The sequence below is a fragment of the Heterocephalus glaber genome, unplaced genomic scaffold (genome assembly GCF_053883595.1).
Source record: "Heterocephalus glaber isolate CG9 unplaced genomic scaffold, H.glaber_assembly_v1.0 deba00000122, whole genome shotgun sequence".
Lineage (NCBI taxonomy): Eukaryota > Metazoa > Chordata > Mammalia > Rodentia > Bathyergidae > Heterocephalus > Heterocephalus glaber.
This window is the reverse complement of record NW_028258138.1, coordinates 50,858,410-51,002,588: the sequence shown is the minus strand read 5'-3', so window position 1 is coordinate 51,002,588 and position 144,179 is coordinate 50,858,410. Positions and strand designations below refer to the sequence as shown.

Here is a 144,179-nt window from a genome sequence, read left to right as displayed (position 1 = left end):
ATCTTTCACCATGAACTAAACTAAAATTGAAGAGGACTAAAGTGCTCACTTCAGCAGCACATATACTGAAGTGGACTGAAGATCTAAATATTAAAACAGAAACACTAAACTTGCTGGAAGATAAGTTAGGTAGAATTCTCAAAGACATTGGCATAGGAAAAAACTTTATGAACAAATCCTCAGTAGTATGGGAACTAGCACAAAGAATCAACAACTAAGATCTCATCTTATTAAAAAGCTTCTGCACTGCAAGAGAAACCACTGACAGAGCTAAGAGACAACCTACAATGTGGGAAAAAAATTTTACCAGCTGTTTGTCAGACAAAGGTCTACTATCTAGAATATATAAAGAAATCAAAAAAATCAGACCCCCAAAATGTAAAGACCCAATTCAAAAATGAGCATCTGAAATGAACAAACATTTCTCAGACAAAGAAGTAACAGCACCAAATAAACATATGACAAAATGTTCAACATCATTGGTCATTTGAGAGATGCAGATGAAGACAATGCTAAGATTCCATCTCACCCCAGAAATCATGGCTGCTCTCAAGAAATCAACAAATAACAAATGATTGTGGGGGTGTAGGGAGAAGAGAACCCTTCTTCATTGTTAGTGGGAGTGCAGACTTGTGCAACCACTGTATAAATCAATATGGAGATATCTCAAACAACTAGGATTGGGAAGCCCATTTGACCCAGCTATTCCTCTACTGGATATCTTTCCAAAAGAATTAAAAGAATCATGCCACAGTGATATATGCACACCCATGTTTATAGCAGCACAGTTTGTAATAGCTAAAACTTGAAAACAGCCCTATTGCCCATCAACTGGAGACTGGATAAAGAAGATGTGGGGTTTTTTTATAAAATGGAATACTACTCAGCCATAAAGAATGAGAAACTAGAAACATTTATAGTTAAAAATTTATAGCTAAATGGATGCACATTGAGGCCATAATCTTAAGTGAAATAAATAGACCACACACATGTAAATACCAAATAGGCTCTCTGGCATGAAAAACTAAAAGTATAAATAAGCATCAAAATGTATAATTGATAATGTGAAATAGAAAAGGTCTAAAGGAGTAGGGGAAGTGGGAGGGATGGGGAAAGGAAAAAGAAAAAATAAGAGAAAATGAAAAAAAATGGAAGCAAATTCTTTGTAAATAGGGAAGGGTGGAGGGGGTGAAGGGAGGGCAGGGGAATGGGAAAAAAATTAGAACCAAGATATATCATGTAAAGGTACAAGATCCCAATGATGAATGTAACTGTATTGTATACCTAAAATGTACCAATAAACTTAATGGAAAAAATTAAAAATAAAATGTTTGCATTGGTTATCATCAAAGGGTTGAGTTTTAAATAAGTTCTAAATATGTTATTGTGATGTGTTTATATTGGTCATCTTCAAAATGTAAAATTTTCTGTGGGAAAATCAAGGTGTTATGCAAAAGATGCTTTTGGTATGAAGCTACATTACAGGACATAGGGTTTCATATAATTATAATAATTACTATTGCTACTTTTCTGGTATACAAAATATATACATGTTTTCTGAATGTACAGGTCTTCCAACATATTGTTTATGGCAATAACCTCCTTTATTTTTTCCAATAAGTTTATTGTTACATTTTAGGGATAAAATACAGTTACATTCATCATTAGGATCTTGTACCATTACATGATGTATCTTGGTTCTTATTTTTTCCCCTTCCCCTGCCCTCCCTTCACCCTCTCCACTGTTCCCTATTTACAGACTTTGTTTCCATTTTTTCTCTTCTCATATTTTTTCTTTTCCCTTCCTTCCTTTCCCCTACCCCCACCACTTCCCCCGCTCCTTTACACCTTTACTTCCTATTACACAACACCAATTATACATTTTTTAAATTATAATATCAAGATCTAGGAGACATTACTACAGATTTTACAGAATTTAAAAGGGTATAGGAAGCATATTACAAAATCTTTTTGAAATAAATTTTACAACTTCTAAGAAGTACCTTGGAAGACAAATTAATGAAACTAACTCCGGAGGAAATATAAAATTTGAATAGCACCTATTAAAAAAAGTATATTCCTAGCTTGAAAACCTACCTATATGACAACAGCAGGCTCATATACATTTTAACTGATAAATTACATCAAACATTTAAAGCAGAAAAAAGAAAGAACACTTCTCCCCTCATTTTAGGAACTCAACATTGTGCTAATCCTAAAACTGGATAAAGATGATATAAGAAAAAAGTATGAACATAGATAAAAATTTGTTTAACAAAAACTATTAGAAGTCAGATCTGGCAGGAGGTAGAAAGTGGTTTTATTATAGGTACGGCAATGTTGGTTCAGCATTAGAAGATCCACCTCCAAAAGTCATCATTTTAACGGAGGAAAGGAAAAAGCCATATGATCCTGTCACTAGTTGGAGAAAAAGTATCAACTAAATTCTCCAGCTGTTCACGGTAAAAGCTATCAGGAGACTAGAAGTAGAACAGAACCTTCTCAACAGATCAAAGACATGTACTCCATATTTCCAACAAAAATGCCTTATATGAGTGGAGAAGATACAATGCTTTCTCCCTAAGGTGGGGAACAAGGGCAGACATGCCTACTATTCATCTGCCCATTAAACTTTGAAACACAGGCCTAAACCAAAATAGTCTGGCAATAAAATGACACAATTAGGATAGGACTGGCAAGGTAGAAGAAAAATTTTTATATGTAGATGAAATGATCATCTATAGAGGAAATACTAAGAAATCTCTAGGAGCCCCTGGAACTTGTAGTTGAATTTAGCAGGATTAGAAAACACAAGGTATATATAAAAATTCAGGTCTGTGTATACTTGCTATAAATGAAGACTTGGATACTGAAATTAAAAAGTTATATAGGAGTACAAAGAAACTAAAAAAGTACAAAAATAAAAGATTTTTAAAAACAGTGTTGGAAGACATTTAGTACCTAATTTTAAGACTTCCTCTAAAGCTACAGTAATCAAGGCAGTGTTGGTGTAAAGAAAGACATATAGATCAGTGGAATAAAACAGAGAATTCAGAAATAAAACCACACATGTATGGTCCACTGAGTTTTGAAAGATTATTTAACATTAATGTTTTATAGAATATAAACTCAATTCAAGAGCAGAGGAAAAGATAGCGTTTTTAGCAAATGGCACTAGAACACCTGGTATCCATATATAAAAAATTAACCTCAACCCTTTATTTCCATATCTAAAAATAACTTGAAAGGATCTATGAACCTATATATGAAAGACTAAAACTATAAAACTTTAAGAAGAAATTATAAGGGAAAATGTTTATGAATTTAGGGTTGGCAAGAATTTCCTAGGATATGAAAAACATGATCTATAAAAGAAAAAAATTGATAAATGATATTCCATCAAAATTTAGAACTTTAAATGACATCATTAAGAAAATGAAAAGTAGTCTTTAAACAGACCATATTTATAATGCATATAACCTATGACCAGAATATATAAAGAATTCTTAGAGCTCATTAATAGACAACCCAATTAAAAAGTAGACACAAGAAGATGATAAATAGCCAGTACAGCACCAGGAAAGGTGTGCAACACTAGAATCAGAAAAATACTAATCAGTACAATAACAAGACTGAATTATACACTAATTAGGAAGATGAAGTTAAAAGTTTTAAAAGAGCAAATGTTAGCTTAGGTGTGAACCAGTTAGAATTTTCTGATACTGCTAATGTGGATTTAAAATGACAAAACCATTTTGGGAAACAATACATAAATTTCTTGTATTACTGTTAAGAACCAACAGTCCTGTTCTTAAGTTTTTACTTGAGAGGAATGAAAACACATGTTCACAATAGATTTGTACATACAAGTTGACTATCCCTTATCTGAAATTCTTGGGACCAGAAGTGTTTCAGATTTTGCTTTGAAATCCACTTGATCTGCAAAGAGGATAGCTACTCCTGCTTTTTGGGGGGTGAGGGGGCTAGTGTCACATGGAGTATTGTTTTCCACCCTTTAACTTTCAGACTATGAATTTCTTTTTGAATTAAATGTGTTTCTTGTATACTAGCATATTGTTAGAGCTTACATCTTGACCCATTCTGCCAGTCTATTTCTTTTGAATGGTGAATTATGACCATTAATATTGATGGTTATAACTCATCCGTATTGATTTATCATTATCATGGCTTTTTCTGTTTGTTGGATACTCCCTCTTTGCTTTTAATTTCTTACTGCACCCAATGGATTCATTCTGCTGGGATTCCTGGGGTTGTGATCCTCATTGTCTTTTCCTAGGATATTGTCTAAAATTTTTTGGAGTGCCAGTTTGGTATTCATGAAGTTCCTAAGGTGCTCTTTGTCATAAAAGTATCTTATTTATCCATCAATTTTGAAAGTTAATTTTGCAGGGTACATCAATCTGGGTTGGAAGCTATTTTCTTTTAGGGCTTGAAATACATCACTCCAACCTCTTCTCAACTTGAGGGTTTGCATTGAGAAGTCTGCTGTGATTCTGATGGGCTTTCCTTTGTATGTGATTTGTTTCTTTTCTCTCACTGCTTGTAGAATTTTGTTCTTCTGTTGGATTTCTGGAATCCTAACTATTATATGCCTATGTGTAGAGTTTTTTTTATCACAGCTACTTAGAGTCCTATATGCCTCACTTATCTGTATGTCAAGTTCTCTTCCCCTCCCTGGAAAGTTTTCTGTCATCACTTCTGTGAACAGTTTTTTGATGTCATCTGCACTCTCTCCTCTTTCTTCATTGACTCCAATCAGTCTTCTGTTGTTCTTCCTTGCATTGTCTAGCAGCTGCTGGATTGATTTCTCATGTTCCTTTACAATTTTAAAGCAATTTTTCTTTTCCTGTTCACTAATTGCAATCTTATCTTCTATATCTGAAATTCTATCCTCACATTGGTTCATTCTGCTGTGCAGACTTTAGATGGAGTTTTTAATCTCCTGGAAATCTGTTTGCATCTGTTTTGTGGATTCCATTTGTTTCCTATATTGGGATTCCATCATGTTCCTCAGATCCTCTATTTTTTTATCTGTGCTCTCTCTAGATTTATTAATCATGTCTTGCATCATGAGCAAAATCTTTGCTGTTATCTGAGTAATTATTTCTGATTTCATTTTTCCCAGATCCTCTTTTGTTGCCAATTTAGAGAGTCCAGGTGTTTGAGTATCAGATTGTTCCATCTCATTTCCCTTTGGGGGTGCTGTAGGTGATCCAGAAGTCTGTTTTTGAGGCTTGTTTATGTGTCTTCTCATTTCCAAGGGGGGAGCTGTGCTTCTGGCACCTGTGGGGCTCACCTTCTCTGCCCTAGGAGTGTGGGATGGTGGCAGGGGAGCTTCCTTGTGGGTGCTGGGACCAGCTCAGCTTCTCTGCCCTAGGAGCCTGGGATGGCGGTGGGGGAGCTTCCTTCCAGGTGCTGGGACCAGCTCACCTTCTCTGTGCTAGGAGGCTGGAGTGGTGGCAGGGGAGCTAAAGAGTTGGTTCAACTAAGCAATGACTGAGTCCTGATGGCTTCACTGCTGAATTCTGAAAAGGGGCTGTGGGTGCACAAAGAGCACTGGCAACTAATGATAAGCACATCAGCAAACCAATTAAAAAGCTAAAATCTCATAATTTTGTCTCAACACCATCAGTTTAACTGCATCAATCCTCTGTCTAACATATTTAGTCAGAGCATTTATAATACAAGCTCCCATGAGCAAAAGCAGAAGTAAGATAACTAAGGGGCCTGTTACAGCAGAAAGTAGGGTAGTTAACCATGGGGACCAGTCAAATAGATTTTGAAACCAATTTTGATCCTTTTATTGAGCATATTTAGTCTTTAAATTTTCCCTGACCATAGCTAAGGTATCGCTAATGCCACCAGACTGATTAGCATAGGAGCAACAGGTTTTTTCTAGGGCTACACATAACCCTCCTTGTTTTATGAACCAGAAGTCAAGTCCCCTTTGATTTTGCAGGACCATCTCAGCTAGGGAATCAACCTGGTTTTTTAATCCGAAGATTGAGTCTTTCAGGTGACCCAAATCTCTGGCTACTTGGTGGCTTAGGGCTTTAAAATTTGCATCCTGAAAGATCAGGGAGGAAGTTCCAATAGCCACTGACCCAGCTATTCCTAATCCCACCAGAATGGGCACTAAAATGGGGGTGGCCTGTTTACTCCTATAGTGTTCAGTGGTTAATCCCAGATGTTTGCAGCCTCCTTTTTTATTATAATACAAGACTTGTGAAACAACATACATGGTGACACAAAATAAAGTGGCAGATTGGGTAGCCTAGACTGATTTGGGAATGTATTTAGTCAAGTCCTCTGTGCAAGAAAACCAAGCATATCAGGACCAGGTCTCCTGGCTTGAAACCGTGGGGCTGGAATGTCACAAAGGGTTTTTCTTGAGCCTGTTGTATTGTAGCCTGGATCTCACTCTGAAGAATCTGTAAGGCTTGAAGATACTGAAGAGACACAAGAACTCTCTGTTATCTGTTCAAGGTTTAACTTAGGGAGGAGTGGCAGTGGCCTCCCATACAAGATTTCAAAAGGAGTAAACTTGTCAACATATGGGGTACATCTAACTCTTAACAAGGCTAGAGGAAGCAGATTGGGCCACCTACCGCCAGTTTCTAGAACATGTCAAGGTTTCTTTCAGGGTCCTATTCATTTTTTCCACTTGCCCTGAACTTTGTGGGTGATAGGCACAGTATAACTTCCAATCGATATGCAGTACCCTTGCCAACAATTTGGATATCTGTGCCTTGAAGGCAGGCCCATTGTCAGACCCCAGGTAACAAGGGATGCCAAATCGGGGAACTATCTCCTGGAGCAAAACCTTAGTTACTATGTTGGCTGATTTTCCAAGAGTGGGGAAATCTTCTACCCAACCTGAGTAGGTGTCAACCAATACCAGTAAATATTTGAACCTATTGCTGGATTTTATTTTGGCAAAATCAAGTTTCCAGTGTTCCCCTGGCTCTCTTCCCCATAGTCAATTACATTTTCTCCTTGGTCTCCTCTTGGAGTTTACCTGTGCACACACTTCACACCTGGAACTGATGTCCTGGACCATGGAGGTCAGTCCTGGGATTGAAAACTTAGAGCTCATTAGTTTTTTTAACTTTGATTCTCCCAGGTGAGTTAAGTGATGTAACTGATGAACAAGTTGTCACCCCAGGGCTCAGGAGAGACAAATTTGTTCATTTGTCCCTTTCCACCAGCCTCAGTCCAATTTTGTACCCCCTCACTTTTGATTTTCCTCTTCCTCTTCCAGGGTATATGTGGGTCTTTCTGGCAGGTAGCCAAAGGGTCAGGTGGGCAGAATGTCTATTGGGCCCACTGGTTTTCTGGCCACTTGTCAGGCTGCATCATCGGCCTCTCGGTTACCGCAGATCTCGAAGCTGTCTCCTTTTTGGTGGCTTTTGTAATGAATAATGGCTGATGCCCTGGGTTCTCAAATTGTCTCCAATATGGCCAAAAAAATTTATTTTTGATAGTTTTCCCTTCTGATATCAATAGCCCTCTCTGTCTATAGATGTCACCATGTACATGGGCAGTGGCGAATGTATACCAGCTGTCAGTGTAGATGTTTACAGCCTTGTCTCGACCTAACAGGGCTTGAGTTAAGGCTATTAGTTCAGCCCTCTGCATTGAAGCCCCCCGGCTTAATGCCTGTGTCCAGTGCATCTGTCCTCCTGGACTGACTATGGCAGCCCCCACATACCTGACTCCATCTTCCATGAAGCTGTTTCCATCGGTGAAGAAGGTCTCATCTGGGCTTTGCAGGGGAACATCAGTCAGGTTTGGACTATTCGTGGTGGAAGTTGTCAGAGTGTCCAGACAGTCATGGAGGGGCATGCATGGGTTGGAGTCTGGGAGTAAGGTGGCTGTTTCTCAGGTGAATTTGATGCATGGCACATCCAGCCACAGGGCCTGGTACTAAGTCAGGTGGGTTTTGGAGAGCCATCATTCTGGAGCTCCTCTCAGCAATGTCTCCACTGCATGGGGTGCAGTGGTGACCAGGTCCTGCCCCAGGCTGAGCTTATTTGTCTCTTTGACCAGGAGGGTGATGGCTGCAACTGCCCTCAAACAGGTAGACCATCCACTTGCCACAGGATCAGGTCTTTTAGATAGGTAGGCCACAGGTCTGTTCCAAGGCCCTAATGCCTGAGCTAGCACTCCTTTGGCTATGCCCCCTCATTCAGCCACAAACAACCAAAAGGGCTTGGCAACATCAGGTAGGGCCAGGGCTGGTGCTGACACTAAGGCTTTCTTTAAAGCCAAAAAGGTGGCTTTTTCCTTTTCTGTCCAGAAGAACTGTCTCTTGTGCCTGGAGTGCAGCAATAGTGACTTTCCTCAGTTTTTTGGCTAGGAGTTCCTCAGAGGCATCATGGTTATCATAAACTTTCTGGGCTTTGTTCAGGAGCTTAGTCCTATTCTTTCCCTCAAATCCCTCCAATTTCTATAATTTCTTTCTAATGTCTGGGGCCGACTGGGAAACAAAGGCCAAATTTAAAGCTACTGCATTTTGGGGGGTCTCTGGGTCAATAGGAGTGAAAGCTCTACAGGCTTTTAAGTCTCTCTAAAAATGCAGCCAGAGACTCCATTTTTCCCTGGTGAACCTCACTTACCTTACTTAAATTAGTGGGCTTTTGCTAACTGCCCGGAGTTCCCCTAATAAGTGATGGTGGTAGGTCCCCAGCCTCCTCTTATCACCATCATCATTGGGATTCCATTCGGGGTGCCACAGCAGAACCGCCAGTTCAGCCCTGGCCAAATACCCAGCAGTTCTGGGAGAGATGCTGGGGTTTGGCCCCAGTGCCTCTTTGACTGCCTGTTGATAAGTGCAGTCCCACTCCTCAGTGGTGAACAGGATCTGTAAAAGCTGCTGTCAATCATCCCAGGTTGGCTAATGGGTATGAAAAACAGACTCAAGAAGAGATTAATGCCTGGGGTTTTTCAGAGAAGGGGAGATTTTGATGTTTCCAATTGTAAAGATCACGAGTTGTAAAAGGGACATAAATCAATCCTCCCCTGGGCTCTGTCTGTTTTAAAGGAAAAAGGGAGGAGGAAGATGGGGCTGATGGACCATAGCCCTGTCCCAATTGAGTGCCAAAGGTCAATCAGGACCTGTGGGGCCCTGACTCCTGTGACCACATTCCAAACCTTGTGAGCAATGTGCATAGAATAAGTTCCCACTAGGGGCCAATTGACTCCAAAACTGGGCCATTTTAATTGACACAGGGTTTGTAATTTGCCTTTAGAAAATTTCATGTCATATTCATCTTCCCTGTCTATGGAATAAACTTTTTGGAAGTTATTCAAAACACAATCAAGTGCAGTTCCTCCTGTGGACTGTGAGGAACCCATAATTTTAACCTGTGAAAGTGCAAAAGGCACACAGAGCAAGCAGACAGACAACAATAAACAGACAAAGACAAACTTTGGCCAAGTAAAACCTCTGGGGCTGAATGGATTTGGACCCCACCCAGGGAGTCACTATTCTGAGGACTCAAACCCAGTGAGTCTGCTTGCCATCACAAAGAGACTCTAGGTAGAGGAACCTGTGCAGCATCCAGCTTCCTCCTACCTACCCACAGTCCACTAAGAATCATTCAATTCTTACCTCTAGAAGCTTTCCCAATAAACTCTTGTGGGTTGGTTGATTGGCGATAGGGCCTGACTGGGACTGGCCTACCCAGAGCCCCAGAATACCGTCAGGTTGGCCTAGCCCCAGAATACCATCAGGGTGGCCTCTCCTTCCACAGACCGGTGTCCAGAGGAGCCAAACACCACTGATGTCCAATCCTGGTCTGTCCTAAAAAGAAACAATGGCTCCAAGATAATACGCTCCAGAGCAGCTGGCTATCTCGCTGGGGCCTCCAAGAATGTTACACCCAGCAAGAGAGAACCAACCAGATACTGATATTAAATCCACACAGAAGTTTATTTCTGGGCGGGACCTGAGCCAAGCATCAGACTCGAGCCCTGACTGGGGGGAGACAAACATGTTTTATACACCTTTGAGGCCAACAGTTTCTAGGCCCCCTATGGGATAGAACTAGCAAAGCAAGCAAAAGGTAGAGAAGCAGAACATCCTGCCCTTAGAACATTTGTAAAACAATAGTTGATTAATTGTTGTTTCTAAAAGACTTTCTAAGGAGAGGAGGTTTCTAAGCTTCCTCCTAAATTCATCTAAAGGGCAGGCAAGTGGGTCATTCAGCAGCAATATGGAGTTTGTTTTGCTAACTAGGGTCCTTCAAATACAGAAATGCTGTAAACACTTAGTGGTTGTTTCTTGAGTGTACACTTGAGTTTTCTGAGACCCACAGCCATCCTTCCCACCCTCGGTGGTTGCTGTGTTTCCACCTTTGTTTTCTCCCCTTCCCCCACTTCTGAACTCTCTCCAACCAGCTTCCCAGAGACTTTTCTGCTTCTGCTTCAGTTGGCATTTGCTTTACTTGCCACACATGTTCTCAGGATCTAAAAAGGGCCATATTTCATTTTCAACCTCTCTGCCTCTTGAATAAAGACATTTCATGATGATACATATTATTGCTGATAGTACCCTTACTTAGAAACTTTTTTACCACAATACAGATGGAAATGTTTTACTGTTATAAATTCTAAACTCAATTCGTTTCCAATTAGAATGTAGGTAGAACACCTGGATATGACTTTCAGGTCTTGGAGGTCTATTATTTTTTCCAACTTAAACTGAGAACGACCACTGGTCAACAAATTGTAAAGGGGGGTTGGGGGTTTAGCTCAGTGGTTCCAGGACCTGCCTCACAAGTGCAAGGTCCGGAGTTCGAGCCTCGGTACCAAGAAAAAAAAAAAGAAACAAAGAAACAAACTGTAATGGGAAGAGGTAAATCGTGAATTTTCTATGCCATGGAAAATTGAAGTCACATTTATTTTGGTTAATAGCAACACAATTAAATATTCTGTGCCAAACTTTTCAGTCTATTTTTTTTGTAAAAATGGAGTGCCATAGCAAAACTAAACATTGTGCAAAAGGTACATGAATTATTCAAATTTTAAAGTGCTATGCATGTTTGTTTAATAACTGTAGTACAGTCTTGGTAAAAATGCAATATTATTTAAAGTTAAAGGAATATTTCTATTTTTAAATGTCCATTTATAATAATGTTACCATGGGAGATTAATGATTAAATTATATCTTTACATAGTTTTCATAAAATGTCAGTCTGAGAAATAATATGTCGTACTGACAAAATGTGAACATTTTGTAGTACTTTTAGTGAATGCCTGTCTTTTCCAAATGTCCATATACTCTTTTTTTTTTTTTTTAGTGTGGGAAGATGTTTAGCACTCAATTTTAAGACTTCTTCTAAAGATACAGTAATCAAGGCAGTGTTGGTGTAAGGAAAGACAATATAGATTATTTGAATAAAATAGAGAATCTAGAAATAGAACCACACCCATATGGTCCACTGAGTTTTGAAAGATTATTTAACATCAGCATTTTATAGAATATAAACTCAATTCAAGAGCAGAGGAAAAGACAGTGTTTTCAGCAAATGGCACTAGAACACCTGGTACCCGTATATAAAAAATTAACCTCAATCCTTTGTTTCCATACATGAAAATAACTTGAAGGGATCTATGAACCTAAATAAGAAAGACTAAAAGTATAAAACTTTAAGAAGAAATTATAAGGGAAAATATTTATTAATTCAGCGTAGGCAAGAACTACCTAAGATACAAAAACCATGATGTATAAAAGGAAAAAATTGATAAATGAGATTCCATCAAAATTTAGAACTTTAAATGACATCATTAAAATGAAAAGTAGTCCTTAAACAGACCATATTTACAATGCATATAACCTATGACCAGAATATATAAAGAATTCTAGTGCACGCCCTAACAAGGTCCTGAGTCGCACAGAACACACCAAATCAGCCCGCTGCAGACAGGCAGGTCTGTGCACCCCCTACTGAGGTCCTGAATCACACAGAACATGCCGAATCAGCCTGCTGCAGACAGGCAGGTCTGCCCATGCCCTACCAAGGTCCCCAGTCACACAGAATATGCTGAATCAGCCCACTGCACAAAGGAAGGTCTGTGCGTGCCCTACCAAGGTCCTGAGTCACACAGAAGACACCGAATCACCCTGCTGCAGACAGGGAGCCACCTGGATCCACACTATAAAGACACAGAGGACACCAGACAACCAGACCAAGGTACTGAGTCACGCTGTCCCCAGCACAGAGGTAGGGGCTTCTGAGCCATTGTCTCAATGCTCCTGGCCCAGAGGAAGGTGCTTCGAGGCCACCATCCCTCCCACCGCTCCCAGCCCAGAGGGAGGGGCTTCTGAGCCACCTTCCCACTACTCCTGGTCCAGAGGAAGGGGATTCCCGGCCACCATCCCTCCCACTGCTCCCAGAACACAGGAAAGGGCTTTTGGGTCACCATCACTACCACTGAATCTGGCCCCTTTCCCACCTCAACCAGCTCAGAGGAGGTAATCTGTGCAGGTGCTAACAGACCCCCGCCCCAGTCGAAATGAGAAAACACATAAATAAGTCTCAAAACCAGACTTCCAGATCACCTACAGCAACTCAAAGGGAAATGAGATGGAACACTCTGATACTCAACCACCTGGACCCACTGAACTGGCAACAAAAGGGGATCTGGAAAAAATGAAATCAGGAATAATTTCTCAGATAACAGGAGAAATTGTGCCCCTAGTGCAAGACATGATTAATAAAACTAGAGAGGAGCTGAGGAACATGATGGAATCCCAACATAAGAAACAAATGGAATCCATAAAACAGATGCAAATAGATTTCCAAGACATGAAAACCTCCACTGAAAGTCTACACAGCAGAATGAGCCAATGTGAGGACAGAATTTCAGATATAGAAGATAAGATTGCAATTAGTGACCAGGAAAAGAAAAATTGTTTAAAAATTATAAGGGAACAAGAGAATTCAATCCAGCAGCTGCTAGATGATGCAAAGAAGAATAACATAAGACTGATTGGGCTCAATGAAGAAACAGGAGAGAGTGGAGATGACATAAAAAAACTCTTCACAGAAATAATGGCAGAAAACTTCCCAAGCAGGGGAAAAGAGCTTCACATACAGATAAGTGAGGCATATAGGACTCCAAATAGCCTTGATCAAAAAAATCTACACATAGGCATATAATTGTTAAGATTCCAGAAACACAACAAAAAAAACAAAGTTCTCCAAGCAGTGAGAGAAAAGAAACAAATCACATACAAAGGAAAGCCCATCAGAATCACAGCAGACTTCTCAACACAAACCATCAAGGCAAGAAGAGCTTGGAGTGACATATTCCAAGCCCTAAAACAACACAGCCTCCAATCCAGATTGATGTACCCTGCAAAGTTATCTTTCAAAATTTTTGGAGAAATAAGATACTTTCATGACAAAGAGCACCTTAGGAACTTCGTGAATACCAAACCAGCACTCCAAAAAATTTTACACAATATCCTAGGAACAGATATTGAGGATCACAACCCCAGGAAGCAAAGCAGAATGAACCCATCTGGCATGACAAGAAATTAAATGTAAAGGGGGAGAACCCAACAAAAAGAAAAAGTCATAGCAATGATAAGTCAATACGTTTCAGTTATAGCCGTCAATGTTAATGGTCTCAATTCACCAATCAAAAGAAATAGACTGGCAGAATGGGTCAAGAAGCAAAATCCAACAATATGCTGCATATAAGAAACACACTTAATTCAAAAGGAAACTCATAGACTGAAAGTTAAAGGGTGGAAAACAATACTCCATGCAATGGGAACCCGAAAAAAACCAGGAGTAGCTATCCTCCTTGCAGATCAAGTAGGTCTCAAACCAATACTAATTAAGAGAGATGAAGAAGGACACTACATCCTTGTAAAGGAAACAATCCAAGAGGAAGAGATGACAATCATAAATATCTATGCACCAAACACTAGTGCACCCAAGTATATAAAACAAATACTAACAGACATGAAAAGTCATATATGCATTAATACAATTGCAGTGGGGGACCTCAAAATGCCACTGTCACAAATGGATAGATCAACTAGACAAAAAATAAGTAATGAAATACTAGAACTCAATCAAACTCTTGAACAAATGTACTTAACAGATGTTTATAGAGTCTTCCACCACACAAAATCAGAATACACATTCTTCTCAGCTGCACATGGGTCATTCTTCAAAATAGACCACATACTCACACATAGAACAGGTTTAAGTAAGTGCAAAGGAATTGAAGTTATCCCCTGTATATTATCAGACCATAGTGCGATGAAATTGGAGATCTATAGCAAAAGAAACTCAAAAAGGACAGCATCTAGAATATTAAGTATTCACTAATAGTACATTATTATTATTGTTAGTGTTATTTTTAGAAATCTTTTTGTTTCTTAAAGAGAATAGTTGGTTATTATATTTAATTTTTAGAAAAATATAGAGAAACTACACCCTACTTCACCATACTAACTTCCTGTGAATGGAGCTAGTTTTCTGAGGAAGAGGGTGGAACTCATGACTATTAATTCTTTTTCAGGCTTTGGGACACCTCCTTATTGAATCCATTCTTGTTTGTGTAATTTAATCTTTTTTTTTCTTTTTTTGGTGTTGAGATTAAACCCAGGGCCTCATGTGCATGGTAAACACATACTGTATCACTGTGTTACATGCCCAAACACTGTAATTTAATCTTATAGAGCACATACTGCAAACTTTTGCTCTCAGGTATGGTGGAGCAAAAAGTATTAGACTAGCTGTCTGGCCACAATGAATAAAATTTGAGATTATATATGAGGAAATTATTTTTAAGCATTGGACAACAGGAAACTCAAAACTATGATCCCTGTAAGAGGACAATTGAGAGACAGTGAAATTAGAAGTCAAAGACTTTAAAATAGCTATTATAATTATGGCTCAAATAATTAAATATATGTTCAAAGAATTAAGCAAAGTCTGGGATTCATGTGTTAAAAAAATAGGAAATCTCAGGAGAGCAACAAACTGTAAGAAACAACTATATGGAAATTCTGGAATTCAAATTCAATGACCTTCCCCCAAAAAATCATAATATACCAAAGATGGTAAATGTTCTAGTCAGTAGTTACAAGTGTTTTGACAATGGCTAAGACAAGCCTTCTAAAAAGACTGCACAAAGGGCCAGGGATTTAGCTCAGTGGTTTTGTTGCCTGCTGTGCAGGCACAATAACCCGAGTTCGATCCCCGGTATCAAAAAAAAAAAAAAAAAAGATTGCACACGCTCTGAATCAGATTTAATGCAGGACACCAAAATTTACAAGATTGGCCTACAATGGCCACCCACAGAGCGAAATGTAGAAGAATGCAAAAGATCTGTCTGCATGCTAGATATCCAAAGGATCCAGCCAAAGGCCTGGAGCCATGGCAGTCTCCCATAGGAGTCCACATCAGGAGCCCAAAGAATCTATGATGGAAAACTGAGGGGTCTATGCCAGGAGATCAAAGCATCAGTGCTAGAAGCTACAGAGAAATTTCTTTTTTCTTTCCTTTGCTTTTGCTTTTGTTTATTTTGTATTGTTTTGGTTTTTAGATGGTTTGTTTTTGTTTTCTTTTGAGTGTGAACATTATTTTTAGCTTTTTTTGTTTTGTTTTGCTTTGTTTTGTTCTTGTTTTGCCCCCCTCTTTCTTTCCCTCCAGTCTTCACCAATTTCCTAAGGCTTGTCCTTCAGCCTTGCTTTTAATCTCTTCCTCTTCATTTCTCTATTTTTCTTATCCCTCTTAAATTTTTTCCCTTTAGGGTAAAATCACTCTAGTGAGTGGACATTTACTGTATATAATTGTCTGATTTGTCTTATATCTTGTTATATAACTACTAGTATTTAGGGTTAAATTTGGCATTAATAGTTACTAGTTTTTCATTTTCTAGTCTGTACTTAATGCTATTGTTATTATTGATCATACTACTTAAGCCTAGGTGACATAGTTGTGATCAGTTTATCTTCCTTGTATCCCAATACCTAGATTGTCCAGGAGTCATAAACAATAAACTATAAACTATAGCTCAGTACCAAAGAACTGGGTGCCAGGTCAAACAACCAGCAACATGTCATCCCTCATAAATTGGGACAGACTCAAAAGTCAAAAACCAGCTACTTTTAGACTGGATAAAGAAGATGTGTTTTTTTATAAAATGGAGTACTACTCAGCCATAAAGAATGGAAACTAGAGATATTTATAACTAAATGGATGCACATTGAGGTCATACTCTTAAGTGAAATAAATAGAACACACATGTGTACATACTGAATAGTTTCTCTGGTGTGAAAAACTAAAAGTATAAATAAGGATCAAAATGTATAATTGATATTGTGAAATAGGAAGAAAAGCTCCAAAGGGGTAAGGGAAGTGGGAAGGGTAGGGGAAAGGAAAAAAGGGAAAAGAAAAAAATTGGAGAAAAGGAAAACTTGGAAACAAACTCTTTGTAAATAGGGAGGCATGGAGGGGTTGAAGGGAGGGCAGCGGAATGGGGAAAGAATAAGAGCCAAGATACATCATGTAAAGGTACAAGTTCCCAATGATGTATATAACTATTGTATACCTAAAATGTACCAGTAAATTTAATGAAAAAAACCCCAGCTACTCCTAGAAAACATATCTGAAAAGTACCCATTTCCTGACGAGGTCTACTAGTAACAAAGCTACCTACCATAAGCAATTTACAACCCTCAGTGAAGAAAACAAACCATAAAAATAGAAAATGAGAAAACACAGAGGCAAGATGCAACTCATAATACCCAACTCACCCAAGACAAATCAACAGATCACTGAGGTGGAAGAAATAAAAAACCTCCCACCTGAATTTTATGAAATAGTGACAGTGGAAGTAACAAAACAGATCAATAAGTCTTGACAAAAACAAAACAGAGATAATTAAAGGATGACCATAACAAAGGAAATGATTAGTGAATCTAAAGTAAATACAAATCAAAAAAATAGAGAAGCTTAGAAAAGACACACAAATCATGAATGCCCAACATAGGAAAGAACTGGACTCCATAAAAGAGACTCAAACAGAAATTCAGGACATTAAAACTGCTACTGAAAATATATGCAGCATTGTCAACCAATGTGAAAATAGACTATTAGACCTAGAAAAAAGGCTTCTGGTTGATGATTATCAAATAAAAGCCTCTTAAGAAGGGACCATGAGAAATCAACCCAACGGCTGCTAGAAGATCCAAAGGATAACATAAGATTAATTTGAATCCATGAAGAATCAGATGATAGCACGAAGGACATTTTTTTTAAAAACCCATTCACAGAAGTAATAGCAGGAAACTTTTCAAGCATAGAAAAAGAACTTGAGATACAGGTTGGTGAAGCATATAGAACTCCAAATAGCCATGATCAAGATAAAACTAAACTAAGGCATATAATAGTCAAGATTCCAGGAATTCAACACAAGAACAGAATATGAAGTACTGTTAGAGAAAAGAAACAAATTGCCTATGAAGAAAAATTCAACAGAATCATATCACACTTCTCAACATAGACCCATAAGTCAACAGGAGCTTGGAGTGAAGTATTTCAAGTACTAAAAGAAAACTATCTCCAACCCAGATGAATGTACCCTGAAAAGTTATCTTTCAAAATTGATGGAGAAATAAGATATTTCCATGATAAAGAACACCTGAAGAAATTCATGACCACAAAACCAGCGCACCAAAATTTTCTGAAGGATATTCTAAAAAAAACATAATAAAGACTGTTGTTATTCCAAGAGTTTCAGTAACAGGAACCCACCAGGGAAGGCAAGCAATTAAACAGAAAGGAAAGAAAGGAAACCAACAACAGGAAAATAATATGACAAGGACAAGTCAATACATATCAGTTATAACCATAAATGTGAATGGTCTCAACACACCAATCAAAAGAAACAGGCTAGCAGAATGGATCAAAAAATGAAATCCAACAATATTCTGCATACAAAAAACACATTTAACTCAAAAATAAAGACTTGAAAATCAAAGAATGTAAAATAATACTCCATACAAAAGGAACTGAGAAACAAGGAGAGATAGCTATTCTATCTCCAGACAAAGTGGATTTCAAGCCAAAACTGATCAGAAGATACAAAGAAGTTCACTACGTATTTGTCAATAAAATAATCCAAGAGGGAGAGATAACAATAATAAATATATGTGCACAAATACTGGTGCACTCAATTATACAATGCAAACACTAATGAATATGAAAAAACAGATGAGCCCTAATATAATTATAATGGGGACCTCCATACCCCAATCTCACAAATAGACAGATCAACTAGACAAGAAAATCAACAATGAAATATCAGACCTGAAACAAACCTTTGAACAAATGGACTTAGTAGATATCTACAGTGTTCCACCAAACAACAACAGAATACACATTCTTCCAAGCAGCACATGAGACCTTCTCCAAAATAGACCACATACTAGCTCATAGAATATGCTTAGGCAAATGTAAAGGAACTGAAATTATCCCATGCATATTACCAGATCATAGTGCAATGAAACTGGAAATCAAGGGCAAAAGAAACCACAAGAACTACATAAACACATAGAAATTAAATAACACCCTCCTGAACACCAATGGGTCACAGATGAAATTAAAGAAGAAATTAGATAATTTCTACAATTAAACAATAATGCCAATATGACATACCAGAACTTACAGGACACAAGGAAAGCAGTCTTATGAGAGAAATTTATAGTGGTGAAAATTCTCACAACAGAAAAAGAGTGAGCTCAAATGAATAACCTAATGTTGACCCTCAACCTTCTAGAATTAGCTAAACCCAAAGAATGTACAAGGGAAGAAATTATAAAGATCAGAGCAGAAACTAATGCAATTGAAAGTAAGAAAACAATACAAAGAATCAATGAATAAAAGAGTTTATTCTTTGACAGAATAAGTAAAATAGACAAACAGCCAAACTTATCTTAAAAAGAGAGAGAAAAGACCCAAATCCATGCAATTAGGAATGAAAAGGGCAAAATCACAAGGGTCCTGCAGAAAGCCAGAAGATCATCAGTACCTATTTGGAGAAACTGTATTCTGATAAGATGGAAAACTTAGAAGAAATGAACAGATTTCTAGCACTTAGGAATTACAAATGCTGAATCATGAAGATATAAAAATTTGAAATAACCCAATATCAGTCAATGAAATTGAAGAATAAAAATAAACTACCAACAAAAAAAAAGCCCAGGTCCTGATGGATTCCCTATGGAATTCTACAAAAATTTTAGAGAAGATTTAATGCCACTATGCCTCATACTCTTTAATAAAAGTGAAAGGGAAGCAATGCTCCCAAATTCATTCCTGATTTCAAAACCAGAAAAAGATTCAACCAAAAAGTAGAACTACAGGTCAAACTCCTTAGTGAACATAGGTGCAAAAATCCTCAGAAAGATACTGGCAAAAAGAATGCAGCAAATTATTTAAAAAAAAAAAAAAGATTATATACAATGAGCAAGTAAGATTTATCCCAGGGGTGGAAGGATGGTTTAACATACACAAATCAATAAATGTAATATATCATATTGACAGAAACAAATACAAATGACATCTCAATACATAACAACTCAATATATGACATCTCAATAGATGCAGAAAAAGCATTTGACAAAATCCAACACCCATTCTTGGTTAAAAAAAAACCTATGGAAAACTGGAATAGTAGGTCTTTATCTCAATCTGATAAAAGCCATCTATGAAAAACCAACAGCCAACATCATACTAAATGGTCAAAACCTGAAAGCTTCCATTCTAAATTCAGAAACAAGACAAGGATGCCCACTATCATCACTCCTATTCAATACATTTCTGGAAACATTAGCCAGAGCAATTAGATAAGAGAAAGAAATAAAAGGAATATGGATAGAAACAGAAGAAGTTAAATTATCATTATTTGCTGATGACATGATAGTCTACATAGAAGACCCAAAAAAAATCCACAGAAAGACTCCTAAAATTAATGACCAAATTCAGCAGCATGGCCAGATAAAAAGTCAACACTCAAAAATCAATACCTTTCCTATACAAAAATAACAAACTCACTGAGAGAGAAAACTGAGAAATAATACCTTTCACAATAGCTTCAAGAAAAATTAAATACCTAGGAATCAATCTAGCAAAGGAAGGGAAATACCTATACATTAAAAACTACAGTATACTGAAAAAAGATATTGAAGATGATATCAGAAAATGGAAAGATATCCTATGTTCTTGGGTAGGAAGAATCAATATTGTAAAACTGGCCATACTTCCAAAATTGTTATACAGATTTAATGCAATCCCAATAAAAATAACAATAGCATACCTCACAGAAATAGAGAAAACAATCCTAAAATTCATATGGAACAAGAAGAGACCTAGCATAGCAAAAGCATGTCTGGGCAACAGAGGCAAGGCAGGGGCATCACAATACCTGATTTGAAATTATACTACAAAGCTACCATGATAAAAACAGCATGATACTTGCAAAAAAAAAAAAACAACCAGACCCAAAGATCAATGGGACAGAATAAAGGATGCAGAAACAACTCCAAGCACACTCAGCTACCTTATCTTTGACAAATTTGCCAAACACCTTCACTGCAAGAAAGATAGCCTCTTTAATAAATGGTACTGGGAAAACTGGCTTTTCGCATGCCAAAAAATTGAACCTAGACCTATATCTCTCATCATGCACTAAACTAAAATTGAAATGGATCAAAGCTCTAAATATTAAAACACAATCTTCTGGAAGAGAAAATAGGTAAAACTCTTGAAGATATAAGTGTAGGCAAAAACTTTATGAATAAAACCTCGATCACACAGGAAATATTACAAAGAATCAACAACTGGGATAACATCATATTAAAAACTTTTTGCACAGCAAAAAAAAACAATAACAGAGTGAAGAGACAAGCCACAGAATTGGAAAAAGATTATCAGCTACTCCTCCAACAAAGGACTAACATCTAGAATATATTAAGAACTTTAAAAAATCAGACCTCCCAAATTTAAAGACCCAATCTAAAAATGGGAATCTGAAATGAATGGACAATTCTCAGATGAAGATGTACAAACAGTAAATAAATATCTTAAAAAATATTCAACATCACTGGTTATTTGACAAATCCAAATTAAAACAACATTGAGATTTCATCTCACCCCAGAAAGAATGGCTATCATCAAGAAATCAACCAATAATAAATGCTGGGGAGGCTGTGGAGAAAAAGGAATCCTTTTCCATTGCTGGTGAGAATTAAACTGGTACAACCACTATGGAAATTAGCATAGAGATTGCTCAAAAAAAAACCTAGAAGTTCCATTTGACCTAGCTGTTCCCCTTCTAGGTATCTTCCCAAAAGAGTTAAAAAGCATCACACCACAGTGCTAAATCCATACCCATGTTTAGAGCAGCACAATTTATAATACTAAACCTTGGAAAACAACCCATATACCCCTCAACAGATAAATAAATAAATAAAATGTAGTATTTATATACAATGGAGTACTACACTGCCACAAAGAAGGATAAACTTGAATCATCTTTAGGTAAATGGATGCACCTTGAGACCATAAGTTTAAGTGAAATAAATTTGACACACAAGTTTAAATATTGCATTGTTTCTCTGGTATGAGAAACCCAAAAGGTAAATAAGGTGCATAATAAAGGCCAGATATTGGGAAGTAAGAAGAATATGTTCAAATGGGAAGGGGAATGAGGAAGGGGGTAGGGAGAAGAGCAGAAAAGGAAAAGGAAAAAAAGAGAATGGAAGGGGGAAACAAAGCTTTTGTAAGTGGGGAGGGAAAGAAGGGTTGAAGGGAGGGGAGGGGAATGAGGAAAAAAGAATTAAAATATGTACAGGTACAAATTCCCTACCATGAATGTGGTCATTATGTATGACAAATACGTACTAATTTAAAAAAAAATAAATTTCACAAAATTTAAAAAGAGTTCATATTAGCCGGGGATTTAGCTCAGTGGTTCTGCCATCTGCCTCGCAAGCCAAGGACTGGAGTTTGATCCCCGGCACCAAAAAATAAAAATAAAAATAAAAAAATAAAAAGAGTTCATATTGTATGATTCCATTTATATGAAATTCTAGAAGAGGCAAAAACTACTCTATAGTGATAGAAGTCAAATCAATGGTTGACTTGAGCAGCGTATGAAAGGGTTAACTGCAGAGGAGCTTGAGGAACTTTCTAGAATGATGAAAATGAACTGTGTTTTTATTGGAATGGTGGTTATATGGGTGTACACATTTATTAATCTGAAAGTTAACATTTGTGCATTTCACTGTATGTAAATTATAGCTCACAAAGTTGAATTTTTAAAGGACACTTGCCTAACCTTTTAAATTAGAAGTTTATCTCCATCATCAATGTGTAATGAGTCATTCAGCAATAAAATTTATAGGGAACAAGTTCTTTATGGATCACATAGCCCCCCAAGTGAATGTGTATTCATTTATGTTTTATATATATATATGACTGGAGAATAGATGCCTACTAAGCTAATACAGCCCCTGCCTATTATCTCTGATAGAAGGCTGCAGAAGAAACTGTAACTTGAGTTCACATCTTTTTAAGCACCCTCAGTAAACATTCTTTTTATCAGTTCCTGAAGTATCTGTATCTATTTTGTAAACCAGTTATGCCATCTGATCTCTTGGCTGTTCCAGGAGTTAGGGATCCATTTCCTACAAAATCTCCTCCACTCCCATAGCAGGGTGAGTGGTTGTAGTCTGTCTAACATAGCAAGCTGATGCTACTGCTTTTCAGATATGTTGTCCTCATCACCTTTCCCATACAGACTCTTCTGGAAACACCAGTGATCAAGAAAGTAGACTTCCCTTTCCTTGCATTAGTCCTGTCTTCAGTGGAAAACATAGACAAAAGTAAGCTATCATGGTAATAGGAAATAGGAAGATAGATCTATTGCAAAAGGGAAAGGGACCACGAGACGGAAGGGGGATTTTAAAAGGAGAGAGAAAAGGGGATAAAAAAGAATTCAGATGTGTTATGTACATGTACCAAACTTCTGCAAGCAATGTAATCATTATGTACTGAAAACGTACTAATAAAAAATAAAATATGGAAAAAATAAAACTGAAATGGAAAAAAATTTTAAGTGAGTTATCATGAACTAAGGGCACTACATGTGCTAATGCAAATGCCTCCACTTATTGTAAAATCTTCCTTGCTGATTTGGAGGTTTATAAAGAATAGCAGGTCAGAAGTCTGGGTGAACTTGTCTGGATTCCTGCATGGAGTGTCACAAAGCAAAACTCGAGTGTCATCTGGGCTCAGTTCTTCACTGGAACGCTGGGAAAGAATTTGCTTCCAAGATTATTAGCTTATTGGCAGAATTCAATTCCTTGTGGATATAAGACTCAGATCTTATTTCTTTTCTGATATCTGGAAATTTCCTGCATCCCTGGGCTCCATCCTCAGATCCAGTGATTATGGATCGAATTCTTCTCAGGCTTAGAATCTCTCCAAATTCCTCTTCTGGCTGCCTACTTTCAAAGGGCCCATGTATTAGGTCAGGCCACCTGCATAGTTTCCCTATTTTAAGGTCAACTGGTTAGTAAGTTTAATTACATCTTCAAAATCACTTCTGCCAGAAGGGAAAGAAATAAATGTGAGAAAAGGAAAAAATGGAAACAAAGTCTTTGTAATTAGGGAGGGGTGGAGTGGTTAAAGGGAGGGAAGGGGAATGGGGAAAAAAATAAGAACCAAGATATATTATGTAAAGATACAAATTCCCAATAATGAATGTCAGCATATTGTATTCCTAAAATGTACTAATAAAATTATGAATAAAAAAATTTTTTTTAGAAATTACTTCTCCCACGTAACCTAATGTAATCATGGGAGTAACACCAAGGGCAGAGATCATGGGACCAGATCCCCTTGCTAGATTCTGTCTGCACTAGTCTTCAGGTCCTCAGGGATATCACTCACCCAAACACTTTAAAGGTGTCTTTTTTAAAATATTGCTGCTGGTCATTGATTCAGAGCTCACTTTTCAGATTGCAATAATTGAGATTGGAAGATGACAGAAAATACTAGATTTGAGGTTAGAATGACTATGTTTAAATCATAGGAGTCCACAAAGGGAGAAGTCAGTATGCTTTGAGGACTTCCTAAAATTCATAGAATTTGGGGAGGTCAGGGCATGCATGACAAGAGACTGAAATAAACAGGGCAATGGCTAAAACGGTGAAGGGACTCACCTGATAGCCTTCTGGGGAACAATGAAAGCTTGAATTAAACAAGCAAGGCAAAGTGAAAGTAAAGGCTTTGTAAAGCAAGACAAGAGTTTGCATTTGATTCAACAGACACCACTGAGCCTTTGAAAAACACTTTTAAATTTCTCTAAGGGCATGCCAACGGGTTAGAAATGTTTGGATTGGTGAGAAAAGCAAGATTAGAGGAAGAATAATGAGAAAATGAATAGAGGACATGAATTATTTACCTGTTAGAGATATATACTTAGATTGTGTAATGGGTGGAGCAGACTTTAATTTATTCTGGAAAAAAATATGGGGCGCCAAGAGTGTCAAAATGCTTATACTTGATGAAGCTTTGTGATAGGTACATGAGTGTTCAATACTTTATTCTTTTTTTGTGCGTGTGGGTTTGAATGTTTCCATAATAAAAAGTTGGTTTTGGGCCAGGGATTTAGCTCAGTTGTTCCGCCACCTGCCTCGCAAGCGCAAGTTCCCAAGTTCAAGCCCTGGTACCAAAAAAAAATTTTTTAAGTTTTCTAGAAATCTTTTGGGTAAAGATCCTATCCAAATATTTGTTTTCTCCAGTGATGTATATTATCTTTTTTTGTTGTTGGGTTTTTAGGGTTTTTTGGTTTAACTCAGGACCTTGCGCTTGCAAGGCAGGCATGGTGCCACTGAGCTAAATCCCCCAGCCTTGTTGTTTTTGAGACAGTCTTGCTATGTAGTCCAGGGTGGTCTTGAATTAGTGGTGATCCTCCTGCTTCAGCTACGAGTACTGAGTTTACAGGCGTGCACCACCATGCCCAGACCAAGTGATGTATTTTAAATATGCTTTAAATACACATAGGAAGTTATACCACAGAAAATCGCTATCCCAAAGTTGTGTAATCTTACTTTAATGTCTTCCAGAGCCTAAAAGGAGATTTAGAAAATAAGTTCTAGAAGGACTATTTCTTGGGAACAAAATGAAGAGATAGCCTTTTTAAAACAAATGAAAACAGTATCCAAAGTTAAAACATTCGGAGCCAATTTGAAAAGGCAGGCTTTCAGTGGACAGGTTACCTGTAAGACAAATGGAAGCTGAAAAGGAAGAGCGGTTCAACTCCAGAGCAGTAAACACATAGTCTATGAAGGCAAATAAGGAGTTACTATTAGCACTTGAAATTAAATTCCTTCATGACAAACATTTGTTTGCAAATAGGAAGAGCAGGAAATATAGATTTAAGATACAATAGTAAAATAAGTAGTGCTTTCAAACCTGGGCGTCAAATCAATCAAGCTAAGGAATCCACTATTGTTTCACAGTCTGAAATGTGTTCTTTTTGTCAAACCAAAAGGGTACACTATATGCTGCTTAACAATAAATAGCTGTTGGATACTACTACCAAATTCAGAATCTTGTAATTTAAAAGAAAATAATATCCAGACCTAAAATAGTAAATGTCAATGTAGTTTTTGCAAAGTGCAATCACTGCTTGTTATCTAAACCCTTCAATTTCAAATATTCAGTTTCCACTGAGTACCTACCTAGTCTACTATTATCTTACAGGGTCTGATACTCGAAAGTGTAAGATAGGTGCTTAATTTGTGAGGGGGTTGCTTCTCACATGGGTGCCTCCAGGTAGTGTGCTACAAGGTGACTAAGCAACACATTTATTCATGTGTATACCAGAGATAAGAATAATGCTAATCAAAGAAGGTGGGGTTTTTTAAATTTAACATAAAGCTTTTAATCATTACAATATTTTTAAATTACAAATCAGAAATTACTTTTAATTGTTTCTCCTAAAATTTGTTTATAAATGTACATGAATCTCCTGGTCAATGCCAAGTATTACAGCTAATATATGAAATGAAGATATTAAACCATGTGTTAGATCAATAATTATGCATAAAAGGTTTTACAGATTCTGAAGACTGTAAGATTGCTACCCAAAAATTCATCTTGTAAGTTCTAGATATCTGTTGTACAATTTTATGCCTTTAGTTATAATACTGTATAGTACATATGATAATTTTAAGAGAATAGATCTCAAGTATTTTTATCATCATAAAATGACCTTTTTAGAAACTTGCAACTTTAATTTATTCTTTTTTAAGAGAAATAATGGTTGCATACAAGATTATAAACCCCTTTCCTGGTATTGTGGGTTAAATGGTGAAGCCAAAAAGATATTTCCAACATCAAAATCCTAGAACTTGTGAATTTGACCTTATTTGGAAAAAGGATCTTCACACATGTAATTAATAACCTTGAGATAAGGTAATCCTGGATTATTTAGATAAGCCTAAATCCACTGACAAGTGTCCTAAGAGATGTACAAAGGAGAGACACAGGAAAAAAAGATGGAAGCAGAGATTGTAGTTATACTGTCACAATGCAAGGAACATCCGGAGTCATCAGAAGCTGGAATAGGTAAAGAGATGTCCCTTATAGCCTTTAGAGGAGTGTGGTCTTGCTAACACCCTGATTTTAGTTATGGGTTCAGGATCTGTAAGAGAATGAATTTTTCTTGTTTAAGATACCAAGTTTGTGATTATTTATTACCCAGACTCAGCAGATTAATACACCTGGGGAACTTAGAAACCAGAATGATCTTAGAAAAATGTCTTCTGAAACCATAAAAATAGACTAGATGGCTCATTATTTCATCTTCAAAGCTACTGTCTATACCCCAGGATCCGTGTGCCTAACACACTTTAGGCATTAATCAGTTGCTACATCATCCCCTGGGGCATGCCAGCAACCCATTCTGTCACTAAAAAGTGGCTACTGCCCAAATACAGCTACTCTTTGAAGCCCACATTTCCCAATTAATTTAGACTAAACTCTGCCCCAGAATTGTAACTAGGGCATGTCATTTGCACCGTTCTGTTTATCATCAGGTTATATTTGCAAAGCAAATTAACTCTTAAGATTTTACTTATATAAAAAATTTTACTTGATTGCACAGAAATTGAACTACAGATTCTTAGCCTAGGAGTCAGTCTTCTGGGTCTGTGAAGCCCCTGATACTGCATACCACATTTCTATATATACTATATGAGGTGTGATCACAATATACAGTGAATGTACAAATTTTTAAATATTACAGGAAAAGACACATTGTCATTAATCCCCCTCAAGATACTCCCCTTGGCTTTGAACACTTTTCATCATTCTTGTCACTTCCTGAGGAATTCTGGAGATCCTCTTTTGTGTCTTTACAAGGTGTGATAAAAAATTCAGTGAATGCTGCTGCTAAATACCATCCAGTGGAAAAAGGTAAGCTTGTAAAAATATTAGTGTGGCCTCATTCACCTTATTCACCAGATCTGTCACTTTGAGTGACTTCTGGCTCTTCACTAGTCAAAAAGACAGTAAAAGGTAAATGTTTTGGATTCAGGACATTGAGGCAGCCCTAAGGAGTGCAACTAAAGGCACTCAGGAAAGAGGACTTCCAGAGCTGCTTCAGAAAGTGGCAAGAATTGATAGGATAGAATTGATAGAAGGGAAAGTTATTTTGAGGGGAGTTCATTGCAATGTCTCTTACTGTAATAAATTTTTAATTTAAACATTCCTTTTTTTTTTTAATGATAGCTTATATGCTTATTCAGTGGTGCCTCAGTTCACAAACAATTCTTTCCACGATTCTGGTCATTAACTGAATTGGACAAGAACCAAATCAAATTCAGTGTTTAGGGTCAATGTTGACCTTACAGGAAAATTTGATTCGGTTCTCATTCAGTTCAGTTTGCAACCAAAATCATGTAAAGAATAGTTTGTGGACCAACATACCACTTGTATGTTTTTCTAGGGAAAGAATTCATTACTTTCATCAGATTCTCAACAGCAATTTTAATAATTAGGCTTTGTGTGTAGTAATTGTAATGACTGACACTAAGATATGGATTTGTTCACACAGCTCGAAATGCTGTGTACAGAAAGAACATTACTGTTCCCGGATTTTCTCTCCAAACTGTTTTTCCTGTGGTTACTGCTCCCACTTAAGCTTTTTTTAGTGTATAAACTTTTTTTTAATATTATTTGTGCCTTTCTTTTTTTTGGTACCAGGGATCGAACTCAGGACCTTGCAATTGCAAGGCAGACAGAACCACTGAGTTAAATCCCCGGCTAATGTATAAACTTCTTAATGGTCAATAGTATATATTAAACTTACATAATATTTTCAGGACTTAAAAAAATCTCTTCTACTAATGAACTTATTAGCAAGTAGTTTTGATGTTAAATGTTACATACCTTCAGAAAAGATGCTCCCAAAAAATATAAATTAATATATTAAGTACCAACTCCCCATGATGAATGTATTCATTATGCATGGCAAACATGTACTAATGAAAAATAAAATATATTAAGTAATATAAAAATAATTATATTTGCCATTAAAAGTAATTTTTCTAACTACAGAAATAAAAGTAAGGCACAAAAAAAGAAAATGCTTACCCTTAAGATAAATTAGTATATTAATGTTTATTTAAAACTATGAGTTTTTTCACTGTGACTGGGCTGGTTTTCATCTCTCATATTTCTAGATACCAACTGTCTATATCAAATTTTTGTCCACAAGAAATACTGAGCTGGGTTGAACAATGTGATCAATCCAAAGGGTGTATCTGTTATCTTTTTAAAAAATACTTAGCTACAAAGATGATAACTCACTTATAAGACATCATTTTTTAAAAAATACTTTTAATTAATCATATTTATCATAATCAGTGTGCAATCAAGCCAAATATATTCCTTGGGGCATACCAGACATAAGCAAAACAATGTTAACAGAATTAACATTCAAAAAATAAAACATTTTTAAATGATAAGATGAACATCATGAAACATTACCATTAATTGACAACTGAAAATAGGAAGACATGTTTCAATATAAAGATAAAAAACAAAATTTCAAAAGAACTTATAAATTCTAGAAGGTAAGCAAGCCATAAAGAACTTCTCTTCAAAAACATGCAATAATCTACAACAATGTGTCTCATTTTAATCCATGAGAAGCATATTTTACAATTCAAACATACTGGTAGTTCTTTCAGCTAATTAGGGACCAAGTCCCCCTTTGCCATATCTACAGAGATTTTAGTTGGGTGATTACAAACTAATAGCTCCTTTATATGTGTACAATTTTAAAAAGTAGTGACAGTTCATTTCTTTACTATTTACTGATTTACACATTTCAAACGTCCATGTTATTGACCAAATATGTACAGTATTTTTAAAAACAAAAGTAACAACTCATACAGTTTGCAAAGGTCAAATCCTAACCAAGATGCCTTTTCATTTAGTCCAATGACTAGAAACTTGTCAATGTCAATAAGTGCCAGGCCAAAAGAACCCTAAGCCCTATATCCAGATTATTTTTTTCCCTTTCAAATGCTTTCATTTTTTCTTAAAGAAACATTTACTATTCTTCTGCTTTGCAACTGGCACTAGCTACATGAGCAATGCCCTTATACCACAAATCAAAGTCTTTTCCTATCCAAACACTACTGTTAATTTAAGGTAATTTTACCACGCATATCAAATTCAAATGTCTAGATCCCAAATACCTAGGTATGAAATATGCAAATCTGCCAAAAAAAATTAGACATATTTCTTTTCTTTTAATATAACCCACTATACAATAGTGAACTAAATATGTTTGTTTCATAGAAACAACTTACATTTGCCAGTACAAGGCAAATGGTCTATGTACAGATACATTAGGACTGCCTAACTGACAGTGAGGGTTGCCGACCAGGCTCCAAATCAATGGAGCTAATACAGTGCTGTTCTCTGCTGAATGGACTTTCCCTTCAGGATACGTCGGATCTGGAAGAGAAAGAAATAGGATTTGTAAGGTTGGATGATTGTTGTATTACTGGGAATTGAACCTAGAGCCTTTGCAATGAGCTACATCTCCAGCTCTTTTTTTTTTTCTAAGTTTTAAAACAGGGTCTTCCTAAGTCACTAAGTTGCCCAGGGTGCCCTTGAACTTGGGATCCTCCTGCCTCAGCCTCCCAGAGTGCTAGGATTCAGGCATATGCCATAACACCAAGCTTGTGAGGTTTATTTCTGATGGTCAAAGTGATATATTTCTTTCTGAGTTGCATTCCTTTCCTATATACAGCTGTGCTTTGGTTCAGAAACCTAATTTGTTCCATGATTCTGGAAAAGATGGCCACTTTTCCATATTTGGAAAAATAGCCATGGTCGTGTTTGTCACTCAATGCAAAATTTGCAAACAAAAGCAAAATTTTTCCAAATGCTTTTCTTTGCAAACCAAATTCTTTACAAGCAAAAGTACTCTATACACTGTACTCTACACCACTCCTACTAACCTATAAACATATAAATAACATGCAGGATATTTGTCAAGATTTAAATGACTTTTAAATACACTACAACTCCATTTAAAACTAATTTCAAGTCTTCAATTATGATCCTTGAGTGAAAGACAGTAAAACATTTCTATTAAAAATCATTTGAAGCTTGAAAATCTCCAACTATTTAGGGCCTCTATTCTTTTCCTAATCATTTGTTATTTGGAAGAATATTTATATAAGAAAGTAACGATGGCATATTGATTTTTATGGCCCATTCTGACAATTTTATTCTCTTTCTCTCAGACTACAACAGACTAAAAGTGACGATTTAAAAGAAAGAGGACTGGGGTAAAGGATACAACTACAGCTGCTAAAAAGCAGCACATCCATTCAGTGCAGGCTGACAATAAAAGCACAGGAAGAGATCCTGTCCCCTCAACACATACACAAGCAAAGAGGGGAGTAATGTAAGGACCTTTATTGAAGAAACAAATGGGCCTCCACACCTCATTGATCCCTGGGAGCACTGTGTTATTGCTGCCAACCACAAACAGTAAAGCAGAAGCAAACACTGGGCTTAGGACTCTGCCATCTATTAGTTAATGAAGACTTCTGTCCTTGAAACCTCTGTATCAATTTTCTGACAATTTACTACAAAATATGTTAACTATTAAGAGGTAAACTATCAAGAAACTTAAGTTGTAAAGAGCTTTACAAATAGGAGTTGCTATAACATTATGGTCATAGTGCAAGCTAGGAATCAAAGAAAAAGCTGAGCTGCATTCCAAATATTTTGTTAACTAGTAATGTAATGATCAAAGCCACAGTTACTCTGATTTCCCCCCCCCAACCCCAGGAAAAGATTTCTATCAAAAATATTTTAATTTCTTAAAGCTTAGTTCTTATTATCTAGCAAGTTCACATAAAATTATTCAATCCTCAGTGATAGCATATAACTACATTTGATTAATTTTAAGGTATAAAACACTCCTAAGTTCCAAATTACATACATAGCCTTTGCATTTCTAGTATAGTATCACTTAGTATAGTACACAGAAATAATTTTAACAGCTGATGTTTACAGAGCATTTACTATGTGCCTGGGACTTTTTGGAACATTCTCTAGATATTAACTCATCTAATACACACAATATTTTGAAGCCTCACGGCTTACAAAACTAAGATTCTCTTTCCATGGTACTTGCAGGAACCTTAGAACCTTCTCTTTCATTAGCTTCCAAACCTTGAACCATTCTGACATAACTCTAGTCTGAACCCAAGTTGGTCTATGAAGAGAAAAAAAGACTATCCGGGTCCAAGCATAAAGCCCAAACCTCCTATTCTTCCCTTGGAAACAAAGTTAACTCCAAAATGCTGCAATAACTGTTGTGACAGCTGGACACTGACAATGCCCCTGCGGAGGACCAGGTGGTCTTCCACACAACCCCTTCCCGCTCTAATTTCAGACTGGAGTGCCTAAGGTACCTCCTCTCCAAGCTGTGACCCTCACCTGTTCTCCCACAGGGCCATCAGGAACCAAATGCACAGGCTGTTCATTTTCCAAGTTCCGGGTACTTGGGTCTGCACCCTTTCTCATCAACAGGCGGACAGCATCCAACTGTGTAACCCGGTACTGCAGGCTGGCAGCAACGTGGAGGGCGGTGTTTCCATTGTAAGCCTAAAGACAAAGAAATGAAATAACACATGTCAGGAAGGGGGACTTTTATGAAAGGAACTCAAGCTTAAAGAAGGTATAAAAAAGGTCATTCCCAGTCTGGTATTGGTAAAACTTTCTAAAAGTACCTTTGCATTCACAAAAGACAGGCAACTGGGCAGCTCCAAAAAGAGGCGGATAAGTTCCAAATTTGCTTCTTCAGCTGCCAAATGCAGGGCTGTGCGGCCACTTTTACGATCCTTGTCAAAGGTAAGAAAGGATAAAAAATGAAAATTCAGATTTCATGCCTTACAATACACTTTTCACCCTGTCTTAGTCTGAATCAGCCTTAGAAACTTACTTTGAATGCTTCCTTCTCCACAAAGCCTTCCTGAACCCAAAACTAAATAGAATCTCTTATTCCTCTTAAATTCCCTATTAGTCTTCTTGGCTCTTATCACAGGCTACTCTTGTATACAGGGTGGCCATAAAATGAAAGACATAAAATAATACTCTTATTGTGTATGATATCAATGAGCCATTTATTATGTGCCCCTTGTGTCTTCAGGATTAGTGACCACTATGTAGAGCTATAAGCCATATCTCTCGTCTCATCTATTAGATAGGAAGCTCCCCTAGGGCCCAAATGGTTTATGATGAAGGCATCCCCCACCTTACACAGTGCTTTGGGGCATCAGAGATACTCAGTAAATGCACCCCAAATTTAAAAAGAATAAAATATTTTCCAGTTTAAAAAACAGGTTAGGGGCCGGGGTTTTAGCTCAGTGGTTTTGTTGCCTGCTGCACAAGCACAAGGACCAGAGTTCGATTCCCGGTACCAAAAACAAAAAAACAAAAAAAAAACCAGATTAAGTCCAAATCCTACAACAAAGGAATCCTTACAAAAATATCTATCAGCATATGAAAATCGAAGCCAAAGTGACATCAATTTTGAGCATTTTCTTTTCCTTTCAAACTAGTTTATTCATAGCTAAATGATCACTTTGTATAATAATTTATAAATTACAAGCAAATCAAAAAAGCAGATTAAAGGATCTTTTAAAATTTATATTTCTTAACTATCTGTACACTGCTACTTACTCTATTCAATTAAAAACAAGAAAAAAAGGTTTTTATCTGTACTTAGGACAAAGGTCTTTTACTACAAACTACCCTATCTATAACACCTTCTGTAAATTTACCTTTGCTTCCACTGATGCTCCCATTTGAATCAGACACTTAATGGTGTCAACCAGACTCTTATTCTTCAGTAAAAGCTCCTGAACTTCAGGTGAATGAGGCTGTTGATTTTTCTGGAGTTCATGAACTACAGCATTGTGGGCCACGACTGCACAATGGAGAGGAGTCAAGCCTGGGAGAAATGGATGATAAAGAAATGGTCATTATCCCATCAAGTCTTTTGGTCATTCTATAATAACAAATCTTGAGGATGATGGTCTCTCACTTTACCTATACATGGGCTCCACAAAAACTAGTAAGGCAATCTGAATATGCCCTCTATCAGGGTTGAGTGCTAATTTTATATACAGAACACTGTAGTTTTTTTTTAATTAAATAAGTTTATTGGTACATTTTAGGTATACATAATGAGCTTATCATAGGGAATTTGTACCTGTACATGCTATATCTTGATTTTCTTTTTCCCATTCCCCTAACTTCCCTTCAACTCCTCTTCCCCTCCTTATCTACAGAACCTTTGTGTCCATTTTTTTTCCTTCTTTCCTCATTTTATTTTTCTTTTCACTTCCTTCGTTTTCCCCTCTGCCCTCCCTAGTTCCCTTTCCCATTTGAACATTTTCTTCTTATTTCACAGTATGTATTATACATTTTGATTCTTATTTACACTTTTGGTTTCCTCACACCAGAGAAACAATATGGCATTTACACATATGTGTCAAATTTATTCCATTTAAAGAGTATGGTCTCAAGGTGCACCCATTTACCTAGAAATGTCTCAAGTCTATCCTTCTTTATAGCTGAGTACTATTCCATTGCATAAAAAAGAACACTGTAGTTTTTTTTTGTTTGGTAGTGGGGATGGAACTCGGGACCTTGCACTTGCAAGGTAGGTGCCGGAACCACTGAGCTAAATCCCCGGCCCAGAAGACTGTATTTTTAATCCCCTCCCTTCCTTCTTAATATGATACTTAATGCTCTAAGATCACATGGGCCTCACTTTCCTCATGGTATTTATCCAATTAAGCTGCAGTTGCTTACCATCATAGTTAGTTGCCTCAAGATCCACAAACTGATTGCTCCTCACTACTCCCTTTTGAATCGCCTGCAAAATTTTAAAACAGATAACCATCAGCTAAAGACAAGGTATACAGATACTTTTCTCCTAGTATCCCAAGAAATGAATACATCAACTCAAAACAGATTATTGCAACTCGCAGCTTCCAATATCCAAGCCCTGGTCTTGGGACCTGAATAAGAGGCTTCACTGCCTCTTACCTGAAGCACCTGGGAGTGTCCCTTCTCGGCACAAACATGCAGAGGTGTTCTTCCCCAGCAGTCTGTGGTGTTCACCTGGGCCCCAAGGTTTACCAGATCCTGCACGATGAGATGCTGATTGGCAGCCACTGCAACCTGAAAGGCACTCTGTGGATATTCAAAGAAAAAAAATATTTAAACATTATCATAACAAAGAATATGAAACTAAACTCCCCAGAGAAAATAAATCCTATTAATAAGCAATCCAATACTATATGACAAGGAAACTAAAATAAGCATAGGGAGTGGCTTACTTATACATGGTCTTTGATCAAATAACTACAAAGTTAACATTAATACCTTCAAGGTGGACAGTGGCAAAAAGTCAATATCTCAAAGTTAATATTAACCAAGTCTCTCTTGATCTTGAGCACTGACACAACCTACACATGACAGTGGGTATTATTCACTTCACCATAACCACACCTTTGCCATTTCAGACTCTCAAGATCCTCACCTGTCCATTGTGCTCTTTAATATCTAGCATGTGAAGTACATTCATCTTTCTTGCAAGAACATAGGAAAGTGCTCTTCTCCCTTGGGCAACAGCAATATGGAGAAAACTGAGGAACAAGGAAAAGAAGAGATAAATTACTTGGTTCACAAAGCTTCTTTTTAAAAATTCATCTGCAGCCCTTTTTTGATATATATTGGTGCACTCAAATGAAACTAGAGCATAATTTGTCTTTTTTGCTAGATTGATAATGTTTCTGAACTAGATGAGTTAGGCTAACAAATAAAAAGAGAAAAAAAATGCCAAACACCATGCTGTTCACTTTTTTTTGGTACTGGGGATCGAACACATGACCTTGAGCTTGCAAGGCAGGCACAATGCCCCTAAGCTACATCCCCAGCCCACTTTATTATTAATACTCATAAAAATTCTATCAGGGAGGTATTATCACTTACACGTAAAGAAATAAAGGCATACAGATTTTCAGTAATTTGTCCAAGGTCATAAAGACAGCAAGACAGATTAGGATTCAGTCTACAAATCAACTTACAGTTTAAGCCTAATCATAACCTAAATTATTTCTGCACTATAGACACAATCTTCTAAAAGCAATTTTTCAAAGACATATGTATTTCTATGAAATTAAAACAGGTAATATTTTTAGTCAAAAAAATAAAAGACCTTTTCTTGAAATATTAACTAGCACTGAGTAGCACTTCTACCTATACTAGTCAGCTTATTTAGCCAAATACTAAGCTGTAACTTGGTAGACTTGAAAAAGTCTGTGCCCACTAGGTTCAACATGTGTGACTCATTAACATGAGATAAAAGAATACTCACGTGTCACCATCTGCGTCCTTTGAAAGAAACTGGTCTTGAGAAATATTTGCCAACTTGCTTTCTTCTTGCTCTACTTGCCACTGAAAAAATGACTTCCCTAACTGAGTGGTGTTCATTGGACTTCCGATGATGTTCGGGAATGGCAGTGAAGTGCTTAAAGAGGTACAGCCTGTACTGTGTGCCCCCATGGACCCACAGGCACTGTCTGAGATCAGGTTGAAGTTCTGCAAGTGAGCATCATTCTGCTGCTGGACACTGAGGGAAGTCTGAATGGGAACAGCAATATTCTCAGATTCCCCATGACCACTTAGGAGAGATGTGAAACTTTGGTTTGGACAGAACTGTGGTTCTTGACTGTCAGAGAGATTTGGTTCACAGCTGGGGGACTGGGAAGTTGTAAAGTAAGGGCTATATTCCAGAGCTGGGTTGTGGGTGTACTGCTGCTGCTGCTCTATGTTCTGGCTCTGTGGAGAATACTGGTACATGGAGGCCTGGTCCATCACTTGTGCAGAGCTGCTGACTTGGAACACTTGATACTTCTGAGGTGAAGAGAAGACCTGCCCTCCATGGAAGTCTTGACACTGCTCTCGGGGGGAGCTCTGGGGTACCACAGAACTCATCCAGCTAACTTGGACTGTGTTCAGGGAAACTGAGCTGCATTCGTTCTTAATGTTTATAATGTTCTGAAGCAGATCAGCACTGCTGTCCGGTTTAGATTCATCGTGATTAACATCTTCCATGCTCTCGTCAGGCGTTGGTGTTTGAGGTGGTGTCTGGAAAGAAAGAAAATGCAACTTGCATACTTGACTTCCTTCTAAAATTATTCTAGGGGCTGGGGGAATGTAGCTCAGTGGTAGAGCACATGCTATATTGGTTCACTCCCTAGCACCAAAAATACAAAGAAAATTTTAAAATAATAAAATTATTCCAGAAATCACAGGAAAACAGTGAGATACTCACCAGAAACTGGGTATGCAACAGGGGTGGCCTTTTGCAAGCTGGTCCATCAGTTGAAAAATCAGGTCCTTTCCTTTTCCCACTGTATGATACTGGGTTCTTCAATTCTGTACCCAAGAAAGGGATATGAAATCTATGATCATTTTATTGTACAAATTTTACTCATAACAACACTAAATTATTTCACTCTAAAGTGCCAATAAAAAAATTTTGAATAGAAGTAACTCTTACCTGGGAATTGCTCAGTGTTCACACTTTGTGTCTATAAGAAAAAAATTTTCAATTTAGTGTATATAAAATGGCTTTCTACTTAAAATACACCAATAAAGACTCACTTCTGTCACCCTTTACAGTGCACCGTAAGTCTCTGATTTAGCTACTCTCAGTATCTATTTTCTATCTCACTTTGTACCTTTCTACACCTCCATTTTCACTTTTACCTCAGCTTAATTAGGGTCAAGATGAATGTTTCATTTTAATTGAACCCTATTTACTTCCTTGCCCCTAAATTGCTTTCATTTACTCATTCATTAAATTTTTCTTGAACAATTTCCAGGTGCCTGGCACTGGGCTAAGCGACAGGAACATAGCAAACAGCAAGACAAATATGGTCTATCCTATGCACTTTGTTTTCTATGAAGAACTGCAAGAAACTTATTGGACCTAGGTTAGCAGAGAATAATTCTGACAGATTTATCTCCTCCCAAACTTAACTCAAAATAAAAAATAAAAACATAGGTGCCACCTTAAAATCATCCACAGCTTGGCCAGAAACCTTCTGTTTATGACTTCGGATGTGCAGCAAGAGTTCCTTCACTGAGTTCTTCACACGAACACCTTGAAAGGGTCCTCTCTGTTGCCTGCCAACCCCCATATGGGGCTCCACTGTTCAAGAGAAAACAAAACATATCCCAGTTATGTCTCTTCGTAATAACTCCCAAAGCATGGCTGCCTAATGTTTAAAGTCCCTAAGCAACAGACTGCACAGCCTTTCCAACTTGCTCTAGTTAACAGTCTCTGTCAATACCAGCTCTACCCAACAGTGGTTGCCTGATAGCTTTCCCCACCAGGCACCCTCAGGAATTAAAGCTCAGCCTGGTCAGAGATTCCCCAAACCAACAGATAAACCCAAATTAAGTCTATGAGTCTCTCATAACTATCCACCCACAACGCAGGAGCAAAGATTTTGCCAATCAGAATCTTATACATTTATAAATTATTCATCTTACTTATAATTATTCTTGATTTCGGAAAAACCTTGGGGGGGGAGCAAGGTAAATGTGATACATTTCAAGCTTTTCAAATCAAAAGTTTTATGTTCACAAAGAAAATTTAAAGTCTATTAATTCCACTCACCTAAGAAGGCAAAAAACAACTTCCTCCAAATATCCCAATGTACCAAAGCCTAAGAATTAACATCTTACATTAATTTTCAGTATTTTACTTAATTCAACTGTGCCAAGAAGGCTACTTAAACTTAAAGTCACTGAGTTTAAACACTTTTCTACATAGGATTTCCCCTCATTCACTGTTTTTAGAATTGCTTCTATAGACCTTCTAAATAAAAAGGAAGTATGTTTGTTTCACATTTAAACAGATACTTCACAATTTAGTATCTAAGTACACTACTCCTGACTATGACTATATTATGACCTCTTGGGATATGTGTTGAACTCACAGATTCAAAAACATCAAGCAATGAGTAATTTGGCCACTCTGCCAAAAGTGGAAAAAATTAAGATGAGACAAAAAAGTCCATTTGACCATATGTATCATATATCATATATAACACGTAGAAAAACAGCTCTATGACGGGCCAAATTAAATATTGGTCTTAGGTTTAAGTTTAGGGATTTCAACAGATACTTGAATTTCGAGAATCAAACATAATACTGCCCTGGAATGACAACAGTTAAAAATACAACACAGGGAGGAAAAAAAAAATGCAGTTTCAGGAACCCCCCGTCTGTGTGGTAAACCAAGAACTAGCAAAACAGTTTCTGCCAGAGATGAAGGCCAAAGACTTCAAAGGACCTCAGAAATAGTCTTTAATACACATACACACACTTTTTAGATTTGCTGGTTTTTTTGGTACCGGGGATCGAACTCCGGACCTTGCACTTGCCAGGCAAGCGGCGGAACCAATGAGCTAAATCCCTGGCAGATTTGCTGCATTCTTAACATACTGCACTGTTAAATGACTTTTTAGCTAATTTTTAAACTTATAAACTCACTTAAAACAACTTTTAAAAAACAACCAAAATAGAAGTGGTTAGCAATGGGGGGAACATAGGAAGAGATGATCTCTAAAAATCATGCCAAGAAGACTAGCCAACACTTGAGATTATCTAGGCGTTAAGTCTACCCATAACAGCATCCTGTTTTCGCCATAGTTATGCAACACGGCTCATTAAGAAAAGAAACCAACTCACAACCAAAGAAAGGAACCATTATAACTTCCTTGCCAGATACAGCTTATCCACGCTAGAGCACACACAGTAAAAACAAGACTGCAAACATCTGGGCATCCTTGAGAAACTCTCCACCATCACAAATTAAAAGGATAACTAGAGGTGTTTTTCAGACCAGCTTCTCTTTTCCATCTTGATAAGAGCTATTTCTTTCTTTAAAGTCCTTTTATTTAAAATTTTCATACTTTAGAAGAAATAAATCCTGACTTTAAACACAATTCCCAAAGCCTTACCCTCTATGCCATAGCTTTTCACTAAAAGAGCCACAAGAAACTTACAACTGCATTAAACCCAAAGCCTCATCGCAGTACTTTATCATTTTTATTACTGACAAAGGCTGGGAGGGGGACTCTCAAGCTAAGGTCCTGCCTTCCTCACCGAAGTCAGCGCTCTACTCTTACGGGTGCTTCCAGCTCCGAGGCCAGCCGGGTGGCGCCCCAATTTCGCCCACTGTTTCGTCACTTGGAGTGACGTCTGGCGCCCAGACCAGGGCAAGGCACCCAGCAGTCGCTTAATAAACGATGGCTAACGTTTCCCTCGCCAAGAACGGCGCAGGCCTTCCAGCCCGGTCTAGGAACTTCCCACTCGGCGAGCCCCACTCTCCCCAGCGCACACCCGGGTCGAAGCTACCTTGGAGGCGCTCGGCGCGGTGGCCGCCTCTGGGCCGGGACTCGACCGCCCCGCAGGAGGACGCGGAAGAGGCGGATAAGTCGGAGGAGTCGGATGCAGGCGAGCCGGGAGCCGAGGGCCCCGACGAAGCGCAGCCGGAGTCGCAGGCGCCCGGGGCGGCAGCGGCGGGCGGCGAGGCGCCGAAGAAGTAGGCGAGGTTGAGCGGGCTGGTCATGAGACCACAGTCGCCAGCCGCGTCCAGCAGCCCCTCTCCGGCGCAGCCGTCGTCCACGATCATGCTCCCAGGCTCGGCGCTCGGGGCCCGACACCTGCGTCGCCGGCTCGCGGCGCGGCTGGCTCCTCTGCGGCTGTGGCGGGCAGAGGGACGGCGGCGACTGTGGGATCTGGCTCGGGCTCGGGCGCGACCCGGGGCCGCCCGCCTATTTAACCCGTGGCCGCGCCCAGAGCCGCCCCCACTCGCCGCCGGGCCATTGGTGGCGCCCGGGTCGCCTCTCGGCCCCTCCTCCGTTTCCCGTAAAATGTCCAGGATGAAGCAATACGCCCTCCGCCCTCGCCCCGCCAGCCAGGCTCCTCCCAGACCGGCCGGTTGTTTTCCTGTCCTTCACCCGGAAACCCCGGCTGAGCGCAGCCTACTCCCCACCCAGATCCCGGCGGGAGATGCGGGCCAGCCCCGACCTCGGAGCGCCCGGGAAGTCGGCGGCGGCCGGGTCGAGGGCTCTGGGGCTTGGCGGGAGGTCGCGCTGGGGACGGCTCGGCCCGGCCCGGCCCGGATGGCGGGACCCGGGCGGTGTGCGCCCCGCCCGCCCCGGCGAGCTCCCCTGCCGGAGCCCAGGCGTCTCCTCCGGTAGCTCGGAGCAGTTCCCCTCCTCCAAGTGAAAACCGAGTGAGCATTTGCCTGCGTTCTTTTAGGAAAGGTGCCAGATCCAAAGGGATGGATGGTTAAGCATGTTTCTGTGCGAAGATTATCTGAGCCACCACAAATATTCTTTATTTGGTGCAGCTCCAGGAAAAAAATAAAAGCAATGCCCATATTTTTGAATCCTTCGATACTAGAATAAAGCCATGTTAGCAAAATGATAAACACCCATATATATATATATATATATATATATATATATATATATATATATATATATATATGTAAAGTTTTAAAATTCTGCATAGCTTTACGTTGTGCCTGATAAACACACGAATGTTGGTGTTTCCACTCTTGAATACTTTTTTCCAATGGGTTTATACAACTATTCAAGTTCAACTAGAAAAAAATAGCGTTTAGGTCAAAAATATAAATGATTAATTAAATCTGACCTTTCAAGTACATTATAACTGTTAGGAATGGTAAGTACACACATGCTACATTAACAGAAGCTGATTATGATTAAACATTACAAGGGATACAAAGTTCAGTGAGTGGCCTTAAGAGAGGCCTTACATGTCTGGTACAGAAGGGTGATCAAGAGGAAAGTTTACAAAGGAGGTGATATTTGAGATAGGCCTTAAAGGATGGCTGGGATTTCAGCTTGCAGCTTTATTGTTAGAGGGAACAGCATGAGCGAAGAATGAAGTCAGATAAGAGTTTAGGGACCCTTTAAAGGGTTGTCAAAGGGATGATGATGACATTAATTGTGAACTATAATTTGGTGCCTTCCGGTGAAGCACTTCTAAGGGCCAGCTGGAGCACTGGAATTTTACTTAATAAACATTGAGAAAACATGAGAGAATTTTAAGCAGGCAAAATTAATCTGGAAGCAGTTTAGAGAAGGTTGTACTAAGGGGCCTGGAAACTGGAAACCTAAGAACCACTGCAGTGGCCCAGGAGAAAACTGACCTTAACTGAAGCTGAAACAGTGGCAAAGGAGAAAGTAAATGAAAAGAAAGCAGCACTGGCAGCACTGCTAGAGTGGAATCCACATGTCGGCTTGGCTGGCACCGGGGAAAGAGTCACCAGCCCACGCACCCACACTGGTGCCATGACCAGGTGAACAGGGGCACCAGCTTCAGATCAAAAGAAAATCAGCAGAAGCAGAATGTTTGAGTCCCAGAAAGGGGAGGACTCAGTGAGCTTGGAATTGTTACTAAGTATTAATAGGTGGTATTGGACCAAGGTAAGATTCTTCCAAAGTATTTCCTTGTTCTCATGAATGTATTGCCCTGAAACTTCTTGCTGCCTCTCGATCCACCTAATGTTTTTAATAACATAAATAAATAAATAGGGAACAACAAATACAAGGCTTCAGTAATTGAAATTCCTCAGAAACCAAAATTACTTTAAAATGCTCCAAATGAGATGTTAGTATAATGTTTACTTTTCTATGTCAACTTGACTGGCTTACAGGATCCTCAGATTGCTGGTAAAACGTTGTCGTTTAGTGGTGTGTCTGTGAGTGTTTCTGGAAGAGATTAGCGTCTGAATCTAGACTAAAACAGATCCCTTCACCAATGATAGGCAAGCACTATCCAGAAAGAAACAAAAAGGCAGGAAAGAAACAAAAAGGCAGAGATGCTCTTCTTGAGCTAGGTTATTGATCTCCCACTGGAAATCTGACATCAGCACTCTTGATTCTTGGGCCTTCAGACTCCAATCAGGCTTAGGCCATCAGCTCCCCTGGTTCTCAAGTTTGGACTAAAATTACAACACTGGCTATTCTGGTTCTCCAGTTTGCACACTGCTGATGATAGGACTTCCTGGCCTTCATAATTTCATCAGCCAATCCTTCATAATATACATACAGAGGAATAGGTATTTGTTAACACTTTTATTTAAAATAGTTTGCTTCATTTAAATGTCAAAATATAAACTCAGTTTGGTCTGTTAGGCTAAATGATATGACACTGGCATTGTTCTAATCGAATATGATCAAATAATTACTCTGGGGGAAGCCACCAGGTCATAAGAACACTGTATAGACACTGCATAGGCCAATGGCCAACACCAACCTGCCAGCCTGTTGAATGAGCAACTTTGAAAGCAGAACCTCTAGCCCCCTATCAGGTCTTCAGATCATTCAGCCCTGGCCAACATCTGGACCATAGGTAACCTCATGAGAGACCTTGAACTGCAACACTCAAAGCCACTTCCAGATTCTCAAAAAATGAGATTTTGTCCTATGTCACCAGAGGTGATGAGAGATTAAAATTATCTAGCACTAGAGCCTCATCTTTTGCTCTAAAAGGGAAGATTAGATCTGGTCACGGTAGCTGGTGCCTATAAACCCAGCTATTGGAGACTGAGGCAGGAGGAATGCAAGTTTGGTGCCAGTCTAGGCAACTTAGCAAGACTGTCTCAAAATTATTAAAATTATTTTTTTTAAAGGCTTGGGAGAATGTAACTCAATGCAAGGCCCTGGGATCAATCCCAACACCATACACACATATAAATAGGGAGAATAGAAGACTTGTTTCTTTAAGGCTCAAATGTACTGTCTACATCTCAAAACACTGGGAAAAAAAATGACTTTAGAGAATTCAGTAACTCACAAAAAGGATAAATCTATTCCGAAGTGCCTAGAAGAAAGTGTTTAAAAGGAATAAAAATATGGCAGTGCTATCTTTCCCTTATCTTTCCCTAGCATTATAGATGTTAATAATTTACTTTATTGTGTTTTATACAATAGAACATTTTGATAGTTTTATGATCCCAGTTATGTTGTAACACCGTTTTGAAACCAATAATTCAGAGTTCTAAAAAAGATGGAATTTTTAAAATGTAATCGTAATAAACTTTTGAAAGCCAAAAAAATTATTTAGAACAGATTTTCACACTTGAAATGAAAATGCCAGTATAGGGCCAGGGATTTAGCTCAGTGGTTTTGCCGCCTGCTGTGCAAGCGCAAGGACCCAAGTTTGATCCTTGGTACCAAAAAAAAAAAAAAAAAAAAAAGAAAATGCCAGTATTTTACAGAGTGAGTTATTCTTCTGCATTGGCTGAAGATGTGAACATCATACGTGAAAATCCAATAAAGCTTGGTAGCTTATTTTGCTGAAAACTTTCTAGATGAAAAGTCATCAAAAGAAATCTCAGCACTACCACTTTCCAATGATACAGTATCTCACTAACAAAGATTCAGGCAGGCATAGTGGCTCACACCTGTAACCCCAGCACTATGAGGCTGAAGTAGGAGGATCCTAAGTTTGAGCTCAGTTTAGGCAATTCAACAACTTACTGAGACCTTAGCAAGACCCTGTCTGAAAATAAAAAAGGGGTTGGAATGTAGCTCAGACAGCCCTTGGTTGAATCCTCAGCTTCACAAAAATAAATAAATAAAATCAATTGAAGAATTCACTGTAAACTGATCCTGTCTGCAGAATTACACTTTGGCCTTGAGAACAAATCTACAGACTGTACAAACATATTTACCTGGTATCAGTACCAGCTAATTATCAAATATCTTGTGTATGAGTGCTTGAGAGCAAACACAAATGGTCCTGAAACATTCAAAGTATACACTCACTTACTAAAATCTCATCATTTATCCTAGAATGATGTGTTGACATTTGTGAAGAAAGTACAAAAGCAATGGTTGGTAAAACTGCTAGTGCCTTAAAACAAATCAAAACAGGCAACAAAATGCGGTAATAATCACTATACTATTCAACCCCACCTACTTAAGGAAATTTTAAAAAAATTTTAAAAAACAGTTTTAATTAAGGAAGTCTTAGATGAGCCAATAATATCCATTCATTTTATTAAATCTTGACCTTTGATCTTTTTAATATTCTATATAACAAAATGGGAAATACATATAGAAGTCTGTGTTGTGTCCTGAAGTATGACTGTCTCAAGAAAAAGCACTTATCTATTAGACTGAACATATGAGTCAGCCATTTGTTCTAATCAAACATTAAACTGAGCAGAACTAACCACTGATTGTCATCCAACACAGACTGTGGTATTTGTCAGATTTTTTTTTTTTTTTTTTTGAGTAAAGTAAGCCTGTTAGGTCAAGGAAAAAAACTATTAATATTCATTATCAGAGCCCAGCATGGTGGTGCAAGCATGTAATCCCAGCATTTAGGAGGCTGAGGCAGGAAAATCGCTGTGAGTTTGAGGCCACATATTGAGTTGCATAGTGGTTCAAGGCCAGGCTGAACTACATAGTGAGACCCTGTCTCCCCCCAAAAACTCATTGTCAGTGATAAAATTCAAATGTTCAAGTAAAAAAATTAAATTTTGGGAGACTTCTGTCAGATACTCTGTGCTTGATAGCTTCCCAATACTTGAAGGCTTTTTTGAAGAAGCCAGTGCTGATGTTGTTCACAAATGTGATTGTTTGATAGTATATAATGAAATCTGGCATCATTTGGAAAATTTATATAACTCAGTTACTTAACATTTTCCAAAAGAAGAATGCAAGGGCTGGGCGTGGTGGTTCACACTTGTAATCCCAGCACTCAGGAGGTTGAGACAGGAGGATAAGTGTGAATTCAAGGCCAGCCTGCACTACATAGCAAGACCCTGTCTCCAAAAACAACAACAGGGCCGGGGATTATAGCTCAGTGGTTCCAGTGCCTGCCGGGCAAGCACAAGGTCCGGATTTTGACCCCCGGTACCAAAAAACAAAACAAAACAGAAAAAAGGCCTTACAAAATCACACATAAGTAAAAGGTCCAATTTAAGTGCAAGAGACTAATGGATTTTTAATGGATCAGAATATGAAAAGATCAATGACGTGTTTTCAGATTCTACACTACATCTATCCTTTAAATGACTACAACTTGTGTTAGGATACAGTGGCCCCCATCCCCAAACTCCCTACATCTGCAGTTTCACTTTCTGCAGGTTTAGTTATCAACAAACCTCACTCTGAAAATACTACTTGGAAAATTCCAGACATAAAAAATTCATAAGCTTTAAATTGCATACTATTCTGAGTACAATAGTATGTGAAATCTCAACCAGCCCTCCCATCCTGGATATGAATCATCCTCTTACCCACTGTAACCACACAGTACATGGCATCACTAACCATCTGGGTTATCATTTTGACTGTTAACCTTTACGTAACTGTCTAGCACTGTGTCCCAAGGCCCATGTCATCCCCCTCACTTCATCTCATCACACTGCATCAGTTAAATGTTAAAAGTGTTAAATGTTGGCCGGGGATTTAGCTCAATGGTTCCGGTGCCAGCCTTACAAGTGCAAGGTCCAGAGTTCGATGCCGGTACCAAAAAAAAAGTGTTAAATGTTATGTGCTAAATGGCACTGCATCATTTAACATCATCACAAAAAGAGTTAATACAGATCAATAAGATATTTCAAAACACAGACCACATTCATATAACTTATCTTACATACATTATTATAATTGCTCTGTTATTATGTATTATTAATCTCTTACTGCACTTCATAATAAATTAAATGTTACTATAGGTATGTGTGCACAGGAAAAACATAGTATATATAGGATTCTAGACTACCTTGTAGCTTCATGCACCCACTTGAGGTCTCAGAATGTATCCCCCAAAGATAAGGGGAGGTTACTGTAGTAATCTTAAAGAAAAATAGCCAAATTATCTGAAAAGACTATTAAAATATTTCCTCCTTTCCAACTACTTATCTGTATAAAGCAGGATTATTTTCAGATACGTTACCAAAACAACATCTTCCAACAAGTAAAATGTAGAAGCAGATATGAATATCTTCTGTAAAGCCAGACATTAAGAGATTTGCAAAAATGCAAAATAATGCTGTTTTCCTTACTAAATGCTTTATCTTCTGGTTTAATAAATATAAGGTTTCTAAATAATAGTAAATATTTTAATAGTTTTTAATGATAGAATTGAGGCAATGACATATTGTTCACCTCAACAGTACCAGACCAGACTAATAATTGTTAGACATTTGATTCTGGAAACTTCCTCTCTTCCTCATCTCTATTTCCACTGCCCAAGACAAAAGAAAAGGTTACATTTGAAAGACAGGTGGAACTGAACCTTCTTTCTCATTAGTATACAAACAGGGTATGGTACTTGTAAATGTTCAGTATACAGCTGCCTAAAAAACAGGCTGATTGGAATGATCTATATGATGATTGTTTTCCAAAACTTTATATTCATCAAACAAAAAACCCAAAACTTTCCTATTAATAATTTCCTTTTTCCTCCGGGGATTTAGCTCAGTGACACCATGCCTGCCTCACAAACACAAGGTCCTGAGTTTGATCCCCGGTACCAATAATAATAATAATAATAATAGTAGTAATAATTTCCTTTTTCCTTACTTTTTAAACACAGGTAACATATGTCTGTCAAACTAGATGAAGGATAAGAATATAATTTCATTTCTTATATAAGGGTATGAATACCTTACATGCCACATTTTTAGATGAATTTCAATTCTAAAACATTTATTTTTTATATAAATAATCTATCTAAAACTTTTAATTTGGAATTTAGAACTTGAGGGGTTTGGTTTGTGTTTAGTTTTGTTTTGTCTTTTACATTAGTCTATGGATTTATTTTGAATGTCTATAAACAAGGGCAATAGGATGTACCAAGAAGACTATAAAAATGTTCAAGAACTGAGAAAGAGAAATCAGCCTAGATTATGTGCAAAGCAAACATCATCATCAATGAAATAATAAAAATTTATAGACCCACAATATAATAGAAACATTGATATACTGTTAATGTTAGTAACAATAACTACCACTATTAGGGGCTGGGGATTTAGCTCAGTGGTTCCACCTCCTGCCTCGAAAGTGCAAGGTCCCAAGTTTGATCCCCAGTATCAAAAAAAAAAAAAAAAAAACCTACCACTATTCAAAATCCACCATGTACTGAAGAGATAATCAATGGAAGAATGGTCAAAGATTGAAGTTATGCAATCTTGCCAACTATATCCAGTACTAGCAAATAAAACTAATATTTATAACCATGAAAGGGAAAAGTTGTACAGCTGAAAGGATAATATAATAGACTAATTAATGAAGAAATCTGAACCCTCATTATTAAAAGACTATGCAAATTTAAAACTAACTAAATGACACTTCTTCATTTAAACAATCACCTCCCCTCTCCCAAAGCTGCTTCTGCTTATATATTCAGGATACTTTAGGCCAGGATGGCAACAATAGTCTGCAGAACAAATCCAGCTTATTGCAAAACCTGTCACCTAAGAGTGGTTTTTACCTTTTCAAATGATTACATAAGTGCCTACATAATATTCTCCATCCTGTCTCCTGTCCCACTAAACCTGAAGTATTTACTATTTGGTCCACTACAGAAAATATTTACCAACCTTGCTTCAAGCAAGTCTTTAGAAGTACTTTAATATCATGGCTTTGAAATACGCAAACCCAGTTCTAGCAATTATCAGCTATGTGAATTTAGGCCAGTCCCTTAATCTCTCAGTTTACTCACCTATAAATTGAGACACATTAGTATCTAAATCAAACTTCTAAGATTACATAAAATAATGTACAATGTATGTAATGTACTTGACACATTCTAGAAACATAATAAACATTAATTACCTTCTGTGGTGGATTAACTAATGGTCAACTTGGAAGGCCCAGCTGAACTGAATCACTATGGTTTGGGCATGGAAGACCCACCTGAGGATTGTTGCCAACAGCATAAATAGAGAACCAGACAGAAAGATAGTTGGCTGTTGATTTTCTTTTTTTTTGGTACTGGGGATCGAACTCGGGTCTTTGGGCTTGCGCACCAGGCGGCGAAATCACTGAGCTAAATCCCCAGCCTTTGGCTATTGATTTTCTAAGAGAAGCTTATTGCCGTTGGTTTTCCTGATGCAAACTTGGCCATTCTCCTCAGAGGAGGAACTCGGGGCCTCTCTGTCACTGGGAATGCCTGCTGTTCTCCTCAGGGGACCTCTGATCTTCACTGTGAGCATCACTTCCTGGCTCCAGTGTAGATCCCTCATCCTGGTATCACAAATCCTCCACCCCACCAGCACAGGTTTTCTGGCTTCCACCACTGGCCTTTAGACCTTCTTGGTGCAGATCCTCAATACGGACAAGCATGAGACATTGCTGTGGGCTCTAAATCGGTGGTTGGACTTGAGGAGGACATTGCCTTGGACTTTAGGCCTTCAGCTGGTGTGTGTGCAGGACACTGCTGTGGGATCTAGCCCCTTGGCTGTATTCTTTGGGTCTCTAGTGTGCAGTTAGATCTCTTGCACTCCTCTGCATTTGACTTTTTGGGTGACTATTATAAAATGATCCTATAAATTATGTGTCCTGTATTAAATCTATTTCCCTTGCAAATCCTGACCACAACACGTTCTCACTCCCATAAATTATTGCAACCACTGAGTAACTCTTCCCTCTATTTGTGTGTCTACAGCTGGGAGAAGCTGCAGATACAGATTATAAGCTGGGTAAAAACCTGTTAGTCATACATTGTGTCTCCAGAACATTTTTCCCCCAGAGCACTTTCACATTTGTGTGATCTAACTAGTTATGAAGGAATCCAATATATTTGAAAATATCATAACTGTTGAATTTATGTCAGAAAAATTTCTAAAGATGCACTAAATTGGCTATGAGGTTCAGTAAACAGGTTCTCCTGTTAACATCTTTCCATTTTCCTCTATTTCCAATTAGCATGTTCAAAATTTCATCTCAATCTTATTCTGGATTTTACCAGCATGTCCTGTTACCTTACAGCGTGCCCTCTTTTTGTCATCCTATATCATCCTATGCAGTGTTAAACTTTCATAAAATTCTAATAGAGTCTGGAAAAACAGAAAACAATCCTATAGTAAAGAGCAGAGGACAGGCCAAGTGTGGTGGCACACACCTGTAATCCTAGCACTCAGGAGGCTGAGGAAGGAGGATTGCCATGAGTTCGAGGCCAGCCTGAGCTACATAGTGAGTACAAGGCCAGCCTTAACTACATAATGAGACTCTGTCTCCAAAAAAAAAAAAAAGTCAGAGGACAGAAACAAAGTCATCTTTTAGCTTTTTGTATTCAAAACTCTCAGAACCCTTGTTCAGTGACTTTCCCAGAATACCCAACCAGAGTATGCCCATGAGAAAGGTGCCCTATGGCTACTATGATTCAAAATGATCTGTGGCACTTAATAAAAACTTCCCCAGTGGTTCTGATAGGGCTTTAAGGAGAAATTCCCACCTTTTGGAGAACCTGTTTTAAGTTACCTTACCCAATAATCTTAGTGGTATTTATACCACTCAAACAACTGAAAGAGAGAAGTTAGGCACAATAAGAGCCTTTCCCTATATGAAATACAAGTTTAAGGTAAATACAGATTTCCCTTTCATTATGACTCCTTAGAAGGTGGAGTTGGTTTAAATGCCTGTCCTACTGAAGGTTGTTTCCTGACAACCTCATCACACAATCCCGTAACCAGCAGCCCTCCTGGGGAGAAGTACGGAGCGAGGTGATGACCAAGCTTCCCGTGTTTGGATGGCTGACTGGCACCCATGCAGATTAGCAAAATGCTTCAGTTTTTAAAAAGAGTCATATCAGGGCCGGGGATTTAGATCAGTGGTGCCACTGCCTGCCTCACAAGCACAAGGTCCTGAGTTCAATGCCCAGTATGGCAAAAAAAAAAAAAAAAATTAGTCATATCTGCTTTCTCATAAAGAATGCTATAGCAGAGGAAAAACTAGGTGATCTTGATCTGGGGGAGCCAGAAGAGAAAACACAAATAGAAACAAAACTAAGTTTTTAGGTGGCCATTTCAAGATTCTCAAATCATGTGCCCATGTGTTCATTTATCAAAATACATTTTTTGCCAAAAACACTGGTATACAACTATAATCCCAACTACGTGAGAGTCTGTGGAGGTGAGTCACATGTTCAAGGCCAGCCTGGGCAATTTAGCAAGACCCTCATTTCAGAATAAAAAGTAAAAAGGGCTACGGATGTAACTCAGTGATAGAATTCCCCTAGGTTCCATCCTCAGTACTGACCAAAAAATGGCATTTGTTAATTCTATTTCAAGGAAAGATTTTTAAAAACCCACAATCTAATTACAGTATCAATTTATAGATTCTATTAATCACAAAAAATTCACCTATTCACAGATTCATTCAATAAGTGTTCACAGGCACCTACAATGCTCTGGACACTCTTCCAGCAGTATAGTGCTGGACAAAAAGGCAGTCTGTGCCCTTCTGGAGCCTACATTCTATGGCAAAGACAGAAAAGAATCAAGTAACTATCAAATACAACACCGGGCCGGGGATTTAGCTCAGTGGTGCCGCCGCCTGCATCACAAGAACAAGGTCCCGAGTTCGATCCCCGGTACAAAAAAGCAAAAAACAAATACAATGCCAAGTAGTGATGATAAGCTCTAAAGAGAAACAAACGAAGAAAGCCAGAGCTGCTATCTTGGATAAATCCTAGAAAGCCTCTCTACCACCTTCCAAACCTAAGTGACAATAAAGCAGTTTGAGACCTGAGAATTCTTGGCCCCCACCCTTTATGAATTCTGATCAGTGTTACCTACTCCCAGGCTCAACTTTAATCTGGCTGGAGACTCCAGATTCCCATCTCTTCCTCTGGCCTTTTCTCTAAATTCTAATTCCATGTTGCCCAAAGTGTAATTCCCACATCTAAAACCAAACTTTACATATTCCCTCTTTGCCCCTGAAACCCCATCAAAAAACTTACCTTCACTTTTCCAGGAGCCTCCAAAGGACAAGATTTGACTCTCTCTGTTCCTTCATTCTACTCTAGAAAAATCCTAACAGTTCCTTCTCCACAGTGGATTCATCCACTTTTTAACATTCATTCTCATTATTACTGCATTGAGGACCATCTACAATTGGGGAAAACATTTCTCCTGCTCCACCACCTGGACGCTATGACCTCACATATCAAAACTAAACCCTGGGGCTGGGGATGTAGCTCAGTGGTTTCGCCGCCTGTCTCGAAAGGGGAAGGTCCCAAGTTCAATCCCTGGTACCAAAAGAAAAAAAAAAACTAAACCCTTACGTCTGGCTTTTACATCATCTAAAATCCAGCCATGTCAACCGATTAGTTATAGACTACGTACACGCCCCCCCCCAAAAAAAATCATATGTTGAAGTCATAACCCCCAATTCCTCAGAATGTGACTATAGTTGGAAACAGGACCTTTAAAGAAGAAATTAAGTTCAAATGAGGCTTAGAGTGAGCCCTAATCCAGTCTGTTTGGTGTCAAACCAAGAGGAAGAGACACCAGGGATGCATATAGAGAGAAAAGGCCACGTAAGGGTTGGGGATGTAGCTCAGAGGTACAACATTTGCCTAACATGTGTGAGGCCCTGGGTTCAATCCCAAGTACCATAAAAAAAGAAAAGACCATGTGAGGACACAGTGGGAAGGTGGCTGTGTGCAAGTCAAGGAGCAAGGCCTCATGAGAAATTAAACCTGCTAGCTCCTTGATTTTGGGCTGCCAGTCTCTCAAGCTGTAAAAAAATAAATTATTGTTTAAAACCACCCAGTTGAGGGTGTTGTGTTATGGCAGCCCTAGCAAACTAACCCACAACTCCATGTACTCCCCATCTATTATTCCTCAAAAGGAAGTTCTTATGAATAATCTTTGAAAACAGCATATTAATTCTTTTTTAGTGTATTTATTTTTGTGGGACTGGGGACTGAACCCATGGTCTTAGCACTGAGCTACATCCCAGCCTTTTTTCATTTTTAATTTTGAGACTGAGTCTTGCTAAGTTGCTCATGGTGGGCTCAAGCTTGCAATCCTCTGACTTCAGCTTCTCAAAGTGCTGGGACTACAGGCATGTCCCACCATGCCCTACTAAAACAGCTCATTAATTCTTGCACAAACTTTTATCAAAGCTATTATTCCTGACTATAACATTCTTCATCCCTTTCTTAAAAACAAGGCTTCTGTGTTCTCTGTTTTTGTTTTGCAGTGTTGGGATGGCATGTGCTACGCAAGTGCTCTGAGCTACACCCCTATTGAGACAAAGTCTTGCTCCATTGCCCAGGTTGGCCTTCAACTTTCACCTTCCAGCTTCAGCCTCCTGAGTAGGTGGGATTATAGGTGTGCACCACGACTCCCAGGTAAACATAGGGTTTTGAAGTCAAGCAACCTTGGGTTCACATTCCAGCTCTTTCTTTATAATCACCTAACTTTAATTTCTCTAAGACTTTATTCTCATTCTAAAAAATGGTATTTTAACTGCAGTATAGGTTAGTTTAGAAGAGGTAGTGAACATGACAAGCCTAGCACAAATCCTGGCATATACATAGTATACACCCAATGATGATAGTTATAATTACTATCCATTTTTCAAAACTTGTTTAATATGTGATTGTTAAGTATTAAGGCATCTTTGTGCCACCAATCCAACTTGAACTGAACATAGGAGAAGGGAATCATAGAATCAAGAATGGAACCCTACCTTACTGGGCCTTGATATCACCTGAGAACACTGGAAAGTAGATGTGATAAACTGGGGAGAGATATTCAGAGTTTCTGAACATGGTCAAAACATGACAAGAGGCCCCAGTGTATACGTAGGTGAAGGACATACCTCTGGGACAGCTGAGGTAGCAAGTCATGAACAACTGAACTATAGTTGTGCCCATAAGAATAGAAAGGGGGAGATCATTTAGAGAAATATTTCCAACATATAGTTTATAACAGTGGTGGCGAACTTATAGCATACATGCCACAGAGGGCTGATTGTATCACTTAAAGCTCTAAAAATCACCATCGCTGATCTATAGGATGGGCCACAGACTGAAAACAGAAAGAAGGAAAGTCAGAGGTAACTCCAAGGCCGGAGACTGATAGAGTGGGAGCACCACAAAGAGAAAAAAGGAAGGCATGAGATTGATTTTAACCTGTACATCTGCTTCTCTGTTCTGCTTTTTCTTCCACATTGCACCTTTATCTGTAGTCTGGTTGAGGCAGTCTCTGAGCCCTTTTCATCAAAAAAAAAAACCCTTAGAAGGGATTTAAAAATCAATTCCCACAGAGGAATGGGATAAAATAAAATAAAATTTATTTTTAATAAATCAATTCTCACTAAGGCATAAGTGGAAACTTTTCCTAAAGATATGGATTTTAAGCAGCAGGCTCTTAAAAAAATGAATTACTGTACCATGAGATCTGGAGCATTGACAGACATAACAGAGGATAGGGTGGAGAGGGCATGTCCTTTAGCATGATGATCACCACACAGTCACCTCCTGTCTGTTACAAACACTGGCTGATGGGCCAGGGATTTACCTCAGTGGTTTTGCCACCTGCTGCACAAGTGCAAGGACCCGAGTTTGATCCCTGGTACCAAAAAAAAAAAAAAGCGCACAAACACTGGCTGCTGTTTGTCACTGTGTCCTAGATTTTTAATTAGAATTGTTTAAGGATCCTTTTCTTATCTTAATTCTAAATCCTGTTCAACACCATACGCAAACAAACAAAATTGTTTTCATTAACAGTTTAAAAGATTTTAAAAACCATTAGCATGGAGCAGCAGGGTTTGGAGGGTCCTACTGCACTCACCTCTGCAATCTTTTAGATGATCTGAGTTCGTGCATCATGCTACTAGAGATCCCAAAGGTTTACTCAGCAGCCTGGCCTAATCATCACTCTTAGTTTCCTCCAACTCTTGCCTTGTACCTCAAGTTAAACTCACCTTCTTTGCCCTTAGCAGAGATAGAACATAGAAGGTCCCTATTGCCTTCATAATAACTTCTCACAGCTATTATGATTAGAAAAGGAATCAATGCTTCATTTTTTTTTTTTGGCCATTATGAATTATTTAGAGGAGGGTAAAAATTAGAACTTGCCCAAATCCTATCCTCATGGTGTTCTCAGTTCATCTGATTTTTTTTCTCCCCCCTTTGGTACCGGGAATCTAACTCAGGTCCTTGGGCTTGTGCAGCAGGTGGCGAAGCCTCTGAGCTAAATCCCCGGCCCTCTCAATTCATCCTCTGAAACAAGGCCTAATCACCACATATCTGAGTGAACTTTGTAGTTCTAGCCCTCCTATAGTTCTGACCCTTCTAAATATCCCTACGTAACCTTCAAATGTGTAATTTTATGGCAAGTGGTATAAATGTACAAAAGGTTTTGCCCCATATGGAACCAAAGTACATTAGCCAATGATTCTCTTAGGAATTATTTACTAGTTTCTAAGTGTGTGCATTATAGTATGTAGACATGCAAGGCTGAGTGTGTAGGAAGGTTGTTTTGCTTCAATCCTTGTGATGCTGAATCACTCACCAGATTACTCTGAACTTTGTATCATTTTCTGTATTATATTCATGGTGCATATGCTTATTCACAGCACTCTGTCAAACACTGCACAAACTGAGTTTTAAAAACATAGTCATTGTACAGCCATTGTGGAAAACAGGATTGCAGTTCCTCAAAAGATTAGACACAGAATTATCTTATGATCCAACAATTTGACTTCTAGTTATATAGCCGAAGTCCTGAAAGCAAAGTCTCAAACAGATACTTGTACATACATGTTTATAGCATTATTCATGATAGCCAAACATAGAAGCAATTCAAGTATTCATCAATAGATGGATAAATGAAATAAGGTACATATGTGTACACAAACAGTGGAATATTATTCAGCCTTAAAAAGGAAATGCTGGCCTATACTTACAATATTAATGAACTTTGAAAATATTACGCTATTGAAATAAACCACTCATAAAAGGACAAATATATGATTCAACTTATATAAAGAACCTAGAGTAATAAATTCATAGAGACAAAAATAAAATGGCAGTTGCCAGGGACTGGGGGAAGATGAATGGGGAGTTATTGCCTAGTAGATACAGAAAGTATGGGAAGATAAAAAATTCTGCAAACAAAAAGTGATAATAGTTGTGCAATAACATAAAAGGATTTATGCTAATAAACCACAGACTTAAAAATAGTTAAGATGGTAACTTTTTTTTATGTACATTTTACAATTTCTAAAATATTTAAAACATTTAAGGATATAACAGAACAACAGAAATAAAGAAATATGAAAAAAAAGAAATCATTCTTTCTCTAGAAGCCAGAACTTTTAAAATTCATGGTAATGATGCAGACACAAAGAAGGAACAAACCAGAGGGAAAAACTTTGGACCTCAAGCGAATAGGTGCATTTTACATTTACAGCATTGTGTCTCAATCATTCACTATCATGCCCCCCACCATGAAACTTTTTCCACTTTTTTTTTTTTTTGCTGTGCTGGGGATTGAATGCAGGGCTTCATGCATGGGAGACAAGTGCTCTTCCACCAAGCTACATTTGCAGCCCTTTTTATTTTTTATTTTGAGACAAGGTCTTGCTAAGTTGCAAGGCTGTCCTTTAACTTGTGGTCCTCCTGCTTCAGCCTTCCAAATAACTGAGATTATAGGTGTACGAGGCCATGCCTGGATACTCTTTTCTTCCCCCTACCCCCATACATCCTTCGAAAAAGTTTAATATTGCAGATATGCTGTATATCTGTTTATGTAGACTCATAAACCATTGCAAAGCCATAAACCAATGTACAATCTAATATCCCCCAAAAAACCAGTATTTGCCCTTTGGGGTGATGACATCACTCTCTCTGAGAATCCATGATTTATAATATTAGCCACTCTACAAAATGAGTGCTACTCAAATAACAGATTTGAAACAATCGGAAGACTGGGGTGTGCATATACTATTCAATGCTAGAATGTCTCTTGAAGTCTTACATGCCATCATTACTTTCTCCAAATATTAAATGTTTAACAGAATTTTAATAAGTTTAATTCAGATATTTAGTTATCAGATATAGATAATGTAGCATTATCATCAGTTTAATATAACCATGACAAAATTTATTTCCACACATGGCAAAACGATGTACATAGGTTTTATAGAAAAACTACACGATTTTTCTTATTAACAGACATGTAAGGTGCCTTGTAACTTTGCTATTCAATATGGACCTTGGGCCAGCAATATCAGAATCACGCAGGAGCTGGATTAAAAGCCAAAAGCACAAGCTCCATGCCAGCCCTGCTGAAAGAGAATCTATAGTTCAACAAGACCCCTAGATGACTCTTATACACACTAAGAAAAACTGCCTCCAAAGACAAATATAAAATTCTCCCTTAATTCATCAGAGCCTTTTATTTTTAACGACCCAAGCAGACTTACTAAGCCACTCAAATGATACTACAGAGCCTACAGGAAATGCAAACTACACAGAGATCCTGTGAGATTTCTAAAACACACACACACACACACACACCCCAGAGCTGCAAAACATGCAAATTTCTATCCTGGGGGTTATTTCTGAAAGAAATTTAGAAAGTAACTCACTCTGCAACAGCAAGTATAGTAGAGAACAGGTGAATGGGTTTGCCAGGTGCCGGAAGCTCACCTCTTCAGAGGCAGCAGCGGTGGCCCTTCACCAAAAGTGTGACTGAGAATGCTCTTCCAACATAGTTTTCCATCAATGGAAGGAAAAGTCCTGAGAGGAGCAAAGGAAATGGCTAACAGGATGCCCCCTTCCTTTATGTTGCCAGTGTTGTTTAAAAAAATGGCTTAATAGGTAAAAGGCTCAGCCGGGTGTGGTGGAACACACCTGTAATCCCACCACTCAGCAGGCTGAGGCAGAAAGATCATCACAAGTTTGAGGTCAGCTTGGGCTACATAGTGAGTTTGAGGTCAGACTGAACTACAAAGCTAAACCCTGACTCAAAAGAAAGTAAAAAGCTGCCTCCAAAATAGCCCAGCCACCTTCATGATTCTACCATATAGCTTCACTCTGAGATCCAAACCATTTTCCTGTGGTCTTCTTAAAATACAAAAGGCTATGGTGGTAATCAACTAAAGCTATATCAGTTAACTATGAACAGAGTAGAGCGTAGCCAAGAGTGAGCAGGGTAAGGGTCCTGGGGAATTCAGGGCCCTGGGAATAAGCTGATGTCTCCAACTTGTATTTTGCTAATATCCCAGTGGCCTGGTGGCAAATCCAGGCTCTGCAATTCACTACCTGGGGGACCCTGAGTTAACTGCTCAATCCTCCTGAGCTCTAGTTTCATCACCTATAAAATAAAGCTAATTATACCTACCTCAAATGCTATTACAAAGCTAAATGAGCTCTTACTGGTCAGCTCCTAAGGATGCTTCCAGTGTTTAATAAATGATAATTCCCAATCCACCAATTCTGCCAGGAGCAGTAAAATATTTTTAGCCACTAAGTGTTCAAGGAAAGTGCTTTACCTCAAAGATGGTTCCAAATTAAAGGAACAGGAAGTGCTTTAATCAGAAATTACTTATGCTAGTCCAACTGAGCCTCTCCACCAAAACTCTGAGAGGACATGATGCTCTCTGAGCATGTAAAAGATTACATCACCCTGAAACTGTCAGCAGAGAGCCGAATTCCCCTCTTAGCTGTGTTCATGTGCTCTCCTCATGAAAAATAATGGAAAGTCTAGAAATTGGTCTGCAGAACGTTAAACCACCAAAAAACTTTAGTTCACAAGAAATCACAGTACCATGCCTTTAAATAAAATTCATACTAGTTTTGAGACAACTTCAAAAATGGGTTAAGAAATATAAGAATACTAGAATTATAGAAAACACCCCACTCCACATTTTGACTATATCAGCCAAGGCCCAGGAAACACTTAGATCCCAGTTGGTTACAATTATCTGTCCCTCTCACCCTTGGGAGTTCAGAATCAGGCCAAGAAAGTCAAAAGGTGAAGTTCAGCCTGACCCTTCGTGATCGTCCAATTAACTGGAGGGAGAAAAACTCAAGAGGCCACCAGATCAGTGTCAGCTAAGTACCAAAAGGAAGTGTTATTTTAGGAGCAATTTATAGTTGATCTCTACCCAATTAGAACATCTTCCTTTTGGTAATGCTCTCAGAAGAGTTATAGGGGTCTGTAGGAGGAGTCTACTCAGGAGTCTATAGCTTCTGGGAGGGTTTCTTTTGCCTTTTTGAGAGCTATTTTAGGACAAAGCACAAAGACAATGCTTTGCCTTTTTCCACAGTAAGGAAGTCAGTATCTGAGCCACTAAACTAAACTAACCATGGCCACCACCTCCACAATGGAAAGGATGCTTCCAACCGTTTAACACAATGAGGTGCACACTGACTTCATGTGTTAATTAATCCCAGACTGACTCTTTTATTACCCCAGTGCTCTCACCTGTACCCTGCCCAACTGGGTCTTCAGCCTAAGCAAAATGATTTTAGATGGATGGTGGAGGGACTGGTAGATCATATACAGTATTCTGAAGCCAAGTTTGTATTATCTGCATATTTACGTGATCTCTGTGGCTGATCCCCTCCTCTGTCAGGGATTACTGAGTGGGGTGAGTGAGTATTGAAATTTTTTCTCTTCTTTTATTATTGTCAGAACAACCTACGCCTAAGAGAAGTTAAAAAAAAAAATTCCACTCGGGCAGATAATGTATTTCTTAAGATGCCAGATTCAAATTGAGGTTATATATATTACCAAGTACTTAAGATTTACATAATAAATGTCATCCTCTTTGGGACAATCCCTTCATGCACTAAAGCCAGTTCACTAATTCCTGTAGAGAACCTCTAATCCATCTTATCTAGAAACATGCTTTTATTTAGACAAAATCTCTTAAAATACTTTATACAGATTATTATGAACCCGATGGTCCAGCCAAGTCATCAAATTTTAAATGTCCCTCATTCATAAAATGGTCACTCATAAATTTTAATTATACAGAGGTAATATAAGAATTACCTTATATTACCTTACTATAAAATATCTCAATCTACTCAAATATTTTTCCATAAAAATAGCTTTATGCCTACTCTTAGTGGGAAAGTATCCCTCTAAACCCATACATCAAACCTCCTGGGAGAGGAGTTATCACAGTTCTACATCACTAAATTATTACATTAGATTTACGCTGTCTTCATCACCCAGCCAGTCCACCTCTTCCATTAGTCTCCCCGTGTTTCCTGCCTTTAAGGCAAACAGACATGATTCATGCCACTTCCAGACTATAAAAACATCCCGGATTTTTCGTCCCCAAAATCCTGACTCCCCAATATTTTTCCCCAAATCAATTATTATTACCTACATATAAAACAGTGACTCTAAAGTTAAGAAGATGGGGAAGAAAGGGGGAAAAAAAGAGTATGTAAGATACTTTTTCAGGGGCCGGGGATTTAGCTCAGTGGTTCTGCCGCCTGTCTGGCAACCGCAAGGTCCCAAAATCGATCCCTGGTACCCAAAAAAGAAAAAAGATACTTTCTCATAGTAAATATCAAATAATAAAAGTATACCTTTGTGTTTGAAGAGTCAAGTCATATAAATACGTAAAAGCAAATCAAGTGTTTCCAGCTGTACTCGGCGATAGTAACCCCAGTACGTGCAAGCCTGAGCGCGATCACTGTCCTCCGGGACTGCACGGCGTGGAGCAGCGGGACAGCCCTTTCGAGACCGCGTGTGGCCTCGGCGGGAGGAGCTGACCCCGGCCCGCGCCCCTTTATAGCGAGGGTCCCGCGGGCCTTGGCGGGCGGGGACGGGGGAGGGGGGCCGAGAGCGCGCTTTCTAAAACACATGGCACGGTCATCTTCGCTTTCGAGTTGGGTTGCGTGGGCACAGAAGAGGGCCAAGGAGGCGGAGGGGGCAGTGAGGATTAGGTTTGTGGACTTTTTCCGCACACTGGAAATTCCCAGGCCAAAAAGGTACGGACCGAGCCCGGACAGTCCCCGCGAGGGGCGGCTCCAAGACCCGGACTGGAACCGCGCGGGAGTCAGGGGCAGCAGCTACACAACCTTTCTCTTAAGACTTTCTTAACTGTCCCAGTGAATCAGTAGTAAGGATCAGTTTCCTCCTCGTTGGAGACAATACTTATTTTGCCTTTTCTAACCTTTTAAGTGTGGGGATGGAATGGAGCGGTAGCTTATACAACACAGCTTTTAAATGCGGCATTCAAAAAGTAGTATCACTATTACGTTTGACAAACTAAAGGTCCAGAAATCTGCCTCAGAAAGCAGTGGTCTTTACGCTTTTTTTTCCCCCTCTGAATGTTTTCATTATGTATATCTAAAATGCACCAATAAAAAAATTTTTTTTTAAAGCAGTGGTCTTGTGACACGAAGATCACTATTTCCACAGGCGTTCGGGGTGGGGTGGATTTATACAGGGAATGAATCATTGCACAACTCTCAAAGGTTTTCTGCTATGGCATTTAGTTTCACTGTCATTTCTCTTCCTTTTGGGACCCTGGATACTGTGATCTCTGTTTAGCTTCCTTTGTCTTTCTTCTTTTTACTATTATCTTCCCCAGGCATGTTACAATCACACAGGAAATGACGGGCGTCTGGTTCTCCAATAGGAATAGGCATGTCCTCCAGACAAGGGTGTCAGGTTCTTAAAACTCAATAGGCCTGATTTCCTCTTAATTCAAATATTAAAAGAAAATTATATATAATGCATTTAACTTCACATTTTTAAAGTTAGGTGCACTTTCAAGAGACAGATTAAAGTTGAAGTGTGTTTTGTGCTTTCAGCTTCTGTCCTATGAACTTCTGCCCTCAACAACCTTCTGCCACCACCTCCCCTTACCCCCAGGTTCCAGTAGCACTCACAGACTGTGTGTCATTTCAAAAAGAGGTGAGATGTAAAGGCATCCTGAGTTCACTGAAACTTTACTGAAGAATAAACCCTGGGGAGAATAATTCTTAAAGCATGAAAAATGAATATACTTGAAAAGAGAAGCTTCTAGCATTAGTGATTAATGTTTAAGGGCTGAATTTACCCAGATCTCACAAAAATAATGCTAAGAAGCTGCTTTTCTGCAGGGCTGGGCAGTCTTATTTGTTTCTCTTGGGTCATTGCCATTTCCTTTAACAGAGTCTAGAAACAGACTTACTTCTGACATGTAACATTTGAATAGTGGCTTATCATATTCTTCTCAAGAACCCTAATTTATCAATCTGAAACTTAATAAGTAAGGAAATCTCAATCAGCATTATGGTTGTTCAGAATGGTAAAATGAATCATATTGGAACACAAAAGATCTGTTTTGTATGTGCTAAAGAATGGTTACTCTTTATAGGGTAACATCTATAAAATACAATTTTCATAGAGGACCTTAATACAGTACTATCAAATCCATTATTTCAGTTCTGAAATATGAGATTCACTGTTATATTAATACTTCCAGGCAAAAATAAAAATCCATATTATAATCCATAGGAATTATATATAAACCAGTTTTAATAGTTTATTATAAGCCTAAACAGCCAACCATATAATGGCTAACTTATGTACAAATAACATCATTAGAGAATTATGAGGCAGACCTTTATAATTATGGTATTAAGACTATTCAACATAGAAAAATATTTATGCTGTATGTTAAATAAAAAGCAGATCCAAATTACATATTCTCTATGTTTAAAACTACAATTTTTCCTCAGTACTTTGGTTCTAGGACCCCCTGCAGATACCAAAATCAGCAGATGTTCACCCTTATATAAAAGGGTGAAATATTTGTATATAACCTATGCACATCCTCTGTATACTTTAAATCCTCTCTACAGGGCCAGGGATTTAGCTCAGTGGTTCCGGCACCTGCCTCTCAAGTGCAAGGTCCTGAGTTTGATCCCCAGTACCAAAAAAGAAAATCCTCTCTACATATCATTCCTAATACAATGTAAATGCTATGTAAATAGATGTTTATTATACTGTATAGTGTATAATGACAAGAAAATTCTCTACAAGTTTAGTACAGATGTAATTTTTTCCCAATTTTTTTTTTTTTTGATACCTGGGATTGAACTCAGGTCCTTACACTTGTGCAGCAGGTGGCAAACCACTGAGCTAAATCCCCAGCCCCTCCCAAATATTTTTATCTGAAGTGACAGTAGTTGAAGCCACAGATACAGATCCCAGAAATATGGAGGGCCAACGGTATGTGGTTAAAAACCTACAAGAAAAATATCAAAAATTCTAAAATTCATTGCATTCATGATAGAATTATAGATTTTATCCATATATTTTTTTCTTCTAGATTTTATAGGTTTTTTAAATTTATGAAATCATTTATAATAGGAAAAATAGATTCAAAACAAACTATTTTTTGGCTGACATGCTAATGTTCACAACTGTGTAGTGCTAGTCTACAATACATTTTTCAGAAGAAATTATCGTATGTTTCAGACTTTGGCTTTTTAAAAAATTTTGGAATATCTGCATATATAGAGAGACTCTCAGTGATTGATCCAAGCCTACACATGAAATTTGTTTTATATAAGCCTTATACAAATAGACTGAAGGTGATTTTATACAAAGTTTTAGTGTGTCTGTGTTTTGGCTGTGACTTGTCACATAAGGTCAGGAGTAGAATTTTCCACTGGTGGTATCATGTCAGATACTTAAAAAAGTTTTGGACACACAAGGTTAAATATCACATGGTTTCTCATATAAGAAACCCAAAATATAAATAAAGAACAAAATAAGAGATAGATCATAGGAAATAAATCAATCTTTTGCAAAAGGGAAGGGGGTCATGGGATGGAGGGAGCGGAAGAAGGGGAAGGGGCTGAAAAAGAATTAAGATGTGTTATGTACATGCACCAACTCCACAGGAAGAATATAGTCATTATGTAGTCCAAACATGTACCAATAAAAACTTAATTTAATCAATCCCCAGTACCAAAAAAAATTTTTTTTTAATTAAAAAAAAAACACCCTTCCCATGGGGGAGAAAAACAAGTTTTAGATTTTGAAGCATTTCAGATTTTGGGTTTTCAGATTAGGGATCCTCAGTGTATACCTAATTGTTCTGAGAACAATTCAGGTAGTATTTCAATCTCTATTAAAATTTCCACACCAGAGTGTAGAAATACAAAGAGGAAAGAAAGTGATGGAGATTTTCTCAAGAACTATGTCATCAAATCTTTAGGACTTTACGTAATGAAATCAAAAAGTAACAGAAACTAGACGAGGTCACAGGAAATCAGTTACACAAGCAGCATCTCTCCAGACCACTGGAGAGGCAGTGTTCTCTTCTTGAAATTCCCCAAGGAACCAAAAAAAAAAAAAAAAAAAATTTAAATTTAAAAAAAAGGTCCAGGGATTTAGCTCAGTGGTGCCACCACCTGCCTCACAAGCACAAGGTCCTGAGTTCGCTCCCTGGTACAAAAAAAAAAAAAAAAATTTAAGAAATTCCCCAAGGAAAACAATTCCTCAGCCTCGTCCAGCAATATTTCTTGAAAAATACCAAAAGTTCTCAAAAAAATAAAACCTCTTTACAAAAGCCTAACAAGTTGTAGCTGAAAAGGGGTATGGACCCCCACATACCTTAGTTCAAATCCAAACTCAAGTTATTCATCTATAAAATGGAGCTAGTATCACCTTAATAGATCATAATCAGAATTAAGTAAGACACCGGTAAAGCTCTTGAAACAACAGACAAATGTCACTTTCCTAGTTCTATCTTCCCTCTTTGTCAGTGTTTCTCAAAGTGTAGAATGTCACTACTATGTCAGAATCACTGGGCACTTACCACAAAGGCTAACTCCTTAACTCCTGGAGGCACAGCCCTTAATTCTGCATTTTATCAAATATTACAAGCTTAAGGACCATTAAAGTTAAGCTATCTTCATATATTTACTACTTTTGTCCTCTTCGGATTCAGAAAAGTTTTTTAAAACTTTTCCCTATAAAAATATTAGATGATCCTCAACAATAAGGAAGATCTTAGGCACTCTGTTTAAAGTAAAAAAAAAAAAAACTAAATTCTTTGATCCAACTCTCTTGGGTTATAAACTTTTCATGCTTTAAACATCTCTAAAACCTCCCCAATTCCTTCACATGTCTCATTACAGACAACTAATATTAGACTGTAATCTACCATAGCTCAAAAAGAAGGGTACTTAATAAATGATCCCAAATTAACTAAACTCATTTAAAATTGACAAGATAAAATAAAACAAAATTGGCAATTCAATTACTCTTAGTAGAAAAAGCAGCTTTTTACTTCCAAGTATGAGAGAATGTGTATACTTTATACACAAATCAAGGAAAAAAAAAAAAAGAAAAGAAATACCTGTCATGAGTTTTTATATCTAATTTTATTAACTTCTAATTAGATTCTAATTTCTAATTTTGATATGTAGGTCAAAATAACCAAAAACCAAATACTTGAAATTAGTGGAGAGAAACCTCTACAACTTTATAATTGCATTCTTTACGTAAAAGCCAATCCTTAAAACCCTCAAACTTCAGAACATAAAAATAAACTTTTGTGTATAGAATCCCTTTTAGTTCCAAAAATGATTATTCTAGAATAAGTATTCATCGCATAAAATTTAGCTGAATCAAGTAAGAAATAATCATTCAATGCAAATATCAATTCAAAACACAGATTTTATATATACTGCTTTCATATTTCTCTTCTGCTTCTTTCTTAGATAAAAACAGGAACTTGTTAATATCCTCACTATAAAACTCTGACCAACTACGTTGGTCTTTTCAAGTAATTCAGAAAAGGTAGATCAAGAGAAACCCCAGAGACCTGGCAGTCTTCACTGCGTTACAGGAGCCTCTGACCATAAGCCCTAATTCACTCCCCCAAGATGGACCACTTGTGCTATTGAAAAAGGTGTTTGATTTCCTTTACCAGATAAGCTGCAGACACTCTATACTGTCAACCAAATTTGTCCGTTCCATTTACATCAGAACATTTCTCTTACATTTTAGCACAGTAATCTCCACTCCCAAGAAAAGCTAGTTGAAATATACTCATTGGCGTCTTTGGTTACCAGGGGAATACAGTGTGAGCTGTTAATAAGGTTCTATCATGGCTAAGATTGGAAAAATCTACAGGTAGATAGATGTAAATGTAACCTGCATTGACTAAGCTCCTTACAGTTCATTATATAAAGTACAGGTTTTGGGGTTGTTTTTTTTTTAATTTTCTACATACTGATAGTAGCCACTTCACAATGGGGCCACCCAGGAACTTTCTGTAATGCAGATCAGTTGGGAAGGTCACTGAATGTGATTCCTCTAGTCTCGGCCAAGGCAGGCTAGGTCTCCAAGGGGCACACAAAAGACAAGAACATGTCCAGCTGGTTCTTCACAATAACTTCATCTGGATGCAGCTTGTGGGGTAGATAATGGGCCAAGGTCATCTCCCAGGCATCAACAAGATATACACCAACCCCTGAGAACATCCTCCGAAGGATAGTGTCCAGTTGAAAGTTGTACCAGTCACTATTGAAGAGGCTCACCTCAGGCCCTAGCTCCTGGGCATTGGCTGTTCGGATGACCACTATGGTCTTAGGGCTTCGATCCAAGAGCTGGACCACTGCTCTCCGGATGTTCCTGAGCCGCCGGATGTACACCTCCCAGGGGAAGGTGCTGAAGTGAGACCATATGGCTATGGCAACTACTGTGTTCTTCCCTCCCACGATGCCATTCAGTTCATTTGCCACATAATGGAGCTCATTGCTAAAGACAGTCGTGAAGCGGATAGGTGGACCATGGCAGCGGTATTTGAGCAGGATGTTGTGCTTCTGGTCCACTGCAAGGAAGGGACCCACATTCTTGGGACTACCCAAGTTAAACTCCACTAAATCTGAAACAAAGAAAACTCAAATTCATGAAGACATTCAAACTAAGCACATATATTTTTGAATATTTTTAAGTGGGACAAAGAATAGTTTTTAAAATTAAAGTCCAACAAAACATTATAATACAAATGTAAAGGAAATGCCTATTTCCCTGATTTCATTAACATTATATTCATTAACATTATATATGGCATTATAAATAATACCATCAGAAAGAGATTCTATATCTATGTCTCTCCCTCAGAAACAAAATGCCTGTTTACCTCTATTTAGCCAAGAAATCTTGCTGTTTGCACTGATCATTTAATATTTTTAAAGCAAACTGGCATTTACATTTTATTCCTCTAAAATGTATCTTCCAGGATGAGGGCTGTACCTTCTGTTTTATGAATACATATCAGCAACCAAATACTTCTTTTTTGGAAATTCAGTCATTTGCAACAATACAGATAAACCCAGAGGACACTATGTTAAATGAAGTAAGCCAAGTAGAGAGAGTCGAAGACTGCATGATCTCCCTTATATGTGAAATCTAAAAAAGTTTAACACTTATACAGTAGCAAGTAAAAACTCACCAGGGCTACGGAGCTTGGAGTGGGCTGAGGGGAGAATGGGGAAATACTGATTAAGGAGTATACACCTTCAGTTAAGAGGATTAAGTTTTTTAAGATCTCCTACACAGCACAGTGACTATATTTAATAATAATGTATTGCATATTTCAAAATTACTTTTAAAAAGTAATCTTTTTTTTTTGGTACCGGGGATTGAACTCGGGTCCTTGCACTTGCGAGTCAGGCGGTAGAACCACTGAGCTAAATCCCCGGCCCTAAAAAAGTAATCTTAAATGTTCTCACTACAAATAAATATGTGAAGTGATATTTACATATCAATTATAATCACTATACAATGTACACATATATCAGAGTATTACACCATACCCCATAAATAAATACAATTGTATATTAGTTGTCAATTAAAATAAACTTTTAAAAACAAAAATAAAGCAATTTAAATTACAATTCTAAAAAAAAGCAAGTTCCTCTTTCTGTAGTAAATGAAAGAAGCAACTCTGTTTCTTTTGACTTTCAATTTTACCCTATGGTTGGAAAATCATATTTATGTCCTATAGAACTTCTGTCTCTATCATGAGAAATTACAAAGGCAGCAGCACAATTTAGGATTCCCTTCTCTTCCTCTCCCTTATTGTGTTTCAAGATCCAGTTCCTCTCAAATATTCCAAAGAATTCAGGAATCAGTGGGACCTCCTTGTCACTCCTAAAAGGCTCTGTATAATTCATCGCTTGAAATATGCCCCCAGGAGGGAAGACAATCTGTCTCATCAACCTAAATGTTCCCAAAAGTGCCTTAGAGAGAACAGAGTAAGTAAATGTTAGCAACACAATTCCATTAGCACTTCCTAAGTACCCATTGGGTGCCCATTACTGTAGGCACTAAAAGCCCCAGGGATGTCTTAGTCCTTGCCCTCAAGAAGTAGAGAGTCTATCTGAAGAGGGTGGATCAGACTGTAACTGTCCTGCATTCTTAGTTAAAGCTGGTTTCACTTTTTTCTTCCTGTAATCCCAGACTTCTCTTCCAGATTTTCCTAATTCATTACAGTTAAGTGTCCAGCCCTACTTACACTGCACAAAAGCTCAAGCTACCATTTTCTTTCGATTAAGGTCAAACATCCACACAAGGCTTTATCAGATGAAAGTATTTCTGTAAAGGGTCTGGTGGGAAACAAAATGGTCAATGTGATCATTGCCATTAGTGGAAATACCAAACTACATCATAAGAAATTAAGAAGCAAGCAACTACAACCTCCTGAAAGCACTGCTTACTTGGCATCAAACCATGGCTGGCATCATGCCACATAGTTTCTCTTTTGATTATTAATTTGTTTTATCAAGCAGAATTCAACCATGTCCATTTCAATAAAAAACAACAACTGGAATTGGCTTTTCCTTTTAGGATAATATCTACTTCTTCCTTTCCTTTTAAAAATCAAATTTGAAAGTGATTTTATATAATACATAGGAGAGTTGAAGAAAAACATCACAACAACAATTCACAACAAACCATGAGGATTTATTTTATGAAAAGCCCTGCTCATACATAACGATAAAAAAAGTTCCCACAAACTTATCAATTTCCTAGGATCCATCCCTCCTCACCTCATCCACACCACTTCCAGAAAAAGAAATCCTTTTGCAAATAAGTGGCAGGCTTCCAACCAGTAAAGTTATGCTCTGCATCTGGACAGCAATCCCAGAGCCAAGCAGAGAAATCAAGAAGCTAAGAATGCTGGAACTTACCCAGACTCCCTGAGCAGGAGCCAGTTCTAGCTCAGAATCATACCACTGGAAGGCCTAATGGATGGCTTTGCTACAAGGATGCATCAAAATAAACCACAGTAAGTTTGGCTACTTCCTTCCAGTTACATCTAGTATAATTTGGGATTGGACCAACTGGAACTTGAAGAGAAACAATGGAAATGTCCACTTCTATTGTATAACCCAGAATATTAGATGTAAAAGAAAAAGACACCTGGTCCAGCTATCTCATCTCACACAGGGAGAAATGAATCCTGAGAAGTAAATGACTTATCCAAAGTCACACAGTTAATCAGGGTTTCTGCCAGAACAACACAGTCCCACCATTTATCAGAAATTGTCACATAATCTCTCCCAGGCTAGGATACCCCATTAGTCCTACCTAGAAATAACTCCTTCCTCACAAGATGCTTTTCTTCAGGCAGCAGCAGGAGTCTACTGATTTCATGCACATGGGAAATAATTTGAAAACAGCAAAGTACTAACCTGGAACAAATGCAGTGAGGTATTCAAACCACTGCCTGATTGTAGAGTCACCAAAAAAATATACCACCTTTCTCTGCAAGCATTCTGTAATGTTGTCAGGGTCATTGAACTGGCGCATCTTAAACTTTCTGGGCCTCCACTGGTCTTTGTAATAATAACCAGAAGGAAAAGTTCCTGAGCCTTGAGATAATTCTAAGTTGTAAGTTTCTGTAAAGAAAAAAAGAAAAATAATATATCATAAAATTTTCCTCCAATAATAGATGAAAAACATTCCAAGAAATACAATTATCTCCACATATTTGTTAGCTTGCTAACACATGGGCAACACTTCCTGTTGGCATATCTCAGAGAAATCACAGACTTTCCGTTCTTTTTTGCACAAAAATGGGAAGATGTGAAATTAGTGTGGGGTACTGGTGGACACAAGGCACAGGGGGACTTTGAGCATTCTATCTGATTATGTACGTTTTTATCAAAGGCAAAAATAAAAGCAAAAAACAAGGAAATGTGTGGACATAAACGTTTTTCCAGCATTGCCTCAGAACAGAACTGCTTTTCATCTAAAAGCTCATGAGGCCAGTAACAAATTCCTATCTCACACATATGTAGTAATATTCATATAATGTTTCTCAGGTCATTATAATGAAAATTTTAATCTATGGGTCCTAAATTCAATTTTTACTTCAGAAAACCACCATTGAGCTGGACATGATGGTCAGCACCTGTAATCTCAACACTTGGGAAGTGTTGAGGCAGAAGGATCACAAGTTCCAGCCCAGTCTGGGTGAGTTAAACCATGTTTTAAAATTTAAAAAGGGCTAGGATGTAGCTCAGTGTGAAAGCCCTGGGTTCAATCCCCAGTGAAAGAGACACTAAGAGGGAGAGGGAGAGGGAGAGGGAAAGGGAGAGGGAGAGGGAGCCCATTAAATACAGAGAATAAACTAATGATATATAAAGAATTATTGCACAATACAAAAGGTTCACAAGGTCTTTATGCATAATGAGAAATGCTCAAAAAGCACTGGCAATGTGTACTCGCCACTGTAGCCTAGCTACACATGATGACACAGCACCAAGACCCCTTTCAGAAGGAAAGTCAACATCTTTCTAACCTAACATCTCCTTTCAAAACTGACACTATGGAAACAAATACACTTTACATGCTTCAAAACAGACAGTGATGGCTAATATTTCTTGCAAGTTTATTCTGCACCAGACACTATTCTGAGCAATTAAACATATTATCTCATAAGAAGCTCACAATAGCTCTTTAAAGGAGGTCTCTGCCTTTCATAACAAACAACTTGACAAAGGTCACAGAGCTCAGTTAGTACATGAGAAAGCCAGAATCTGACACACAGGAGAGTCCTGAAGCCCAGGTTCTTTTTTTTTTTTGGTACCAGGGATGGAACTCAGGACCTTTCACTTTCGAGGCAGGCAGTGGCACCACTGAGCTAAAGCCCCAGCCTTGAAGCCCAGGTTCTTAACCACTGTGCTATACTATTTCTCAAACATAGATGTCACCCATTTCTTTTAACCTTTTCCTTGAAGGTATATACTTAATCATTTCTAACAATTATTCAAATCTATAATCTTCAAAATCTTCACCACCAATCATTTTATGTCATTTCCTTACCCCAAGGTTCAACCTTGATCATAGTCCAATCATAGTCACCTGTTAAACCATAATTTGAAATCTAAATGCTTATATGACTCAAATTTAAATTTAAATGAGTCCTCAAGTTGTGACTATTTTCAGTTTATTTGACTTCTTTACATTATCATGTTTCTCAAGATTAATTTTGGATTTTTTTATTCCCTTCAAAGAAAATAATGCCCTATTTGACAGACAGTAAGACAGTACATATCTCTCTTTCTTTTCTTTTCTTTTTTTTCTTCTTTTTTTTTTGGTGCCGGGGATTGAACTCAGGACCTTGCTCTTGCTAGGCAGGTGGCGGAACCACTGAGCTAAATCCTCAGCCCTATCTTTCTTTTCTTAAGCATATGCTAATTTTTTTGCAAGTTCAAGACTCAAGTGGAAAAGTCAACAGTGTATTTTAAGCTTTATTTTGGCAAATACACTCATCAAAGAAAATGGGGGGGATATTTATTTGGCTTATTCAAAACCAATTTTTTCCACTGGATACAGTATTCTATATTACAGGTTATTTGGGACACTGAGGCAGGATGACTGCTTTAGTCTCAGAATTCAGTAACAGCTTGGGAACATTGCCAGACACCATCTCAAAAAAACAAAACAGAACAAAGTATTTCTCAACATGCTATTAGATACAGCTTTGCTACTAACACCTTGCCCAAAGTGCATTAATATATTAATGCATCAAAGCTGCACAGCTACAGAGACACACAGGAGACACCTGGGGCCCACAAAAAACATTTACTAAGATAAGAATTAAACTGGATTTTGAAAATACAATTTTACCATAGCTAATATGGCAGATCTGGCTATTTTGTGTCAAGTACATGTTAAAAAGAAAATTATATATCACACAGAAACAATTACTATTTCCATTCAAACATTAATTATATTTACTACCAGAGTTAAGTCTAGCAAAGCAAATCAATTACTGTACCTGACTCTTGATTCTTTAAACATGCCCTGTGCTACAAAACAGCTTTTTGTTTTGTTTTGTTTTGGTACCGGGAATCAAACTCAGGACCTTGCACTTGGCAAGGCAGGAACAGTGCCACTGAGCTAAATCCTCAGCCCAACAGTATTATTTTAGGTGACATGCACATAGCACCTCTGCTGCCCCTTTACACTCAGTCAGGACAAAAATATTTCCTGACTTAAAATGATTTCAAGCAATCTGAAGTTATTTTAAAAGTCAAGGGTTTCCTGGAACACAAAGAAGTTCCATGTAAAATAAATAAGACATTGAAGTCTTAAAGTTATACTATAACACCTAAAATATTATTCATGTGGAATAAAAAATTAAAACAAAAAATATTACTCAAATTTATGGCTTTCTGGAATTACTGGTGGTACAGGGAAAAGTTTATACAGAGGTGATTGTAAAGACAGATATGACCATCTTTGTGCAAAATGAGAAGGTACACTTTTGATTATTCACAAGTAATGTCCCAAATTCTCTAAAATGTCTTGGCTTCTCTTTAAAGCCCAGAGCTGCATGTTCCTCCAAAGGGTATCACTGCACGTCATTCACTTGCCGTGAGGGCCATCTGGGCCCAAACTGGGAGAAAAGGAGAGGAGGAAAAAGGCAAAGAGGTAAATTTCCCAAAACTACCTAAAAAGAACTGAATGAAGGGATACAATGTAAATTAAGGGTCAAAATTTGGGTACCATCTCAGCAGGATAAGCTCCCCAACAATATATGAGCTCAAGTTCCTGAGAAGGTTCAAATTCATCAAGGCCCCTGAGTTATTCAGCTGTGATGATCTGAGGACCACAGACAGATGCTCAGGAAAATTCACCAGTAATTCTGACACTGGGATAGTCTGTTAACCGCCCTGGATAAGCTAGTCTACTGTAATTAAAAATTATGTTTCTTTGCCAAGTGTGGTGGTACAAGCCTTTATTTGGGAGGCTGAGGCAGGAGGATTACAAGTTCAAGTCCCCCAGGGCAACTTAGCAAGACCCCCATCTCAAAATAAAAACTGAGAAAAAAGAGGCAGGGATGTAACTCAGTGCAAAAAGCCCTGGGTTCAATCTCTAGTACAGAAAAAATAAAGACATTTCTTTTTTTCATTTTTTGGGGGGGGGTTTTTTGATACCGGGGATCAAACTCGGGTCCTTGCACTTGCGCAGCAGGCGGCAAAACCACTAAGCTAAATCCCCGGCTCCAAGATGTTTCTTTTAACTGAACTTATAGCCACACATGGTAGTAGCATTGGCAGTCTCAAGCAATCCACTGGACTCTCAAAATGCATCTTAGAATAATTTTATCTCAGAGGAAAATTAATTAGCTGATACATGAATAATAAAATTTCATAGAATAAAAACTTCAAAATATAGGATTCATAAATAAAATAGATGTGTAAAGATTACGAACTGTTGTAGTGCTAGAGAAAAAAATACAAGAGCCTAAAATACCTTATAGCGCCAGAAAGTAAGGAAATGCTCAATAAAAAGGATGACAGCATGTCAAAAGGGTACAGAAACCAAACTAAAAGATGTTTCCAACTCCCATATCTGAAATAGTTTGAGCAGAAAAAATACTGAATTGAGCTGGATTATAATTCAAGATGAGTTTGTACTAAACAAATGTGGGAAAAAATAACTCTTCTTTGTCTTGTGTTTTGTTTGTTTCCACTACCAGGAATCAAACTCAGGGTTCTGTGCATGCTAGGCAAGTGCTATACCACTGAGCTATACCCTCAGCCCCAGGACAACTATTCTTTATGAAAACAATTCCAAAAAATAAACACTGATAACATGAAAGCTATGTTTTCATCATTATAATTCTACATAAACTATTGCTGCAGACAAGAACCAATGAATGCTAAAATAGTTGAGATTTTAAGCAAAAACACAATGTTTGCATCAAGAATAAACCCCCCTTATGGGGGGGGTTGAGTGCCCTCTGCTGGTCACTAAGGTGAACTTCAGTGAAGTTCTGCCAACCTATGCTTCTTGTATATAATATAAATCAACTGCCTTTTTTTTTTTTTTTGGTACCAGGAATCAAACTTGGGAACTTGTGCTTGCGAAGCAGGTGGCAGAACCACTGAGCTAAATCCCTGGCGCTCAACTGCCCTTTTCTATTGCCAATAACCTACCTGATACGTGGTGGTTTTCTTATTCAAAGTCTGGGTATTCTGTTCATATTGATTCAAAGTTATTTTCTTCCTCTAAAAATCTAAATACTTCACTAGTTACTGAATCCATCTCTGCTCTAACCAGAATTGTACATCACAAACCCACACCACTTCCTGGCTGATCTCTAAGGTCCATCAGGTGCCAGTAAACCATGAAAGCTCCTCTCACTAACCATTCCACAGGACACCCGTCAGAAGGTGGGCAAGCCAGGCAGGGCCATGCAGGAAAAAGGGTAGAGTCAGTGGAGGGATGGGGCCTCGTAAGGATGGAAGGATATTCAGACTGCAGTACCTCTGAGAGGATACCATGTCTACTGACACCTTGGCCATGGGCATGAGACTCAGAAAGAAAAATGTTAATGATTTTCACATATGTATCCTACAAAATTAGTGATTCATCTAAGTTAAGTAAATCAACTACAACTCTTCATCAGGAAAATACTGAGAAGTTTTGGCATATGACAATGGAGACCACAGATACAACTGGCAGTACCTTGCCTGCATCTGGGACACAAATAACCCATATAATATTTTAAGACTTTTGAATTGGATGCCACTGTTTTTTGTTTTGTTTTGTTTTTTGTTTTTTTAAGACAGTGTCTCACTATGTGGTTCAGGCTGGCCTTGAACTCACCTGCGATCCTCCTGCCTTAGCCTCCCAAGTGCTGGGATTAAAGGCAGGCACCACCACACCCAGCTGGATGCTAATGTTTCAAACTCTGTAAATATCACATTTAAAAATTAAGATTTCTGGTTTTTCATGGAAAAATACAACTGACAAATAAGGTTGCATTGGGTTTGTTTCTATGTGGTAACAAAGTGACAGGAACTGAGGAGAGCCTCACCCCTTGAGGTAGTCCTTGCTCCTTCCCCACAACTCTCACAAGGCATGCATATGGCTAGTGCCTAGCTTGCTTGGTCCATGTACATTATGTATCAGTCCTTATGGAAAAGGATCTGCAACATCTGCTGTGTGGGATACCTTCAACAACTAGAGATTCTTGCCTGCTATCTATATAAATCTCCGTAATAATATTCATCCTTGGGGCTGGGGATTTAGTTCAGTGGTTCTGCCGCCTGCCTCACAAGCGCAAGGTCCTGAGTTCGATCCCCGGTTCCAAAAAAAAAACAAACCAAATATTCATCCTTCTACAAATCACTATAGCTAATTATATCTATATTGCAAAAATATAACACACTTACTCCTCTGAATTGCATTCTTTTATTACTAGTACTTTGTGTCAATGGATCAGAAACACCTGAAAAGTTTGTTAAAGCACAGACTACTGAGCACCACCAGTCACAATTTATGATACAATTGTCTGGGGTGGGACCTGGAAAGGTGCAATTCTAGCAAATGCCCTGGCAATGCCGATGCTACTGATACACACTGTTGTGACTGTGTTTAGATATCCCCCCCAGACCCTCATGCAGTCATATGTGGGGATTTTCAGAGCTGGCTGGATCGAGCATGCGTGATGCTGAGACTAAGGGTGCAATGCTGTGATCAAGAGCGTCCCCATCCTGGATGGAATATAAGGGACAGAAGGAGGGTTGCTGCTTTCACTTGCTGCTGCTTCTACTTCTGCTGCCTCCTGCCTGCTCTGCGATGCCCCTTTGCCATGCCACTCTGCCTTAGAGCCAGCCAATTATGGGCTGTGAGCCAAAATAAACCTTTCCTCCTTTAACTTTAGGTGTTGAGTACTCTCTCAGAACCAAGAAAACCAAGACATTCACTTTGAGAAGAGATGTTCAATTCAGTGATGAGTGTATGTGAGTATTTGTGTGTGTATATCCATGCACACATGTGCACACACACACTGGGGATTAAAGCCAGGTTCTTGGGCATGCTAGGCAGGCACTCAACCGCTGAATTTTATCTTCTGTCCCTACTCAATGTTTTTGATTTGAAAATTTTCCACGATCACTCTCTGTACATTTGTGGAATACCTCTAGAGCAGGTCCAGCAAAACTTTTTGCAATCATGGATATGTTCTATATAAAATGCTGTCCAACATGAAGAAAAGCTATTGAATATGTGTGACTAAAGAACTGAATTTTTATTTTATTTTAATTAATTTTAAGTTAACCACATGAAGCTAGTAGCTCACATATTGGACAGCACAGCTCTAACGGCTCCTAAGGGGCCAACCTTAAGTGAGGACGGTGTGACACGAGAAGATAACTTTTACTTGTGTATAAATAGCAAAACAGAATTAAGCATGTGAGGTCCAGCTAATTTCAAACATCAGCTTTAGATATTTTGAGTTGAGACCAGAAGTAACCATGCCCGTTAAAGGGAAAAATGGATTTTGTAGTATCAGTGAAATGAAAGAACCTCAACCCACTTAGCAAGAAAAACAACAAATCATCAAGCTCATTACTTTTTTTACCTTTTATTCTGCTGGGAATCACAGTCACCCAGTCTGGTCCACTGGAGTTGATGGGCATTTTAATATTGACATCACTTTAGGAAGAATTAAAAAAAAGAAGCATAAGCCTAGATTCAGGGACATTTATTTTCAGTTTTATATCTTTATCTGCAAGTGAAAAAAAATAGATGATTCCACAGAGCATTATGACAAAATATACTTTAAATTGTTAACCAACACAATTAGTAACTAATAAACTAGGTCTCTTGAAATAAGGTTACATGGATATGTAAACTAAAGAGGAATTAAATACTCTTAGAAAGTTTTTACTTTACTATATACTCCTCACCTGTCTTGAAAGTACAAAGTCCAAAATGACTAATTCTGCTTTGAATTACTTCTCTTGAACTTGAGAATGGCTTACACTGAGAGGAATATCTAGATTTCAGACTGCAAGTCTATGCAGCATTAACTCACATATCAGATTCCTTAGGCCTTCTCCAGATCAGAGTCGTTCTGGGGACACTTGCCCCCAGATATGTACACATGCCGTGCTTTGTTCATCATTGCCATGACTCCTCAGTGCCTGTTCCCTTTACTAAAGCATGCAACCCTCAACAACATGAATGGTGCCTCATTCATCGTTTGTCTTTTTAGCACTTAGCACATGTCCTGGACTATTGCTCATGCTGAGTGAATTTTTTTGGACAGCTACATGAAAAACTGAGGGAAAGTGAAGGCCAGAAGAATACTAAAAACTCAGTACAACTATTCCAGAAGCTAAGTCACAATAACTACACTTCTTACATTTAGGTCAAAAACTAATAGCTAGGAAAGGAGATTTAAAAAGGAATTAAGATGTGTTATTAAAAGTACCAACCCCACACAAGGAATGTAAACATTATGTAGTGCAAACATGTACTAATAAAAAAATTTTTTAAAACTAATAACTGGATGGGATGGCACACACCTATAATCACAGCTACTCAGGAAGCTGTGGTAGGAGGATCACAAGTTCAAGATCAGCATGGGCAATTTAGCAAGACCTTGACTCAAAATAAAATTTAAAAACTAGGAGTGTAGCTCAGTGGTAGAGTGCTTGCCTACCATGCCCAAGGCTCTGAGTTCAGTCCCTAGCACTGAAACAACAATAACAAAACAAAATAAGTAAAGTTTTAACTTTCCACACTTTTGATATAGGAATGTACAGTCATAATTTTATTATCTCATCAATTTCAGAAAAGATGTTCTCATTTCAAAAATAATTTTTAAGTTTCTACTATTCTCCAGGTACTGTCCTAGATGGCAGGACTATCACAGTAAACAGAATATACAGTATCTCCTCCCTCACGGAACAGACATTTTAATGATGGAGACAGACAAAAAACAAGTAATGAAAGATGTATATAGAGCTGGCCACACTAGAGAACAGAATGGTCTGTCTTCGATAAATGACATTTAAGAAAAATATGACTTTTAGGAGAACAAATACAAAATACTTTCAGGAGCATAGTTTTATTATACAACAATTATATAATTATATAAAACAATTTGTAGGAAATTTTCCTATACAATTTCACTACAAAACTAACCTGAATCTAGTCATTGTGGAAAAAATAAAACTAAACAATAAAGCAATATTAAAATTGATCATATCATCATAACCAAAATATGCTAAAAAAAAAACAATTCAGGATTAAAGAAATAACTAAATACATTGTGTGATCATAGGTTAGATTAGCTAAAATAGAGAACTGCTATTACTGGGACAATTGGAAAATCCTGAAGACGAAATGAATATTAGCTAGTAGTACTGTATCAATGATAAGTGTCCTAAATGCTATCATTGTGCCATGGTTGTATGTTGGACAAAGTTCATGCTCTTAGAAGATGCATACTTCTGGGGTGCAGTGCCATGATGACTGCAACTTACTCTTAAATGGTCCAGGAGGAAAAAATTAGACGCAGATAACACAAACAAACACATACACATTAGAGAGGAAAATAAAGCAAATGTGGCAAAACATTAACAATGGTGGGCCAGGGATTTAGCTCAGTGGTTTCGCCACCTGCTGCGCAAGCGCAAGGACCAGAGTTCCATCCCCGGTACCAAAAAACAAAACAAAACAAAAAATTAACAATAGTGACTCTAGGAAAAACATATATGGGTGTCATTGTTAAGCAGGGGGGGTTGGTTTCTTTGTTTATGGAATGCAGGGCCTTTGTAGTGAGCAAAATCCCTATCTTTCTATTTTTTAATTTGAAACAAGGTCTTTTAAGTTGCTAAATTGCCCAGGTTAGGCTGAAATGTGTGATCCTTCTGCCTCAGCCTCCTAAAATTCCAGGATTGCAGGAGAATGCTGCCTCATCCAACTTTGAAGAGTTTTTCTTTCTTAACACAAAATTAGAAAGACAAAAAGTACAATCAGGCTAAAATAAAAGGGAAGTTTTCAGGTGATAAGCTCATTCTTTCAAAAGGTCTTTCCTTATACTAATATAGGCTCTTTTAAGCAAAGTACTGTACTACTGTCCTTTCTAAGTTGAACACTTTTTCCCTTAAGGCTAAAGAACAAAAATTATATCACCTTAACTGTCCACCTGTCATTTAGGGAACAAGATACTAAGGCTATGCTTCTTCTAACTTGGGCAAGGCTATGAGCCACCAAAGGAGAGAGGTAAGAAACGGTATCAGCTAAACATTCAGGCCATGAGCTCAAAACAGTATACCCAAAGATCCTTCAAGAGATCAATTTCAATCTATCACTTTTTCTTTCCAGAGAGGCTGGTATAATATTCTAAAACCTTAGCAGAGTGGAAGAAAAGGAAAATCAATTATTAGGACTGTGTCAAATGTTTAGTTTCCAAAGATGTACACCACCTCAAAAACTGCTTTCCCAGCAAACTTCCAGGTAAAGATTCTGTAATGACTCTTACTACAATACTCCATCAGTCAGCCTCAGCCAGGACCTGCAAGTAAGGGCAGGAACAAAAACATTACAGAACCTTAGGCTTTTGGGTTAACAGGTGTTTTTCTGCTTTTAATGGTAGGATTCAGTGTTGGGGTATTTTTAATTTTTTTCACTAATTTAATTCTCTAACTTTTCTCCAACTATTTTTCACGTGGAATTTGAATAAATTATAAACTATGCTCCTTTCTCTTTGCTAGGGTATTAAGTAGATTTACAGACTTCTAAAAAGAAGTAACTGAGTAATCTCTACAACATAGGCCAAAAAAAAAAAAAATGCACAGCAATGAAATAGTCTGTCAATGATAACTAACATGTCTGAGATCTGAATCTGGGATCAAAGATAAAACTTTTGATTTTGTTTTTAGTCTGGTTGCTGTTTAGCTTTATTTTCATTTTTGTAGTGAGCCATACAAAGTAACAGGCTTCTCAAGAAGACTACAGTAAACACACTGAGTAAGGCTCCCTCTGCTGGCATGGCATGAGTCCACTATACATGTGCATAAACTGACACCACCAAAAGTTGACTTCAGAACTGGAAAATCGGAAAGTTTTATTTCAGGAGTCCCTACAGACCACATACTTTATGGTAGCAACTTTTCCTCTACTAAGGAGAGTAGATATAAAATATGAAATTTTTTAAGGTACCCAGATGTGCTCCCTAACAGTGTTTAAGAAGTATATTATTTGAGGCCAGGTGTGGTAACACACACCTGTAATCCCAGCACTTGGGAGGCTGAGGCGAGAGGATCACTGTAAGTTCAAGGACAGCCTGGACTACAGAGTGAGTTCAGAGCCAGCATGAACTACAAACAAGATCCTGTCTCAAAAAACAAAAAAGTATATTAGATTAAAAAGTGAAAAGTTATGTATTCAAATAATTGTGCCTTTTGACCATGTAGCTTCTATAACTTTTTCTTTTTAAAATATTTTTATTTTTAATTCATACACAGTAATTCTATATACTTATTAGGCAGAGTGTGACTTTTCAATATATACAGTGTATGTAATGTATAATGATCAGAATAGGATAACTGGCCTATTATCTCAAGCATTTATCATTTATTTGTCTTAGAAACATTCAAAATCCTTTGTACTAGTTATTTCAAAATACTCAATTAGGATCAGGGATTTAGCTCAGTAGCACCACGCCTGCCCTACAAATGAAAGGTCCTGAGTTCGATCTTCAGTACCAAAAAAGAAAAAAGAATGCTCAAAATACTCATTTAATTGTTCTCAACCATAGTTACCCTATTGTGCTATAGAGCATTAAAAGTTATTCCTCTGATCCAACATAACTTTACTTCTTAGGAATGTTATTTTACTTCAGAACCATATGGAATATTGAAGAAAACAGTTTTCAATTCATGATTCCACACATTCCATTTTCCCATTAGTCCATATATTAATAATTATGCTGAAAATGTTTTATGCTTACATTAAAAATAGGAATTTGAGTGCAACATTGCAATTTCAACAACTGTTAATTTAAAAAATACAGTTTTCTGTGATATACCTGGCTTTCTATGCTTGTCAACCCAGCTAATAATGCCATAATCAGTCTTTTTTCCTATCAATAATTATTCATATGATTTAAAAATTGGCATTATGTCACTTTGGAAAGTTTTTTTCTAGTTTGACACAAAGTTACAGCACAACCCTAACTATCAAAGCCTTAACAGCCTTGTTCTTGGATAATGTTTTTATGTTTATTAGGACATGTTTGCTATAAAGAATGATTACATCCATCACGGGGAGTTGGTACATGTACATAGCACATCTTCATTCTTTTCACTTCCCCTTGTCCTCCTATGCCTCCCCACTCCTTCTATCTCTAGTTTCTCTTCCCACTTGCACAGCTGGATGATTTTTTAAAAATCTGTCTGTGAATAAGTAATCTTGAGGCCAGGAGTGGTGGCACACGCCTGTAATCCCAGCACTTGGGAGGCTGAGGCTGAGGCAGGAGGATCATGAGTTTGAGGCCATCCTGAGCTACATAGTGAATTCAAGGCCAGCCTGAACTACATAGTGAGACCATCTCAAAAAAACAAAAAATTAAAAATTAAAAATAAAGTAATCTTGCCTACAGTTATAAATACTGTGAATAGATCTGAAGTAAAACAAATATCAGGGTAAGAACAAAATTTCAAAAGTAAAAGATCTTTAATTTGATCTTCAGTAAGCACTAAACATCCCTTTTAACTCTAACCAAAAACACAAATCTGAGTTTATTTTCTTATTTACCACCTCTTAAATTGGGTCGAGTTGAGAGAGATGAGGAATACACTCAAAACAAGAAAGCCTCCCAAATGGGACCAGGAGAGTGGAAGGGCTTTTGAATGACCCCTGAAACAAGGAGCACATACCTCTGGAAGAAAGCACTCTCGGACGCAGTTAGGAGGCCCTTTAGGTATCCACCTTTGAAATGGTTAATTCTGCTGCTACAGGGGAGCTTCTTTGGCTTGAAGCAGAACCAGGGCTCTCCAGTGTAGAGATCTGTGAAGTTACACAGAGGCAGACTCCCAGGAAGACACACATTGCACTCAGTAGTTTCAGAAATTCTTCCTGAACGGAACAGACTCTTGAAAAAGACCCTATCTGGTTTCTCTTCCTGCAGGTGTTGAAGAACTCTGATCCCTTCACTGGGGTGAACCAGAGATATGGACACTTTAACTTTGCCTGGCCAGAGCAAAGTAAAAAATACCTTGTAAAAGCCATTCTGGTAGTCGACCACCCTGCCCACAGCCCCTGCCTGCAGCTTGGAGGAGTGGATTCTGGCCTGTAAGTAGTCTCCACCATACTTCTTGGGCTTTCTTTGAAAATCCTGCACATGAACCAGCACTTCCAGCTGACTTCCCACCTTGAAGAAGGCTGCAGAGTTCAAAATGACAAAGTAGCTAGAAGAAGGATCAGTGCTCTTCACAAAGGGGACTAGGCCCACATCAGACACCTGCCACTGCAAGGCAGCCAGCAAGGAGTCCTCCTCCATGCGCTCCCGACTGGACAGGGTCTGGCGCTCATAGCCACAGTAGGGATTCCGGCTGATGCCTGCAGCCTGGGAGGAAACAAACTGTCCACTGCTGTCAATGAATGTGGCTGACACAGTCTCACGGTCCAAGTACTAGAGAGAAAGACACAATCAATAGAAACCACTGCTATAATAAGTCTCTGAATATTCACCAAACAAACCTTCAGTTCAAATTTGTAGAAATAAAAAACATAGCTCACAGTTTTTTAGGACTATCTTACTGTAATGCAATAAAATTAATATGATAAATCCATGAAGCAATCTCTACACTTTTGCAAATTTTACTAAAAGAGCTCTACCAGGTTTTTACAGTGATTTATCAGAGAAAAAAATCCCCTGAGCTTCTACCAGAGAAAGAGGAAAAGAAACCATTTTGAAATACTCCAGAGTATTGTGTTCTTAACAAAGCCTATCATCAAAAGAAACTGTTTTACCAAAAGAGTTCTGAGGTTTCACCAGGGCCTACTTGAGAGAAGAAAAATACCCAACACCAGCCCACTGTATGGGGAAAAATCAAGAAAAACTAGTGAAGTCCACAGCCAAGGGGTACATGCTTACTACAAGACTGAGACCTAATGACAGATAACAGAATGACTCCCCTCCCCCCATGCCTTATTACCACATCACTTCAGTTCATCATGTCCACATCATCACCCAGTTCATCATGTCCAAGTTTCAACAAAAAATTATAAGGTGGCTGGGGATTTAGCTCAGTGGCACCGTGCCTGCCTTGAAAGCACAAGGAACCTGAGCTCGATCCCCAGTACCAAAAAAATAAATTCAAAAAATTATAAGGCAACCAATAAGGCAAAAAAGACTTTGAAGACACAGAGCGAGCATTAGAACCAGACTCAGATATTTAAAAATGTCAGAATTATCAGACTGAGATTAAAAACAATGATGAATGCAGTTTAGTGGTACACCACTTGCCTGGCCTTGCATTCAATCCCTAGCACTACAAAAAATTTTTTTAATTTAAAAATATTTTTTCAGGGGAAGAAAGAAGATCACATAGGCTTGTAACTTGAATCTAAATAAAGAAAGGACGAATATCAGAGAAGGATAAGTGGAAGCAAAATAAAAGGGCTTTTTGATGGGTTGGTCTGTTTGTTGAAGATGGGTTCTCATTAAGTTGCTGAGGTTGGTGTTGAACTTCTGGGTTCAAGCAGTCCTGCCTCAGCTTTCAAAGAAGCTGGGGCTACAGGCACACACCACCCCACTCAGCTAGTTTTCTTAATCTTAACTGATTTGAAGGACAACAGATTGATAAAAGTAATAACAGCAACATTATAGGATTATGTATACTTATGTAGATACATATGCTTATATATGATTACATACAAGTGAAGTGAATGGCAGCAATAATCCAAGAAATAGAATGAACTATGAATATTTTATATAATGTAATAAGCATTACCCACTGATAAACTATTATTTTAAAGTGAACTCTGACTAGCTGTAAATGTATATTGCATACACTAGGGTAGCCTCTAAAAATTTTTGAAAGGAAGTATAACTGATATACTAAGAAAGGGGAGATTCCTCAAAAAAGTAAGACTGCAAATTCCATTCAACCCTTTTAGGTATTTTCCTAAAAGAGTTAAAAGACATCATATTACAGTGATACATGCATACCCATGTTTATAGCAGCACAATTCATAATAACTAAATCTTGGAAGTGGCCTATATATCCATCAACAGGTGAGTATATAAAGAAAATATGATGTTTATTCCCAATAGAGTATTACTCTCCATAAAGAAGGATAAATGAGAGCCAGGGATTTAGCTCAGTGGCACTGCACCTGCCTCAAAAGCGCAAGGTCCTAAGTTCGATTTCTGATACCAAAAAAAAAAAGAAGGATAAATGAGTTGTTTGTAGGAAAATTGACGCACCTTGAGACCATAATGTCAAATGAAATAAAAAATACAAGCTTAAACACTGCATGGTTTTGCTATAAGAGAAACCCAAAACATAGAGAGCAAAATAAAAGATGGATAATAGGAAGTAGGGAGATGGCTGTTTTTCAAAAGGAAGGGAATTAGAGACAGAGGCAGGTGGGAGGGAGAGGAGGGAAAGGGGATGAAAAGAGAATTGAGATGTGTTATGTACATGCACCAACTCCCTACAAGGAATGTAATCCTTAAATAATGCAAACATATACTAATAAAAAATTAAAACTAGGGGAAAAAAAGGCAAGAAAATGGAATTCTATAAATTGCTCAATTTAAAGCACAAAAAGAAAAAGTGGAAGATTAAAAAAAAGAACAAAGAACTATGATAACAAATATAGTAGATATTAATCCAATTATATCAGTATTCACTTTAAACATCAATGGTCTAAAAACACCAAGAGGTTATCAGAATGGATCAAAACCCAAGGCCTAATTTTATGTTGTCTATGAGAAACTTATTTTAAAATAAAAGGATGAAGATACACCATTGTTAACACCAACCAAAAGAAAGCAGTAGAAGCTATCTTAAGACCCAGACCCAGGAGACTTCAAAGCAAGGAGAGTTATGAAAGGTAGGAGGAATTACATTAAAAAGTTATCAAAGGATAGGAGGATGTTATGTAGGATAAAAGGTCAATTCTCCAATTCTACGCATTTAATAATAGAAGGTCAAAATATGTGAAATAAAACAAACAGAGGAATAGGTGAATCCACACTTTAGTTGGAGACCTCAACATTCCTCTATCAGAAATGGACACGGGGCTAAGGACGCAGCTCAGTGGTACAACACGTGCTTACCATACATGAGGCCCTGGGTACAATCCCCAGCACATAAACACATTAAAGTAAAAGAACCTAACATGACAGATCCAGCAGGGAGAAAACAACAGCACCAATAATAAACTGGATATAACTGACATCTATAAACTACTTCATGTCATGCTCACATGAAACACTCACCAAAACAGATCATACTGTAGCCCATAAAATGAACATAAACAAATTTTAAGCATAAAAATCATAAAATATCTTCCCTCAGACCATAAAGGAACTAACCTATAGGTCAACAACAGAAACTACATGGGTCACACAAATCAAACATAAAATCTCAAAAGAAAGATAAAAAATATCTTGAACTACATGAAAATGAACATATAATATATAAAATATTATTGAATACAGCAAACAGTGCTTAGAGGGGAATTTATAATAGTAAACATTTATGTTAAAGAAAAAGATTTAATATCAATAAGCTTCCAACTTAGAAAACCTAGAAAAGGAGTAATTAAATACAAAATAAGCAGAAAATATTAATAAAAATTATAACAAATCAGTGAAATTCAAAACAGAAATCAATAGAGAAAATTAACAAACAAAAGCTTGTTCTTTTAAAAGAAAAAGGGGAATGGGGGCATTTTTAAAAAATCAAGCTGTATTACGTACATATACCAACTACCCAAGATGACTGTAAAATGTATGTACTGTAAACATGTACTAATAAATAAAACAACAATAATAACAGGTCTGGAGGATTAAGCTCAGTGGTTCCGTTGCCTGCCTTACGGTATGAGGTCCCGAGTTCAATCCCCAGTACCAAAAAAATAAAACAATAATAATAAAAGTGAACCGGGTGTGGTGGTATACACCTACAATCCCAGCACTCAGGAAGCTGAGGCTGGAGGATCGCTATGAGTTTGAGGCCAGTCTGGGGTACAAATTGACTTCAAGGCCTTCCTGAACTTCAAGCCCCAGCACTGCAAAAACAAAAATAAAGATATAAGTGCAGTAGTTCCCTTACCTATGGTTTTACTTTCCACAGTTCCAGCTACCCATGGTCAACTGTGGTTTGAAAATAACAAATGAAAAATTTCAGAAATAAATAATTCTTTTTTTTTTTTTGGTACCAGGGATCAAACTCGGGACCTTGAGCTTGCGAGGCAGGCAGCAGAACCACTGAGCTAAATCCCTGCCCCAGAAATAAATAACTATTAAATTATAAATTACACATGATTTTTGAGTAGCATGATGAAATTCTGACTCATTCTCTCATGACAAGAATCACCCCTTTATGGACTGGGGATTTAGCTCAGTGGCACCGTGCCTGCCTAGCAAGCACAAGGTCCTGAGTTCGATCCCAGGTACAAAAAAAAAGAATCACCCCTCTGTCAGCACATCCATGCTGTATACGCTACCTGCTTGCCAGTCAGTAATTTTCTGTTATGAGAACAACCACCACAGTATCACAATGTGTGTACACAGGCTTGGATACTATCCTGTTTCAAGCACCTACTGGGGGGCTTAAAACATATCCCCCACAGATAAGGGAACCTACTTTATGCAAATTAGTACTAACTGCCAAAGTCATTGAAATTAGCAACTACATTCACTGAGAGCAAAGAATGGGAAAAGAATCCAATTATGTACTTAATAGTGCTATTTTTGAAGTTTTCTTTTTTTTCATGAATTCTTTTAATGAATAAATGCATAGATGGACAAATAAAAAAAGTTATATACATAAATGGAAACCTCATCTTTTATTATGCAAAGTTAAAGTGAAGGCGTGAGCAGTAGAAGAACAACAAAGCAAAACAAAAAATTTCATTCCTCATTAGCTAACCCACTTCACTGCTCCTTGCAAACCACTTAAACAAGGTGCTGGGTTGACTGTGTCCCCCAAGGTTCATGTGTTGGAATCTGAATCCCCAAATTCATGTTTTAATGATATTTGGAGAAGAATTTGGGAAGTAATTAAGACTAGATAAGGTTGGGAGGGTGGGTCCCCACGATGGGATAAGTAGCTTCATGAGAGGCAGAGGCCTGACTAACACACTTGCTCTGTCTTTCTACATGATACCTTCTACTGTGTCGTAATACAGCAAGCAAAGGCCAGTGCCATCTTGGATTCCTGAGACATCAGAACTAAGCAGATAAACTTTTATTTTTTTATAAACCTAGTCTCAGGTATTTCATTATAGAAACAATAAAATAAGAGGCAAGGCATCAGGCTCCCCACTTAGGCCTAACCACTTCAAAATTCTACACAAAGGGCCAGGATGTAGCTCAGCAGCACAGCACTGAACCATAAGTTATCTACACACTGAAATGGAAAGTGTAGATGTGACTTCATTCAAATAAAACTTTTGTGAAAAAAAAAAAAAAAACTATTGTGAGACAAAAAAATAACCTTCTCAGCCAGGTGCAGTGGCATATGCCTATAATCCCAGCACTGTGGGAGACTGAGACAAAATGATCAAAAGTATGAACCCAACCGGGCATGGTGATGCACACCTGTAATCCCAGCACTTGGGAGGCTGAGGCAGGAGGATTGCCATGAGTTCAAGACCAGCCTGGGCTACATAGTGAATTCAAGTCAAGCCTGAACTACACAGTGAGACCTTGTCTCAAAAAAAAAAAAAGAGGGCCAGGGATTTAGCTCAGTGGCACCATGCCTGCCTCACAAGCGCAAGGTCCTGAGTTCAATCGCCGGTACAAAAAAAGAAAGAAAAAAGTATGAACCCAGCCTGAGCAACTCAGCAACTCAGTGGGATCAAGACTCGACATAAAAAAGGATTCAAATACAAAAGAGGACAGGAAAGAATAAAGAAAAGGTGGGATAAATATAAACTAAATAGCAAATGGTAGATATAACAATAATCCTTTCAATAAATATATTAAATATAAACAATTGGAGTCTGGAAAATCCCTATAATCACAGCACTCAAGAGGCTGAGGCAGGATGATTGCCATGAGTTTGAGACCAGTGTGGGCTACATAGTGAGTTCAAGGCCAACCTGAATTACATTGTGAGACCCTGTCTCAAAAAAAAAATTAAAAACAAGACCATACTGGCTATAACAAACCTGCTTTAAATATAAAATCAAAAACAGATTTAAAAAAAAATTTTTAAAAGATGAAAAAGGATATACGTTAACACCAAACAATGGAAAGCTAAAGTACCTATATAATACCGGACAGAGTACATTTCTAACCAAAATATATGGCAATGATGAAAGCCATTTCACAATAAAGCACTAAATTCATTAAGAAAACACAATCATTCAGGTTAACCTTCTGGGCCACGGTACCACTGCCCAGAGTGCAGAGGAGCATAGCTGCCCCCAATGCAGAGGAGGTGAACCTTCCGGGCAATCATACCACTGCCCCAAGTGCCAAGGAGGTGAGCCATGCAGGCACCAGCAGCATACACTCTCCCCAATACCCTCCCGATGAAATGAGAAGACACATAAACAAGTCTCAAAACCAGACTTTCAGATCACCTAAAGCAACCACAAAGAGCAATGGGATGGAACAATCTGATACTCAACCACCTGGACTCCCTGAACTGGCAAGCAAAAAGGATCTGGAAAAAATGAATTCAGAAATAATTTCACAGATAACAGCAGAGATTGTGCCCATAGTGCAAGATGTGATTAACAAATTTAGAGAGGACACAGATAAAAAATAGAGGAGCTGAGGAACATGATAGAATCCCAAGATAGGAAACAAATGGAATCTATAAAACAGATACAAACAGATTTCCAGGAGATTAAAAACTCCATTGAAAGCTTATGCAGCAGAATGAGCCACCGTGAGGACAGAATTTCAGATATAGAAAATAAGATTACAATTAGTGTCAAGGAAAAGAAAAATTTCTTTAAAATAGTAAGGAACCACAAGAAATGACTCCAGCATCTGCTAGACGATGCAAAGAAGAATAACATAAGACTGATTGGAGTCAATGAAGAAACCGGACAGAGTGCAGATGACATAAAAACTTTTCACAGAAGTGATGGCAGAAAACTTGCAAGCAGAGGAAAAGAACTTGACATACAGATAAGTGAGGCAATAGGACTCCAAATAGCCTTGATCAAAAAAAAAAAATCTACACATAGGCATATAATAGGATTTCAGAAACCCAACAGAAAAAAAAATTCTACAAGCAGTTAGAAAAAAGAAACAAATCACAAACAAAGGGAAGGCCATCAGAATCACAGCAGACTTCTCAACACAAACCATCAAGGCAAGGAGAGCTTGGAGTGACATATTCCAAGCCCTAAAGGAAAACACTGTCCAACCCACACTGATGTACCCTGCAAAACAATCTTTCAAAATTGATGGAGAAATAAGATACTTTCATGACAAAGAGCACCTTAGGAGCTTCATGAATACCAAACTAGCACTCCAAAAAATTTTAGACAATATCCTAGGAAAAGACAACAAGGATGACAACACCAGGAATCCCAGAAAAATGAATCCATCAGGCATGACAAGAAATTAAAAGCAAAGGGAGAGAATCCAACAAAAACAAAAAGTCATGACAAGGATAAGTCAAAATGTATCAGTTATAACCATCAATGTTAATGGTCTCAATTCAGCAATCAAAACAAATAGACGGGCAGAATGGGTCAGGAAACAAGATCCAACAATATGCTGCATATAAGAAACACACTTAATTCAAAAAGAAACTCATAGACTGAAAGTTAAAGGGTGGAAAACAATACTCCATGCAACATGAACCCGAAAAAAAGCAGGAGTAGCTATCCTCTTTGCAGATCAAGTGGATTTCAAACCAACACTGATTAAGAGAGAGAAATAAGGATACAACATCCTTGTAAAGGGAACAATCCAAGAAGAAGAGATGACAATCATAAATATATATGGACCAAACACTAGTGCACCCAACTATATAAAACAAACACTAATGGACATGAAAAATCAAATAAGCACTAATTCAGTAATAGTGGGGGACCTCAATACCCCACTGTCAAAAATAGATCAACTAGACAAAAAACAAGCAATGAAATACTAGAACTCAAGCTCTTGAACAAATGAACTTAACAGATATTAACAGAGTGTTCCACCCCACAAAAATCAGAATATACATTCTTTTCAGCTGCACATGGGTCGTTCTCCAAAATAGACCACATGTAGGGGATTTAGCTCAATGGTTCTGTCACCTGCTTCGCAAACACAAGGTCCCGAGTTTGATCCCCAGTACCAAAAAACCCCAAACAAACAAAATAGACCACATACTCGCTCACAGAACATGTTTAAATTAAGTGCAAAGGAAGTGAAGTTATCCCCTGTATATTATCAGACCATAGTGGGATGAAATTAGAGATCAATAGCAAAAGAAGTTGCAAGAATTTCATCAACACATAGAAACTGAACAACACACTTCTGAAAAACCAATGAGTCACAGGGGAAATTAAAGAAGAAATCAGACAATTCCCACAATTAAAAGACAAGGACAATACAACATATCGGAATCTATGGTACACACTGAAAGAAGTCTTACAAGTTACATTCATAGCAGTAAATACTCATATTAGGAAAACAGAGCAAGCCAATTAAACAACCTGATGCTGAACCTCAAGCTTCTAGAAAAAGAAGAGCAGGACAAAGCCAAAGCTCATACAAAGAAGGAAATTATAAAGATCAGAGGAGAAATCAATGCAATGGAGACTAAGAGAATGATACAAAAAAAAAAAAATCAATGAAACCAAGAGTTGGTTCTTCGAAAGAATCAACAAAATTGACAAACCATCAGCCAACCTTATCAGAAAAAGAAAAGAAAAGGCCCAAATCCATGCAATTAGGAATGAAAAGGACGAAAGTATAATGGACACAACCGAAATCCAGAGGATCATCCATACCTACTTTGAGAACCTATACGCCAATAAGATGTAAAACACAGAAGAAATGGACAGATTCCTAGATACATATGAATTATCAAAGATGAATGAAGAAGACCTAAAAATTCTAAACAACCCAATATCAATCAATGAAATTGAAAACTTAATTAAAAGCTTAGCAACTAAGAAAAGCCCGGGTCCAGGTGGCTTCACTGCTGAATTCTATAAGACATTTAGAGACGAACTACTGCCACTACTATTTAAACTCTTCAATGAAATTGAAAAGGAAGCAATACTCCCAAATTCATTCCTGGAAGCAAGCATCACCTTGATCCCCAAAGCAGAGAAAGACCCAACTGAAAAAAAGAACTGTAGGCTAATCTCACTAATGAACATTGATGCAAAAATCCTTAACAAGATATTGGCAAATAGAATGAAGAAGATCATACATCCTGACAAAGTGGGATTCATCCCAGGGATGCAGGGATGGTTCAACATACGCAAATCAATCAATGTAATACACTATATCAATAGAGCCAAGGACAAAAACCATATGATCATCTCAATAGATGCAGAAAAAGCACTTGACAAAATGCAATACACATTTATGACAAAAACCCTACAAAAAATTGGAATACATGTTCTCTACCTCAATCTTATAAAAGCCATCTATAAAAAACCAACAGCCAATATACTAAATGGTCAAAAACCGAAATCCTTCACACTAAAATCAAGAATAAGACAAGGATGTCCACTATCACCACTCCTGTTCAACAGAGTGTTCGAAACATTAGCCACAGCAATTAGACAAGAGAAAGAAATAAAAAGAATAAAGATAGGAAATGAAGAAGTCAAGTTGTCACTATTTGCATAAGATGTAATACTCTATACAGAAGACCCCCAAAAGTCTTCTAGACTTAATAACCAAATTCAGTAAAGTAGCTGGATACAAGGTCAACACACAAAAATCAATAGCTTTCCTCTACACTAACAACAGACTCACTGAGAGAGAAATAGGCCAAACAATTCCTTTCAAATAGCATCTAAGAAACTGAAATACCTAGGAATCAACCTAACAAAAGAAATCAAAGACCTCTTCTCTGAAAACTATAGCACTCTGAAAAGAGAGATTGAAGATGATATCAGAAAATGGAAAGACATCCCTTGCTCCTGGGTAGGAAGAATCAACATAGTGAAAATGGCCAGACTTCCAAAACTACTATATAGATTCATTACAATCCTAATTGAAATTCCAGCAGCATACTTCATGGACTTTGAGAAAACAATACAAAAGTTCATCTGGAATAAGAAGAGACCCAGAGTAGCAAAAGCAATTCTAGGTAACAGAGACATGGCAGGGGGTATCACAACCCTCAACCTGAAACTATACTACAAAGCTACTGTGATAAAAACAACACGGTACTGGCAAAGAAACAGACCTGAGGACCAGTGGAACAGATTAGAAGATGCAGAAACAACTCCAGACACACTCAGCCACCTCATCTTCGACAAAGGAGCCAAACACCCTCACTGGAAGAAAGATAGCCTCTTTAATAAATAGTGCTGGAAAAACTGGGTTTCAGCCTGCCAAAGATTAAAACTAGACCTGTATCTCTCGCCATGCAGTAAACTAAAATCAAAATGGATTAAAGATCTAAATATTAAAATAGAAACACTGAACCGGCTGGAACAGAGGTTAGGTAGAACTCTTGCAGACATTGGTGTAGGAAAAGATTTTATGAACAAAACCTCAGTTGCCCATGAACTAACACAAACAATAAGTGGGATCTCTTCTTATCGAAAAGCTTCTTCACAGCAAGAGAAACCACCAGCAGTGTGAAGAGACAACCCACAATGTGGGAAAAAATCTTCACCTGCTGTTCCTCAGACAAAGGTCCACTATCTTGAATCTATAAAGAACTTAAACAAATCAGACCTCCCAAATTTAAAGACCCAGTCCAAAAATGGGCATCTGAAATGAACAGACATTTCTCAGACAAAGAAGTAGAAATAGAAAATAAATACATGAAAAAATGTTCAACATCACTGGTCATTCGAGAGATGTAAATGAAAACAATGCTGAGATTCCTCCTCACTCCAGAAAAAATGGCTGCTATTATGAAATCAACCAATAACAAATGCTGGTGGGGCTGTAGGGAAAGAGGAACCCTGCTCCACTGCTGGTGGGAGTGTAGACTGGGGCAGCTACTGTGGAAATAACTATGGAGATACCTCAAAGAACTAGAACTGGAAGTCCCATTTGACCCAGCTATTCCCCTGCTGAGTATCTTCCCCAAAGAATTAAAAGAATCATACCACAGTGATATATGTGCACCCATGTTCATAGCAGCACAATTTGTAACAGCTAAAACTTGGAAGCAGCCCAACTGCCCATCAACTGGAGACTGGATAAAGAAAATGTCATTTTTTTAATATGGAGTACTACTCAGCCATAAAAAAATAAGAAATTAGAGACATTTATAGCTAAATGGATGCACATTGAGGTGATACTCTTAAGTGAAATAAATAGGACACACATGTATATATATCAAATAGTTTCTCTGGTGTGAGAAACTGAAAGTGTAAATAAGGACTAAAAGGTATAATAGATAATGTGAAATAGGAAGAAAAGGAGCAAAGGGGAATAGGAAGTGGGAGGGGTAAGGGAAAGGAAAGAAGGGAATGGAATTAATATGAGAAAATGGCAAATTGGAAGCAAAGTCTTTGTAAATAGGGAGGGATGGAGGGATTGAAGGGAGGGCAAGGGAATTGGAAAAAATAAGAACCAAGAGAGATTATGTAGATGTGCAGATTTCCAATGATGAATGTCATTATATTTTATACCTAAAATGTACCAATAAAACTAATTAAAAAAAAAAAAGAAAACACAATCATTCTAAATATTTATGTACCCTCCTTCAAAACTTCAAAACACAAAGTAAAAACCGTCATACTTGCACAGAAAATAGACAAATATATAATTTTAGTCACAGATTTCAATAACCGTCCTTTAATAACTGACACAGCATGCTGACTGAAAATAGTGAACATAGTGAAGACTTGACCAACCCCATGAACCATGTTGATCTGACTCTTACAAAGTATTCCACCCAATAACAATGAAATCCACATTCTTTTCCAGGATACATAAAATATGCACTAGAGCAGACCATATTCTGGTCCATAAAACAAACCTCAATAATTTTATTATTTATTTATTTATTTATTTATGGTACCAAGGATCGAACTTGGGACCTTGCACTTGCAAAGCAGGCGGCAGAACCACTGAGCTAAACCCTGGCCCAAACCTCAATAATTTTAAAAACAATTCATATAACGTATGTTCTTGAGGAATTAAGAATAACAGAAAGATATTTATAAAATACTCAAATATTTGAAATTTAAGTAATTCTAAATAACCCATGCATCAAAGAAAAAAATCAAAGGGAAAATTGGAATGTATTTTGAACTGAATGAAAATGAAAACAAACTGTATCAAAACTTGTGGTACGCCACTACAGTAGTACATAAAAGGAAATTTATAGCACTAAATATTTCATTAATAAAGAAAGTTCTCAAATAAATCACCTCACTTCCCTCTTAATATACTAGAAAGACAAGCCAGGCATTGTGGCACACGCCTGTAATCCCAGCACTAGGGAGGGTGAGGTAGGAGGATCACCTCGAGTTCAAAGCCAGCCTGGCTAAATAGTGAGTTCAGGGCCATCCTGAACTACAAAGGGAGAACCTGCCTCAAAAAAACCAAACAAAACCCAAAAAAAACCTAGAAAGACAAGTAGAAGAAGAGAAATCATAAAATTCAGAATGCAGCCAGCCATAGAGGCTCACACCTGTAATCCCAGCACTCTGAGAGGCTCAAGCAGGAGTATCACAAATTTGAGCCCAGCCCCAGAAACTTAGCGAAGTGCCAAGACTGTTCCAAAATGAAAAATATAAGGGCTGAGGATGTAGCTCAGTGAGAAGCCCCTGGGTTCAATCCCCAGTAATGCACACACACACACACAAACACACACAAACCCAGAGTGAAAAAGCAATAAAAGTTTGTTCTTAGAAAAGATCAATAAAACTGATAAATCTCTAGCTTGCTTGATTAAAAAAGAAGACAGGAATTATCAACATCAGAAATGAGAGAATGACAATGCCACAAATTCCATGGATATTAAAAGGGTAATTAGGAGTTCTGGAAAATGGCTGAAATAGTAAATTATTATGGTAGTGTACACCTATAATCCCAACACTCGGGAAGTTGAGGCAGAACAGCGAGTTCAAGATTGACCTGGCTACAAAATGAGACCCTGTCTCAAAAAAAAAAGGAGAGGGGGTTGTGTTCTGTGTTTTTATCACAACTTTCATGATTGCTGAGAAAGATCTTTACTTGGGCTATATCTGAACCTGACTCCCCATGACTGACCTGCAACACTGAGCCTTGCCCATTGCTGCCCCCAATGACTCCATCCCACAACCCCTCCTTGTCTATACCCACAAGGCAGCCACGTCAGCTGTCCTCACTGTGGTCAGAGAGGAGCACCTCCCCCACCCATGACACCCAGGGCAGGTGAGCTGAGCTGGCAGTGCAGAAAGTGGGTTAGCAGACAGGAGACTATACACATGCGGACTTGGCTTTCTCATCTATATAAGCAGAGCTCCTCACTCTCATCAGGCCAGTTCAGGAAACCTCCCTCATCCACTACCCCCTTTTGCTGCACCATACGCCTCAATAAAGCCTTTTTGGACAGTTTTATTTTGCCTATTTGTTAATTCTGTTTCAAGTAGACCAGGCTGAGCCAGTTGCACTAAGAAGTGTTAATACTAGGGGCTACTTTCCTGAAAACATTTTGCCGTCAAAGAGAGCTGCTAAGGTCTAGGACAGTGGTGGCAAACTGATGACACACATGTTATCTGTTTCTTTTAAGACAAAAGATGTTAATGTATGAGTGGTTTTTTCTAAACTAAAACCTCAGTATTCGGGTTTAATTGCAGTGTTGGCACTTTGCAGTAAATAAGTGGTTTCTGAGTTGCAGTTTGGGCGCTCGTCTCTAAAAGGTTCGCGATCACTGATCTAGGAGCTGCTGGGAATGCTACAAAAAAGCTACTAGCTCCAACTACTGCAAACTGTTAGGAGGGCCACAGAGAGCAGCAAGAAGAGTTGTTAACACTAAGAGTTGAGAGCTGCTAGCCCTCAGAGCTCAGAGCTGTTAACAGGAAGGAAGATGTCTTTTGCTTTTTCACAATTCTATCCAAATTGAGCAAAAAAAAAAATCTTGAGTTGATTAGTTACAATGGAACTAAAGATGTAACTCAATGGTAGGGTTCTTGCTTAATATGCATAAAACACTAGGTTTGATTCCCATCAAAAAGAGGGGAGGGGGACTTAGACAATTCTCACAAAGAAAAATATATATATACACGCACATACAAGTAGCAGGAACAACATGGAAACATGCTCAACATCACAAACCATTAGGGAAATACAAATTAAAATAACAACTACTCAAGAGACTGAGTCAGAAGGATCACAAGTTTGAGGCCAGCCTGTGCTGCTTAGCTCAAAATAAAAATAAAAACAGGGCTAATGATATAGCTCAGTGGTACAGCACTTGCCTAGCATGCACAAGCCCCTGCGTTAATTACACACACACACACACACACACACACACACACAACCTTACAATAAGATACTATCTCACATGGATGATGAAGATTAACAATAAAAAAAATAAAGCCAGGTATGGTGGCACACATCTGTAATCCCAACATTCTGGATGGCAGGGTCAGGCACAGTGGTGCATGCCTATAATCCCAAGAACTTGGGAGGCTGAGGCAGGAGGATTGCCAAAAATTCAAGGCCAGTCTAGACTACATAGTCAGTTCAAGGCCAGACCAAACTATATAGCGAGACCCTGTCTCAAAAAACAAAAACAAATCCCTCCCTGACAAAAACCAATATTCTTGCAGAAGGACTGCAAGTTTAAGGCCTGCGACATGGGCTACAACATGAGTTTGAGGACAGCCTGGAACACAGTGAGACCCTGTCTCAAAAAACCAAAATGATAACAATAAGTACTGGAAGCATGTGGAAGAACTGGAACTCTTGTGCACTGTTGGTGAGAATAAAAATAGTGCAACTGCTATGGAAAACAGTACTGTAGTTCTTCAAAACATAGAATTACCACATGATCCAGCAGTTCCACTTGTGGAAACACATCCATAAGAACTGAAACAGAGTCCTGAAGAAATATCTGTAAATCCATCTTCACAGCAGATTATGCACAATAGCCAAAAGGGGGCAAATCTCAAATTCATCAATAGATGAATAGATTTTTAAAAACATATATATATATATATATATATATATATATATATATATATATATATGTTGTAGCATGGATCAAAACTTCCTTTTGTGGTTGTTTTGTTTTGTTTTGTTTCGCTGTACCAGGGATCGAACTCAGGACCTCGCACTTGCAAAGCAGGAGCGGCACCAATAAGCTAAATCCCTGGCCCAAAACTTCCTTTTCATGGAATAAATAATATTTCTCTTCCTGTGTATGTAGGCAGGAATATTACACAACCTTAAGGAAATTCTGATACATGCTACAACATGGATGTATCTTGCAGGCATTATGCTAATATAAATGAGCCAGTAACAAAAAAGACCAATACCATATGACTCCACTTATACACAGCAAGCACCTACAGCCATCTAATTCATAGAGTCAGAAGATAGAAAAGTGGATGCCAGCGACTAAAGGTAAGAAGGACTGTCTGTTGGGTACAGAGTTTGTGTCTGGGAAAATAAAAAATTCTGAGACAGATGGTGGTAGTAATTGCTACAATATAAACATACTCAATTCCATTAAATTGTACACTTAAAAATGGTTAAAATGGTAAATTATATGTTATGTCTATCTTAGAGAGACTGATTCTATAACATCTAGATATATCACTGACAGCTTTCAGGTAAAAGGCACTAGCAGTGCAGAACTGGCACCACCTTATGTGTAGCAACACATACAAGAACAGGTTAAGCAAAGAAAATGGAGAAATACTTAGTTCTTATACTTTAAAGCCGTATTTAATAAGAAATCTTGAACAGAGCCAATTCACATACTTCAGGTATGTAACAATTTTTATAAAAGACTCACAGAAAAAAAATCTGTAAGATCCTATGTGCCCATTTCATTGTGAAATCAGGTGTTACAGTAAAAAAAAAAAACACAAAATGAAATCCAGTAGGAGAAATTTTTTAAAAGCCGCTGACTGCTTTTAGAGCGTGTTGTGTTAATAAAACCCAATAAGCAAAGAAATGCCATAATTAAGTTAGACTTTTAACCTAAGAAGTACCACAAGTCAAAGAAACAAAAAGAGCAGGATCTCTTCTTGCAGAAACTACTCCAAAAATTTTTACGTTATGTAAGTTGTGGGAGGCAGTAGAAAGAATTATTACTATGTACCTTCTTAGTGTTAAAGCACTTATGAGGGATTCAGTAAAATATGATCTCTATCCTTCAGTGAAATACAGTAATCTTCAAAATAGACTCATCAACTTCTTTATTAAGTAAAACAAAAACCTACACAATCTGAAACACTTTTGGTTTGAGTATTTCAGCTAAGGGATACTCAATTATTTTCACCCATCCACACTCCAAATCTCAACTCCTTAAGTATAAAAATCATACCTGTCTTCTTTACCATTGTATCCTCAGTGACTAGCACAATATATGAGCCCTGGGGACACTCAAATTCTTACTGAATAAATGAAAAGAACTGTGCCAACACACACCTATAATCCCTGCACTCTGGGATGCTGAGGCGGGAGGGTCATAAATTCAAGCCCAGCCTAAGCAACTTAGTGACTGAGCAATATCCAATCTCACAATGTTTTAAAAATTGTAAAGGGCTGGGACATAGATCGGTATAAAGACTCGAAAAAAGAAATAAAGCTCTTTTCAGAGGTCTGCCCACGCCCTACCGAGGTGCCAAGTCATGTGGAACATGCCGAATCAGCCTGTGCCCCGGCAACAATCCACTGGACCCCCACCCCTGCTCCTCTGTACAGCCACCTGGTTCCACACTACAAAGAAGCAGAGGACACTGGACCACCAGACCACAGTACTGAGTCCCACTGCTCCCAGCCCAGAGGTAGGGGCTTCTGAGCCACTGTCCCACTGCTTCTGGTCCAGAGGAAGGGGCTTCGAGGCCACCATCCCTCCCATTAATCCCGGCCCAGAGACAGGGGCTTCTGAGCGGCCATCCCACTGCTCCTGCTGCAGAGGAAGGGGTTTCCTGGCCACCAACCCTCCCACTGCTCCCAGAACACAGGAAAGGGCTTTTGGGTCACCAACCCTATGGCTGCTCCCGGCCCCTGTCCCACTTCTCCCAGCTCAGAGGAGGTAATCCATGCAGGCCCTAACAGGCCCCCGCCCAAGTTGAAATGAGAAAACATGTAAATAAGTCTCAAAACCAGACTTCCAGATCACCTACAGCAACCCCAAAGGGAAATGACATGGAACACTCTGATACTCAACCACCTGGACCCACTGAACTGGCAACAAAAGGGGATCTGGAAAAAATGAAATCAGAAATAATTTCTCAGATAACAGGAGAAATTGTGCCCCTAGTGCAAGACATGATTAATAAATCTAGAGAGGAGCTCAGGAATATGATGGAATCCCAACATAGGAAACAAATGGAATCCATAAAACAGATGCAAATAGATTTCCAGGACATGAAAACCTCCATTGAAAGTCTACACAGCAGAATGAGCCAAGGTGAGGACAGAATTTCAGATATAGAAGATAAGATTGCAATTAGTGACCAGGAAAAGAAAAATTGTTTCAAAATTATAAGGGAACATGAGAAATCAATCCAGCAGCTGCTAGATGATGCAAAGAAGAATAACATAAGACTGACTGGAGTCAATGAACAAACAGGAGAGAGTGCAGATGACATAAAAAAAATCTCTTCACAGAAATAATAGCAGAAAACTTCCCAAGCAGGGGAAAAGAGCTTGACATACAGATAAGTGAGGCATATAGGACTCCAGCTAGCCTTGATCAAAAAAAATCTACACATAGGCATATAATTGTTAAGATTCCAGAAACTCAACAGAAGAACAAAGTTCCACAAGCAGTTAGAGAAAAGAAACAAATTAATGTACAAAGGAAAGCCCATCAGAATCACAGCAGACTTCTCAACACAAACCATCAAGGCAAGAAGAGCTTGGAGTGACATGTTCCAAGCCCTAAAAGAAAACAGCCTCCAACCCAGATTGATGGACCCTGCAAAACTATCTTTCAAAATTGTTGGAGAAATAAGATACTTTCATGACAAAGAGCACCTTAGAAACTTCGTGAGTACCAAATCAGCACTCCAAAGAATTTTACACAATATCCTAGGAACAGACATTGCGGATCACAACTCCAGGAAGCAAAGCAGAATGAACCCATCTGGCACGACAAGAAATTAAATGTAAAGGGGGATACCCCAACAAAAAGAAAAAGTCATGGCAATGACAAGTCAATACGTTTCAGTTATAACCATCAATGTTAATGGTCTCAATTCACCAATCAAAAGAAAGAGACTGGCAGAATGGGTCAAGAAGCAAAATCCAACAATATGCTGCATACAAGAAACACACTTAATTCAAAAGGATTCCAGAAACCCAACAAAACAACATTCTATAAGCAGTTAGAGAAAAGAAACAAATCACATACAAAGAAAAGTCCATCAGAATCACAGCAGACTTTTCAGTGCAAACCCTCAAGGCAAGAGCTTGGAGTGATGTATTTCAAGCCCTAAAGGAAAACAGCCTCCAACCCAGATTGATGTAGAGAGATAAGATACTTTCAGGACAAAGAGCACCTTAGGAACTTCATGAATACCAAATCAGCACTCCAAAAAATTTTAAACAATGTCCTAGGAAAAGACAAAGAGGATCACAACCCTAGAAAGCACAGCAGAATGAATCCGTTGAGTGTGACAAATTAAAGGCGAAAGGGGAGAATCCAACAAAAAGAAAAAGTCATGACAAGGCTTTTAAAACTTTTAATTTCATCTCCCTAATGAGTGTATAATTCAATCTAGTTATTGTACTGATTAGTATTTTTCTGATTCTAGTGTTGCACACCTTTCCTTGTGCTGTACTGGCTATTTATCATCTTCTGTCTACTTTTTAATTGGATTGTCTATTAATGAGCTGTAAGAGTTCTTTATATATTCTGGTTATAGGTTGTATGCATTGTAAATATGGCGTGTTTAAGGACTACTTTTCATTTTAACGATGTCATTTAAAGTTCTAAATTTTTATGGAATCTCATTTATCAATTTTTTTCTTTTATACATCATGGTTTTTGTATCCTAGGAAGTTCTTGCCTACCCTGAATTCATAAACATTTTCCCTTATAATTTCTTCTTAAAGTTTTATACTTTTAGGCTTTCATATTTAGGTTCATAGACCCTTTCAAGTTATTTTTATGTATGGAAATAAAGGGTTGCGGTTATTTTTTTATATATGGATACTAGGTGTTCTAGTGCCATTTGCTGAAAACACTATCTTTTCCTCTGCTCTTGAATTGAGTTTATATTCTACAAAATGTTAATGTTAAATAATCTTTCAAAACTCAGTGGACCATAAATGAGTGGTTCTATTTCTAGATTCTGTTTTTTTTCCAATGATCTATATGTCTTTCCTTACACCAACACTGCCTTGATTACTGTAGCTTTAGAAGAAGTCTTAAAATTAGGTACTAAACGTCTTCCAACAATGTTTTTTCTTTTTAGTTTTCTAGGTCTTTTGTACTCCTATATAACTTTTAAATTTCAATATCCAATTCTTCATTTGTAGGAAGTATACATAGACCTGAATTTTTATATATACCCTGTGTTTTCTAATCCTGCTAAATTCAAATACAAGTTCTAGGGGCTTCTAGAGATTTCTTAGTATTTTCTCTGTAGATGACCATTTCATCTACATATAAAGATTTTGCTTCTACCTTGCCAATCCTATCCTAATTGTGTCATTTTATTGCCAGACTAGTTTGGTTTAGGCCTATGTTTCAAAGTTTAATGGACAGATGAAGAACAGTCATATCTGCCCTTGTTCCCCACCTTAGGGAGAAAGCATTGTATCTTCTCCACTCATACAAGGCATTTTTGCTGGAAGTGTGGAGTACATGTCTTTGATCTGTTGAGAAGGTTCTGTTCTACTTCTAATCTCCTGATAGCTTTTACCATGAACAGCTGTAGAATTTAGTCCAATACTTTTTCTCCAACTAGTGACAGGATCATATGGCTTTTTCCTTTCCTCTGTTAAAATGATGACTTTTGGGGGTGGATCTTCCAATGCTGAACCAACACTGCCATCTCTATAATAAAACCACTTTCGACATACTGCCAGATCTGACTTCTAATAGTTTGTTTTGTTAAAACAAATTTCTATCTATGTTCATACTTTTTTCTTCTATTATCTTTATCCAATTTTAGGATTAGCACAATGTTGATTTCGGAGAAGTGTTCCTTCCTTTTTCTGCTTTAAATGTTTGATATAATTTATCAGTTAAAACGTATATGAGCCTGTTGTTGTCATATAGGTAGGTTTTCAAGCTAGGAATATACTTTCTTTAATAGATGCTATTCAAATTTTATATTTCCTCCAGAGTTAGTTTCATTAATTTGTCTTCCAAGGTACTTCTTAGACGTTGTCAAATTTATTTCAAAACAGATTTGTGAAATATGCTTTCTATATCCTTTTAAATACTGTAAAATCTGTGGTAATGTCTCCTAGGTCTTGATATTGTAATTTTAGAAATGTATAATTGATACTGTGTAATAGGAAGAAAATGTCTAAAGGAGCAGGGGAGCTGAGAGGGGTACGGGAAAGGAAAGAAGGGAAAAAGGAAAAATATGAGAAAGGGAAAAAAATGAAAACAAAGTCTTTGCAAATAAGGAAGGGTGGAGGGGGGGAAGGGAGGGCAGGGGAAGGGGAAAAAAATAAGAACCAAGATACTCATGTAATGGTACAAGATCCCAATGATGAATGTAACTGTATTTTATACCTAAAATGTACCAATAAACTTAATGGGAAAAAAAAAAAAAACTCTTTTCAATCCCCGGTACAAAAAAAAAAAAAAAAGGAAAACTCTGAATCCCCAACATCTGAAAAAAATATATACATATACATATACATCTCACTTCACAAACTTAATCCATGATTTTGGAGAAGATGGCCACATTTGTGTTTGCGCAGGAATGATAGCCACCGTCATGTTTGTCACCCAATGTGGAGTTTCCAAACAAAAACAAAATTTTTCCAAATGCTTTTGTTTGCAAATCAAATTGTTCACAAACAAAAGGAATATACTGAGCACTCACCTCTACCTGAGTAACATTGATGACCAGCACCACCACCATCAACACTGCAAGCAGACAGCAGAAAAGCCGTAGTTTGAAGAAATTGGTCCACATTGTCCAGCTGTGTCCTGATCACCCATGGCCGACACCATGCTACCTTCACTGCTCAAAACTCCATGTCTTTTCTGAGATACAGATGAGCTTTCAGTTTAACTTGCTTCTGTCCATCTGGTAGCCTTAAAAATTCTTTGTGTAGAGAAAAGACTACAGTTTATTCAAGAAGCAAATTCTTCCACAAGTTCCTTCAAAGAGGGAAAACAGAAGTACATCACCAATTGCAGTAGACAAGGGTGGAGTAAAAGGAAAGGAAAAACACATATCCTCTTCCAGAGCCTTAGCTACAGCCAGAAGTTGCAGAGTGAGCAAACAGCCAGAACACAGTAATATTCCATTTTAATTAGTTTCCTCTCTCAACCCCAGGCTTCTATGTAAATAGAGTAATATTTGCCCTACTACCTATTTAGGTTTTAACTTTTAGGAGAACAGAGAAGAATGTTTTCACATTCAGAAATTGTAAAATAAAGTATATTTCTATGGAGATCTTAATAAATAAAATCACTTCCTTTCCCTTACAGTTTAAGTTATATAACATTATTATATTAATTATATTTAAAGAGTATCAAGAGAAAACCTTGTGATTGTATGTGGCACTCTGGGACATTGTGCAAACCACCCTGACACTCTCTGGAAATCAATAAGTGCCTCCCCACTCTTAAGGCAGAAACAAGAAACAGCCTTTGGGTTTCTGGCTCCTCCACTGTGTATGTGGTCCTTGTTCTCCTACAGTTAAGTAACAAGGAATAGGAGGAAAAATGGCTTCCCTGAAGATTTAGGGGATGAAAGTTATATCTGAGGAGGAGAAAACAGGATTCTAAACTTCTTTATCACACGTCAGAGACAGAGGACTTCAAGATCTGCCACTCCTAACTATCCTCCCATATAACAAATTCAAAATATATTCTCCACTTGCTATTTTGAAACAGGTAAAAAGAGAAGTTATTAGTATTTTATTCCCATGGACGCTTTCTATGGAAGATGACGTATGGAGGAAAAAGTGGAAAGCATACATAACCATGGCACAGAGTATCTCAGAATAGCTCAGCTGCATCAACACTCCCTTCAGCTTTGAGTTTTGTGAACAGGGAGGCCTCCTATTCTCTCACTCCATCTGTCTAAACCATTCTCTGCTTGCAAAGATCATGCCAACCCTTCCCCAACTCAGCTTCAGAAAGGAAACAAGACTGAGCTATTAACATGTTCTCTAGCCTCAAAATTCCCATAGGACTTATTTTCACTTCTTAGCTGATCTCTATTTGTATTTCTTACCTCTTCAGTTATGCTATAACAATTATGACTGTATTTTAAAAAAGAAAAACAAAAACGATGTATCAGAAAAAGCAACTTAATGATAATACAACATGCTTTTTCCGATTCCTTCACAGTACTAAGCTCATTACATAGAATATATTAACTCAACAATCTACACAACAAATAATTACAAAGGTCCTCTCTATAATACCATGCAATGTACTAAGAGCAAAAAAATTCCCCTTGAAAAGTTTACACTCACACTAAACAAAAGTTCCCTTCTTAAAGAGGAATAAGGGCAAGAAATGTGACTCAGTGGAAGAGCAACTGTGTAACATGCTAGAGGTCCCGTTTCATCCAAAGGGAACAGAAGGGGAGGGGAGGGGAAGGTAGGTAGGATGCATCCCATGGACTATGAAAGATATCTTATTGCTCCCTCAACAATGTCCCTCTCCAGTAACAAGGCATGAAGTGCCCCGAACTGACTATAAATTCTGAGAAGGAAATCACTGTGAAATAGAAAATAATTCTGTCACCAGTATTCCAAATTTTCTGCTAAAGAAATTCTTCTCAAAGAGCTGACCATAAAAATCATACCTTTTCCTAATGGTCTGAGTGAAAAAAGACCAAAGATGATAAAACATAGGAATTTAGCTATACCATGGGCAGGTGTGGTCTGTGGGTTGTATGGACACCAGCCACATGAAGAATGTCAGTGTGGTTCAGGGTCAGCCAGCAGCAGCGAAGGAGTGGTCAGCAACACAGAAGGATGGCAAAGGCAGAAGATTCAAAGCTAGAGGAACTATTAGGGCTCTAGGCAGCAATGCAAAAAGTCCCTCATAACTAGAGACTTTTGTTCCCCTTACTTATGGAGAGTCACACAAGAAAAGGCCCTGACTTCCTGCTGTAAGCAAGTAGAGCACTGCCATTTGAGAGACCAATTTGTACACCTATGCAGACACAGCTTGAGGTATACTAGATAGATCTTTTTGAAAGACATGTACTGAAAATAACTCTGAGCAGGTTGTTTTCTCCTTTATCCATATGTCCTAATTTTTCATCAAGAAATAAAAATCACAAATATAAAGAATAAAGGTGGTTTTATAAGTGAAAATTAAAGATCAGATGTAAAGAAAAACAAGGTACTAAACTATATTTAGGGAAACAATTCAAGTTAAAATGAAAGATTTCTAAGTGAAAAAGGAAACCTGTAGTAGGTTTCTATTACTTTCCTACAAATATAAAACCTAGATATTATCACATGAAAACAATTTGCAAGGGGAGCAGGAAACTCATTTCGTATCTCAAGTCACATTAGAATCAAGAACACTAGTGCCAAGGCCCGGGGATTTAGCTCAGTGGCACTGCGACTGCCTTGCAAGCTCAAGTCCTAAGTTCGATCCCCGGTACCAAAAAAAAAGAATATTAGTGCTGGACAGGAATGACTCCAGAAAAACATTTTTCAGATCAACCAAAAAATAAAATACATAATTCAGTGTAATTTACCTTTCTTGAAAATTTCCTTAGAAGAGATACTTATTAGAAATAAGATAACAGAGTTTAAAATAACTTTCCTTCCAGCATGAAATGCTGAACTCAAGCATCATGACCAGTAGCCCTTATTCTCTTCTTGCCAAATTTGTAGCACGCACTGATGCTTCTTGATTTTTATATCATTGCTACAAAAGAAATAAACACATGATTAAAAGGTTAAAGATACTAAAAATCAAGTAAAGGAAAACATCAGAAATTTAGAATACAATTTTATAGGCAGAGAAGTATGCACAGACAATGTAGTAGAAGGAGGGGTAACAGAGACATTTCCTTTTTCCTACTAATACAAAACAGTACAGTAACTATTTACATACATTAACTTCGATCTGGAAAATCACTGTCAGACCTTAGCTGAAGGTCAAAACTCTAACTGGCAGTATGAAGTTTAACTATAAAGCAAAGCTAAAAGTTCCACACAGTACATTTCTTAAAGACTACATAATTATGTGGTGCAATGAGCCATTCTCTCACTATAGAAAACATAAAGTACAGTGGACCCTCAAGTTATGATCAGCCTGACAGAACAACTTGGGTTAATTAGGTTAATGGAAGATTCATCTGCCTTGTGTTATATATACCATGTACCCAGATAAATATCCAGATCTCAGCTTACTGACTTACAACCAACTTGAGTTACAACCAGCCCTCAGGAACCAATGGAGTTCATAAGGCAAGGGTCCACTGTATCTGTAGTATTACAAATTTAAACAAAATCCATAGTACAAGGAATCTAAGCTTGAACAGTCTTGTTTTCAAGTCTTCATTAAGTATCAGAATACCACTTACTCGTGATTTATTTTTATGTGTAAAGGACAGACAAAAAGCAAAATGCATGGTCTGTCTTGTAGGTGACGCCCAATAGCTGTTGGGATTGTTTTGCCAAATTTTGATTAGGACTACTTCCAAGTCCAAGGTACATACAACCCAATGGCTTATAGCAACAACTGTATACTTCATTAGGCACCTGAATACCCACTCCCCTCTCACAAGAAAATTACAAAGTAGTTGCTTACATTACTAGGAATTACAATTGTCAGTAACACAAATGAAATATCTGAATTAAGGGCAAAACAAAGACAACTTGACAGCAACCCCATCCTCAACCCCATTCACGATAATATACTACAGGACAACTACACATCTCCTGTTTCTGAGACTGGCTATTCTAAATATTCTGACCTGTTATCCATATAATTGCAATTCCATTCGTCAAAACAAGTGTCTGAATTCAATTCAGAATATGCACTCCCCTACATAAAAGGCAAAAGCACAGATTTATATGGATGGAATACAACCAAACATAAATGGTTATGTTTCAAGCTTTTCAAAGAACAGCTGTATTTCACAGGATACTGAGTAAGACCTTGAGAGTTAACAGAACAAGATCTACAGAAAGAACTGGACACTCATCCAAGATCAGGGCAATACTGGGTCAATCACAGAGGGTCAATCCTTGAACGAAGATGAAGCAAAAAAAGTAATGTGCCAGACTTGTTTCCAAAGATTTCACTTTCCTTTCATGTACCCTACCTCAATTCCCAAAGTGCTGACTCACCTAGACCTTCTCTTGGCCTTCTTCCAAAGCAAGGCCCAGTCATTCGAGGAGATTACAATAGCAGTTGAGAAAGAAATAAATTTACTTAAATAAGTCATATAGTACTAAGTTCTAAAAGAAAAAATGGGGCATGTTGATAGATCATGGTTCTCAATCCTGCATGTGCTTTAACAATCATTATAGAAGCTTTAAAATTACCAGTGTTCTGCTGCACAAGCGCAAGTTCAATCCCCAGTACAAAAAAAAAAAAAATACCAGTGTTTAAGGGCCCAAGGGTCTAATTAAACCATGTGGGAGTAGGCTTAAGAAACAATTTTTTAAAGGTCACCAGATAATTTTTAGCAAAACATTTATTGGTATATTTTAGATATACATAATGATAACATTCATCATAGGGAATTTGTACCTGTATGTGATATAACCAAATAATTATAATATAAAGTCAAGTAGGAGAACCACTAGTTTAGAGCGGCCAAGAGTTGTTATTTGTATCCGTTAATAAGGGATGGCCTTTTTGAAAAGTTTTGAATGTCATCTCAGGAGCGACACCATCCCCACTTCAGTAACCTAACCTATCCCTTCCTTTCTCAGTAATAAATAACAGCACTTTATCAACCCTGGAGAGATTGTGAGAATAACAAACACAGAAAGAAGATACTAAACATAAAGGGAAGCACAACCCAAACACTATAGAGGAACAGTATGATGCTTCATCCAGACTGGGATTAGACAATTAATTATTGGGGTCTGAGGGTCCTGCCAGCTTACAACACACCCTGAAATTACACATGGTAGTTAACAGCAGCGAAGAGGGAGTAGTAGGCCCATCAGAGCAGTGTGATTCTTTATCTCCAGGGAATGTAACAACAATCCTCCTTTAGAGTAAATAATGAAAAGCGGGATAAAATGTACAATTTCATGCAAATGTTGCATAACCCAAAAACCTCTCTTGGCACCACCACCCTATTGGCCTTCAGTAAAGCAGCACGGGCGCTGGGCCAGCGTCTCCGCTTCATACCTTGCAAAGTCACACTCGTTTCTCTCCATAGGACCCGAATCTGATGTGCCAAAACCAGCTCAGTAGAACCAAAGCAGCCCAACGTGTGGCGGCATCGCCAGCCAAGGGGTAGCAGGTGGCCCAAGCAGCGCTGCGCCCGCAGACGAGGGATATAGGGACGGCACAGACAAGCGACCCACTGCCGGGGAGGGGAGGGACGGGCACAGGGCGTCTCCAGCGGTCCCCAGATGCTCCAGCCCGGACCCGCCTTCTCAGTGCCAGGGCTCCGGCTCCTTCGGTCCTGGGCTGCGACACCGGGGGCTCCAGCCCTGCCAGCCTCCGCCTTGGCCCGGCCCCCTCCCCAGCACCACCGACCCTCCCAGCTCTGACCCCAGAGCGGCACGTCCCCTGCACCCGGCGGGCACTCGGGTGCCGGCGCGCTAAGGAAGGGCTCCGCAGCCCAGGAGCGCGCGTGAGGAGCCAGGGAGCGGTCGCTCCGGCGGCAGGAGCCCAGCCGGAAGCCCTCACATAGTCCGTAGCCCTGCACTCACCACCGGACCCCACCGCCAGCCGTTCACTCTCGGGCAGGATACAGAAAACCGGGTTTGTGTCCGCAGAGCCAGGCCTTACGGCCCCTGCTTCCTGACCCTCTACGTCTCCTCACCCCCGACCCTCTACGTCTCCTCACCCCCGACCCCCGACTATGATTGGTCGAACTCCGGACGGGGCGGCCCGAAGATTTTGATTGACAGCCCCGCGCTTGGAGCGCGGAGCGGAAGAGCTAGAACTCGGAGTCAGCTCTAGTCAGGCGGTGCGGACGTGCTCTACCGAGCGAAGAGACCTTGGGAAGTTAGCTTTTCCCTGGAGCATCCGCCTCAAGGCTTTTTCTCTGTCAGCGAAGTGACCACAACCAGAGGTGATCTTGTTTCAATGTCCTTCATAGACACTAGTGAAATTTATTGTTCCAGAGAAACACAATTTGGTAAGTGCGAGCATGGATATGACAGGTCCTTGAATCTTTCTTTGCTTGAAATTAGTCAACTTCTATTCACACTTGAAACAACTCTCACACGATGTGGATCTCCTGGCAAAAATGCCAGAATCCCCCTCCCCATAAAATTCTGTGTTATCCTATTTCAAACATTCTTCTGATAAAAAATCAATACCCTTTACGTGAAATTGAGGGACTAAAGAACACTTAGAATCACTTTCTCAAGATCTCATAAGGGTTCACTGGCTGCTCCATTTCTCAGAAGTATAAGAGCATAACAGGCCTGAGAGGTCGCCTGCCTGCCTATTATCCCAAAGTTGAAGAAAAATAATTAACATAAATTACAAGAGTGACATTAATTATTTCATATTTATTGACCCCAGTGGACTCTGTGTGTTCCTTCAGTTGTTTTCATGGCAGCCCTACATGCATGAGTAACCCGAACCACGAATGGAGTAATAGGAAGCTCTGCTTTAGCATTGTCTCTTTTGGATAAACCCTTTCGTTCTTCTTTGGAGGCCATAAAGCCTTCTGGTCCCTTTTGTATTCATAAAAAGGGTTTCCCTGCCTCTGTTCCTAAGGAAGCCCCATTTGCTAAATTCCTGCTCCGATTAAGCTTTATCTTCCAATAGGTGGACCCATACTTAACAATTTGGCTAAAGAAAAGCAGATATACAAGATATGATTTCTGGATCATAGCTTTGACTTGATTAACCCCATTCACTCTCAAGCACTCTCAATTTTAACCCTGAGGCATTTGAGTGATTTTAGGGATATTTTACAGCCACATCCAAAAAGAAAAGAAAGGAAGGAACAAAGGAGCAGCTGGACCAGAAAGACTTGTCCGTCTCTACCAGATTAAGATTTCTCCCTGAAAAGTGTTCATTATCTGGAAATTGGATTAAAAATGTTGTACATGTACCAATACAATACTATTCAGTCATAAAAAAGAATAAAAGTCTGTCATTTGTGACAACATAGATGAAACTGGAGATTTTTGAAAGTATTGTGAGTGGAATTGTTTTCCTGATTTCTTTTCTGGCGGAATGTCTATTATACATTTTAGTCCTTCTTTCTACTTTTTGTTTCTCACACCAGACAAACAATGCAGTACTTAAACGTGTGTTCGATTTATTTCACTTAAGAGTATGGTCTCAAGATGCATCCATTTAGCTACAAACGTCTGAAGCTCATCCTTACTTATGGTACAGTAGCAGTCGATTGTATAATTTTTAAAAAACCCACATCATCTTTATCCATTCATTGGTTGATGGGCATTTGGGGTGTTTCCAAGATTTAGCTATTAGTTAGCTGCTATGAACATGGGTGTGCATATCTTGCTGTGGTATGATGCATTTAATTCTTTTGGGAAGATAACCAGCAGGGGAATAGCTAGGTCAAATGGAATCTCCAGTTTTAGTTCTTTGAGGAATCTCCACACTGATTTCCATAGTAGTTGCACCAGTCTACACTCCTACCAACTATGGAGAAGGGTTCCTTTTTCCCCACAGCCCCTCCAGCCCTTGTTATTCATTGATTTCTTGTTAACAGCCATTCTTTCTGGAGTGAGATGGAATCTCAGTGTCATTTTAATTTCCATCTCTCTAACGACTAACGATGTTGAACATTTTTTCAAGTATCTATTTGTTTTCTCTACTTCTTCATCTGAGAAATGTCTATTCATTTCAGATGCCCATTTTTGGATTGGGTCTTTAAATTTCAGGTGTCTGACTTTTTTTTTAGTTCTTTATATATTCTAAATAGTAGTCCTCTCTCTGAGGAATAGCTGGCAAAATTTTTTTCCCCACACTGTGGGTTGTCTTTTCACTCTGTTGGTGGTTTCTCTTGCTGTGTAAAAGCTTTTTAATGAGATCCCAGTTATCAATTCTTTGTGACAGATCCTGTGTGACTGAGGTTTTGTTACAAAGGTCATATTTTTAATGATTCCTCATTTTAATTTTTTGTTTCATAGGCCAACTACAGGTCCTAATTTGTGCATTAGCCAGAGGTATGTATGGGATGGATATGCAGAGATAAGGGACTTTTGGAGCCAGACAAAACCTCCCAGAATGCATGATTAAAGATTAAAAGATAGCTTACAAGGCCACAAGTGCAAACAGGATAAAAACATAGTGCCTTAAGAAATGAATGTTCTGGCCCTGTCCTCCTTATAATCCAATTTATTACTTAGACTGCCCTAAGGGCAATCACGTAACAGACCCTGTCTGTTACTACGGCTTGAGTTTAGATTTCCTCCCAAAGCCTTATGCAGTTATAGGCAGGGCTTTTTCAGAGGTGGCTGGATCTAGAGGGTGTGATGCTGGGATTAAGGGTGTGTGATGACTAAATTAGTCCACTGATTAGTTTGGCATAGTTCTGAGTATGGATAATGGAAAGCCCACCCTGGATGTGAGTGCTTCCTGCCCTATGGGCCTGTGGCCTGGATATGACAGAAAGAGGGCTGCTGGGGCTGCTTGCTGCTTGCTACTTCACTGCTTTGCTGCTTTCTTACATTATACCTGTCATGAACTGTTTCTCCTCTGTAATGGTCCTCTGCTATGTGACCTTGCCTTGGAGCCAGGCAACTATGAACTGAAACCTCTACAAACTGTGAGCCGAAATAAATCTTTCCTCCTTTAACTTTAGGTGTTGGATATTTTGTCTCAGCAACAAGAAAAGTAACTAAAACATTGCCCTTCCCTTCCCCCCTACACGAATTCCTGCACAGATGCCCTTCTTTTGTCCTTAATTCTTGCTTCCTGGTTGTATCAATAAAAGTTACAGAAGCTTCAGTTTGGGGCTGTCTTTATGAGACTCGTGCTGGGGGGTCTTGGTTAAGGGCAGTCCCTCTGGAACTTCTTGAAGTTTGAATTAGACACTGACTCAAAGTAATCTCTCATACTTTCTAACATGCCACAGTCATGAACTTCAACACTAACTGTATCAAATAAGAGGGCTTCTACTCAGTTACCCACTAGCACTTTCAGTACCCATTGTCTTCATCAGCACCTTACAGTGTCAGCTGTGCTCTTTGAGAAATATGTGCTCTTCTGTGTGCAGAGAATTTCAGTATCCTAGAAGTAATGAAATCTAAACTGAATAAAACTACATTAGCATTCCTTTCACTTCATATCCATTTTCATAAGGCTAAGACTGTTTTCTTGTAAATTCACTTATATAATGACAATACTCCACACTTTCCTCAGCTGAGTCTTATTTCCAGTCTGTTCTGAAGTTTATCCATTAGTGGCAAATAATGAGTAACAACTATTACTACTGATCACCAAAATAAACAGAGGGAGGCATTCAAATGCATAAACCTTTTATTTAACATTAGACTCAAATACAAATTAAATAAGTATAATATAAAATATTAAGCTTTCACACAACAGAATATAACCACTTTAAATCACCATTATTTCTATAATAAAATTAAAATCTAAAAATAGTCCAAAACCAAATTATTTTAAAAGTCTTATTGTCAACACTAAAAGTATTATAAAACATGGTGCTGAGGGTGTAGGTCAGGGGTACAGCACAGGCCTAGCATGAGCCAAGCCCTCAGTTCCACCCTCAACACCACAAAAAAATTAAACAAAAAAAAATTAAAATTAAAATTTTTTAAAATTAAAACACTTGAATTTATGTACTCATAAACAAAGTCACTAGAGAGTGATTCCTGTTATCTACTAAAATCAATAAAAATTAAAATTTAGTGTGATTTTCATTCATTCACAGATTGAAAAGCAACTCATTTAAAAACAAAATCCAGGGGCCGGGGATTTAGCTCAGTGGTTCCGCTGCCTGCCTCGAAAACACAAGGTCCCGAGTTTGATCCCCAGTATCAAAAATAAATAAATAAAAATTAAAAATAAAAACAAAATCCATTTTTCTCCAAGGCTGCTTTGTTCACCTGTGTTGTAATTTTAATATGGCACAACAGGATTGATCAGTGAAGGTAATATCATTAAAAGTGTTTAGATGCAAGTTAGGCATGGTGGCACACACCTGTAATCCCAGCACTCTGAGAGGCTGAGACAGAAGGATGTCAAGTTCAAGCCCAGCCTGACCTTGTCTCAAAATTAAAAATAAAAGAAGGTTTAGAGATGTAGCTCAGTGTAAATGGCCAGGGTCCCCAGTACCACCAAAAGAAAAAAAACGTGTAGATGCCTATAGTTCCAGCTACTCTGGAGGCTGAGGCAGGAGGACTGCATGAGCCCATAAGTTCAAGGCCAGCCTGGGCAATATAGTGAGACCTCAAATCAAAAAAAAAAAAAAAGTTTAGAATGTTGCTTAGAGTTTCTGCTTCATTTCAAAATGAGAGTATCATATATTTAAGTTTTAAAACATTACAATACAATAAATGCCTTTTAATAAGGGGTTAGAAAAATAAGAATATACATTAAACAATGAAGTCTTTTTTCTTTATAAATGGGAAACCGATCAGACTCATTCTATATTTTCTCTTTTTATTGTCTTAATTCTCCAGAAAAAGCTTTTTCATTTTTAATGTTATAAATCCAATTTTAAGATCATAAAAAATAAGTACTAAGGGAGATAGTATAATATGTAAAACTTGTATATTCCTGCAAACATTTATAAAAAATACAACCAGACTTGTCTTAAATAGATAACAGGAAAATACCCTATTATAGTGTTTATATATTTAAAATAATCCAAAACAGAGAAAAAACACACGCTTAAGAATGGCATCCACATTATTAAAAAATAAAGTTATTTACATATATACAAAACAACTATGTGGCTACATAGATATTTTCCTAAAACATGCATATTGTGATATCTTTTATTTATTTTTTTTTTTTTGAGACAGGGTCTTGCTATGTAGTGCAGGCTGGACTTGAACTCACAATGTAGCCTAGGCTGGCCTCAAACTCACAATAATTCTCCTGCCTCAGCCTCCTGAGTGCTGGGATTACAAGCATGTGCCACCACACCGGGCATATCTTTTATAATTAAACTTATAATATGAAACTAATTGAATATTATTAATTGTCATGATTAAAGCTTTCTGTACACCAAGAGAGTTGAAACTTTAACATCTATTATTATGTAAAACTGAAGATAAAATATAATCAAGTTCAGCATTTCATGAGAAAATTTTACACAATATATGCACATACAAATATTATTATAACTGTTCTCTAAATCAAAATCGCTGATGTGAATTAAAATAGTTCAACTGAACAAAATCTCTGGCTTAAAAAAGCCACCTGTCTGACATAAGGGGGGGGAGAAATTTAAAAAGGGGGGGAGCCACAAAAGACCATGTTCAAAGCTTAACTTGTCCAAAACTTATCAGACCAATTCTCTCTTTGGCCAAACTAAAAAATAGCCCAGAGTTAAAACCAAATATCTTAGTTACATGAATTACTTTTAAATTACACTATAAACCCACTAAAATATATGAAGTCTATGTCTCAATTTTTCTACATTCTAAATTATATTACTTCCATTCTGTCTACATTCAAGATACTCTATCCCCCATCAAAAAAGATACTCTATTCTTGTACTCCTAAACACTAGCAATAAAAGTATTCTGAACACTATTTATGGACTACAAAAACAAGCCAAAGGTAAAAAAAGGAAACCCTGCTGACATGCTTATAATTAAATGAATGTAGTTGTATTTGCCATTACTTTTAAAAAAGAGAAGAGGAAGATGTTTTTAAAAACCTACTTAGGTAATACTGAAACATGACAGTCAGCATCTTTTGTGAAAAATTATGTACCATGAAGCAGTATTTAGGTGCTAGGTCAGTGTAAATTGGTTTCTCTTTATCTAACCATGGGCAGCAAAGGAGGCACTTAACTGTAATATAGAAAAATAGGGTATATTTAAAAGAGATTCAAAATCATTCACAAAAGATAATTATTTTTCAAAACCTAAGCAATTTAATTTTTATTTAACATGCAGTCAATGTTACACGTTTCACTAGGGAAAATTCTTTTGAAGGTAAGACTTCTGTTTTGTTTATAACAGAAAACATTTCTTCTTTAAAGGATTCTGGATTTCTAGGAAAGAAATCCAAGTCTTCTCTACCTGAGTGCTACACATTTATAAACAGAAAAATATAAAGGACCATACTAAAGGAACATTTCTAACTATTAACAAAGTGTACTGTGTCATCTTCAACTTTATTCTTTTTTTTTTTTTTTCCCTGTACCAGGGATCGAACTCAAGACCTTGCACCATCCCCGGCCCCTTCAACTTTATTCTTGAAGAATCAGAATTGTTTATTTCATATACTTTCAAGGAAGGAGAACTACTGACTCTTAAGAAAATAATTAAGAAACATTTAGCACCCAAACTGAGAGAATACTAAGTATTGCCATAGTTTTAAATAGGTACATTTCCGTAGTTTGGGGAAAATCAGATAAGTGTTATCCATCAATCTTAGAACATTCTAAAAGATTAAAATACCAAACTTGGAAAAATTACATTTTTTTTTTTTTTAGTACCAGGGATCAAACTCAGGACCTTGTGCTTGCGAGGGCAGACGGCGGAACCACTGAGCTAAATCCCCAGCCCAGAAAAATTACTCTTGATTTACAAATGTATCCACCTACAGCATTCAAAGACACAATCATATTTCTTCCTCAAGTTACAGGTATATAGTCTTTCTAAGAAGTAAAATGGGTTTACTTTTACGTAATTATTATTAAATTGTCTTCAAAGGTGGCACTTTCCAAAGAGTAGATTAAAACAAATCATATTCTACTACTAGTATTATTTTAAATGTTCTTGACTTACATGGCAGAGGTCAAAAGTGAAGTGAATAGTCTTGAACCTTCTGCTGAAATACATATTGAAATATAAACACTGAAGATGAACATACATTAACTTCTGGCAGTACACTGGCACATATATGCTTATCTATAAAGTAAAAACATTTAATGTAAAGATATACATTTACCATGGCAATATTCCAAGTGAATGGAGCCTAGCATCTCCTTTTTTCATATCAAAGAGAAATGTTCTTTCATGCCCAAGTAGCTTGATTTTAATCTTAAATGGAATATTTTATTTTGTATGTTAAAACAGATGCATGACATTGACGAATGTTTTTCATGCGATAATTTAATCACCCCCACTAAGAATCCTATCATCTACGGGCTGAGGAAAGAGCTTAGTGGTAGAGTATGTGCTTAGCATGCTTGAAGCCCTGGGTTCAATCTCCAGCACCCAAAGGAAAAACATAAAAAGGTATCTTACACTGTTTCTTCTTTAATTTGCTTACTTTCTTGGCTCAGAGGAAGGCTTAAGAAAACACCTTCTTACTCCAATGAGACTGTCTGGCAAATTTCAATAGTTCAGAATCTTCATATTTTCATTTATATTTGTTTTTAAAAATTGCATTCCTTGGGCCGGAGATTTAGCTCAGTGGCACCATGCCTGCCTCACAAGCACAAGGTCCCGAGTTCAAGCCCAGGTAACAAAAAAAAAAAAAAAACTTGAATACTGAGGTTTTAGTTTAGAAAAAACACTCATATATTAACATCTTTTCTTAAAAGAAAAACAACATATGCCACAGGTTCCCCAACAATGTTCTACTTTATTTTTTAAAAGAAATGAATCATTGTTGATGCAATTGTTGATACAATAGAGAATTATTGTTGATCCAAGTGTTAAGAAATAAGATACAGGGCCAAGGATTTAGCTCATTGGTTCTGCTGCCTGCCTTGCAAGCGCAAGGTCCCGAGTTCGATCCCCGGTACAAAAAACAAAAAAAGGAATAAGATATATATAACTTTCAACATAAAGAGTATAGTGCATTATAGCTAAAAAGTTGAATATCTAGAATCGGAAAAATATGAGATAAGAATACAAATTTTATATAAATAGTAACAAAGTGAAAGGAGTTTGCACCCCTTTGCAAAAAGGCAAGAAAAAAAACATTCTTAAGAAAATTAAATGGACTGCTGCTTCCCAAGAAACCAGGCAAACTACACAGTGACACCAACATGCAGTACCTGAAATGTAGAATCACATTCTGGCTGCTGCCCTTGAACTTCTGCATTTAACTTATAACTCTCTGGTGTCTGCCTGATTTCATCTTGCAAAGTAGGAGATATGCCATGAGTCTCATCTACAGAAGCCCTGTCAGACAAGGTATCTAACTTTTCCAGGGAACAAGCTAAGCAAAGCTCACTATCTCCTGTCACTGCATCAAAATTAGTCCTCTCATCGGCATCTTCTAGCTGCTGAACTGAAGTTAAGTACTGTTCAAGCAGATTGTTATCCTGCTCATTGGCTGAGTTTTCCTTATCCCAGTCACCACTGTGTTCTTCACTAACATCCCCCAGATCTGGCTCTTTGCCATATTTGACTGTGTCAATGGAATTTCCCATTATGGAGCTTTCACTGCCTTCTGTGGAACTTTTTTCAAAATCCAAGGAATCCTTCAAACAATGAACATCTTCTGTTAGGGTAGAATGAAAGCCAGAGTCTGGAAATTCTGGTAAGAATTTATCTTGAAGAGCTTCATCATAAGCAATGAACCAATTAGAATTTTGATCAGGAGAAGGCTCCTGACTTTGGGTGAATAAAGGAGGTTCAGCTGGCACCAGGGTACTTGATACAGGAGGAACATCAGTATGCCAGGAAATTAGACGCTGGTCCACTGTCTGTTGCCAAGCTTGTAGAGATCTTACCTATAAACCAGAGGATATAGTCTTATTATAAGATAAAAATCATGCCTGTTTTAAAACTGTCCTTTGAGCTTTTTTCCAGTAGTCATGAAGCAGTAAGTGGTAGAACCAGAGTTAAAAACTACCAGACGCTCAAAAAAAAAAAAAAAAAAAAAACTACCAGACTCATGGTGTCTCTCATATGAGAAACCCAAAATATAAATAAACAGCAAAATAAGATAGATGTCTAGGAGGAGGAGAAGAAGCGGCTGCAGCAGGAGTGGCAGGAGCTACAGCATCAGCAAGAGCAAAGGTAGCTACAGCCCAGGTGGTGCCTGTTCCAGTCTTTGCTGCAGTAGTCCCGCAACCACGGGGGTGGGGTGTTCACCAGTCGCTGAGGAGCAAGAGAAGGGGGAAAGTTTAGTTGAACTGGGGGGAGGGGGGGAGACAGGGGGACACATGGGACACACCAGAGCCACGGGAGAGAGGGAGCCATGTTTTGGTAGGGTGGAGTCAGACTGTAACTGGTAGCAGAGTGGTCCTGTCGCCCCCACACACACACACACACATGTGGACCCTACACCCCTACTCTTGCCATTCTTGCTACCGCCTGTGGCTTAGGATCCCCATGGGGCTGAACCTTTGGGTCTTGACCCCGTTTCTCTCCCCGTTTCCTAACTCCCCCACGAGGGGGGAACATTTACTCCTCAGATTATTGCCCTTCATGGGGGGGCAAGGGTGTTGGGGGGAGGTGTCCAAAAAAAATTTTTAAATAGAAAAAAATAAAAGATAATAGGAAGTAGGGGGATAAGTCTTTTGCAAAAGGAAAGAGAACTGAGAGATAGAGAGATGGGGAGAGAGAAGAGGATTTTAAACAGAATTAACATGTGTTATGTATACATACTATTTCTCCACGAGGAATGTAATCATTATATACTGCAAATATCCACCAGTAAAAATAAAAATAAAAATAAAAAATATATAAAAAGAAAAAAAAAGGCCTGACTCCTCTAATCCTTTCGATAGCATCCCTAGCCTAAACCAGGTTGGCACAAGTAATACATGTCCTTGATAACAAAAAGCTCTCACCAAGACACTGGGAATGGTCTAAAGCAATTTCCTCCTGGTAGAATAACAAAGAAGAAACTTGATACTACATGTCTTACTAATGGTTTGATAATGAACCTCTCAAGCGCAAGGTCCGGAGTTTGATCCCCAGTACCAAAAAAAAGTATAAATGTCAAAATTTTACTTAAAATTGCAGGCAAGAAAGAAATGCATAGAATTTTTTATTTTTCTTTGTCTTTCATGACAACCACTTACAGTGGTTTTGTTTATCCTTTCAGATCTTTTTCTATGTATTTGAAAATGCATAGAGTTTTTAAAATCAAGTGGAACTTTAAGCTCTGCATCTTGTTATTCTCTAGGAGTATTATTTTGGAGATTTTTTTCATGTTGGTTCATACCGTTGCCTCATTCTTTTTTTTTTTTTCCTTATTCTTTTTAACAGTTCTATAGTATATTACACCATTTCTATTCCTTAGCCATTCCTTTATTGACAGTAATCGTGAAACTTTAAAAAATAAAAAAAATTTTATAGGCCAAATCTTGTAACAAATTATTTTGTAAAACTATTTCCAAGAAAATTATCATGAAGAAGTATTTTATGTAATACATAATAGTAAAACCAATTGCCTAAACTGTCTCTAAAGTGTTGCTATTACTGGATTCAACCCTTCTCTCCCAAGCATTCACACATACTTTTTAGGTCATGCACACTGTAACCATCATATACTATCATATCTTTTGTCACTTTTCATTCAAATATTCTCAATAGATAGCCATATAAAACTTCAAATTGGGTTTAACATCTCTCAAGCCACTTTCCTTTGACTTTACATTACATTTTCTTATCTAAATAATGAAAACATTTTTCTCCAGATTAAATAAAATGTAATGAAATTCACTGTCCTAATTCAGAGTTAGTGGCAAAGAACAATATCCACATCCTTCACCTTGAGAAAAGGTGGTTCAATGGTAGAGTGCATCCCTAGCATGGGTAAAGCCCACAGTTAAACCCTCAGTCAGAGAGACATAGAGGCAGAGAGAGACAGAGACACAGAAAGGGATAAATAAGACTGACTACTCTATGATTATCCCAATAAATCTAAAATTTTTCTTCATCTATGTATTAGTGAAATAAGCAGGAGGAGGTTTACCTGGTTCCAAAGAAATCTGACAGCCTCTTCTTGTACAACTTTTTTAACACGTTCTTCATCTCTTTCTTTTCTTAATCTATATCAAAATATGTTAATGACACAAGGCTGTTTTGACTTGTATTTCTTGTTGCAACTATTAAATACATGCATTGCAAAAAGATTAATAATCTAATAAGTCTTTTCCACTTTTAGAATATCTAAACTGAAACCTTAGTTTTAAACTATGACTCAAAGTATTGGCCAAATGAGATGTGACTCAAAGTCCAGATGTTGATTCTACAAAGTATTGCCACTCCCAACATTCCTCATCCATCACTCTCTCTCATTTTTTGAAGTCCTAGCTTGGATCATTGCTGCCATCTCCATAGGCCTATTACAAACCCAAGCCACCCTCAGATTATCATTCAGATTGTCACCACTATTTTGTTCTGATGTATTTTTGTTTTTGTTTTTTGGCAGTGCTGGGGATGGAATCCAGGACAATATGTGTGATAGGCAAGCAGTCTACCACTAAGCTATACTCCCAAGTCCTCTTTTGAACTTCTGACCCAATTCTCCACTTTCTCTAGTCTCTCAAGACATTCTCTTGTGCCATCTGGTGCTCTTAAATTATAATCAGCAAATTCTCTTATATACCTAACCTCTCTCTGAGAATCAGTTCGGAGAGCACTGTAGTTTTCTCTAATAAAAGCTATTTTTTTGCCTCTTGCATCAAGGTCAGAAAATTGCTTCTCATTGATCCTTTCAAGTACCTTCCTCCTGTATAAACTGCTGCTATCCTGCTAAATTCCTTGTAACATCTTTTGTCAAGTACTGACATCCCACTATCCATCCCCATTCACTGATGTCTCAGCACCAGCTTTTCTCTCTGCCCCATTCCCGTCATTATTGTTGGAAGCCTCAACATTCACATAGATCAGTGGTGGCAAACCTTTTAGAGACTGAGTGACCAAACTGCAACCCAAAACTGAATCAGAAAAGAATAACTATGAATTGCTAATGAAAATCTATAATCTGACCTGTTTTTTATATTTTGGTGGGGTTTTTTTTGTGGGGGGGGGGGGTTACCCGTTATCGAACTCTGGTCCTTGCGCTTTCAAGGCAGGCAGTGGAACCACTGAGCTAAATCCCCGGCCCTTTGTTTTATTTTTTTAGATGAGGTCTATGTTCCATAGGCTGGTCTTGAATTCCTGGACACAAGCAATTATCCTGCTTCAGCCACAAAAGTAGCGAGGACTTCAGGCTTGCTCCACCATGCCAGACTCCATTAGTTCACATTTAAGCTGGTCACCTCACATATCACACTTCTACCTCATCCCTCTTCTCATTTTCATGTATTGGCCATATTTGATACATTACTGAAAAAGATGACACACCAGAAAAGACTTTTCCATCCTCCCAACATCAAACATACCACCTCACTGGCTCCTGCTTCTACCTCAGGCTACTTCCTCTATTTATGCACTCAATCCTTCTTCTCTCACCTTCTCCGTAACTTCAATTGTGTTCCTCTCTTCTTTCCTCTACACCTCCAGTTTTTCCTCCTTTATTGAACCATACCTTTCCATCAACACATAAATATACTCTGTATCTCTCATCCTTAAAAAAGAATCTTCCTGGGCCAGGGATTTAGCTCAGTGGTTTCACCACCTGCTGCGCAAGCGCAAGGACCCGAGTTTGATCCCCAGTACCCAAAAAAAAAGAATCTTCCTTAACTCCAGATTCTCCTCCAACATTCACCTACTCTCCCCTTAAAGCATCACTTCCTAAAAGCTGGCTACACATTTTCTTTTAACTCTTTACCTTCCATTCACTATCCAACCTATTCCAAACTGGCTTTCATCCCCCTACACTACTGAAGATGCTCTGAGGAAAGTCACTGTGCAGGAAAGGGTTAACTTGGCAAGACTGGGATGTTCTGGCCCTGCATGTTCCAAAGATAGGACAATCTCCTAGGAAATAACCTCCATGCCTTTGTAATATCTTAATGAAAATGGTATCTTTGTACACCTGAGGTCTTGGGTCACACAGATAGTTTATGCTAAAATGTGACTTCTACTAAACACTTGGTTTGTTCACCTGGGGCCATGGGCCATGGTGTATCAGTTTGACCTCTAGGGAGCTTGAGGTCTTAGTAGTTAAGGTCACATTGACATCCAAAGAAAACCTGGAAACTGATGCTCAGGTGCACTTGCTTCCCTGGTTGGCAACACTTTATGATCACAAATCATTTCTGTGAAAATTAAGCCATCTGTACAATTCACTTGGGATACGACAATTGGAACCTTGTATCTAGTTTCTCCTGGACTCTGCCCTCAAACATTGTATGTAATTTTTTGATGATTTTAATCTGTATGATTTTGTTGTAGTAAACAGTAACCAGGAACAGAACAATTTTCCTGAGTTCTAGTACATTTAGCAAATCATGGAACCTAGGACAGTTTTGAAGATCACCAATCAAGTCACCACTAACTTCTTACTGGAAATCTAATGTGTAGTTCTGTCTGCTTCCTGTGGCACCTTTGATCTCTTCTGAAACACTATGCCCTCCTATACCACTCTTGCTATCCCTTCTTGATCTCTTTTGTTGCTTTCAGTGCTTCCACCTAATACTAATAAATACTGCTAGTTAATACTAATGAAAATACTAGTACTACTAATACTAATGAAATCTTAATTTTCCTGGTTTGACAATCAATAAAACATGTAAGCCATGGAATTAAAGAAAAATTCCTATGGTTGCCCCAGAATTTTAGTCTCTTTTGAATTCTTGGTATTTTTCTCTATTTCTTAAGTCATTTACTGGATTCTATGTAGCCTTTCTTAAGTCATTTTTTATTTATTCACTTTTTCTACACTGTCTGTACCTCTCTATGTATAAAATTACACATCCTCATACAGCTCATGTTCATTCGATATTTTTTGAGACACTGCATCTATGTACCAACCACTGTGCTGAGGATGGAGATGCACATGACAATCTGTGCCCTCATGGTGCTTTCAGTATACTGTAGGAGACAAACAGATAAAACAACAGTGGCTACATGGTTGTGATGTGACCACAGCAGGATAGTACTCTGAAACAACTTAAGAAACTGATATCCCCGGAGGTTGGGGATTCAGCCCTGTGGCAGAGTGCTTCCCTAGCAAACACAAGGTCCTGAGCTTGATCCTCAGGAACAAGAAAAAAAAAATTTACACCACAAACCAACAAAACAGCACACAACAGGATTTTTGACCCACCTCCTTACTTCATCAGTTAAGCAAACAATGTGCTCCTGCATTCTTCGTAGCCGGATTTCATAACGCAGCTCTTTGGCTTGAGGGTTGTAGCTCCTAGCATAAAAGCCTCGCCAACAGGCCTGAAGTTTGGTGGCTGCTTCATTCAATTTCTGAAGAGAAACTTTATCTTGTCCCAAAGCAACAGATCTCTGAGTTAAAATCCTGCAAGGAAGTTTCTCTGAAGTTGTTTGAGACATGGTTTCTTCACTATCTGGCTCTGTATGAGAGACACTGTGTCCAGCTGACTCAGGAAAACATGTAAGACTGTGGTTATCATCCTTTGAGACAGCACTAATTATCGTTGGCTCAGGACAAGATAATAGCCCACTTTTCTCATTTACCTCTGTACTGATCTTACTTTTCAATAGCTGAACAGAATTCTCATTTATATCCCATAAAGCCTTTTCCTCTTCCTTATCAAAGTCCTGGATTTCCAGCCCTTTCAAAGATTCATCCACAACACCAGCATCTTCTAGGCCCAAGTTTATGCCCTGAAGCCTCAGTTCAACTGTAGGTGATACTGGAGACAGTCCTGATGCAACTGGCATAAAAGTAGATTCTGAAGAGAGAAGACTACAGTTTAACTTGTCCTCGTCTGTCTGTATGTCTTCCAGGTGCAGGTCATTTCGAGAATGTCTTGTAGTGTGTGCAGAGGCTGGAAAGTTATTCTTGGCAGCATGTAATTTGTCATCATTATTGCTTATCCCAACCCAAGAATTGACCTGGACAACAGGTTCTACAAGAATCAACAGAGCATCATGTAATTTACAAAATATTTAAAGAACTTTTTTAGTTGTATCCTTTTAATGAAATCTAATTCCTGAAATATAGTAAAATAAAATAAATGTCTTCAGTGATTTCCTACAATATGCCTATAACATCAAACCAAACTTTTTTTTTTTTTTGGTACGGGGATTGAACTCAGGTCCTTGCGCTTGCCTAGCAGGCGGCAAAACCACTGAGCTAAATCCCTGGCCCACCAAACATTTTTAAGAGCACAAACTATTGCAACAATCAAAGCCTCTGGTTCACATAAAATGTAGCAGTTCTTGAATTTTTTTTTTTTTGAGACAAGGTCTTACTATGCAGTTCAGGTTGGGCTAGAACTCACTATGTAGCCCAGGCTGACCTCAGACTCATGGTGATCCTCCTGCCTCAACCTCCCTAGTGCTGGGATTACAGGCAAGAACCACCACACCTGGCAGTTCCTAACATCTTTTTAAAAAGTAGAAATATAATAATTATAATGTATATATACATACACATATAATAAATGTGTGTATATATACATATATATATAGTATCAGATCCAAACGATCGCTAAAGTTATACTAATAAAGTTACAAGAATATATAATTTTTTCTGTTATGGTACGGAACAAATCAAATGACATGAAGAAAAGTGATTAAAGATAAATTAATTTCTTACCACTTTCCTGGACTATGAGGCAATCCTGAACAGGGCTTGAACGCTCAGGTACAAGGGGAGGATTTTTTTCAATAGGAACAAGAGAAGACAACTCTTCATTTTGGCTTTGGCTCATCAACTGCCTCTGGTGAAACCTAAAAATCAGTAACATCTGATGTCATCTAACAGAAACAAAAACAAACAAAGAAACCAACCAATAACAACAACAACAACAAAAAAACTCAGTCCTTTTGTTTCCTAGGTAACAATGTAAAAAAGGTGGAAGTTCACAACTTTGGGAGGTAGGTATTTTTAATCACTGGCAAATTACACAATCTTGAAAGCATTGGATAAAAAAGATTAAAATGTACTTTTTTTTTTACCAGTACGAGGATCGAACTCAGGACCTTGCACTTGCCAGGAAGGTGTGGAAAATTTACTTTTAACTTTTAGAGACAAACCCTCATGTGTGTGTGTGTGTGTGTGTGTGTGTGTGTGTGTGTGTATGCACCAACACTTAAAAGAAGGATCTCTGATTTTAAAAAGTACTTAAATGCTTCAAGCTATGCTTTCAGTGTTTAAAAACCCATATGAAGGGGCCAGGGATTTAGCTCAGTGGTGCCACTGCCTGCCTTGCAAGCGCAAGGTCCTGAGTTCGATCCCCGGTACCACCAAAAAAAAAAAAACAAAAAAAACAAAAAAACGGTATGATACAACTTACATGACAAGGACAAATACATTTTTTTTGGTTTTTTGGGGGGTTTTTTTGTACCAGGGATCAAACTCAGGTCCTTGCGCTTACACAGCAGGCGACGAAACCACTAAGCTAAATCCCTGGGCCCCAAATACATTTTTTTAAGATGCTTCCATCCTAGACAAGCACGTTATCACTGATCTATATATTTTTTTAAATATATTTTTTAAAATCTCATTTCTTCATAACATATTGCTTGGCTCTCCCTGCTCAAAAAGTGATTAGCAATAGCAGTTGCTGTGGAGCAAGTGCACTGCTTCCTGCAGGACTGCTACAGTGACAAGAGGCCCAAGTGCCCCAAAATTTGGGCCAACCTACTGGCCTCCAACCTATCACTGAAGAAAGATGGAGTTATTTTCACCTGTAAATTTAACATGCCACAAATAAACAGGCTTACCGCTGTTTGCTCAGAATCTTCTCTAGTTTGGCATCCTCTGCAGTTTGAAGGCCCAGTATAGAAGTGAGAGGACAAACTGTAGCCAGATACTGGACAAGCTGGATGTGTTGGCCAGGTCGATACGCTCTCCCCTTGCCTTGACTATACAGCCATTCAGCTTTCAAACTGGAATTCAGGAAAATAAAGAGGCGATGGTACCAGGGTGGCCAAAAGACCTGTTAAGCAACAGTGATCTTCCTTCTTAATTTACCTTAACAAAACTATTGGATGTTTTTCATAAATACAATTCACCAAAGTTCTTATAAAAATCTATCTTTCTGACTCACTTCTTTTACTGTATGTCTTAAACCTGTTTTCGTACTTAGGGGAACTTCCATAAGGTTGTACTAATGATTTCAAATATTTTTAAACTATTTTGAAAGAATATTCCATTCACTTTGACAAGCTGAAGTACGTACCTAAATAGACTGCGGTGGTTCAAGGCTCATGGACTTAATTCTTTCCATGATTCTGGTCACAGAATTCCTTCCAAGATTGTGGTTGCAACTGAATTATAATGACAGTTTTTTTGTTTGTTTTTTGGGTTTTTTTATAATGACAGTTTTTTAAAAAGCTAATTGGTCATATAGGATGCTAGGGAACTACCAACTCATTTTTGAAAACTGGTAAATAAAGAATGAGAATTTAAAAACAAAGAAAGCAAACAAAGCTGATAAAAGAGATGAGTAACTGATAGATTCAGAGATCTAATGGAGTCACCTTGGACATCCAGACAAGCTAAGCCTTCAAATGACTCTAGCTCCCTTTGTGTTATGATGGTAAGAGCCTAAGATCCCAAACCAACCAGCACAGACAAGCTAGGAAGTATGCAGTAATAAATTAATGTTTCAAGTCACTAAAAAAAAAGAACAATAAAGAAATTTATGATAGATATCAACCAATTGCAATGTATGGTCTTATTTGAATCTTATTTTTAAAATGCACTGAAGGGCTGGGGATTTAGCTCAGTGGTTCCTCCGCCCACCTCCCAAGCGCAAGGTCCTGAGTTTGATCCCCGGTACCAAAAAATAAAACAATAAAATAAAAAAGTAAAAATGCATGGTGGCACATGCATGTAATTCCAACACTTTGGGAGGCTGGGACGAGAGGATTGCAAATTCAAGCCCTGCCTAGGTAACCTACCAAGACTTTTTCTCAAAATAGGAAATAAAAAGATTGGGGATATAGCTCAGTGAGATAGACCCATGTTCAATATCCACTAACACAAAAAGTTTTGTGTGGTTTTTTTTAAAAGCATTTAAAAGCTGGTGTAGTGGTGCACACAGGTAACTGCAGCTTCTTAGAAGGCTGAAGTAGGAGAGGATTACAAGCCCAAGGTCAGCCTGGGCTACACAGTGAGACCCTGTGTCAAAACAACAAATTAAAAAATGTATTTAAGAGCTGGGGATATGGGCCAGGGATGTGGCTCAGTGGCACCGCGTCTGTCTGGCAAGCACAAAGCTCAATGTCCTGAGTTCTATCCCCAGAACTGGCGGTGGGGGGGGGGGGGGACGGGATGAGGACGGGACACTGAGTTTATAACTCAGAGATAACAATGATTGCCTAGCCTAACATGCACAAGGCCTGCGTTCAATCTCCGGCACTGCAAATAAATAAGTAAGCAAGCATTTATAAGGACGATTAGAATTGTAAGTTCTGATTGAATATCTAATGTTATTAAAGCATTACAGTATTATTTTTTCTGAGATATAATAATAGCTTTGTGGTTACATCAGAGAGCTCTTCTCTCTTAGATATACAATGAAATACAGATGATACATAATTTGATATTCACCTCAAAATAATACCAGAGAAGAGGGAATCAAGGTATACAAATGAAACAAGGTTGGCCACGACGATTGGCCAAGTTGAAGTTAGGTTATCACCATACTGCCTCTCAAATATGAGAATGTTGTCAGTACTAGTCCTATAGGAAATTCTAACTAATTTTCTCTCATATAGATCAGAGATTCAAGTATAACCATATTCTGCCCTTAGGACTAGTCAGTTTGAAACAAAATAAGATTTCTACTCAGAACAACTTGCTGCAGGATAAAGGGAAAGCTATCCTTTTTTGTGGGCAAACTAGACCATAGTCCCTCACCCTACACTAGCACCACTACTGTCTAGCTCCTGCGTGCCACTCTTCCTGTTCTCTGCTCTACTTAGCAACTACATGGAACTACAGGAGAAGAAAACAGAAAATGCTACAATCTATCACTCATCCTACCATCAGGAAACCCCTCAGCCTTTTTTTATTTTGAGACAAAGTCTTACTAAATTGCCCAGGCTGGGCTTGAACTTCCAATCTTCTTGCCCCAGCCTTCCAAAGTGCTGGGGTTAAAAAATGAGAGTCAGGGACCAGGGATTTAGCTCAGTGGTTCTGCCATCTGCCTCACAGGTGCAAGGTTCCAAGTCCGGTACCAAAAAAAAAAAGTGAGAGTCAGGTCTGGTGACACCAGTAACTACTTGGAAGACCTGGCCTAACTATTTGGGAGGCCAGGCCAGGAGAACAGAAACTTCTAGGCCAGTAGAGGCAATTTAGCAAGACACTGTCTTAAAATAAAATAAAAAGAGTTGAGGTTGTAGCTCAGTGGAAGAGTGCTTACCTAGCATAGGTTCAATCATGGGTTCTTACCTAGCTCTGGGCTCAATCCAAACTACCAAAAGAATAAAGTAAATAAATAAAACAAACATTATTAAAGTTATAATCATTTTTAAAGGTGAGGGAGAATGTACACGTTGAGCCCATGAATGCATGTTTATATGTAGAGTACAGAGTGAAATGAGGCATAGTAAAGAGAATAACTCATTATCCCCTCTACTTCCACTCTCATATTCACAGCCTAGTTCCCTATCTTCCCTACAGTTCTGATTCCACTCATCACATCCCAGTGGCCAGAAGACCCAACCCTATGGGCATACCAGCTCTGGACCAGAGAAACTATCAAAGACTGAGAAATGGGGAATTTTCCATTTGTATAGGTTCACAGGTGTGAGAAGAGAAGGACCAATCAGTGTGCCTACATTTTCCTAGAGTCATTATTATGAAAGGTAATTGGGTTCTAAGAAATTATTATTTCTGGGCCAGGGGTTTAGCTCAGTGGTGCTGCTGCCTGCCTCGAAAGCACAAGGTCCTGGGTTCGATCCCCAGTAATAAAAAAAAAAAATTATTTCCCTTACATATATGATGTTACAAACTTTAATGGGATTAATCCACAATCCTACACAATATCCACGGTTTCTATGCAAAAGTGTTCCATGTTCCAAACAAAAGAGTAACAAACAAACTTTTCAAAATCCAACTGTCATAAGTTAGGGGCTAAATTAGATTCATCAGTCCCAACCTTTGGAGCGATTTCTTGTCCATTTCAAAAAAGAAGAGATAATTCTAAATGACTAGTACATAGTATATATGATAGCACTAATGCTCTTAATTTCTAAACACGCATTTTAAGTAATATTCAATTTAATCTATAATAAACTAGAAATAGTCTTTTCAGTAATTTTCATGATTAATATGATGTTAAAGAGGTCATGTTCACCTTTCCTTCTGAGAAATAACATATCCATCTAAGACTCTGAGATTTAAGCACCAGCTGACGATATATGGCCGATAGTCGAACCCTGGAATGGATGGTGTTGCCATCACACAAGGATTATTCATGATTGATAACTGTTCCAATTCAGTTAAGGATGCCAAAAAAGAAACCTAGAACAAAGGATATCTGTGTTGAACAAAATGGAGTATTCAGTGTCAAGCACAGGGCTTCCGATGATTACACATCTTTGGCAGCATTTCAGAATGCATCAATTTCCCTCTTGTTCTGAAAAGCAACAAGTAATACTCTTCTATTAGCCACTAGTTTCCAAAGTTCCAACAATATGGTTATTTGTCCTTGCTGCACAGTCCCTTACAAAGTACCAGGACTATTTCCTAGCAGAGAGAACCCCATTTTGAAAATATAATAGCAGCCAGGGGAAGGTGGACAGGGTGCCCTGTAATGCAGATGTCCCTCTACCAGCCTCCCCTCCCAATGTGATATGTGCAACATTACAAATGAAAATTGACCTTCATGACACATGGACCACTGATATTAAGAAAAAATAGAAAGAAAAATAATGATCATCTACACCCAAGTATTTTATCTTGATAGCATTTTCTTCCAAGATGTTCAAGGTCTAAAAGTGAACTCACAAATCTCTCCTGTGTCTCTTCTGGACTTTCTAGCTTCCTAGACCCCATAAATAGCATAAAATTTTACCTCATTTAAGTCTCGAATTTCATTTTCTGCCAAAGAAAGTATAGCAAGACTTCTGGGTAGATAAGCAGGTGCCATTCTAAGAGAAGTAATGATGTTTCCATGTAAAAGCAGAGTCTTGAAAGTAAAAACAGTATGAATTACAAATGAATAAATCACAAATAAATAGATCTATACTGACAACATCAAAATGATATGTGTAAGAATAAAAGGATCTATTTAGTTATATTTCTCATTATATACAAATCAAAGATTATTAATACTTAGAAAGACCCCAGCTAGTTTTCTTGTTAACTTTCTTTTCACATCAACATCTTAAGCTGAAGAAAAATTAAAGATTTGTCCAAGAACACATGCTTGATATAGTAACTAGAATGCTGCGAGATAAGTTGCTAGACACAGAGCAATTTCCCATACACTTGTTCATTTCCTTTTAAAACACCAAAACAGTCTGGCATGGGGGCGCACAGCTGTAATCCTAGCGTTTAGGAAGCTGAGCCAAGAGGATCATCATGAGTTCAAAGTCAGCCTGGACTACGTAGTAAATTCAAGGCCAGCCTGACCTACATAGCAAGACCCTGTCTCAAAAAACAAAAAAACAACAAAAATTACAGGGCCGGGGATTTAGCTCAGTGGTTCCACCGCCTGCCTCACAAGTGGAAGGACCCAAGTTCAATCCCCGGTACCAAAAAACAAAAAAAAAAACCCAAAAAATACACCAAAATAGAGGGTCATAGAAGTGAAAAAACATTAAAACAATCATATATAAAGCCAGTTTTCCAAGAGATAAGAAAAATAAGCTATAACCCATACATTAAAAGTATATTCTTTTGGTAACCAAAAACTAAAAAAAGGTAGAATGTGCTACTTGTAGATGAACCTGACTCACATTAAGTCAGAAACAAGAAACTCATGAATAAACAAGACTATGAACACTCAGGATTGTAATCAGATAATCATTCCTCTATTTCAGGAAGGAAAAAAGTTCAATCATCTTTAGTTCATTTGAATTCTCTTAGCATCTATCAAGACTGCATCTGGCTACATTAGATTATTCAGAATAATTGTTACTAAAAATGATTTCTATTTAAGATGTAGACAAAACACAGCTAAGATACTATGCTAAGGTTTAATGAGTCCATCTGATGCTGATAATACCCAACGAAGCAAAAACACAGAAAAAGTCCTACAAGTTTTTTGAAGCCATGATTCTATTATACCATTGCATGATACAGTTCCTCTGTAAAAAGATTCATGTGTTACATGTTTATTTTCTAAAGTAAAGTGAAATTAATTAATTTTTTTTTTGTACCGAGGATCGAATTCGGGTCCTTTCACTTGTGAGGCAGGCAGCAGAACCACTGAGCTAAATCCCTAGCCCGTGAAATTAATTTTCAATTAATACCTATTCTACAAAATAAAAAACCTGTTACCTCCCACCAAAAAAAAAAAAAATTAGCCAGGCATGGTGGCATGTGCCTATAATCCCAGGAATACAGCATTCCCAGCTACTTTAAAGGCTGAGGAGGGAAGATCACCTGAGCCCAGGAATCCAAGACCACCCTGTGCAACACAGTGACACCCCATCTCCAAAGCAAAACAAAACCAAAACCAAAAAACATCCAAGCAACCAACCAACAAACAAAAAAAACCTTAATCAAGACTGGTTATACTCAAACATGTTATGGACTATATAACCAAAGTTACTAACATTGTGTTCAATGAGAAAGGAATTAAATCATGTTCACCAGATGGTAAATAAAAATTGATCTTAACCACAATGAGTAGTTTTACATAAAACAAATCAGTCATAGAAATTAACAATAAAGCCAGGCATGGTGGCACACGCCTGTAGTGCCAGCATTCAGGAGGCTGAGATAAGATGATCACCTGAGCCCAAGGGTTCAGACCAGCCTGGGCAACATACCAAGACTCAGCTTTGTTTTTTTTTAAAGAAACTAATAACAAAAAGTTCCATACTCAATTTCTGCTACTCTCTGAGAATTCTTATATATAAAATAATCTGTTCTTCATACACAGTAAAGAAGATTTTAGGCCAATCAGATGACTCTCTCTTGGTATTTTGCAATAAAATTTCTTTCTTTCTTTTTTGTTTTTGGAATAAAATTTCTTAAATGACAGAAAACATGCTTACCTTCAAGGATATCAATTTAGATAGATCACCTATCTGGTGTATGTTATTATCTGATAAATCTAGGTGCTGTAGAGCTGTGCAGCTGTTGATTTGTTCCATTGCCTACCACAAGAAAATTATCATATTAAGTTACTAAAAATAAAAAAATGAAATTCTTCCCTAGTTTCTTGTATCTACAAGGTCTCCTGTATCTTCTCATTATTCTTAGAAGCAGAGCTGAGCAAGAGAGAGGGGAGGTAATGCTAGTAAATTGTCATGTCATCGTAAGCTTCCACAACCATTATCCTTTCTAATAGTACAGCACTATCAAGCAGTTCATATCTTTCTAGATATTTAAAGCCTGAAGAACTTCCATGACATGACAGCTGGTATAGAACAGAGTTTTCAAGTTTAGAATGAAGTCAAACAGCCTGTAAATCCTGACTCCACATCATCCTAGATGTGGGACTTTGGGCAAATTATTTAACTTCTCTGTCCTTTAGTTTCCTCCTGTGTATATATAATAGGCAAAATAAGTACTGGTATATCTACCACCTAGGCTGTCATGACAATGAATGAGTTACTATAGATTAGGTGCTTAGAAGAGTACCTAGCATAAATTAATTGCTCAATAAAAAGGCAGCTATTACTATCATAAAATCTACTCTCCTCATCTATCATATCAAAAACTAAGAGATAACTTATTAACTTACTCACAATAATCTAGTCACTAAGAGGTAAAAGCAGGACTAAGATCTAGATCTGCTTCTCCATTATGCCATTAAACATTTATTTAAAGTTTAATTCAGCAGGATACTGCTTTTCTCACCATTCTATTGTTTGACCTACTTTTTTCCCAAGTATAATATAGATTCTTTGTTCACATTTAAAAGAATACTATATTGTGTTATGTGTTTCAAAATGGGATTTTAAAAAATTATGTTAGAGATTATCCTTGGGGTGTGGAAATGGATACTTTCATTTTTTTTTTTACTCTACTTATTTCTATACTGCTTGAATTTCTTTTTTTTTTTTTTTAAGAGAAAACAGATTTGTAATTTTTTTTAATTACAAAAGAAAATCTTACCTTGAGATTATTTCCTGCCAAATTCAGCCATTCCAAATGCACTAGTTCCTTTAGCCCTTCCACATAGCCAATACTATTATGAGGCAAATTTAATACACAGAGTTGGGTAAGTCTGGCCACACCCATCATCCGCACCAGCCTATTATTAGCCACTGACAACTGGAAAGGAAACATATCATTATTCCTAGGAACAATATACTACTTTGGGTACAAAAGTAGTATATGGGTACAAAACTTTAAAAAGCTAAACATTTCCCAAACAATCAAACACAATTTTTACTTTTCACATTTATTACCTAAATCCATTACCATTACTACTATTTGTTGTTCTAAGCAACTGAAAATACACAAAGCTGACTGATCAGACCTCCTGCTACTAAGTATTAAAGACTTTTTTAAATACACCAACAAGAGGGAATAACCACAAAAATGGGGTCCTCGTAATGTTAGTCAAAATCTTAGAACAGTGCCAAGCATATAAAAGAGAACTAAAAAACACTTCTTAAATGAATGAATTCTTTACCCCCAACATTAGGTAAATAGTTAGCAACACACTATTTTTCCAACATAAAATGTCTTTTTTCTTCAACAATGCTTCTTTCTCTAGTCTACTCTAAATGTAGCACGTGTTTATCTTCAGGAGAAATTGTCATGTAAAAGTTTAAGGCAACATTTACTCCTTATCGGGCCTACAGAGGTGCTCTTGGTCAGAATATTTTCTTATTTTAATAATGAATTAATCCTATGTAACTATTTCCCAGATAGCAACACCCACCTGTATTAATTGTTTGCATTTTTCCAGATTTTCCAATTTAATAATCTGATTTTTGTCCAGAATCAAGGTGTGAATGTCAGTTTCACATGGTAAGTTTGGACCCAATTTCTGTAGTCCTTGCCCTGACCAATTGACCACTGATCCTTAAAAAGACAAGATGGTTTGTTAGAAAACACAAATATAAGGCATGTGTGGTGGTACACACCTGTAATCCCAGCTCTTGGAGGTTGAGGCAGGAGGATCGATGCAAGTTCAAGGCTAGCCTGGGCTACATAGTGAGTTGAGGGCCAACCTGAACTACAAAGAAAGACCCTGCCTCGGAAAAATGAAAAACAAAAAACAAACAAAAAAGAAAATACAAATATAAAAGCCAAGCATAGAGATGGAATTATACTAATGAAATCTCTGATTCAGTTAGAAAATACTAGAGCACAATCAATATCAAGATTTTAAAACTAAACCAATCTTGAGTTCTAAATAACCACAGATTCAATTACTCATTTTCCTCAGAAATATCAAATTACAACTAGATTTGTGATATTTTAGTCAAGTTTGTATGATGTAATACTTTGGAATTGTTGACATTTAAATATTCACTTCCATATTTTACATCTAAGTAACAATGGCATTTTTAAACTAGAACTGAACTTTTGATAGAGATCAACTTGCTTATAACTAACGATAGGTACATCCTAAAGTGCCCAAACCATTCTGACAAAGTATATTCAATTAATTCACATATAAAATAGAGTAACACACCTATTTCACTAGATTGATGTGAGGCTTAGAAGAGATACCATATAACAGCACTTAATGAGGATCTTGGCACACAGCACTCAATAAAGCACTTCAGTTAACATTAACAGACGTTCAGATAATGGCTCCACCACTTAGCCATTGCAGTAATCCTGGGCAAGTTACTGTTCTCTTTTGAGCTCACTTTTGTACTCTGTACAACCCGGATGATGGTAAGACCTGCCTTATACTATAGAAGTTCTAAACAGAAAAATGAAATAATATAAAAAGAGAAAAAAGGAAAAATACTCAAAACATCATTTGAATCATAAAAAGTGGCTCTACAAATGTTAACTGCTGTTATTGTTAAATTGCCTCGGTGAGTGAGAGAGGTGAGATTTCGGAAAAACAGCTAGCAGAGGGGGCGGGGCCTTAGGAACTGCCAATTTCAAATTTATACCCAGATTAGGGCTGTTGCGGGAAATAATTAGGCGAGATTGCTCTTTGGTGAGCTTCAACGTTTTTCGATCTTTTAATGGTGCTTAGCATGTGAGGGGTCGGGAGCGCCTCCGAAAATCTGACGAAAGCTGTGTGGTAACCCAGAAAAGTGCACCTAGCCTTCTAACACTATTCCAAAAGGTTAACAGACCTCTTGTAACTACCGACCCACTCCTCCCTCAAGAATTTAAGGCTTCCAGGTAATCAGCTTCTGATTTAGGGGAAGAGGAGCCTCGACTCCTGCCCTGTCCCCGATCCAGACGGCAGCTACCAAACCTCGGAGCCGTAACCAAAACAAAAGGAGCTCCCGTCCCGCACCCCGCAGAGACGTCTCCAGGCCACTGAAGCACCCATACCCCTTGCTAGCTACGCACTGTCAACCCTAATCGCCGGATCGGGACTGCAGGACCTGGAAGAAAACCGTGGGCTCTAGTTCACCCCGAGATTTTATCACGGCCACTAGCCACTGCAAGGCAGAGTTGGGTGAATGGAGTCTGAGGAAATGTTTCCTGAACATTCTAGGAACTGAAGGGCAAGGGGGACGCCTGAAGCGCAGGAGAAAGACTGCCGATTTCCCCTGGGCATTCTTCAAAGTAAATGTCCAAGAAGGTCATCAAAACCCACCGCCCTGACAGACTAGCGAGAGTGGGACTGGGGGGCGCCAGACATCGCGAAGACTCCTGGGAGCTGAAGTCCCCGGCCCGCGGACTCGGCGCCGCTGCGGAGCTGGCCAGCGCACGGGGACTACAACTCCCAGAAGCAAGCGCGCCTCCGCGACGCCCACAGCTCCGTATCAAAAGAACTGGTCCAGAGCTGCCCTTCAGAGTCTAGGCTTCTTCTCTCCGCCAGGCAACTATTTAGTTTGGTTCCGTGGAGTAAATCTTGGGATTCAGGGTTGGGGACTGCCTTACCTTCTCCTAGAGGCAAAGCCGAGTCGGCGCGCGCCACCGCCATACTTGCCGCTTGGTAAGAACACCACGCTACCGTCCTCCTACGCTTGGTGGAGCTTGGAGTGGGCGGGAAGAGCCGGAAACTATAACTCCCAGGATGCACCGCGGCTGATGGCCCGATTGGCTGCCTAATGATGTAAACCCCGTCTCCCATCTGTGTGGTGCTGAGCTCGGGGAGCTTAGTCACCTACCCTATTTGATGGGTGAGCATTGTTAGATGCTTACATTGTTAGATGTACATTTCACTCCCTACATTGTTAGATGATCATTTAACTCCCTGTTCAGGTGTTTGTGAAATTTGATACTTTTATCACTGGGACCCTATAAGAACGTTACTTAACCGCAGACCAAATTTGAGAGCTCACTGCTAGAAGTCTCTAGACGCTGCCCCTTTTGATAATTCCGGGTAAAAGGTTTCAACTCTACTATAAGAAGGACTGAGCGATCTTGTTGAGACAATCAAAATGGAAATGTCTTATTTGAAAATTTTAGCTAATTAAAAGTATTTAAAGAATGCTGAAGTAAAAATTTGTATACCGTATTTTTAAGCAGTTATTCTATATTTAACAAGTTTTGACCTGGGAAAATATTTAATAAGTATGAACCCAGAATCTTCTCCAGAGTATTCAAAAGAAGATTAAAAAGTCAAGTCTCCAAACTCAGCAGTTACAATAACCAGTTGAAGGAAAGTAGGATCACAGTTTTGATGTAACTATTACATGCTAATTGGTATGAATGTACTATAAACTCAATAAGATCTCAAGAAATGCAGAAAGGAACAAAAACTATAATCGTCAGAGGAGACTTGATAGAAGTGACCTGAAGCTAGAGCTTAAAAGTAGACTCTAAAACATCTTAGGTGTGAGTGAAAGAAAAGATGATGGCACCACTGCTGGTGAAGGCGAGTGGTAATGAAGCTATGCTCACAGGAAGTGAGAAACAAACCTGCCCATACCACAAATGTACAACAGGATCTTCTGCTTTCTACAGTGAACTCCCCCATTTCTCCTCTTTCTGAACTGCAATCTCCAAATTTGGGAAAATCCAGTAACTCAAGCTTCTAGATTTTCAGGCACATTATTCTATGAGGATCCTCTCGCCTTCTTTCCCTCCCTGCCCCCCCACCTCCTCTTCCATTTCCTGATAGTTTAATGGGAAGACGATTTTCTATTTCTGAAAAGAAAATAAAGATTATTTTCCCATTTGCCAGAAGACCCTTTACCTTTAGAATACACAGTCTTACACGTGTAAGAACAAAGGCAACCTATTGCCTCCTACTAATCCCTGTTCTCTGTGTGAACCTAAAAACAGAGAGAAAGATTCACCAAAGAAAAATGGTATTTCTTTGGGAATAGCACAGATTTATCATGGAGCTTTTCATGCTGTGGTAAAATATGGGCATATTTGAAACCAAGGGACTCCCAGACTTAACTCCCTCAATCTGCTCTTAGTTAACCCCCAATCACCTTTCCCCACACCTCAGCCCATACATATCCAGCAATAGCTGAAACAGACTTTTGTCTGGTTCGCCTGTCCTGGGATCCCGAGGAAAGGGTGGAAGAACTCCTTTTAACAGGAATAATTAAGCATAGTCATGGCTTTTAAAGAGAATGGCCAGATGCTCCTGGGCCAGGTCCTATATGGCCAAGTGACCCAATAGCACTTCACAATCACAGCACAAAACTTCTTTTGCACTTCAGATATTTTATAAGTGTGATTGAAAAATATGGTGAATGTTTAAATCAAAATTTTAGTACAGGGGCCAGGGATTTAGCCCAGTGGCAGCGCCTGCCTCACAACCACAAGGTCCCAAGTTCGATCCCCAATACCAAAAAAAAAAAAAAAAAAAAAAATTAGTATAGTAAAAGATACATTGCCATTAATCCTTTTTAGTTCAAACACCCTTAGCACATTGTTCTTACCACTTTCTGAAGTAATTCTGGAAATCCTCTTTCATGTCTTTAATTGTGCTTTTGTGGCTACCTTGATATCCCAAAGTGATTCAAAACTTTTACTTTTCATGATCATTTTGACTTTATGGAAGAGCCAGAAGTTGCACAGTGCTAGATCTGGCAAATAAGGTGAACGAGGACACACTGGAATGTTCTGAGTCTGCCTTTTGTTGGATGGCACTCAACAGCAGCATTCATTGTATTTTTTATCATACCTCATAAAGACACCAAAGAGGACTTCCAGAACTGCTCTGAATATGATAAGAACAATGGGCTAAGTGTCTTTGAGGAGGATTAATGACAATGTGTCTTTTACCATAATAAATTTTTCAAAACATTCACCATGAAAAAATTTCACCTTTTTAAAAAAATCACACTTCATACATCTAAAATGAAACTACCCTTTAAATTGCCTCATTTCATATATATGTTAAACTCCAAAAGTTCTGAACAAATTGAAGTATTCTACTGAAAAAAATTTTAAGCCTCTTAACAGGATAGTATTACTCCAGCAGGCCCGGGATCTACAAAAAAGAGTCATTTCTATAGGTACAGGATACCTGATCACCAACAGCTGATCTCCTTAAATCCCATCTGCCACCTCTAATTCATCTGCCCACTGTTACAGACATGATCTAAGTTAAACAGTGCCTTTTTGTATTAGTCCCCTCCTCCAAAACTTCCCACTTGCAAGTCAACTTTTCAAAGGCCAACCATAAACCAGCCTCACCTTATTTTCCACCATTCACTCCCATAGTTTTTATCTGAAGTTTTTGAGGGTCTGACACAATTAAACTTGTATTCTAGAAAAGTTAGACTGCTCATATAACAAAGTTGAATTGGAAAGTAGAACAGTGGCAGGAAGGAGACAGTTGTGATAGCAGATGTAACTTTCAACAAAAAGGTTGCAAGGGAATTATTATACAAAAATTTAGATAACACAAAGGTAAGAGACTAGGTAGATTAACTGGAACAACATTTGTGCATGGTGCAGTTTACAAAATAAAGGTGTTTTTCTTTTTGATGTTTTCCTAATTAGATTGAATTTATATTTGAAAGAAGCAAATATAATAACCTTTAAGTTTCCAAGTTTTAAAACTAAGTTATTAATATAAAGAATTATAATACTGTAAAGATTTAGAAAATCTGCCAATTTTTTACAATAAATCTTTATGCATTGGTTTAAGTACATAAAATTACATGTTTCCTTTTTTAGTTAGTCTTGATTGGTAAACCCTTATGGTCTTGTACCCTTATCTGTGTACAATGGCATGGAAAGAGAAACAGCCACTGTGAAATATCTGTTCACAATTTATCTAGAAACCCCAAATGACCATTAACACTCCTCATTATATATCTCTTTCTATAAGCTAGGCTTTGGAATAATTACTTCACACACTTGCTCTAATTTACATAAAAGCCCTGCAAGTGGATCCAAAGAGGTTATGTTATTGTTGCTGATAAAGTATAGGACACCTAGTTAAATTTGAATTTTCAATAAACAAATAATTGTTTATGTATCCTGAATAGTCTTATAAATTGCAACAAATATCCTGCACAATACTTGAAATAGTTACATGTAACAATGGGGACCTATTTATACTTAAACTTTTTTTAAAGTGTTTATCTGAAATTTAAATTCAACCAGGTATCTTGTATTTGTTTACTTATTTATTGTGGCGGATTGACTGATGGTCAACTTGTAATGCCCAGCTGAACTGAATCAGCGTGGTCTGGGCGTGGAGGATCCACCTGAAGATTGTTGCCAATAATAGCCATACAAAAGAACTGAAGAGGAAGATCTTGGCCTGTTGATTTGCTAGGAGAACCTTGCTGCGGATGGTTTTCCTGATGTGAACTAGGCTGTTCTCCTCAGAGGAGGAGCTCGGGACCTTGCTGTCACTGGGAATGGCTGCTGTTTTCATCAGGAGAGCTCTGATCTTCACCATGAGCATCACATGCTGGCTCCAATGTGGATCCCTCAGCTTGGTGGCGGAAATCCTTCATCTCACCAGTGAAGATTTTCTGGCTTCCACCACTGGCCTTTGGGGCCTTCCAGGTGTAGATCCTCAATACAGACAAGCATGATACATTGCCATGGGCTCTAGACCACTGGCTGGACTCAAGGAGGACATTGCCTTGGACTCTAGGCCTTCAGCTGGACTTGTATGGGGAACGGCTGGGATCTAGGCCCTCAGTTGAATCCTTTGGGCTTCTAGTGTGCGGTTAATCTCTTGCACCCCTTTGCATTTGACTCTTTGGGTAATTATCATAAAATAACCTTAGGGTCGGGGATTTAGCTCAGTGGTTCTCCCACTTGCCTCACAGGCACAGGGATGGAGGGGTTGAAGGGAGGGCAGGGGAAGGGGGAAAAATAAGAACCAAGAGGGATTATGTAAAGGTTCAAATTTCCAATGATGAATGTCATTATATTGTATACCTAAAATGTACCAATGATTAGAATGAATAATTGATAATTCAAAATAGGAAGAAAAGGTCCAAAGGGGTAAGGGAAGTGGGAGGGGCAGGGGAAAGGAAAGAAGGAAAAGGAAAAATTATGAGAAATGAAAAAAATAGAAACAAAGTCTTTGTAAATAGGGAAGGGTGGAGGGGGTGAAGGGAGGGCTAGGAATGGGGAAAAAATAAGAACCAAGATGCATCATGTAAAGGTACAAGTTCCCAATGAGAAATATAAATGTGTCGTATACCTAAAATGTACCAATAAAAGAATTTAAGTAATAAAAAAAAGTATGGCCTCAATATGCATCCATTTAGCTATGAATGTCTCTAGTTTATCTTTATTTATGGCTGAGTAGTACTCCATTAAAAAAAACACATCTTCTTTATCAAATCACAAATTGATGGGCATTTGGGCTGTTTCCAAGCTTTAGCTATTACAAAGTGTGCCACTATAAACATGCGTGCACATATATCGCTGTGGTGTGATTCTTTTTATTTTGGGGGGTAGATACCCAGTACAGGAATAGCTGGGTTAAATGGGACTTTTAATCCTAGTTCTTTCAGGTATCTCCATATGGATTTCTACAGTGGTTGCACCAGTCTGCACTCCCACCAGCAATGGAGAAGAGTTCCTTTCTCCCCCACACCCCCGCCAGCATATGTTATTGGTTGATTTCTTGATAGCAGCCATTCTTTCTGGGGTGAGGTGGAATCTCAGTGTTGTTTTCATCTGCATCTCTCAAATGACCAGTAATGTGGAACATTTTTTCATATGTTTATTTGCTGCTTTTACTTCTTTGTCTGAGAAATGTCTGTTCGTTTCAGATGCCCATTTTTGAATTGGGTCTTTATATTTGAGAGGGTCTGATTTTTTTGAGTTCTTTATAGATTCTAGATAGTAGTCCTTTGTCTGAGGTACAGCTGCTAAAAATGTTTTCCCACATTGTAGGTTGTCTCTTGGCTGTATTGGTGGTTTCTCTTGCAGTAAGGAAGCTTTTTGATAAGATGAGATCCCAGTTGTTGATTCTTTGTGCTAGCTCCCGTGCTACCGAGGATTTATTCATAAAGTCTTTTCCTATGCCAATGTCTTCAAGAGTTCTACCTAAGTTATCTTCCAGCAAGTTTAGTGTTTCTGTCATAATATTTGGATCTTTAATCCACTTCGATCTTAGTTTAGTGCATGGTGATAGGTATGGGTCTAGTTTTAATCTTTGGCAGGTTGAAATCTAGTTTTGCCAACACTATTTATTAAATAGGCTATCTTTCCTCCAATGATGGTGGTTGGCTCCTTTGTCAAAGATGAGGTGGCTGGGTATGTCTGGAGTTCTTTCTGCATCTTCTGATCTATTCCACTGATCCTTGGGTCTGTTTCTTTGCCAGTACTATTCCGTTTTTATCACAGTAGCTTTGTAGTATAGTTTTAAGTTGGGGATTGTGAAACCCCCAGCCATGTCTCTGTTGCAGAGAATTGCTTTTGCTATTCTAGGTTTCTTCTGATTCCAAATGAATTTTTGGATTGTTTTCTCTAGTTCTGTGAAGTATATTGTTGGAATTCCAATTGGCATTGCATTAAATCTATATTAGTTTTGGAAGTATGGCCATTTTGACTATACTGGTTCTTCCTACCCAGGAACAAGGGATATCTTTCCATTTTCGTATATCCCCTTTGATCTCCGTTTTCAGAGTGCTGTAGTTTTCAGTGTAGAAGTCTTTTGCTTCCTTTGTTAGGTTGATTCCTAGATATTTCACTTTTTAAAATGCTATTGTAAAAGGGATTATTTCCTGAATTTCCCTCTCAATGAGCCTGCTATTTGCGTATAAGAAGGCTATTGTTTTCTGAGTGTTGACCTTGTATCCAGCTACTCTGCTGAATCTGTCAATTAGGTCTAGAAGAGTTTTGACCAAGTTTTTTGGGTCTTCTATGTAAAGTATCATATCGTCAGCAAATAATGATAGTTTAACTTCTTCCTTTCCTATCTTTATTCCTTTTATTTCTTTTTCTTTTCTAATTGCTGTGACTAATGTTTCCAGAACAATATTGAACATGAGTGGTGGTGTCTTTTAGTTTTTATTCCCCCTCACCACCTTTTAATTTTTTCCATTGCCTGATGGCTTTGCTCTGTTGGGCCTCATGCAGCTGTGACCTTCATTGTCTTTTTCTAGCATATTGTTTAAAATTGTTTGGAGTGCTGGTTTGGTATTCATGAAGCTTCTCAGGAGTTCTTTTTCATGGAAGTATCTTATTTCTCCATCAATTTTAAAAGATAGTTTTGTAGGATACCTCAGTCTAGGTTGGATGCTGTTTTCTTTTATGGCTTGAAATACCTCACTCCAGGCTCTCCTTGACTTGTGGGTTAGCACTGAAAAGTGTGCTGTGATTCTGATGGGCTTTACTTTGCATGTGATTTGTTTCTTTTCTCTAACTGCTTGTAGTATTTTGTTCTTCTGTTGGGTTTTCTGGGATCTTGATTATCATATGTCTAGGTGTAGATTTTTTTTTGATCATGGCTAGTTGGAGTCCTATATGCCTCTTTTCTGT

The 144,179-nt window shown here is 38.1% G+C and overlaps 3 protein-coding genes and 1 long non-coding RNA gene across 10 annotated transcripts; 1 reads left to right on the top strand and 3 right to left on the bottom strand.

Moving 5' to 3' along the window:
- Positions 1-28,947: 28,947 nt before the first annotated feature.
- On the bottom strand, positions 28,948-65,203 carry Nfkbiz (NFKB inhibitor zeta). 2 transcript variants are annotated; one of them, XM_087214650.1, is made up of 12 exons: positions 60,321-65,203; positions 37,754-37,893; positions 37,240-37,270; positions 37,012-37,115; positions 36,052-36,824; positions 35,215-35,320; positions 34,719-34,865; positions 34,482-34,545; positions 33,446-33,615; positions 32,393-32,503; positions 32,100-32,267; positions 28,948-30,095 (listed from the first exon to the last, which is right to left on the bottom strand). In XM_087214650.1, the coding sequence occupies exons 2-12, from the start codon at positions 37,880-37,882 to the stop codon at positions 30,042-30,044; spliced, it is 1,857 nt and encodes a 618-aa protein (XP_087070776.1). In that variant the 5' UTR covers positions 37,883-37,893; positions 60,321-65,203; the 3' UTR covers positions 28,948-30,041. The 2 variants fall into 2 exon arrangements, with proteins under 2 accessions (XP_087070776.1, XP_004858056.1); XM_004857999.3 differs by lacking the exon at positions 60,321-65,203 and adding an exon at positions 40,110-40,515.
- LOC110344529 (uncharacterized) lies at positions 41,258-76,281 on the top strand. Its single transcript, XR_002387135.2, has 5 exons — positions 41,258-42,214; positions 52,958-53,108; positions 70,134-70,230; positions 72,588-72,696; positions 75,941-76,281. It is a non-coding gene; the product is annotated as an uncharacterized LOC110344529 (long non-coding RNA).
- Positions 65,401-109,734, bottom strand: Nxpe3 (neurexophilin and PC-esterase domain family member 3). Of its 5 annotated transcripts, XM_004857998.4 has the most exons (7): positions 109,068-109,734; positions 106,447-106,619; positions 103,594-103,874; positions 81,951-82,705; positions 76,640-76,713; positions 69,447-69,653; positions 65,401-66,631 (listed from the first exon to the last, which is right to left on the bottom strand). In XM_004857998.4, the coding sequence occupies exons 3-7, from the start codon at positions 103,684-103,686 to the stop codon at positions 66,081-66,083; spliced, it is 1,680 nt and encodes a 559-aa protein (XP_004858055.1). In that variant the 5' UTR covers positions 103,687-103,874; positions 106,447-106,619; positions 109,068-109,734; the 3' UTR covers positions 65,401-66,080. The 5 variants fall into 5 exon arrangements, with proteins under 5 accessions (XP_004858055.1, XP_087070781.1, XP_004858054.1 ...); XM_087214655.1 differs by having other exon boundaries at positions 106,447-109,398; XM_004857997.4 differs by having other exon boundaries at positions 103,594-103,818; positions 106,447-109,398.
- Positions 109,735-113,342: 3,608 nt separating this feature from the next.
- Cep97 (centrosomal protein 97) lies at positions 113,343-137,324 on the bottom strand. 2 transcript variants are annotated; one of them, XM_004857993.4, is made up of 11 exons: positions 137,190-137,324; positions 135,046-135,188; positions 134,271-134,429; positions 133,205-133,306; positions 131,053-131,166; positions 130,333-130,499; positions 126,749-126,913; positions 125,619-125,752; positions 124,152-124,926; positions 120,909-120,984; positions 113,343-118,713 (listed from the first exon to the last, which is right to left on the bottom strand). In XM_004857993.4, exons 1-11 carry the CDS (start codon positions 137,230-137,232, stop codon positions 118,006-118,008), a joined length of 2,586 nt encoding a protein of 861 aa, XP_004858050.2. In that variant the 5' UTR covers positions 137,233-137,324; the 3' UTR covers positions 113,343-118,005. The 2 variants fall into 2 exon arrangements, with proteins under 2 accessions (XP_004858050.2, XP_021094479.1); XM_021238820.2 differs by lacking the exon at positions 137,190-137,324 and adding an exon at positions 135,805-136,041.
- Positions 137,325-144,179: the final 6,855 nt, after the last annotated feature.

Coding starts and splice junctions, on each gene's coding strand:
- Nfkbiz (XM_004857999.3), bottom strand. CDS start 40,386: ATGATCGTGGACGACGGCTGCGCCGGAGAGGGGCTGCTGGACGCGGCT. Junction 37,894..40,109: donor CCGCGCCGAGCGCCTCCAAG/GTAGCTTCGACC, acceptor TCTCTTGAACAG/TGGAGCCCCATATGGGGGTT. Junction 34,546..34,718: donor GACACTCCCAGGTGCTTCAG/GTAAGAGGCAGT, acceptor AAAATTTTGCAG/GCGATTCAAAAGGGAGTAGT.
- Nxpe3 (XM_004857998.4), bottom strand. CDS start 103,686: ATGTGGACCAATTTCTTCAAACTACGGCTTTTCTGCTGTCTGCTTGCA. Junction 82,706..103,593: donor TCAATGTTACTCAGGTAGAG/GTGAGTGCTCAG, acceptor CTTTCTCTCTAG/TACTTGGACCGTGAGACTGT. Junction 76,714..81,950: donor GAGAGTGCTTTCTTCCAGAG/GTATGTGCTCCT, acceptor TTCTTCCTAAAG/TGATGTCAATATTAAAATGC.
- Cep97 (XM_004857993.4), bottom strand. CDS start 137,232: ATGGCGGTGGCGCGCGCCGACTCGGCTTTGCCTCTAGGAGAAG. Junction 125,753..126,748: donor AAGATTCTGAGCAAACAGCG/GTAAGCCTGTTT, acceptor ACTGATTTTTAG/GTTTCACCAGAGGCAGTTGA. Junction 118,714..120,908: donor TCAGATTTCTTTGGAACCAG/GTAAACCTCCTC, acceptor TCTGGTTTATAG/GTAAGATCTCTACAAGCTTG.